This window comes from Panthera tigris, chromosome B1, assembly GCF_018350195.1.
Source record: "Panthera tigris isolate Pti1 chromosome B1, P.tigris_Pti1_mat1.1, whole genome shotgun sequence".
NCBI lineage: Eukaryota > Metazoa > Chordata > Mammalia > Carnivora > Felidae > Panthera > Panthera tigris.
The window spans coordinates 103089308-103233486 of NC_056663.1; the positions used below are offsets into that span (position 1 = coordinate 103089308).

A 144179-nucleotide genomic window follows, 5' to 3' on the forward strand; every position below is an offset into this window, starting at 1 on the left:
AAAATATAATCTCAAACTCAAGGAAACTTTTATGTAAATGATTTTTTTAAACCTCCAAAAATTTAAAATTCGACTCAATTTATTTTTATTAGATGGGTTCCTGGCTAGTTTCCACTTCCTGAGGCTTTTTATTCTGAGTTTATTTTTAAGACTAATTATCTTCACCTACATAAACTTCCTGGATTTCAGAATACTTAATTGGTTGGTCAAGTGTCTCTGCTATCCAGATGAAAGTTACCTATCATGCATCCTCAAAGAGAGCCAAAATTCAGACCAGATGCCATCTACTCAAGGGTACTTGAGGAACTGAAGCATTAAATTGTTGGCAGTATTAGCCAACATGTGTAGCTCATCATTGCAAACAAGCGTTCAGCCAATGGAGTGGTGCACTGTCATTGTGACCTGTAGATATTGGAAGAGTTCCAGAAATGACATAAGGTATTATGCATTAATACAGAGCAGGTGGCAGGCAGGTAGGCACCCAAGGTAGGCTAAACGAATGTATGAACTTACTCTTTAAGTTGAATAAGTTATACACTGACATAATTTAGATGTGTAGGCAAATTCTTAGCAAAAACAAAGAGTACTCGTATTTAGATTCTCATTATTCAGAACTTGATTTGGAACTTGTACAAAGAAATTGGATTTTAAAGTGCTCTGAGCAATTCATTGTCATACAAAGTGTGCCTTTTTTAAATCACAAATTCAGAATTTCAGGATTATTCTTATCTTTTTCTACATAAAGGGAAATAGTAGTAATGTATGCCTTTAAAAGAAGAACAAAATGTTTAATATTTGCCTTTTAAAAAGTAAAATGATAGGACAGCACCAGGAAATATACATAGGAGAGAGGTGTTCCTATATCTCCAATCTGAATAATCTGAATTTTAAAAATCTCACATCCTTTTAGATTTCACAAGACTCAAAGAAATGTGAAATATTTGACATTTTCACCTTAGTGTTTTCACACATAAAGGAGACACCTTTCAATGTAAGTAGCAAATTTTCTTTTCCTGTTGAGAGCTAGTTTTGCAACTCAAAGGGTAAATAAGGAAAAAATGTTGCTTTAGAATTTTCTGAAATGATACAACTCACATGCAGTGAACTCTAATTCCACTATTTCTGCAAGTGGCCTTGAGTCAGAATCTTAGTTGTTGAATTGCTGAAAATTTAGAAGTTATCTCTTAACTAGTCTACCATGTATGTGCAAATCAGAAAAGGTGTGAAAATTTTGCATTGACAGAGTTCAGTTCTTTTAGCCTTAGTTACACATTTAGTTGTCACTTAAGTTTTAATTGAATAAAATTAGGCCCCTTGTTTTCAATTAAACTATGCAAAGTTTTAAGTGTGCAGCAGCGACTTCATTCACTGTGGTGTTGACCCCTTGGAAATGAAAGCCAAGGTGATTTTTGATGTATGTATGCTATTTTTTTGGAAATGAATTCAGGAACAAGATGTGGTTGAGCTTTGAAGATATCAGATGTTGAATATAGAAAATTTGCTGCATTTCTAAGCAAGGATGAGACCCTCTGGGAACATAAAGGGCACCCACAGTAGCAGTGAAAAAAAGACGAGAAAATTATAGAAGGCCTTCAACACCAGACAGAAGAGTATGTATTTAAAACAGTCAATAGGGAATGGTGATAGGGTTTTGGAAAGGGTATGGCATGATTAGCACTGTGCATTAGGAAGAGCATTTTGACAGCAGTGTATAGAATAGAATGCAAAAGAGAGAAGCAGGGATTGGGTGGGGTGGTACTGTGTAAGGTTTGAACATCAGGCACTGGTTTCTGACAGACCTGGGTGTGAAACCCAGGCCGCATATTCATGAGTCCCAACTTCGTGTATCTTACAGGCCTGGAGCACCCATCACATCCTACCCCTGTGGAGGTAGCAGCAGAAACTCTGCTGTACCTGCTCCTCAGGATTCTGAGTCTAGCTCCACACGGCCTCTCCTCTCAGGTCCTGGAGTTCCAGGAGCAGTCAAGTGGGATCCCTTCCTCAGAGGTCTCAGCTCCAACCCCCTGGGCCTCTCCCGCAAGCTCCTGGCTTCTGATATTCCCCATCTCCATCAATTTGTTCTCTGTGCCCCAGCAGAGCTGTTTCCTGCAGATATGTCAGGGTTCTTTTGGTGTCTTCTTTGTGCTTGTCCAGGCCTTCAGGGCATGTGTAAACCAATCCCTATGCTAAATCCTTTTATTGTAATACCTAGTGACTTGGTTCTCATTTTCCTGGCTGGACCCTGGCTGACAGAGTGAGTGTGAACAGATATATAATCTAGGTAGACAACATGATGGGAACACTGGAATGGGACAGTTTAAGTATAGTCAGAGAAGGGAACTAGCTGGATAGGATTAGACCATGTAACTGAACAAGTGACATCCTGAAAATTAAGCAAGGAAAATTAGGGTGGGGTTTCAATGATGTATTAAGTGTCTCATTCATTATGTACAAGCAAATCTGACTTCTGTAACTTGGGTCATTCATCTCTATTATTTCCTCAAGAGCACAGTGATCCAAGGAAACTCTTAAAATGCGATCTTCTTTAAAAATATATGGAGACTCTTAAGCGTCCCCATCAGGTTAAGTGGCCTATAGAGGCATCCAGAGAGATGTGTAGTAGGCAGATAGATATCTGGTTCAGAGCCTCGTGAGAACAATCTAGACTAGAGATATATGTTTTGAAGTCACCAGTATACAGATCACAATTGAATTCGGTGGGGGGGGGGGGGTGGGGGGGAGGCAATGAGGTTACCAAGAAAGAGAGCAAAGAGTGAGAAAGTACACTGTTTATGGCTAAACATGAGGGGCAACAGTTCCCATTGTCTTTTAATAGGGTATCTGTGCTTCAAACAAATCACTCTGATTTCTGTCTCTCATGTGTTATTTATGAATTCCTGACTCTAACCCTGGAATAAAGTCATATACACCTAGAATAAGGTATCTGCTATTTCCAGCAATACTTGCTGTGAAGCCAACATTGGATAGTAGAATAGGCTTGGGCTTTGGGTCCTAAAATCTTGGGTTTGTTGTGGGGTTGACATAAAATCATCATCCTACTTCTTAATAGTTAAGAACTCTTCAACCTCAGGGATTCTCTGTGTCCTCCTCTGTAATATTAATACTAATACTAATATGCATTAAGGGTCACACAACAGACATTTGTTGGACGGCTACTCAATGCCAGTTGCTGCTCAGTTGTCAGTATGGGTGAAAGAGGAAGAAGAGTTCACAGTCCAGTGGGGGTGGCAGACAATATTTTGAGGTGACTGTAGTGCAATATATAGGGAACCAATAGAGAATGAGTGGGTACAGGGAAGGGGAAGGAGGGACAGATGATATGTCAGCTGTTGAAGCTGAATCTTGAGGAGGCTATGAGAGTTAATGGAATGAAAATGGAAGAGGACAGTATTGGGAATTTAATGTCAGATTTTAGTTAGAAGGAGTTTTTACTTTCTTCCCTTTGACTACTTCCCTCTAATCCTGGATCAAAATTCACCTATTTCAGAAACATGTCCTGAGCTTACTGGCCTCCTTTGTGCTTCCCTTTAGTCTTGTATTCTAATTTGCTTGAATAGACACACACACACACACACACACACACACACACACACACATTAAATCATTTTGTTCTTTTGGATATAACTGATAATTTCCCTTATATTCCAGTAGGTGTCCCTATTTTTTTAGGTAGAAAGAAAATTTACTTGGGGAAAATTATTTTGGATGTCTGTAACACTGTTCAAAATAGTAAATGCTTAATAAATTTTTAAAAACTATTTTTATCATATAAATAACAGGCTAGGTACATCAATGAAAAAGGTATTTACAAAATAATTCTTAATACATAACCATTTTGCTCTTACATAAATCACAGAAGAAGATCAAAAACTAGCTGGTCACAGCATAAAGACCATTGAAGACGTGACAAGAGCAGGCTCCAGTGTGGTAGGAGATGATGTGAGTGGAGGAGAGATTCTGAGATGAGAAAGTCCTAACGAACTCTACAGACAACTCTTTCCGGAGGTTCTGCCGTGAGGGTAAGAGAGGAATATGCTGATACTTAAGGGGAAATAGAGGGGATTGCTATTTTTAATACTAAGACCTTAAAACATGTTTGTGTATTCCTGGGAATGTTCCAATAAAAAGGGGTGACATAGGAGAAAACCCTGCAACCTTTGGCAAACGTCTTTTCCCTCTTCTATAAAATGCATGGTCTAAAATTAGAGATCACCAAGCTATTTTTAGCTTAAAAATTTCTGCCATTCCATGATTCTCTATGGTTTTGTTTTTTTGGGTCATTACCCCACACTGATAGGACTGTATAACTATTAAAATGTTGGTATTTAAAGATAATTGCATTCCTAACAGAAAATGAAGCAAACGTATAATAGAATGTTGCTCTGATTGTATATTGGCGACTGTATTTATCTCAAATAATGAAAAATAAGACTATTCTGCTCAATGATCTCTCTCAGACATATAAAATATGATAGACCTTTAAGAATAGGTGACTCAAGAAATCTGAATCTAAAGGGAACATATTTTCAGTGAGCTATGCCTCATAACTCAGGCAGGGTTATTTTTCCTGTATTGTGAAGGGGAGATGTGTGACCAGCTCATGTCCACAGGGATCACTGGACAAACTTTCATTTTCTCACTCTCAACATGAGGTAGACAGAGTACCCTACTTTTCAGGAAAGCGTTTCACAATCTGTGAAAAGAAGGGGCAAAGCCCTCAACTTTAGGTAAGGCAGACATGCATCTTTTTTTTTCACCCGTGGAAGGGCAGGCTGGCTGTGGCATCTCCCACTCCATCGACAGCCAGTGTTTTGTCTGGAGGTTTTTATGTCTGGGTGATTCCAACTCTTTAATAACCTTATATAGCAAGAGACTGGGAGAGGAGTTTTGTGTGTCTGATCCCTCTGGCCTCCCTCTGTTCTGTTTTGGAAACTCTGATTGTTGCAGGGTGCTCCCCAAACCACACTCACCTTCACCCCCAAATTAGGCTTCACAAAAGAGACTGGCAAAAAGCAACATCATTGAAAATATCCTCACGTGATCAGTGGTTCCAATTTGAAATCTGGTGCTGGTTTATGGAAGAGATGAGAAGGAAATTTTCCTGTCCTGGGGATTTTGTATGTTTTTCTGTCTCTTAGATTTTTCCCTTTAAAATGTGGTTGTGAAAAGCAGATGTTCAGTAAAGCTGAAAAGTCTTGGAAATATTCATCATTGCACGGTAACCCAATACCTCAGGGTACACACTGTCTGTAGTAGCAAAATAGACTTTTCTATGCCTACCATGGAATCGTAGCTGTTGAACCGATATAAAATATGCCCTCTAAATTTAGCCTGCATATAAATCCGTTTATTGTTTAACAAAATCATGCAATGCCAATTAAAGGGTTTTTTTTAATCCTTCATAAATCAACTGCATATTAATTTTGCTGACTAGAGTGAGATAAAAACACCAAAAATTAAATTTCTACCATAAATATGACAAAATGAATACCGACTTCCCCTTAAAAACTTACTGAGGTCTTACCTTTGCCTCTAATAGCAGGGTCCAGTGTCTGGCACTTGACAACACATAATTAAAAAGTCCTTGTAACTGCTATTTTGGTGCAGCATCATGGAGAGCTAGAAATTTCCAGAACCTCAGTCATAACCTATTGTTGGAAGGTGACCTAGAACCTCATTAAATATTCAAAGTCTCTCACCTACTGGCAACATTCAGCATGTGGAGAGCTTGTTCTAATGTGTTGAAACTACCTTTATTTTCTGACATTTGTCCATGTAAAGCATGTGATTCATTACACTGGTTTTGTATGGAAGAAATAAATTTGAAACAAACATTTTGTTACAGCAGAGGCTGGTATTCATGACTGGTAACTAATCAGTCACTGATATATTAACAGGTTATTCATGCTGTTCTTTTTTTGCACTATGAAGTAAATTTTAAAAAAGCCCTTTGGTTGGGGTGTCATGTGATATTACAATGATACAGTGCTGATAATAATTTCTACTGGGGAAACATAGTAGCTGTCTTTACATTCACCAAAGTAATAAATAAGCAAACTTCCAGTTTATATACAACCTTTCCTCAGTTTGTTACCTTCTGAAAATTGCTTTGAAAGTTAATTAGAACTATATAAAATATGCCCAGCACACCAGTTCCTAAGAACAGCACACGACTGGGGAATACTTTATCAAAAAAAGCAGAATATTTATTTCATTGTCTAAGTTTGGTAGTGTACTCCTATGCCTGTCACCCAGTCTTTCTTCAGAGACCCACCCACCTTTCTTCTCCCTCTCTCTGTACCCCTTGCCCCAATTTAAGATTAAATTGGGGCACTGTTATACACTCATGAATGTATATTTCAGAGCTATTTCTGGTCTCTAATAGCTAATGTTGACTATTTGCATAATGCATAACAACCAAGGCAGTGATCATCCCAGAATACATTCAGTCCATGATTCATGATCTGACTATACTTATCAACCAAAGTTTAGACATAGTCCCTTTGAATCATAATCATCCTATACTGAATCATCAATATACAGTTTCAGTCTAAACTAGCAATAATTCTTCTGGATGCTTACATATGCCACAGAACAATAAGGGCCATGGGTATTCTATGCTGTAGGCTGATGAGTGCTTGAGCTGTGTGGGCACCAGGCAATCAGAAGGGCTGTAACCAATGGAAGGAGGGACAAAGAGTCACAGAGGCAAAAATGAGTGAGTTGTGTGGGTCTAATTTTATGAAGCTATCAATCTCAACCTTTTTTAGATGCCAGTCTTTCAGGAGCACCTGGGTGGTTCAGTCATTTAAGCGTCTGACTTCTGCTCAGGTAGTGATCTCACAGTTCATGAATTTGAATCCCGCATCAGGCTCTGTGCTAAAAACACAGAACCGGGAACCTGTTTCAGATTCTTTCTCTCTCTCTCTCTCTTTCTCTCTGTCTCTCTCAAAAATAAATAAACGTTAAAAAATTTTAGATGCCAGTCTTTCAAGAATCTGATTAAAGCTGTGATTGAATCTTTAGATCAAAGCAAATACTATTTTTTTTTTTTAATATAATTTCTGGCCATTGTTAGGTCTCCAGAAGTCTCCGGTTAAGCACCCTCACTGGGATCAATGGGACAGGAGTTTCAGAGCAGAAAAAGAGGAAGATCATTATGTTAACCTAGTGGGAATCTCTAAAACAAAACAAAACAAAACAAAAAAGGTAAGATAATAATGAGAAGAAGCAAAAGGATTTGTGTAAACATAAAAACAATGGGATTAAAGCAATAATGGCAAGTTTTAATGCTAATTACAACTGCAGAGAAATTCTTAGGAAGATTTGTTATCTTATGGGGAATTACAGAGTTGGGAAAATTGTTGAGAAGAACTGGAACATTTTCAGAACTCACCCTAAAGGAGATACTATTTTGACAGGTCTTGAGAGTTCTTGGCAGACCCTTAAAAGGCTCCCCTGGATGCTGGAGTTGCTGACCACATCAGAATCAGGATCAGCAGGGCTGTGGTCACACTATGTAAGACAGAATTTGTCACCTTGGCTTTGGGATCTACTGAGAGAGTGAAAGAGGGGACCTGAGGTTTAGATTACAGGGAGGTATGCTTGGGACACAGATGAAAACTAACAGCTTCAAATATCCTTTAGTTATTCAGTATAGAAATGCACGTGGGTACAATGTGCAGTCCTCGGTTGAACTGAGGGCTGGACATTGTTTGGGAGACCCTGCGCCTACACCCTGATGCTGATTTACTGACACAAGAATCAAGAGACTCAAGTCCTAGATCTGGATTTACCACCGTCTAGTTTTGTACATTTGAGTAAGTTATCTCACATCTCTGGATCTCTTTTTGCTGCCCAGAAAAAAGGCCACAGGAGGCCTAAATGATCTCTAAGGCTCCTTTTAACTCTAGAAGTCTATGGTTACTGCAGAGAATGAAAATCAATGGGAAAAAGAGCCACACTGTATCAATAATGTTTTACTTATTTTCAAAAAAGACCCATTTTATGCCTAGACTGATGCTTTAGATATATTGATTATAATAATTTGAAGCAGATTAATGTCATAGATTTCATAAAATAGAAGAATGATGATTCCTGAACCAGGGAAAGCTTGACAATGGTGTGTTTCTAAGAGCAGTTGGAAATCAGCAAGGGTAGTTAACTTTTTTAAAAAGCAAATACAGCATTTATTTACTCAGTTTGCTGTGTGGAAACTTACCACTGCCAGCTTCAGCCACAGAACATTCTATAAGAAGAAGTTGTGGTTTCCAGATGAGGGCAAGTGGATAGTGTTTTCCAAGGCCGCTTCAGGGAGCATCTGAGATATTTAGGCACATTTTGCATCTTGGCACAATGAACTTGTTATGAATTCTCTGTGCCTGGCTCTCTGTCTCCCGCCCCAATTATTACCTTCTGATTTTGGCAAACTAGAACAACTGAGAACTTCTGTGGGATAAAAGAGCTGGTTCCAGCGGTCTCGGCACGGCCTCAAGTCTTCCTTTGGGTAGATTCTTTCAGAATGAGGCTGGAAGTACCACTTGGGAGATCTGATTCTACCCTCCACATTAAGCAGAAATGCGGCCCTTGTATCCTCAGCCCGAGTCTGGGTTTACCATATGATGCTTATGTTTTCTTAAGTGGAGCAAAGAATGAGCAAAGAATGAGCAAATACTCATTTTATGTATGTTTAAAGCTGACGTGCACTTTGTATGTGGCATTAAGTAGGACCTTGCTGAAGTCACACTTTGGGATATGCATACCTGTCAGTCTAGGCTTCTTATTGAGAATTTCCTAAATAATTGTCCTATAAGATTTTTAAATAAAAAAAGATTATTTGTCATAATTGCTGAAAAGCTATTTTGGGGATGGGGCATAGCATATGAAGTCCTTTAATTCACTTGGTGGTTAAAGTGTGGGACAAACACTGAAAGTAATATGAATTCAGACTAAAACAAGAGATGTGAGCCCATTCTACTCTCTACTAGACACATGCCATTTACAGCAGTGCCTGACTTGAGTTTTCTGGGTCTCAGAGCCATTGAAGATACAGAGTTATTTAACAGTATTTTTTACTCAATATGCATAATGATTATTGGCTATAGTCTGATTAAATGAAAATATCGGTTTTCTAACATGGAAGGTCTGTACAATTATTTTTTAAAGAAATCCTTATACTCCTAAATTTATTAGTTCCAGTTGCCATATTTAAAATGTGTTAATATACAAACAAATGGAAGACAATGAGTGGGGTGACCCTACGTTAGTATAGTAGAAAGATCACTGGATTTGTGTTAGAATACTTACAGTCTGGTCTCAACTTTATCATCCATTTTGGATATAATCTTGAAGAATTTACTTTATTTCTATAAAATAGCATCTGAAAATGGATAGCCTACTCTGGTAGGCAAAATTGTAAGACGCTCCCTGTGAGTCTCCCTCCCAAGCATATATGCCCTGTATAACCCCTCCACTTGATTCTGGTGGCACCTGTGAATATGAGTGAATATTACTCTCACAATTATTGATATTATATGTTATGTGGAAAGATAAAGAGAATGTAATGATGTAATAATGATTAATCTTGGGGAGAAGATTGATAGGAAGAAAGCATTATGCGACTTCTAGGTGCAGACAATGTTCTCTTTCTTGATCTGTACTGGTTACTTGGGTGTGTACAGGTTATGAAAATTTATGGAGCTATGATATGTGTACTTTATGGATATTTATTGCGTTTCAGTGCAGCACTATAGCATTTATATACTTTTAAGAGCTATTTTTCTTTTAAACTATTAAAAAGTAAAATTATCTAGGGGTGCCTGAGTGGCTCAGTCAGTTAAGCATCTGACTTCCTTTTTTAAGTTTATTTATTTATTTTGAGAGAGAGCATGAGTGGGGGAGGGACAGAGAGAGAGGAGGAGAGAGAATCCCAAGCACAGAGCCCGACGTGGGACTTGATCTCACGGTTTGTGAGATCAGGACCTGAGCCAAAATCAAGAGTTGGATACTTAACCAACTGAGCTACCCAGGTGCTCAAGTGTCTGACTTTTGACTTTGACTCAGGTCATGATCTCACAGCCATAAGATTGAGCCCTGCTTTGAGATCCTCGTGTGGAGCCTGCTTAAGATTCTCTCTCTCCATCTCTCCTGTCTCCCTCTGGCCTCCTCCATATGTGTGCTCTCTCTCAAAAAAAAAAAAAAAAGCAAAATTATGTAAATGATAAAAAACAAAATCATTAAAATATAACATACATGAATTTGTTTGGATAAATTATTTAAATTGTATTAAATATTTTGATTAAAGAAACAGTATTCACAGTTCTAGCATTTAACATTCATCTAATTACCAGTGAAAGAATGTATTTCATGCTTCATGTATTTTGCATCTAGTTCCACATGTATTTAAATTTAAGAGTAATATGATTTGTGGAATATTGCAAACTATTCTTCAGGCACCATCTGCAATTGGTGTGAATACTATACTAATTCATGTATAGTCACAGATCCAAAAATTAAAACACAAAAAGAAGGAAAAACATGGATGCTTGACATTAGTATTCATTATTCAAGAATCATACTATCTAAGAGGAAGAAGTTTTTAATTAATTACCCTGTTTTTCTTTTCTATTTACCTAAGTACTGCTATCACCCAAATCTTTTCCAATCCAAAAAAGCATTGCCCATTTCTGATACCGGCAAATGGACAGCCCACAGATTTTCATGGCATTCAGAAATGGGTTAAGATGTGAGAAAAATTTCTTGGGGGTCCAAACAGTTTCAGAAACGAGAGAGGCTGTTTTGAGTTCCAGGTCACATCCTGTCAGCACTGGGAGAAGCGGCCCATATATTCTTTAGCATATGTATTTGTTCCTTCATTTTGTTTCTGATATGTGTGTTCTCTAAAGAATATAGCCCAAGGCAAAACCCTCTTTTGCCTGTGTCTAAGGTTGGGTCTAAATGACCCACAACTCTAAAGGTTCTTGGAAATTTTAACATTTTGAAGAGGAGAGATTCATAATGTCATTTAATGCTTTAATAGAGGAAGAAAATGTGATTTACTTCATAAAATTATATATATATTTACCATTTATGTCCTGGAAAATTATCCATCAACACCATCATATTTATGCTTTGTATTTAATAGTAAAGTGTTATTTGTTTTCTTCCCTTGTCTAAAGTATCCATTGTATTTTATCATTTATTTTCAAGTTAATATGTTTATTAGTGAAATTTCCTGCTTGTTAACATTTGTCAAAATAAAACAAAATATTTTTTTTAATTTTTTTTTAACATTTATTCATTTATGAGAGACAGAGAGCACAAGCAGGGTAGGGGCAGAGAGAGAGGGAGACACAGAATCCCAAGCAGGCTCCAGGCTCTGAGCTGTCAGCACAGAGCCCGATGTGGGGCTCAAACTCAAAGCTGTGAGATCATGACCTGAGCCGAAGTCGGATGCTTAACTGACTGAGCCATGCAGGCGCCCCCAAAATATATATATTTTTGTCTTTCTATATTTTTCCTTCTTTCTTCATTCACATTGTAGCTATATTTTTCTTACTATGAATTTCTTAGAAAAAATTTTCTTATTATCAAGTATTGCTCATGTTTAGTACTGAATATTGCTTAGTTAGAAAGGTGGCTCCTTTTTAAGGTAGTTAGTTTTTTTCATTCTTTACTATGGATAGTAAATATGACACTTTGAGTAAGATTGCTCTTATTTTTAAATGAAAAAGTTTCCGTGATGTTATCAATCACTGAACTCTTTGATTATAACATTAAATTCAGTTGGAAAGTTACATAATTGGAAACTGCAATTCATGAGGTTCTCTGAGCCCCCGTTCCTGCCATTACTTCTAAATATAATTATAATAGAACAGCTCTCAATAGATTGTGGATGTGCCTTGAGTAATGTATAATGAGAACAGGATTGTTAATCTAATAAATTTGATAACAAACAATTTGTGAGATGATGGTAGGCATTTCAACATAAATGAACTTAGCTGTCTATTGTAAATGTTCCTATTAGGAAGAAAGCATCATTCAGAAACAAAAGTTACTTTTTATCACTGGATTTCATTGTAAATTAAATGGTCATATAATTGTCTACATCTCTTCAGAACTGGATTTTGCTTCTTTTAGAGGGAATAGAGAAATCACATCAGTATCTAGAAATTATATCTCCATAAGAATAAAATGAGAGTACTAATTATTTCTCTCTGCTTAATCTCTTATAACATGGAATCTCTTAATACAAACTCTACACTTTAAAATAAGTGATAAATTAAAATTATATTTTTGTTTTAGAATATATTTGAAAATGTAATTTTCTTTCACACATATTAAAGCAAAATATGAAACAATTCAATAAATTGCTTCCATTTTAAATAATTTTGAAGTTTTGCTTTTTACATGCAATCTCAAAAACTTTTAAACTTAAAGTTATTCCTCCTTCATTAAAGATTAAGAAAGAAGATATTTGGAATGCCAACTTGAACTAAGAGTCAAAGGTGGGACATTTTGTATTTCTTCAAAACTTTGTTCAATAGGTACTTTTAAAATGTTTGTTGCCAGGGGCACGTGGGTGCCTCATTTGGTTGAGTGTCTGACTCTTGGTTTTGGCTTAGGTCAGGATCTCACAGTTCCTGGGTTCTAGCCCCACATGGGGCTCCATGCTAATGGTACAGACTCTGCCTAGGATTCTCTCTCTCCCTGTCTCTCTGTCCTTCCCCTGCTCTCTCTCTCTCTCTCAAAAATAAATACTTAAAAAAATGTTTGTTGCCAAATTAAAACCAGAATCTTGTCTATAATTTGTAAGATGATATATAAGTATAAAACAGTATTAAATAACCTCTGTTCTTGGTTATGAGGATGTAAAAGAAGCCAGCTTACTTAGCATCTGAGATCAACTAGAAAAGTAGACTATAATATGAACCAACATTTTTCAGCATTTGGATAATAGTCAGCTCACATAGTCATCCCCAACAGAAGAAGAAAAGTGGTACAACTCTTATAATTGTCCTCAGTTTATAGGCTGGAGAGAGTTTCTAGGCCATAGTGAAGAGGTGGGGGGGGCGGTACCAAACAGAGCCCAGATGTCTCAGTGCTCTGAGGTAACAGAGTCGAATTTGGGGAGACTAAGTCAGGCTAGCAGGGCTGAATATCAGGAAGAAGGGAGTTGTACAGAGCAAGCTCTGAAAATCTGCAGATGGGCCTTTCAAGCCCTTGACCCAGTCATGACATGTACATGTATGGGAGGAAACTACCTGAGACAGAGAAAAGAATCACAAGAAAGAAGAGCTGGAATAATCCCTAGAGTTCAGATGGCTCCAAAGTCAGAAGACTTCCTTAGCAAATTCTATCAAATATTAAAGGAAAAGGTAACACCAATACTATATAAATTCCCAAACACAGAAGAGGTGGAGACATATCCCAAGCATTCCAAGTCTCAAATTAGCCTGACACCAAAAACAGAAAAAAATACAAGAAAATTAAAGACTAATATTCCTCATTAAATAGACCCAACCATCTTTAGTAAAATATTATTAAATATTTTGTAGCAATATTTAAAAAATGGATGACACATCATGACCTAGTGGGTATATTCCAGGTAGTAGTAGCAAAATTGATTTCAAAGTTCATTTTGAAATCAGTCAATATAATTCACCATATTAATAACTAAAAATGAGAAAAAAATCTCTATACATGAAGAAAAAACATCTGGCATAATGCATCATCCACTAATTCATGCATCCTGGTAGGTGACACACAATTTCATTTGTTTCATTACTAATCTGTGCACTTTGGTTCAGTTTTTCTCAACCAAACATTCTATGAGAGAATTAAGCCCAAGTATTCTGAGGCTGGGCTTGGCAAACTTTTCTGTAAATGGCCAGATAGCAAATAACTCGCACCATTGTCTCTTGAAAGAAGCCATAGAAAATGTGTAAACAAAGGTCTCTGGCTGCATCTCAATAAAACTTTATGGACAATAAGATGTGAATTTCATGTAATTCTCATGTATCACAAATTATTCCTCTTTTTACTATTTTCAACCATTTAAAGATATAAGAATTCATTCATAGCTCATGATATATACACACAAAAAAGATAGCTGACTGGACTTGGCCTTCAGATTATATTTTGCTGACCTCTGCTCTCAGATACTCATTGTATGTAATGAATTCATTTATTTATTATGAATTTCTTATGAATTTAGCATGTACCATTCTTGGAAGAATTGAGAAAATGATCGCCAAATGTGTGTCCTTTGACTCAAATGTAGTATCCTGATTGGAAAGGCTGTGTTGTATCACTAGGTTTCTCTATCTTTGCAAAGTGCATTTTGTGGAAGAGATACTGTGAGATGTGTAAATATCCTTTTACATAAAAAGCTTTCAATTTATTCGTTGTTATTTTTATCTGTAAGGCCTTGAGATTTCTATGTCATTCAATGAGTTATAACCGGCTACTATTTATTTTGAAGCTTACATTTTTCCTGATTTGGCCATTGGACACCTGTTCATGCTGCCTGCTGTTTCTTTCTGACATGTTCCATTATTCTTTGAGCATTTTCTTTCAGGAAGAGCAAGATTTTTTAGATTCATCTTGCTGAAGTGTGCTGCTGAGGCCCTGGATTAGCTATTTTCCCTTAAAAGTTCTGGTTTCTTATACTGGAGAGTGGGGATTTAGAAGTCAATATCTGAGAACTAGATGTGCTTGTTATTATTATTGGGGTGTTGCTGTACCCAGCCCCAATCAGTGGACAGGCATATATGTGTGCTCCCACATACATATATTTACATCTGTATTTACTTTTCTATCAACTATCTATCTATCTATCTATCATCTACCTATCATCTATTGAAAGATAATACCAATTATATATATATATATACCAATTATATATATATATAATTATATATATATAATACCAATTATATATATAATATATATATATATAATATATATATATAAATGTGTGTGTGTGTGTGTGTGTGTGATCACACAATACCTAATCCTACATGGTCCATGTTAGTTTTCTCCCTTTTGTATACTTAACTCACTTCTCTGACAGTAAGAAGCTTGGCTTCTGTTAACCAATCTCCTTGTATGTCCCCAATCTCTCATATATATTGCCCCCACCTTACCCATGGAATGCCCTTTCCACACTGTTTCTCCCCGTGCTGGATGCTCCCCTTCACGAAGGCCTTTTTCATCTCTTTTGGGCTCCATCACTCCGCATCAGCTTAAGTGAACAGTTCCCTCACCTTTGTTGGAGTTTGATACCCAATGTTGGGTTGTCCTATGCGTGTATTCCCTTCTCGAACAGCTCAGGCTTTGTGTCCCATGTGGACCCCCACCCTGTGGGGATATTCTTCTCAGACAGCTAAGCTACCCTTCTGTGTGGACTTCCTCCTCATTCTGCTCGGGCTCTGACACCAATATGCTCTGTCCACCTATGTGGGCACCTTGTACACTCTAGTATCCACATCAAACTGCCCTACCATGTGCCCTCCTCAACCTGCATGACTCTGACTTCCTAGTCCAGGTGTCCTCTCATGAAGAAGATTTCCTTCTATGATTCTGACATCTTGCACTGGGTCACCCCACATGGAGATGCCCTCCTCAACCAGCTCAGGCTCTAAGATGTCCTGCAAGTGTGGACACCTTGCTTGGGTTATGTTACCTGATGTTGGAAACTCCCATATGTTGAAAGCCTTCTTGTCCACATAGGCTCCAACATCACAGGGCAGGTTGTGCCCAGGTATGAGAGCCCACCTTACAACTGCTTGAGTTCTAATTCTGTGCCGGCCTGCTCCCAAATATGAATGCTTCCTCACCCTACTTGGGGCCTGACACCCAGTATGGGCAGCCCTACAATGGGGGTGGCTCCCTCACCCTGCTTAGGTTCTAACATTCCATATGCCTCTTGTCTATGGGGCCATCATGTGGACTCTACTGATGCGGTCACACCCCACACTGAGCCATTGCAGCCACCACTCACTGCTTACACAGTGACCTACAGTGGCAGGGAGAATAACGGTTCCCTAAAGTTGTCCACATCCTAATCTCTGTAACTGCTTAATATGTTAGGGAACGTGACAAGGGAAATTAAGATTGCTAACCAAGTGTTCTTGAGATGGGGAAATAATTCTACATTATCCAGGTGGGTCCAATCTGATCACAAAGATCTTTAAGGGAGGCAGAAAGGGGAGAACTGTAGAGATGGCAGCCTAAGAAGGACCCAGCCCTTGTGACTGGGTCTGAAGATGGGAAGAGACTGAGAGGCAAGGAGCGAAGGCAGCCCTTGGAAGCCAGAAATGGCAAAGAAATGGATTTTCCTTTAGAGCCTCCAGAAGGAAGTGCAGTCCCAGCGAGACCCATTCTGGACTTCTGAATTCCAGAATTGTAAGGTAATAAATTTGTGTTCTTTCAAGCCACCATGTGCATGGTAATTTGTTAAGGCAGTGATAGGAAACCCATACTTGTTCTGCCTCCCCTAATTGCTTTAGGACTGAATTGTTCAGGAAGGGAAGGAAAAAGGAAAAGAAAATAAATGCATGTCTTTTAGGAACAAAATCAAAACCCAAATAAATAATGTAAAAATATAAATACAAAATAATAATATTAATTGTGACAATTCCAGGCAATGGAAGGCTGATTTCAGAGCTGTTTCTGGGGCAGAAGGGGACTTGCAGCATTGCTCAAGTCACATTTCTTAAGTAATCAAAGCTGGAACACTGTCAAGGTCAGACTCTCTCTTACATATGTAGGATAAACATCCTTAGGTATGATGAGGGACAGAAAATTATTTAAGCATGAAAAGGAATTATCATTTTACCAGCATCATTCAATGTATACAGCCTTTCTGTTTATATGCTTATATTTAATCCTCATAAATGAACTTTCTCCATTTTATTTTATGGTTAGTTTATGAGGCTTAAGTGACGAAGAAATTTGTCCAAGGGTGGTGCCTTATCAAAACTGAAGAACAAGTGTCCAGACTCTGAGATCAGAGCTCTTCTCTATTGTGCGATCCCAATCTCCTACTTAGTTGTGAAATTTGACCTATTCATCTCTTGCCAATTCATTTCCTATAATGTTTCTGTAACTCTTATTTGATTCATTTGTATATTTAATTTGCTTTTACTTGAGATTAGCACTCATTCACTTAACAAGCCATGAATACAGAGCTGAAACAGAAAGTGCAGCAAAAATGGTTCTTATGATAGGAATTTTTGTTTTTCTTGAACTAAATGTGTTCTCTCTGTTACTTAGGTGCATTTTCATTTTTCCAGTGCTCAGGAGAGAATGTGGTGTACATTAGATTCTTAAATTCTGCTAAAGGGAAAAAAAACCATCATTTTGCAATGGAAGTGAATGGCCACCCTGTGGCTTTTCCATTAAAAGACCATTGAAAGCCAATTTAATTCAGTTTAACTGCAGTTGAGCATCTTAATAGTTGTAATAAAGAAAGTCATAAGGATGCTCATCGTCTCTGCAACATCTCAATTGGTCCCTCCAGAATTTTATGGAAGATACTTAAAATTAGCAACTTACTTTCAAGTTTTGTTTTTGGGGATGGTTAAGTGTACCCTAAAACATGTATCCATTGCTTTTGCAAACTACATTTTAATTGATAAGGAATTACTAAGTGCAAAGAAACACATACCCAATATCTCTGAAGGTGTAAATTTCTTTTTTTTTTCCCTAATTGAGGTACGTTGTTAAATTATTTTTTTAAATAATGATAATATTTTTTAAAGTAATCTATTACCATCTGAAGGGGATGAGAGATAATCAGGTTTGACTTTAATAAATAGCACCATAATAGTCAGTTAATCACAAGGCTATTTCTGTATTCAAAATGCCTATAATGGCACTATATGCTGATATGGGAATTATACTTTCTGTTTGAAAGAGAAATTAAATATAAACAAATTTATTTTTATCCCAGGTAGTTTTAAAGCAATTTCATGGAAATGGAACATCCTTTATTTGTACACAATATTAATAAAGATAAGCAATTGGGACTTTGTGGTTTGCTATTTTGCATAAGAGATTGTCTTAGGCCCAGAGACTCCCTCTGAACACCATGAAGCCTGTATCTTGATGGTCAGTTTGTCTTGAGCTGCTCAGGAAACCAAATTCCTAACAGAAAAATAATTAATCAATTCAAATGAGAAAGATAATTATCAAACATGGGGTCTAAATTACTATATTCTCTTCTTTTCCTTTGAGGAAATTTAAAAACAAAATCAGAAGATGATTCAATTAATGCAAAATCAGAATAAAGAGTGTAGGATGATAGTTAAAAATAAGTCAGCAAGCTGTGAGTATCCCAGTGAGCCATTCTCAGTTGTAGAGAAATATTTGCAAAGCCATCAAACTGCTGGTCTGCTGAGAAAGCTTGAGCTAGAAAGTCCCTATAAAAATTGGCAAATTCCTACACTTTTAACTTCTTTTCTCTAGAAAGTCAGGATAATATAAAAAAGTATTTTTCTAACTTTGTATTATGGCAATTTTCAAACATACAGCAAAATTAAGAGAATTTTACAGTAAGCACCAGATTACTTACTACTGAGATTATATCATTAATATTTTGCTATGTTTTGTTTTATCACATCTCTGTCCACATATCCACCCCCCTCAGGCAAAAAAAAGAATATATACTGTATGACACTATTTACATAAATATCAAAAGTGCAGGTTAAGCTAATTATGAAACTAGAAGTAGGATGCTAGCTATGCTAGTTGGAGAAGAGTCACTGGAAGGGGCTGTGAGGGAACTTTGGGAGTGGTAGTGAAAGAGGACTTCAACTACCTCCATTTTGTCCTCACACTTTCTAATTGATTAAGGTCTTCTTTCCAGCTTATCTTTTAACTCAGGCAAAAGACCCTGTGGGCAAAGCATCCCCTGATGAGAACCCAAACTACCCTCTCAAGCAATAAGGACTGCCCTGAGCCAGCAATAACCCAGTGACTGGCCCCAAGACTGTAACTGATTTGACCTTCACTGCCTACCTGCATGTAGCTACCAACCTTTGCCCTACATTTTCTTTATATACACCTGAAAATATTTTCAGCATTATGGAGAATGTCTTTGAGACATTAGTCCCCTGCCTTTCTGGTGCTGGCCTCACTGAAATAAATTTCCTTCTTGTTCACCACCCCTGGTCTCTCTGTCTTTGGATTTTGTTGGTGGCGAATGGCCAGACCTGATCTGTTTGGGAGTCCTGTGCCCTTGCATCCCCGTGCTCTTGGCTACAACAGAATTTTGTTTCTTTTTTTTTTTTTTTTTTAATTTTTTTTAACGTTTATTTATTTTTGAGACAGAGAGAGACAGAGCATGAAAAGGGGAGGAGCAGAGAGAGAGGGAGACACAGAATCTGAAACAGGCTCCAGGCTCTGAGCTGTCAGCACAGAGCCCGACGCGGGGCTCGAACCCACGGACCGTGAGATCGTGACCTGAGCTGAAGTCGGATGCTTAACCGACCAAGCCACCCAGGCGCCCCCAGAATTTTGTTTCTTGAGGTTGATGATAGTTTCACAGGGGTGTTCAATTTGTGAAAATTCATTGAGTTCGTATGTATGATTTGTGTAGTTTTCTGAATGTTGGCTATAATTTAACAAAAAGCCAATGCCAGGCAAAACTATTATGAAGATATTAAACTCATAATAAAATACAGAGGTCATTGGAGTGAGTAGAAACCAAACAGAAAAAAAATCTAATATATTCTTCTTATTAGAGAGATGTTCAAAGCAACCTAAAATGGAAAACTGGAAATAAGGGAGTGAAAAGAGATAAAGCAAATATGGATTAAAAAAAAAAAACCGGGGCACCTGGATGGTTCAGTTGGTTGAGCATCCAACTTCAGCTCAGGTCACGATCTTGAAGTGCATGAGTTGGAGCCTACATCCAGCTCTGAGCTGACAGCTCAGAGCCTGATGCCTGCTTCAGATTCTGTGTCTCCCTCTCTCTGCCCCTTCCCTGCTCATGCTGTGTCTCTCTCTCTCTCTGAAAAAGAAATTAAAAAAATATTTTAAAAAACCACAATAGTTCATTTCTGCTTCTAATAATTAGTCTTAACCATCCAAGATTAAATATTCTAATTTCTATTAGCCTACACACACACACACACACACACACATATTTAATTTATTGATAACTCAAGTAGATTAAAAATTGGTGAAGATATCAAGGTGAACATCCAATAGAGAATATGCATTCTTCTCTAGTATGAATGGAACATTTATAAATGATCATATACTAGACTATAAAGCAAGTGTGCCAATAAACCTCAAATCTCAATAAAACAAAGATTACATTCTCTGACCACAATACAAATGGGTTTCACAGATTTGATTTTATATGTTTCTAAATATTTATTTATTCTGAGAGAGAAAGAGAGAGAGCATGCATGTAAGAGAGAGTAGGAGAGGGGCAGAAAGAGAGGGAGAATCCCAAGCAGACTCTGCAATGCTGTCAGTGCAGAGCCCCATGCCGGGCTTGATCTCTAGAACCATGAGATCATGACTTGAGCCTAAACCAACAGTCACTTAACCAACTGAGCCACTCAGGCGATCCTCGTAGATTTTAATTTTAATTCTCCTGATCTTAATTCTGAATGCCATATACTTGGTTATTCAACTTCCCACTATGCATAATCACGTGAATGATTAATAAACATCTCAAATACAGCATGGCTAAAAGTGAGCACCTAATTTCCCCCACCAGACTTGCTCCACCCATAGGCTTCTCTGTCTTCAGTTTCTTAGGCCAAAAGACTTAGAGTCATTCTTGTCTCCTCTTTCTCCTAAATCTACATCCAATCTGTGAGGCAATCCTGAGGACTCTACCATTAAAAACTATATCTCATGGGTTGCCTGGGTGGTTCAGTCAGTTAAGCATCTGACTTCTGCTCAGGTCATGATCTCACAGTTTGTGAGTTTGAGTCCCTAGTAGGGCTCTGTGCTGACAGCTCAGAGCCTGGAGCCTCGTTCAGATTCTGTGTCTTCCTCTCTCTGTCCCTCTCCTGCTTGTGCTCTGTCTCTCTCTGTATCTCTTTCTAAAATAAATTGACATTAAAAATTTTTTTAAAAATATATTTCAGATAAGACTAGTTCTAGCTACCTGCACTGCAGTTGCCATGGTGTAAGCCATCTGCTGTCATATTACCTTCTAACAGATCTACCCATGTACCACTGTGTCTATTTTCAACACTGCAGCTGACACAATCCCTTATGTGGCAAGCTGAAGCATGCCACTGCTTGTCAATACCTTGCAGTGGCTTCTTATTTCATTTAGAAGAAAAGCCTTAGAGATGGTCTGCTAGTCTTCCCCTCCACTAACTTTTCAGTCTAGTATCTTGCTACTCTCTGCTGCTCACTCCACTCCAGCCTCTTTGCTGGCCCTAGAATGCATCAGTCATGCACTCCTCTTAGGACTTTGTTCTAGCTCTTCCCTTTGTCTAGAACTCTTCCAGAAACACCTTTGGTGAATTGCTTTTCTGTCTTCAAGTCTTCCCTGAAGTTTCTCCTTCTTTCTGACATCCCATTACAAACCCATTTAATATTTCCAACTTCCCCTCATCCTTAGGCCCTCTGGAAGGAAGGTTCTCTGTATGGATTTGTTGAATATCACAGTTGGTAGTATGCAGCTAAAACAACACTCATCAAACCAATCATAGCCCACATGTTTATTTTAGAGAAGAAAGATAGGGAATAAATATGCTTATTATAGGGAAGAAACACAGGAAATAAACAAGCTAAGTATGTAACTTTATGGCTTTCAGCTCAGATTTTGACCCAATTTTCCTGATCCTATTCACTTGGATGGTCTCCAGGCACCTAAAATCGTCACATTCAAAAGAGAAATCATCTTCAAACTATTCTTAAATTCTTCATATTGTGAGTAGTATCAATATTCACAGTGATCTATTTTGGAAGCATATGGAAATATTCTTGATTCCTCCTTCTCCCTGACCCATCTATTCAAAGAATCACCAATTTTTGCAAATTTGCATTCCTCAACATCTCTCAAATCCACTTACATTTCTATGCTGCTATGTTCAAGAACCAAGATCCAAGATCCATTCACAGTATTTCTCACTTGTTTTACTCATTGCCTTTGAAGCTATTCTTCCTGACTCCAACCCAAATCTGCTCCATAGTCCATCCACTTCATGGTAGCTGCTATAGGCTAAATTGTGTCCCCTCAAACTTGTATGTTGAAGTCCTAATATCCAGCACCTCAGAATGTGACCTTATTCAGACATAGTGTCTTTACAGAGGTAATCAAGTTTAAAGGAGGTCATTAGGATAGGTCTTAATCTAATGTGACCAATATCTTTATAAAAAGGGAATTAGATACATATACAGCATAGAGGGAATTGATATGAAGAGACACAGGGAGAAGATGGCCATCTACAAACCATGGAGAGAGACTGGAACAGAGCCTTCCTTCTCAGCCCTCAGAAGGAACCAACTCATCCAACACCTTGGTTTTCACTTCCAGCCTCCAGAACCATAATAAATACATCTCCGTTTTTTAAATCACCCAATCCACAGTACTCTGTTATGTATAGTAGCCCCAACACACTAATACTGTAGCTGGTAATTATTTTTAAAATGTATTTTGAATACCTTTAAATTATTCAATAGCTACTAACTGTTGATACAAAACACAAAGACTTTGTCCTTAACGTGGCTTTCAGAACCCTTTATCTCATTTCTACTCTGTCACCTTTCACCTTTCCTCTTTTGTTTCTCCCTATTCCCCTGGACCCAGGGACTCTGACAACAGGGCCAGCAACCACTATGGAGGTAGAGAGTGAAAGATATTTCTATAGAAGTGTCCCATTTTTTCACAGAACAGCTTTCTGCTTTATTAAACAAAACGTCAAACAATACTTGAACATCTTGTGTCAGACAATAATCTGAAGGCTACGAATTTTCACATTCATAAAGATTTTTTCCTTTAACAATGTGATCATAGATTCCTTAAAACAGAAGTTTCTCAAGGGTTTGTTTACAGATCATGGAATACTTTACAGAAGAATGTAAAAACTAAAGTGGGCTAAAACACTGCTGATTAAGTTTTAATTAGAAATTAAGGTTAAGCAAACATGTAATTATTAAAAGTAATAAACAATTACATACATGTCCTTTAAAAGGTCTTAAACCAAAAATACAGCTAAAGCACTGAAATATTGTAATGTCTAGTTCAAAATGGACACCTACCAACTACCATGGCACCCACTTATCCTTCATTTTATGAACACTGTCTACAAATGTTTGCATGCACCATATCTTCTGCCCATAATGGAAATCTTCCTTTACTTCACCATCCCCAGTCCACCTGGATATTCTAAATTTTCCTCCTGGCACATATATTATCTCCTTCTTGTAGATATCTCTGTTGAATGTCCCTGAGCCTTGCTCAGATACTAATCATTCCTTAAATAAATATTCCTTGAAGGTCTACTAAATGTCAGGCCTGTAAAAAGGGCTGAAGAGACAGTGATGAAATTAGAAAAGACCCTTGCTTTGGAAAGTTTATAGACTAGTGACAGAGTTGTGAAAACAAAGTGAGTAAACCAAATAAAAGGAATTCTCAGTGATGGTGATCAGTGCAGCCTGTTACAGTCAGTGATGCTGCTGCAATATAAGCTGAGATTTTCAGGTTTAGCAGGATGAGAAGATGCTGGCAATTAGAAATGTTTGAGGAGAAACATTCTAGACAATTAATACATTTGGGAACTGGTCTTTAAAACCATAGGATTTAATGAGATCATCTATGAAGGGAATATATATGGGGGAAAGACAGAGAGAGAGAAAGAGAAAGAGAAAAGAAGATGAAGAACAAGAAGAAGAAGAAGAAGAAGAAGAAGAAGAAGAAGAAGAAAGAAGAAGAAGAAGAAGAAGAAGACGACGACGACGGAGGAGAAGGTGGAGGAGGAGGAGGAGGAGGAGGGAGAGCAGAGGAAAAGAAAAGAAGAGTGTCCAAATGTAAACCTTGAGGAAAACTGACATTTGGGGAGAAGAAAGAACTAGCAAAAGAATCTAAGATAATGTGTCTTCTGAAGCAGGAAAAAAACTAAGGCACCATGGTGATATAGACAAAAGGATAGGGAATGAGGGGCGCCTGAGTGGCTCAGTCTGTTAAGCGTTTGACTCTTGATTTTGGCTTAGGTCATGATCTCACAGTTTGTGAGTTTGTGAGATGGAGCCCCACATTGGGCTCTGCACTGCAGGGTGGAGCCTGCTTGGGATTCTCTCTCCTTCTCTCTCTCTCTCTCTCTCTTCCCCCCTGCCTCAAAATAAATAAATAAACTTTAAAAAAAGAACAGGGAATGAGTGGTCTACTATATCTTAAACAACTGAGAATTTGTGTAAGATGCAGACAGGAAATTACATTTTAAATTTGATGACATGAAGGTCAAAATTATCTCCACAAGTGACATTTCTTATGAAGTGGTGTATGGAAACTGTACAAAAGTTGAAGAGTGAACAAGAGATAAAGAAATACAACATTTTGAAAAGCTTGGCTATGAAGGGATTCAGAGAAAACTGTTTTATCGTAAGGATATGTCCAAAGTGCCTACATAGCACCCCATAATATATCCATCCTGATCCACAACATGGTATGTAATAAATGTCTGTTATTTATTCCTTCACATTCATTCATTCAACAAATATATGTACTGCACCAGGCACTTGCCTACATGCCATGTGCCAATTAAACTGTAAATCTGGATGTATATCTATCAGTTTCACAGATACACCTCAAGCTCTTAGCACGCTACCTGTCAAATAATTGTTGCTCATTAATTTTTTTTGGTATTCATTTATTTATTTATTTATTTTATTTATTTATTTTGCTTACCAGTAAGAATTTTGAACTGAACTACCCCATCACTTGGGGCCATTGTGTTTGGCTGGTGTTAATAGCCAGGCCCATGAGCTCCTTCTCCTGCTGCTGAGACAAGTGAGGAAGGCCTAATCCCTTTTCTTCTCAAGACTAGATAGTTCAACATTCACTTAGATTCTCTGAGATAATCCCCAAAATTCCCTTTTTGTTTAAATTGGTCTAAACCAGATTATTTTATTTTGAGCTAACAGGGTATTAACTAATGTAATTTCTCCCATTGTAGCTGTGGAGGAAATTAGGCTTTCTTAGCTTGGGGTCCATAGATAGTCTGGAAAGGCCCAGATTAGGAAAGAGAGGTGGAGAATTTAAAGACCTGCCTAAGGTCACTGAATCAGTGAGGGTCCAGGGCACATCCAAGTAGTCCAGTTCCATACGTCTTGGTCTTAACCACTAGCTCTACTGAGGCAAAACTATGAGAACTGATACAGTAGATGCAACAACGCGTGTGTTCACATTCTAGGGAGCCATTCAGAAAAGGTGATTCTGTAGAAAAGAGAACAAAGTCCAACTTTTGTCTGAGTTGCCTTGACCAGGCATACAGTTTACACAATCAGGACAGGAATCCTTGAAATAATTATTTGGAGTATTTATTCTACCCCAGTGCTTTTGACAAACATTGAGTAGTGTTTTGTATTAAGTTTTATTCAACGTCAGGTGGCTGGGAGGGGACACTATTTTCTTATTGCCAGCTCAACACCCACCCATAGGTCTTCACAGACATTGCTGGATTTTATGTATATATATATATATATTTTTTTTATGTATTATATATATATATATATACACACACACACACATACATATATATATGCATGTATGTATATATATAATATATGTATTTGGAAATACATAAAGACGCTAAGTAAATGTCTGCAGACAAATGCAAGATTCTCCTTTGAGAGGTGTTTTGAGTCTGCCTCAGCAAATAGGCTTAAATTCTACTGCATACAGCATGGTAGCAAAAATCAAGCATATCTACAGATTGTATTCGACTCAGAAGTTTGTTACATCTCCTCTAAGATTTCAGATCTACTCCCAAAACTTTGCCTGTTTTATCTCCAATAACCATACTAGAAATACTCCTTACCATTCCACACTCTTAAATGAAAAAAGTTACTAAGTTAGAATGCTGGTACTTTTAAGATTAATTTGTTTTCAAGTGTATTGTTTAAACCCAGGCAGCACCTGTGATTGTCAAAACATGTTTTGAAGAAGGTCACCTTGCTTGATACTACAGTAAAATTTGAATATTTGCCTATTTTTGTTTAAAGGGGCCATATTCTCTTTTTTTAAATGTTTTATTTTTTAAAGAGAGAGAGAGACAGAGTACAAGCAAAGGAGGAGCAGAGAGAGAGGGAGACACAGAAGCTGTGAAGCAGGTTCCAGGCTCTGAGCTGTCAGCACAAAGCCAGACATGGGGCTTGAACTCATGAACCACAAGATCATGACCCAAGCCAAAGTCAGATGCCTAACCAACTGAGCCATCCAGGTGCCCCAAAAGTAGCCATATTCTAACAGCAGAAGAAGAGGCTGGGAGGAAGGGCTGTATTGTTGGTTGGTGGAAAAGGATGCTCTGAGAAAGGTATGTTACTCTTCACCTTTTCTTTCTCTGTGTTCAAGAGAGGGGAGACTGTCCTGCCCTAGTCCCAGAGGGGTGTGGCCACTTTTCAGAGGGCATTACCCTACTGCTTTTTCTCACTGAGATGGACAGACCCATAAAGCTTTGACCACGCCACTCAGCATGGGGAGGATAGGGTCCCTGTCACCTTCTCCTCTTCCTCCATTGGACCCTTTGTCCTGGGCTTCATCTGTGGGAATGAGAGATAGATAGATAGATAGATAGATAGATTTTCTCCCCTTCTTAGGCAGAAACTGATGCTACAGAAAAAAACTGATGCTAAGTACAGAGGAAATGTTAGAATTCATGCTTTAAGGTAACAGAAATTTAGGGTAAACAGAACTTCTTTCTTATTGGGAAAAATCTATAGAACACATTTAAATCTTAGAACTGTTCTGATCATAAAGATAAGTACAGATTTCAGGTCAGGGGAAGATATTGATTAAAAGTAATCTAGAGGATACTTTGCTCCTTCCCAGAGAACCTGAACAGAGACCTCTTGTCCAGACGTTTCGGTACATTTCCCTGCAGACTGTGGGCACATCGGAATGACAGTGAGTGTGGTTGCACAGGAAAGGCCGTTTATTTTTTCCTGATTTTTGTATATATTTGCATTGAGGACCTCAGGGGGTGTAAGGAATATTCTTTTCCCTCAGAGATTCACAAGAATCTGTGACTATTTTCTGGAGCTTAAAGAAGACACAAGTTAAAGACACAGTATTTGTTATAAAAATAGAATTTCAAACATGTTTACAGAGAAATGTAGATGGTGTGATTTTCATTACGAGGTGCCAACCACATTTCACAAAAAGAAATATGTGCAGGATCTCTAAAATGGTTGCTTTAGCTCATATCCCCCCAGGAACTCTTATTCCTGTTGGAATTGCCCCTAAGACCAATTGTTCAGTTTTCATACTGAATATTCCATAAGGAGTTCAACAATTTTCTATTGCCAAGTGAGGTGATCTTTCACTCATATTTCCACAGATGTGAGATAATATCAAATGGGAGGAAAACTGAAACCAGTGGTCTCTAGAAGTAGATATGACTTTTATAAGCATGTGAAGCACAATATATATTTAATACTCCAAGATTTCTCTGAGGTCAGCATAAGCTTTTCAGCATAAGCTCACATATGTGTTCAAAGGGCTGATGATGTCATTTAGCTGGAAGGGGAAATGACAGGTGTGTTCAGCGACATTTTAGAGGTGCAAAGTGATAAAAAAATAATTAGACTTACTTAATTTCTATCCTTTGGAAGGTATATATCAGAATCAACACAGGAAAAAATAATATATGTTGCATCACTGTCCATTATTTTACTCATGGGATATCAGCATTCCTTTTGAAGTAGATGTATCTTTTTTTTTTAAGTAAGAGAGAAATAAAAAGAAAAGTAATAGATATTTTGACTAGATATTGCCATGGAAAGTTCAATTCTGTTTCCACAGTGGCTGGAAAGTAAATTTCCAACGTTAGAAACATAGGAAACATCGGTGACCTCTCTTGGCATTTAGTAAATTGCAAAAGATAATTTTGTACCATGCAGTCAAAACACTGTGTAGTGTATAATTTGGAAGACTGCATTCCCTCAGATTAATGATAATCTTCTAAAGGGATGAATCTTAAAATTTTCACCCAAATACTATTATAATGGGGACAAAACGCTGTGTCTACAGAATTAATCCAGTGGTGCCCGTAAAGTGAATATTACTGATACCACTGTGGCTAATGACTGTGTCCTCAGGCTAATAATGGTCATATCTAAATTTTAACTTTCCTACTGAGATTACACGTCCAAAATGTTTGGGGGCTGAAGGGTTTTGAAAGCCAAGCATAAATCCAAATAATGTTGTTAGAAATAATGGAGCACTTGCTCACAGCTTAGCTGTTCATTTCAATATTTGTCACCACCCTGCATATGCTGTAGGACTTTATGTTTTTATCTGTCAGCTTCAATTCCATTTTGAATTTGATTTGTTGCCTTTACTTTTGGGGAATGCTCTCTCAGCAGTCCACAGATTTGGGAAACCTGATCTGACCTTCTGCACAGACTAGGAAGTTGTTTTATAAAATACTCCAAATGGAAGTGAAGGAGTCATGTTTTAAAGGAGGGGTGAAACAAGTAACAAGTTGGAGTATGTATTCCTTCCATAGGAGGTAGACTGTGTGTTTCTGTACATATTTTTGTATATGTGTGATAAATTTTTATACTCTGTGCTTCATAGTACACACATATGGAAGTTGGTTAGGTGGTGTTTTGTTTTGTTTTGTTTTTTCTTGAAAACCATTTACTTTCAAACTTTAATTCAGCAAAGGAAGATCTGTGAGAGAGGATTAGGGAGGTGACACTCTCCTAGACAGGATGTGGACCTCCCCAGAGGTCTGTTCACCTAAGCCTGGGCAAGAAAGATAATGGTGTTGGTTTGCCAAGATCAAGGCTTTGGCCTTCCATTGTACTGAGAGTGGGGACCCTGGGGAGAGGGGCCCAATCCCCAGACCAGAGCCACTTGGTCCTGAGTCAAGTTTCTGGAGCTCGACATCTAGAGGTTCTGATCACAGAGCTTGAGTTTTGGCTTTAAGTCATCAGAAGGTGGAACTGTGGCAAGGGTCTGGTGACCCCGAGCTGGAATACAGGCCAGAGGGGGCAGACAGGGGCAGGACACAGCCATGCCTGCAGCAGGCATGAGAGAGAAAGAGCTGAGCCATTTCAAACTGAAAAGTGTGGAATGAAGACCCAGACATTCTGGACTTTGAAAGAATCAGAGCTGGGGGTTGTCCTGGATTGTTTAAAAAATAATACAAATTAGAAAAGGAAACAAAAGCCAATTGCCAAAGTTAAAAAAGGGGGACAGTCTCTGACAGGACACAAAGGGCAGTTCAGAAGGTACCTCTTTCTAATGATACAGTGATACTCATTCTGGTTCATTTTGATTTAAAGATAGAGACTAAATTCAATTTGCTCATATTCTGTCTGCAATGCCTTGAAATCTGTATTTTACACTAAAATAGCAACAAATAAGCATGATTTTTCAGGCCATTTTCAAAGGTAATTCTTCCCTTCCAATTACTGCTTAAAAAGTAGAAGCCAAAATGTATCAAGTAACTAAAAAAGGAACAAAAAGGCACTTTTGTAAATTTTAAACCCATACCCATTTGATACATTCAAATCCAAAGCCTATGATGTTTATATCCTTAAAATTTTTAGCATCAATCCTTAGTTGTACATACTTTTGTCACTATTTAACTTAGGTTATCATCATTTCTTGCCTGAAACACTGCAAATTAGTTTCTACCTCTCCAGCCTTGATCCCTTTGCCTTCTCCACACTGCCATCAGAAGACTCCCTGTAGAAATGTGTATCTGGTCTGTTATCATTCACCCAGAGCCTTTCTTATCTTCTCTTTATTTTATAATGACATCAGGACTCCTTGGCCTGACACTGAAGACCATTTGCAACTTGTTTTTTTTCTCAACTTCTATATCACCAAATCTTGTCAATCTGTGTTTTCTCCTTAAGCTCCAACTGCTCTGAAGTGCCTGCCAGTCTTTGAACGTGGTCACCTTGTTCCTGAAGCTTTCTACCTGCTGTTAGTTCTCTCTCCCCCCAAAAAGACAGTTCTGATTAAATGACCTGTGAGCCTTATGCAAACTTTCTCATTCCAAATGTTGTATCATCCTCTCAGTCTTTTTCTGATGCTTCTCTGTTCCCATCTTCTTATTTCCTAGGGGGAATGAGGCAACTTGCTGTAGTTGAGAGAACAGGGGTCTAAAATCAGATAAAGAGGGCTGGAAATAATCATGCCACCATTTCTAGCTGTGTAATCTTAGCCAAAGTCCAAGATTTCTACCAAGTTCTACAAGCTACATTTCTACCATGCTACAAGCTCCAGAATGGTTGTGAAAATTAAATAATATTTTATATGTGAAATGATTTTACAATACCTAAAATACAACAGAAATTCAACCTACTTCTCCTCTACTTCTGTTCTGTAGTAACTTATATATACATATAACATGACATTTATCCCATTGAATCATGATTGTACATTCCTGGAATGCAACATCCTTCGCTATTTAGAATTTATTCATATATATATTTGCTGCCTCACACAAAGCCTGTACATATTAGGCACTCAAAAGTTGTGGTATGAATAATTGTAATCTGTTGGTCACATACATGTGTGAAGATATTAATGATTACAAGCCCATGTATATGTAAATGAATGAGAAGGAAAGTTCAGTGTTTTATCAATAATTATTTATTTGTGTTAGGGGAACAAACAGGGGACTTTAGTGTGTTAGAAAACAGTAGTTTTAGAATTTGGAATGGAAGGTATGCTTTACAAATCATTTACTTGGCTCTCCAAATTTAACTCAATTAAAATTTGCTCCACGACCTCAGTCAAATCAGGCATCTGACCAAAATAAGGCTATCCTACAATCTCATTTTCTGGTGAGAGTAAATATAGAAAAGAAGTACAGTTCATTGAGAAGAGGTGAAATTTGTTATTTATAGTAATGTATTAATGATAGAAGTTTGTGACCATTTAAACTATATAAGCTCATTAAATTTGAAATACAAAGTTATAAAACTATCAGCTGTAAATTTAAAACGAATACTGGTTAGAAGGCTTTTACACTAAGTACTTCTAAACTAAAAATGGTAGACCATATAAAATATTTTTATTGAGGAGCACTACAAGAAAAATCAAGAGTCAAGGCTGGTGTTCATTCACTCATTCATTCAAAAAAATCAATCAGTCAATATTTATTAAGTGCTTACTATTTAGATAATGCTAGAGCTTAAAGATAAAGTGTTTGAAGAAAGAAGGCATAGGCATTGCTCACATAGAGCTTATGTTCTAATGGTGGAGATAGACAATAAGCTAGCAAATAAATAAATGAGCATAGCAATTGTAGGTTGTCAAAAGACTTTTACAAGATAAAAAATGCTATGATAGATACAAGGTAGGAAGAATCTACAGTGGGAAGGGAGAATGGTGGAAGGGACCATGGATTCAAGATACTCTTGCAGATAACAGACAGGATTGCTGCTGAGGAGGACATAGGAAAGGGAGATTGGCCAGAGCACCAAGATGGATAGTGATGCCATGTACTTGAGGCAGAGAAGACAAGAGCAGCCATATTGGAGGTAGGGGATAGAATATGTGAGTTATGTTTTGGTCAAGTTTGAGAAGAGTATGGACTGTTCAAGTTATTGTTACAAGTAGGCAGTTAGATTTTAAAATCAAGGTCTAAGAGAGATGGTTCTGGAGTGGAGATCTAAGTGTGTATGTCAGCAGAATTTGTATGGTAATTAAAGCCATGATAAGAGAGGGTGAAGAGAGCAAAATGCCCCATGATCAGGCAGTACAGGTGGGGCTACTGGAGAATACTGAGGAGGAAAAGCCCTGAGAGTGTCCTGCTGAAGAAGTCAAAACAGGTGACTGGTTCAACAAGAAGAAATGCAAGTAAGAGAGATCTAGAGCCCTGCTCAACCCTATTGTTAATGAAAGGATTCTGAGCTGTATACACCTTGTGTTACACAGAGCAAAGGGAACTGGACAACTTCTGAACACTTCGTGCTACATATAAACGGGGTGCAGAAGATGAGCAGATTGGGGGTGCCATTTCCTTTAAAAAGAGTCTGGATAAGTAGTAGAAATGCATTTCCTATTAGACAATTCCTAATAGATCAGAGAAAATGGGCCTGTAAATATTTTGCAAAATGTTGAATTGGGGCATGTGGGTGGCTCAGTCAGTTAAGTGTCTGACTCTTGATTTCAGCTCGGGTCATGATCTCATGGTTTGTGAGTTCGAGCCCCAACATTGCACTCTGCACTGACAGGGTGGAGCCTTCTTAAGATTCTCCCTCTCCCTCTCTCTCTGCCCCTCCCCTGCTCTGTCTCTCTCTCTCTCTCTCTCAAAAATAAATAAACATTAAAAAAGTGTTCAAATAGAGTACATAAATAGTAATAATACTTTTTAATAATAGAGATCTTTGACCTATTGAACTTGCAACATCAGTGGAGCTTCAATCTTTGGCCAGAACTTTCCTATGTCGAAGAGTGATTCCAAGTTAACCAACAAGTGATTTCAAGTACCGCAGTCTTGCTAACAGACAGGTCTAGTATTCCAATAAAAGGTTGCCAGATCTGACTTCTGAAACCATTAAACCTTTGCCAAAGCATTTACTTCTGGCAGTACCTGTGCTTTTGTGAGCCTAAGGCTAGATTTCTGGAACATGAGATGCAAAAGCAGCAGAAAGACAAACAGTATCAAACTACAGGACACCTCAGAACTACACCTCAGAATTCACTAGGATGGTTCTCAGATCACAATTTTGATGATAATTAAGCTAAGGCATTCACTGCAAGTGAGTTGCCTGACTTTTGGTGGATGATTCCAAGCCAAGGGAGACACCGTGACTCCTGATTCCTCTGCTTATACTATAAACACCCGGCAGTTTCATTATTAAAATACAATTGCTACCACATGGAAGCAAAACCTAGAGGACTTGGAGATTCTCAGCCTGAGCCATTAACTCGGAAAACTTTTTTCTATTCTTCAGCCCTCAGCAAAAGACAAAACTCCTTTTGTTTTTCAATAGATTTGCCTTCATAAGTTTGCTGAAATCTGACATAGCTCTTTTTAATAGGCAAGACATTTGCCTTAGGCAAGGGGTGGTAAAGTTTTTGTCAGCGCCCTTGGCAATGGAAATATTTAAAAGTTTCCACAAAAGGTAAGAAGTGTTGAAATGAAAGATCTGCTTCAATTCATTTGCCAGCAGTTATTTCACTGCGGAGTATTTGAGGTATAAGAGCAATGAAATTTATAATAAAAGTTTTTATTTACTTATTTTTGTTGATAGAGAGAGAGCAGGGGAGGGGCAGAGAAAGAGGGAGAGGATCTCAAGCAGCCTCTGCATTGTCAGCGCAGAACCCCAACGTGAGTCTCGAACCCATGAACCGCGAGATCATGACCTGAGCCTGAATCAAGAAGAGTTGGAGGCTTAGCCGACTGAGTCACCCAGGCACCCCACAATAAAATCTTTTCATCTAAATTCAACCCTAAAATTTGGAATGGGCTACTTTTCTCCTCAGGGGTAGAGGAAAGCTGGCTATTGTACAGTTGTTGAATTGTTGAAGATAGCCTCAAAAGAGTTCAAGGAGGAGTATTTTGCAGAGTCAGTGTTGGAACAGTTGTTCACAGTAACATGGACCTGGCCTACATCCACTCAGCAAAGCCAGGAAACTCCCATGATTCTAGGTGGATTGACAAGGTTTCCAGGTGGTTTTGTTCTTTGGCACATCACTAGCAGTGATGTGGGAAACAAAGGCAGAAGGAAATGGTAGATAGAACTAAATTTCCTGATAAGCTGCAGCCCATTGGCAAATACTTGAGGCAGGCAGAGTAAAAGGTTTCTCCAGGAACTCCCCACTCTTAATGTTAATGCTTTGCTAGAGGGAAAAACAACATTAGCTTGACCATAGCTAGGCCTCCAGTATCCTGTGGGTCTTCTTTAGCATATGAAAATCTCATTGGAAACTTCTCCTGGACTTTACCTCCCCCGACCCATAGGATGTAACCAGTGTCTCCTCATGGTCCTGGGGCAGCTATTTCTGCCCATGGTTCCTGTCCCCGTACTTCAATAAAATCACATTTTTGCACCAAAGACATCTTCAAGAATTCTTTCTTGGGTGTCGGCTCTGGACCCCGTGAACCCCACTATCATCCAAAAAACCTAATCAGTGGGATCAAATTTAAGGCAGAGGCCCATATATCAGCTGCTCTGCTTTCCAGTTTGCTTTGAGCAGAAAGCACAGGTATAACTTCAGGTTCACAGACAAAGTCTCAGATGACTGCTGAGGGGACAAAATTCAATCTGATGCAGAACACGTGCAAAACTTGAATATGCACATTGGTCCACTGAATATACAAAGCAGTGGTTGGCTTGTGTGAATCTCCGAAAAATATTATCAAAGGGCCCCATATAATTTTTTTTTGCTATTCAGCAGGTTAAATAAAATCAATATCCAATTAAGTAAAATCTCATGAGTGAAATTGCACAAGAATAAAATTTCTTCAAAGATATTACAAAGAAGTCACATTTAAAGTTTATTATTAGTATTATTATTATTTTAATGTTTATTCATCTTTGCAAGAGAGACAATCAGAGCTAGAGCCGGGGAGGAGCTGAGAGAGGGAGACCCAGAATCTGAAGCAGGCTTCAGGCCCCAAGCCATCAGCACAGAACCCAACACGGGGCTCGCACCCATGAGCTGTGAGATCATGACCTGAGCCAAAGTGGAACACTTATCCGACTGAGCCACCCAGGCATCCCACAAATCTCATTTAAAGTCAAGTAAAAAGGGGCACCTGGGTGGCTCAGTCAGGTAAGCGTCCAATTCTTGATTTTGGCTCAGGTCATAATCTCTTGGTTGATGAGATTGAGCCCTGCGTTAGACTCTGCACTGACGATGAGGATCCTGCTTGGGATTCTCTCTCTCTTCCTCTCTACCGGCCCCGCCTCCTCTTTCTCTCTCTCACAAAATACATAAATAAACATTAAAAAAAATAAAATTAAGCTAATATATTGTACTATTCTACAAATAAGATATAACAGACTTGCAGAGGCGATGGCTCTAGACAGAGAAAATAAAATTTAGGCTACAACATGGGACTTGCATATCCACTTCTCTATGCTTAATTCACTGAAGGAGAAAAGGTATGTTGTGCTCTTCAACGGGGTAGAAATTTAATGGGTAAGTGAGATAACAAATGAAAAAGACCAGAATTTATAACATAAGAGAGGATAGGAAAGACTTGTAGATGAGAAGGGAACTTTTAGGTCCAGATTGTATAGGGCTTGAAGTGTCTGACTAAGTGTCACACTAAAGTCTTTATTCTGTAAGTAATGGACAATGATGGCAAGCAAGGAGTGACATAATTAAATTATGGGTGAGAGAGAAAGTCTAAGCTGTGAAAGTAGATGGAATCACCTAAGCAGAAAAGTGTGTGCAAGGAAAGGAAAGGGTTTGTGCTAGTGCTAGAGGGTGTATTGAAGAAGAGGGGATCCTGACCACAAAACACTCCACAAAGCAGAATAAAAATGAAAATAGTTCGGTGTCTGAGGAGAAGACTTGATCAACCCAATTAAATTCAGCAGCAGCTGAGGAGAATTAGGACTAATACAAAGCTAAACACAAATCCAATGACTCGGAAGGGCTATTGTTAGGTTTCAACAGAATAATTTTAATAGGAGATTTTTCAGGTGGAAGCTGATTTCTCTCCTGCGAGAAAACGAGTGAAGGGCTCTGTGGGGAGGACACGGTGGTGGCTGCCCAGGGGAAACACTTGAACTGTGCTGGTGTTTTCCGTGAACTGCCCTCCCTTTGTTCCTTGCTGTTCTCTTAGCTTTATTTGCCAACATGTCTTCAGATTTGTGCGATACTTGGTATCTTTTCAATAATCCTATCTGACTCCAGTTATCCAGAGTTGGTTTCTGTTGTTTATAACTAAGAAATTTGTCAGGTGCACATACTTAATCATATTTTGCATCTATGTTCTCAAAACAATGATTCGATGGTATAAGCTCAAGGTATTCTTTAAATGGCTTTTTAATGTTAAATAGCCATTTCAACGAACATCTTCTCATTGTACTGGAACTAATAAGGTTTTGCTAGATTTAAGGTAAATTGACTAGATTTAAGGTAAACTACTAACTCCTGTCTAGCATATGAGTCCTTTGTTATGATTAAGAAATATATATCATTTAATTTAATTCTAACTGATTTCAATTCCAGTTTGACTTATTTTTATTCTTTTTTTTCTTGTTAGAATTTAGGAATAGTTTCAATTTTTTTTCTAATCAGTTATTAATTGAAATCCCAGATCTTAAGTTAAAATACACACACTCTTGGCAAATAGTAATTGTTTTAAATTTAAGTTTCTCCAGATTCAGGAAAAAGAAAACAGTTAACAAATAAAACATGGAAAGCTAAGATTTCCATAGTATTTCAAAATAATGTTTTGTGTATTTAATTCATTTGCTATTTTATTTTTCATAGATAACCTTAGGATGTGTTGATAGGAGTTTATAGAATGCATTTAAAATTATAATACGGTTATTTAAAACTGATTCATGTTAAAACATCTTTTTCTCTAATATAGAAGACATACTGTTAAAGAAGTTTGCTATTAATTCTTGCTGAGGTGGACAAGGGAAAGAAAAACATCATATTGACCCTTTTGTGTGTGTGTGTTATACCTTATAGGAGGCAAGGAATTTATAAAAGGAAACACTAAGTATCATATTTTGTATCGATTCTGTGGTATAAATCAGCTGCATTTATAGATTCAAAAGCCAATCTTGAAAAAAATCCCAGGAGCCAGGGGGTTAATGACCCTATAAACTATAAAATGTGTTAACAGCAATAAATTCTGCTCCTCAGTTCAAAGGGCATTTGATTATATTCTGCACTGTCAGGGGCACACACATCGGAGCTCATCTTGGAATGATAAACAAGGCAAGCCTGTAATGTACCCCAGAGAGTGACAAGACACACCTGTCACTACAAGTTTTGAGACAAAACAGTAGGCACATGTGGACAGCTGTGTCATCCATGAGCGAGTTCACTTACAGGCTCAGCAACAGGCAGGAAGAAACTCCCTAGCCAGCTTAGACCTCAACATCGCAGTGTGCGCAACGTTACATTCTTGATTTTTATGAGATCATTTGGAACTGAGATTTATGTCAGCTAACGTCCACGTTCATAAATTTTTCATACTAAAAACTATTGATCCCAAACGATTTTCATTTGTGTAAACACATTTTAATGTATTTTAATAACCATTACAGAAGTGTTAATAAATATTCAATTGGCAGAAGAACATGAATTATGATATAACATTTCAATAACTTGTCCAGGGCTTTTCCATTAGTATGATTTAAAAATATTCTAATATTTTGATTGATATATCTTCAAGAGGGAAAAATGTTTGCCTTAATTGAAATTTTTCTAGCCTAGAATGTTTTGCTTTCGTCACTTAGGTCTAATCGTGCATACCTCTTGTATAGAACCACCACAACAGAATTTGTTTCAAGGTGATTAACTGAAATGCATTTTTTAAAAATCTTAGATGCTTACTTTTAACACATAGTGCTTTTTCTCGTCTGTTGTTCAAGGAATAGTTATTGAACATTTGGTACTACTTACTACTTGGAGCATATGTAGGAAATGGTTTCTTCTTTCTTGTTATTTATATTTAAAAAAATTTTTTTTGTTTAATTATTTTTTCTTTTGAGAGAGAGAAAGACAGAGTGTGAGTGGGGGAGGGGCAGAGAGAGGGAGACACAGAATCTGAAGCAGGCTCCAGGCTCCGAGCCTCAGTACGGAGCCCGAGGCAGGGCTCGAACTCATGAACTGTGGGATCATGACCTGAGCCGAAGTCAGACACTTAACTGACTGAGCCACCCAGGGCCCCTCTTTTTATTAATATTCTAAAGAAAACCTGTGCAACCTTCTTTAAAGAATGTGGTATTTTGTTGGTTTATACCTATCTTATTCTAAAAATATCTGAAGCAGATCTGACATTCTTGGAGAATTTATTTCAATTTCTTTGGTCTAATTCTTCATGATTCTGAGAGAATCACAATCTAAAAAGCAATTTCAGGGGCTCCTGGGTGGCTCAGTTGGTTAAGCATCCAACTTTGGCTCAGGTCATGATCTCACAGCTTGTGGGTTTGAGCCCCACATTGGGCTCTGTGCTGACAGCTCAGAGCCTGGAGCCTGCTTCAGATTCTGTGTCTCCCTCTCTCTCTTCCCTTCCCCCTCTCACGCTTTGTCTCTCACTGTGACAAAAATAAATAAACATTAAAAAAAATTTAAAAAGCAATTTCATATTCTGGTCTTAAGAAAGTTATCTTGACAAAATTGTTCTTTTAATTAGAAGTTTCAACTTCCTCTTCTTGTTATATTTTGACTGAACTATTAAACTAGTGTTTAAACTTACAATTTTTATTGAATATGTTCCTTTTGAAGTGACTATTTAGTGAAAGAAACTTACAGTTTACTAATTCATTATGAGGTCTATTACAGGGTCAACTATTCAATAATTATTTTACATGTTTTGTGATACATAGTATTGAGTTGGATTTTAAATATTTTTGCTGTACTAATTTCTAAAATAAGAATTTTCAGTCAGAGATAGATTCAATAAATTGCAGTTGGATTGAGAAATCCCATGAACCAATTCAATAATTAAAGAGTTTAAAATTTTTTACATAAAATTCAAATACATGAGTATGACATGTTTAATATCAAATGCTGCTTAGTGTTCAAATAAAGTAGGACAAGCATGAAAATTATGAGAATTAGTATTCTTTATATAATTATGTTGACAAAGCTAACTAATTATTTATTGTCTCCCATTCTATCTTGATTAAAAGTATCATTGACTATTGAGGAGCCTAGGTAGCTTAATTGGTTAAGTGTCTGCTTCTTGATTTTGGCTCAGGTCATGATCTCATGGTTGTGAGACTGAGCCACATTGGGCGCTGGCCTGGGTACGGAGCCTGCTTAAGATTGTCTCACCCCTCTCCCTTTACCCCTGCCTCTACCTCGCTTGTGCCTTCTGTTTCTCTCTCTACAAACAAAAACAAAACCAAAAACAAACAAAAACAAAAACAGAAACTATCTTTGACTATATGAATATGTTAGAATTTCAACAAATATATTTTACTCTAAATCTTGTATTTCATACAGGAATACAATCTCAAACTGTCACTGTCAGGTGCCTATACCGAAAATTAAAGAATAAAATCTTGCTGCATTGTTATGATTATTGCATGGATATTAGTCTATTTTTCTTGTACTATACTTTAGACATTGAGAATACTTGTGGTATTCTTGACCTGTGAAAAAATGATGCCTGCAATTCATGAAATTTAAGCACTGATTTTACCCTATATTTAATGACAGTACTTATCAACAGTAGCCAGTCATGTTCTTTTTTTTAGTGAAGAGTATTCAAATGGAATCCTTTCTAATGCAGGCATTCATGGCCCAAGAAAAGGAGAGGCATACGTTTGTTGCAATTTTATGGAACTTTTGATTTCTCAATGTTTTCCAGTTGTTACTATAAGGCTCCTACTTGATGTTAGTATTGAATTTAATTTTTTAATATGTTTTTGCTCCTTGTCATCAACTCTTCAAAAGTCAGACCATCAGCTTCCTTTGAAGCAGGGCAGTTGTTACCCACAGCATATACTAACATACTAATTTCTGAAAAAAAGATTTTGATTTTGAAGGAGGGCAGCTGTCATCTGTGGCAAATCACCAGGCAATATAACTGTGCCAGGTGAGAATAATTACAAACGTGTGTGCAAGTACGTGTAGGAAATGCGAATCAGGGTGTGCGTGGATCACATTCCTGTACTCTCACAAGGATCTGTTTTCTCTGTTTCATGTAAATGGTGCCTTCGCTGAGTATTGCTTCTGCCAGATGCAATGCTTGCCGTGTTTCTGGCATTCGATGGATACTGAAATAATAATAAAAGAGTAGATTTTCTTTTTCTTTTTGAATGTAGTGGCTCTGCAGAAGTTTTCAAACACTCTTGTATTGAAATATGTTGCTTTTGGACAGAGTTGAAGATGGCTATTTTGAATCTCAACAAGTAATCTTTTACATTTTTTTGAAAAATTTGAAAACTAGGATTTTTGTCTCCCACCAAAATAAACAACTCTCTTTCTGCTGGATTCTTGCAAGCTAACAATCACCTTCTTGCCACAAGGGTTCATAATGCTTGCAATACACAGCTGTGGTCTACAGATGAATTTCTCATCATGTTCAGTCATAATAGGTGTAAAAAATCTAATTTGGGGCAATTTGTCATTGGAGAAAGTGAAAATAGTTTATAATAATAAAAGAAACTATGGGACGCGTCCCACGTGTTCTGCAGACTACGGAGTTGTATGAAACTCTTGTAAAAGCAACATGAGTGTATCCAGATATAGTTCGATGGGGCAATAAGACCATAGCCATCAATTATTTAAAGAAAGCCCGTCTGGAGACAGTCATGCCAAGCACCTGAATTCACTTTAATGGTGGAAGTGGACACATATGCTTAGGGAGTTCAAATCCTTTATGAGTAACACTCACTTATGATATATAGACAGAAGGCAAAAGTGGATTTTTTTTTCTTTTAGCAATGTGGATGTTCTGAAGAATATGCTTTGTACATCTTTCTGAATATAGTTAATATTGTGACTGTTACTTAAAAATGCTGAGAATGTGCTTTGGTATTATTTGGTATTGGTTTAGTATTGAACATAAGAATTGATGCTTTCCTAGAATATGGCATGTAAAAATGTTTCCATTAGCTTTTTTGTTTGTATCAATCAATCATTCATTGATTGATACTGAATACTGAAATAGTGCTTCTTTCAACAAACTTGGTTGGAAGACTTCCATTATTATTGGAGAGATTCATTCCCAGGAGCACCTGTACTGTCAGAATTATATCTCATTCTCATTTCAAAGGACGATAGTGTAAATGATACTTGATGGTAGAGTAACATGATTTAAAGTTTCTTACTCAATTAAGATTGGTTGGACTTACTCATTTTATAATTTTATTTATTTTAACATTTATTCATTTTTGATAGAGAGAGACAGAGCATGAGTGGGGCAGAGAGAGAGGAAGACACAGAATCCAAAGCAGGCCCCAGACTCTGAGCTGTCAGCACAGAGGTCCATGTGGGGCTTAAATCCATGAACTGTGAGATCACGACCTGAGCCAAAGTCAGATGCTTAACCAACTGAGCCACCCAGGTGCCCCAAAGACTTACTCATTTTATAATGAAGAGATATGGACATTTACTGAATGCCAAACATTCTTATAATCAGAACATGTTTAGACATAAGCATATTCATATTATACTGGACATGCATTGCTTTTTTCTCATTTTATAATGAGTATTTAAAAATGAGTTGAGGGGTACCTGGGTGGCTCAGTTGGGTAAGTGTCTAACTTGATATCAGCTCAGGTCGTGATCTTGTGGCTGTGAGTCCAGTCCCAGGCTGAGCATGGAGCCTGTTTGGAATTCTCTCTTTCCCCCTCTCTCTCTGCCCCTTTCTCACTCGTGTGTGCTCTCTTTTTCTCAAAACAAATAAATAAACATTTTAAAAAATGAAAATAAAAATGAGTAGAAATACTCAAATGATTGTGAAGAGACCACCTAGTACCTAATGGAAAAAATCATTCATATCTGAAATATATACATGTTTTCAGAAAGTAGATGGCTATATATATATATATATATATAGGTATATAATATATTGGTAATATATATTATAATATATAATATAATATTATATATATATAATTACATTATATATATATACATATATATAAAACATTTATTCATTTTTGAGAGACAGAGAGAGACAGAGCATGAGCAGGGAAGGGGCAGAGAGAGGGAGACACAGAATCTGAAACAGGCTCCAGGCTCTGAGCTGTCATCACAGAGCCCGTCGCGGGGCTCGAACTCACGAGCTGCAAGATCATGACCTGAGATGAAGTTGGACCCTCGACCGATTGAGCCACCCAGGTGCCCTGAAAACAGATGGTAATTAAATAATCACCTTTCACTTTGATTTTTGCTAATTTAATTACGTGTACTTTTCCCATATTTACATCTATGTATACGTATATATACATTTGAGCTGTTACAGACCTGTCTTCATATACTAAATAATTAAATTTATTTCAAGTGTTAAATATACTCATCATAAGGTATTCAAAATAAAACATAAATGATTAATCTCAAACTATGTTTGAAAAATAAAGAAATCACAATTATTATGTTCGCTTATTCTAGAAACTACAGTTTTCTAAGACTCTTCTCTAGTATCATAGAACCTATCATCATCTTGAGAGACTGATAAACTAATTTAATGCCCTTTGTTCTTTCCAAACAATATTTCCTAACTGGATAATTTTGATTTTTGTTTTGTTTTTATTCTTATTTTCCATTACCTCCATTCTGGCAATGAAACCACTCAGCAGAAACCTGGGAAACACAGAATTAGACCTATGAGATTTGTGGAATCTAATAGAGTCTCACTGCAGGAGATCAATGTGTAAATCCTCAATGCAACAAAAAGGTGACAAGTCCCTAAAGGTTATAGGTATGTGGTTTTCAATTTAAAAAATACCAGCCCTTCCCCCTATCTATAAATATCTGGGCAGCACTGTAGTCTATGCATGGGGACAAATAAAGTGAAAGTAAAAGAGCAAACCATACATGGAATGAACACAACTTGGATAATTACAGATAATTTTTTTTCCTGATCCCCTTGGGTATTTGACAAAATTATACTTAAAAGTTTCCCCGCTTATCTAATCCCCCACATCACCTCCAGAAAAACAGTTCTTTGGATTTGAAACTAACTTCTAAGCATCATGGTGGTTCTATGAGGCAGGTCTGGACCACTCTGGCTCATGTGCAGGCCACGGTCAGCCATGGACCTAGTTAATGCCTTCCTTGGGGAGCCACTCAGTTACATTTCCATGTTGCGGGGAGTCAGTAGTATTTATTTTCTTCTCATTTTATTCTTCGCTTCTCAAATCTTAAAACTAACATCTGGGAAAGTCTTGAAATATGTGAGGAAAGGAAAAAAAATGAAACTATGGCTATATATTAACTAAAGGGAGGAATAAAACAGCATGAAAATATGTGATTTTTAGGACAAAAAAAGTTAAATAAATAAATATGTAGTCCAATTGAATATCAGACACAAAAAATTATACCCTGTCAGAACACCAAACTGTCAAATTACTACCAACGGGACATAGCAGAATCCTATTACTTGAGTCACTGAAAACCAGAAAAATTCTAGGTGCTGTGTATGTGAGAAAGCTGGCCAAAGGCTTGATATATTTGTCTTCTATATGTCATGTGATGCCATGAACTTCAGTTGTTTGGTTTTTTTTTATAGAACAGAACAGAAATACTGTGAAAAGTGCTCAAATTATTAGTCTCTTAAAATATTGGAGTAGAGATTCCCTTTCAATGTTAGGTAATTGTCCCTTTTCTTATTGTTACTCTATGTCATCACTTAAATAGTATAAACTAAATTTAAGGAAAAGAGATTGATAATTTTCACCATCTATTCCATCACTTCTCTTTTGTAATTTTCACTTTGAATTTGAAGCTAGGTCCATAAATCACTTTAATGTCTATATTTATGGTTGGCAATACATAGGCCATGTGGGACAGTGCAGGGGGCCCAAGCCTCAACATTTAACTCTCACAGTGATTCATGAAAGAATGTTTCATCTTTGGTGTGACTTAGGGATTTAGGGACAAGTAGAACCCCTACAGGAATGGCTCTAAGCAGATCAACGTTGCACCAAGGTTACAGTGCCAAAGATTAAAATAGTGGCAGGGAAAGTTTAGAACTGAAAACTATGGGGGAAGTTTGAGGAAACAAAAGAACACCAGGCTCAGATGTACAAAGGCTGGGGTAGAGTGACTCTGCTTATAGTAAGTGAGAATGGAGTTAATAATCCTTCAGTTGTACAATTGACTTAATACTGAAGGTTGTAAAGACATCTGATTCAATGCATCTGTGTGAAAACCGGAGGCCCTTATTAAAACTGGGGTAATTTGGTGGGGTTATAAAATGGTCCAGCCACTGTGGAGAACAGTTTGGCAACCCCCCAAGAGAGGAAGCACTGCAATACTATATTACACAGTGATTCTACTAGCTATATTCTCCCAAGAGGATTGAAAACATTTACACACAAAAACTTATACACAGCGTTCACAGCAGCATCATTCATTAGAGCTAAAAAGTGGAAAGACCTCAAATACCCATCAACTGAAGAACAGATAAACAAAATGTGATATATCCATACATTGGAATATTACTGGGCCATATAAAGGAATTAAGTACTGACACATATGAATAAGCCTTGAAAACATGCTAAGTGAAATAAGCCAGTTACAAAAGGCCACACATTGTATAATTCCACTTATATAAAATATCTGGGTCACTTAATAGAGACAGAAGTTAGATTGGTGGTTGCCAGATGCTGGAGAGGCAGGAAATAGGGAGTGACTGCTGATAAATAAGTACTGCTTTGGAATGATGAAAATCTTCTAAAAACAGATAGTTACAAAACTCTGTGAATTCATTTAATATCACTTAATTGCACACTTGAAAATCACAGTGAGTACAGTCGTCAATGGGAGAAGGTGTTGTAGTATTACAGTGGAAAGACGGTTTTAGCAGAGTTTGCATTTAGTTTTTTTATATTTACAAACAGAGGATTACAACTAATAAGTTATAAATATACTTCTACTTCCAACATCCCATAATTCTGTGTTATAATTTGTGATATTTCTAAATAGAATATGCTATAATTAATGTGGGTAAATGGGAAAAACGTGCCTGTAAGGGGAAATAAAAATACCATTAGAATAAAATATGCCAGGGTGCCTGGGTGGCTCAGTCGCTTAAGTGTCCAACTTAGGCTCAGGTCATGATCTCATGGTTCCTGGTTTCAAATCCTGTGTTGGGCTCTGTGCTGACAGCTCAGAGCCTGGAGCCTGCTTCGGATTCTGTGTCTCCCTCTCTCTCTGCCCTTCCCTTGCTCACACCCTGTCTCTCTCTCTCTCTCTCTCTCTCTCTCTCTCTCTCTCAAAAATAAAATTAAAAAAATTAAAAAAAATTAAAAAAATAACACAATATGACAAGTACAAGAATTGCTACAAACTCACTGTGTACACATTCCTAGTTTAAATTATACAAATGCTGTAACAGTTTTGTACTAGGAAGCATGTGTTCAGGCCAATGAGTTTAAACTGAAAATGTTTTCAGGAAAATAAGAAAATATGTATGTAATGATCATGATGGAATTCAATAATCCAAAATGTGGTTATTAAAGGAATGATTTGGGAATGATTTTAGAGCCAGCATTTTATAACATAAAAGAAAGGGAAACATAGTATGTTTTATCCTAGGTCGGGACCAGGAAGTGATGCAGGAGGTAATTGTGGGTGAGATAGGAATTATTTAATTAGGGTACAACTGTCACATTCTACTAATGCAAGAACAATCCAAAGGAATTCAATTTGTGATTATGCAGTTTTAGGAATGAGAATTAACAGAAAGTGTGGGCAATGGTTGGAGGAAAAAATTAAAACTGAAAAATAAAATGACAGAGAGGAAGTCTAAAAACTATCTGAAATGTTTCAGAAGCAATTTAAGAAAAATGATCAAAAGAGCCATAGACTTTAAAATTAACCAATCATACTCAACTGGGAAAGCCAAAAAGAAAAAAAAAAAACCAATGATGAAAAGGCAAGCTTTTATAAAATGTGGAAAGGTAAGAAAGTCAAGGTAAACAAGAATGCCCACCAAAAGTGGTATATATGATACAGAGTTGGAAATAGTTGGATCAAGAACAACATAAACATCGAATAACCATTTCTGAGGAAAATTTTAAGATTAATTTTAAAAATATGTTCACAAGGGAAACCTTGGTCGTCTTTGGGATCACTTAATTGTCAGAACACAAAAGCTTGCTTTTAGGTACAAAGGGATTCTGGTGACATAACTTTTTTGAGATTTTAGCCAATGTTTATAGATATTATAACCTACATATATACACACATAATGTTTTTAAAGACAATATCTCTCTAGTTTTTCCATTGGTTTGCTTGTTTATTCCTATGTCAATAAAAGTCTTTAATATAGGTTTATAATATTTTGAAAGACAAGGCAAATTTTCCTGCCTGATTCTTCCATCACCCTCAGAAACTTGTTTCATGCATCATGCCAGTCAATTTTTAACCTCCATTTTGATTTCTATCACCATGGATGAGTCTTGTCTGTCCTTGAACTTCATATAAATGGGATCACAAAATATGTACAATTTTATATCCAACTTCCCTCATTTAACGTGGTGTTTTTAAGGATTCGTGCATATCGCTAAGTCAGTTTTTAATTTGTTTTGTTTTTGCTAAACAATGTTCTTTGTATGTCTATCATGCTATTTATTCATTCTTTTAATGACATTGGGTAGCTTTTGGATTGGAATCCTTATGAACATAACCTCTATGACCATTTCGTGTAAGTCATTTTTATGGATATGTATTTTCATTTTTCTGTCAAACGTTTTTCTCAAGTGGTTCGTAATTTTACCTTCTGACCAGAAATATATTGAACATCCAGTTGTTCTACAAGTTCCACCCACCAAACCATGTTTAGTTTTGTCAGTCTTTATAACTGTAGCCATTTTCATGGGTGTAAAGTGTTAAATTTCTATGCCTTTAATTGTGTGCCTTTGATAACTAATGAGGATAAGCACTTAATGCTTATTGGACATTTATGTGTCTTCTTTAATAAAGCGTCTGTTCAAGTATTGGTGCATATTTTGATGGGCATTGTTTTTATATTACAAATTGATAAATGTGTTTTAAAGTTCTAGGTATAAGAACCGTATATTTACACATAGCTCTATTAATATACATTTTGTCAAATGTGTGTGCTGCTAGAATTATCCCAGTTTGTGACTTTACTTTTCATTTTCTTAGCTGTAACTTTGGTGAGCATCACTTCGATGAAGATTAATTTATCAAGTTTTGCTTTTTCGGTTGTTGCTTCCTGAGACTCATGCAAAAAAATCTTTGCTGACTCCTATATTTTCTTCTAGAGGTGTCATTTTTTTAATTTATTTTTTGATGTTTATTTATTTTTTAAGAGGCAGAGACAGAGAATGAGTGGTGGAGGGACAGAGAGAGAGGGAGTCATAGATTCTGAGGCAGGCTCCAGACTGAGCTCTCAGCACAGAGCCTGACATGAGGCTGGAACTCACGAGCTGTGAGATGACCTGAGCCAAAGTCGCTCTACCAATTGAGTCACCCAGGCTCTCCTCTTCTAGAGGTGTTATAATTTTAGCTGTTCTGTTTAGATCTGTAACTACCTGAAATTAATTTTTTGGTTCTAAGCTAAAGTAGAGGTCTATGTTCACTTTTTAAATATGTTTATTCAGTTGTTCCAGCACTGTTTCCTGGAAAGACTTTTTTTTCTCCTTTAGATTACCTTTACTGAATTGGTTGCTGATGGATAGATACATGTCTGGGCCCTCTATTCTGTCCCATTGCTTTATATGGCTTATGTTAATACTACATTGTCTTAATTATTGCAGCTTTTTGGTAAATCTTGAAATAAGGTAGTGTAGTCCCTCCAACTTTGTTTTCCTTTTTCAAGAATGCTTTGAATGTGCTAGATACTTTGCACTTCTATATAAATTTTAGTATCAGCTTGTCATTTTATTAAAAAAATGGAAATTTTATTAGAATTGGAATCCAAACAATATTAATCTTTCCAATCTATGAACATGGTATATACCATCATTTATTTATGTCTCATTTAGTTTTTCTCAGAAATTATTTTTACAAAGTTTATTTATTTTGAGAGAGAGAGAGTGAGTGTCCTACTGGGGTAGGGGTAGAGAGAGAGGGAGAGAATATCCCAAGCAAGTTCCACACCGTCAGAGTGGAACCCTGGGAACACAGGGCTCGAAGTCATGACATGGGGCTCGAACTCACCAACCACGAGATCATGACCTGAGCCCAAATCAAAAGTCGGATGCTTAACCTACTGACCCAGGAAGGTGTCTCTCAGTAATGTATAAATTTAAGCCAGAAGTTTTATGATACCTTCTATTACATTTATTCCTAACAGTTATTATAGAAAGTGAAAGTTTAAGTGATTGTTCAGTGTTTTTTAAAAATAATATTTCTTAGACAACAATGTGTTTTTTCACCTAAACAAAGATGATTCCCGGTTCTCCTTTTTGTGATATTAGCATCTGTGTTGCATTGCCTCTTGTCAACTTGGCAGCATAACTACAATTTTGAAAGCTGGAAACTGTATTTTCCAAAACCCCATTCCCTGAATGATTCCTCGTAAGATTTGCAAATGAGAAAAACTCCTGCATGATTTGGAAGATGAAAGTAAAGCAAAAGTCATTCTTGGTGATTTTGGCAGCCAGACATGGAGGCTTCCATAATGATCTTAGTAATCATAGCATCCAGACATTGCGCCATCACAGAGCTCTCATGAGCTTGTACTTCATGATCATGACAGATGCATCAGTTTCTTGGATGTTTTCATAAGCTCCCACTTCCCCTGCTACATCAGTGGTTTAAGTTGATGTAATTTTTTTTTTTTTTACTTTTTTTAATGTTTATTCATTTTTGAGAGACAGAGAGAGACAGAGTGCAAGTGGGGGTGGGGCAGAGAGGAAGACAAAGAATCCGAAGCAGGGTCCAGGCTCTGAGCTGTCCAGCACAGAGTCCGATGTGGGGCTTGAACTCATGAATCATGGGATCATGACCCCAGCTGAAGTCGGACGTTTAACCAACTGAGCCAACCAAATGCCCCTAAGTTGATGTAATTTATAATTCTTTCTCTGATTCCCTGGAGGCAACCCTGAGGACCTTTGCTTTCCTTGCTTATGTTTACATTAATATAAGCAATAATTCCTATATTAAACTTTTTATTTCTATAATGCTTGATTTGCTGTGTTTCCTGGCTGAATCCAGACTGATAATAGCAGAAAAGATGATAATTTCCTAGATTCATTCTTCACTTGAAGATTGATAAATCAAGATAGTCTAATTCTATCATTTTTTAATGTACTAAGTAGAACACTTCTATAAAGAGAAACTTTGCCTTATTATTTTTTGGTTAGCTTGAGGTACTATTTGCAGAGAAAAGCCATGATAAATCTTTTCCATTCTTTTTCTTTATTTACAATTAATTAATTAATTAATTAATTTAGAACATTAAGACTATTTATTTATTTTGAGAGAGAATGAGAGAGAAAGAGAGAGACAGTGAAAGTGGGGGAGGAGCAGAGGGAGAGGGGGAGAGAGAGAATCTCAAGCAGGGCCCACACTGCCAGCACAGAGCCCTATGTGAGGTTAAACTCCATGAACTCTGAGATCATGACCCGAGCTGAAATCAAGAGTCGGACACTTAACTGACTGAACCATCCAGGTGCCTCTGTATTTACCTTTTTATTTTTATCAGTTACTATTTTATGTACGAGGCTGCTAAGTAATGAGTTGGTTTCCTAGGATCCTTAAGAATTGACTTTTTAAAAAATTGGCTTCAGTAGATAATTTGTTTCTTCCCAGTCTAGTGAAATTTTCATTTTAGATATTATATTTTTAAGTTCTAAATTTTGTTTTTAGATTTTAATCTCTGCTGAGATCCCATATTCATTAACTCATAATGGTTATATTTTTGTTTAAGTCCTTAAACTATATTTATAAAAGTTGCAATAAAATCTTTTTGTGCCAATTCTAATATCTGGACCATGCTGTTGTCTATTCTATTGACTAAATGTTTCAGTAGCACTATAAGTTCATATACGTAAACATATCAAGTGTGCTTCTCTTTATTTTAGTCATCATTACTGATGCTTAAATTATATTATATTTGGATAGTGGTTGCCTTTTCAAGCTACTTCCTGGATCCCTTAGATGTTATCCTTGTGGGATATGAAAGCTTCCTTGCTCTCCAGTATGACAAGATGCTCTAGGTTGCTTTTGTATATTAACCTATCCACAACTATAAAGCACCCATTTCTCCAAGAAGTCTGGTACCTTTTAGTGAATGGTGGCATTTACAAACCAAACTTATAACTCCAGGGGTGCTTCCTGCTATTATTTTGTTTAATATTTCCAGGATCAATCAGTGGATAGATCTGAAAGCTAAATGGACTTTTTTAATTGATAAAAATGCATCATGAATATAATATCTTTCACTTTCAGGATTATAAGATTTCAATTAACCCCAAAGATTTTAAATATGTATCTTCTATCACATTGGAAAAGTATGAGTTTTCAATGTCAATAAATATAATTACTCATTTTCTTTACCTATAACAAAAGACAAATGGAAAGGTTAGATTAAATATATCAACCCTATTATTAAAAATATCCTTACTAAAAGCAATGTAAGAACACTTTTATATTTCATTTTCTTCTTAAGTTATATCTCATCAGGACCATACAGTAAAATTTTTGCTTTAAAAAGTCATTCGGTATAATTCTGGTTCAAAGATGAATTGAATATATTAATTAGAAAATGTTAAACTCATTTTTCAAACATTTTAAGACAGTGTTGAACTTTAATTTTCAGAGGTAAAAGGTATTGTTTTAAATAATTTTTTAAGTTTATTTTTATTTGAGAGAAATATAGAGAGCAAGCAGGGGAGGGGCAGAGAGAAGGAGACAGAATCCCAAGCAGGTTCCACACTGTCAGCACAGAGCCTAATGTGGGCTCGAAATCATGAATCATGAGATCATGACCTTAGCTGAAGTAAAAACTTGAACGCTTAACCAACTGAGCCAGCTAGGCACCCCTAAATTGTATTGTTTTAAAACAAGATTTGGGGGTGCTTGGATGGTTCAGTCAGTTGAGTGGCCAACTCTTGATTCTGGCTCAGATCATGATCCCAGACTTGTAAGATCAAGCCCCGTGGAGTGCTCCAAGCTGAGCATGGAACTTGCTTACGATTCTTTCTCTCTCTCTCACTCCTGTTCCTTTCCCCAGCTCGTGCACTCTTTCTCTTTCTCTAAAATACAGGGGGAAAAAAGATTTTTTTCATTGTACTGGAACATATCACAGTTTCCATTTGCTTGAGACATAAAGTTCACCTATTATGTTACTATAAAAATGTTTAAGCATGCAAAAAAAGTTGGAAGAATTACATATGAAGATCCTAATACTAACTGCTTAGATTTTGCAATTAACACTTTGTTGTATTTGCTTTATTACATATCTATCACTCTAGCCACGCTTCTGTTCTCTACTTAGTTCATCTTTCTTTATTTCAAAGTATACCTTTTCCCTAAATTCTTCAAAATACTTACCATTAACTATTATTCAGTATTTTCTTAGAGACCCTTTTTTAAAAAGTAAACTTGCATACACTGTAATTCACAAATCTAAAGTGCATTTTTTCCTGAGTTTTGACAAATGAAAACACCTGTGCAACTTTAACCTTTACCAGGATATGGATAAATGTTCACACGCAGAAGCACCAGTATTTCAGAAAACAATTTTTTGCCTTTTGAATTGTATCGTGCCTATGGGGATTCCCTAATCCAAGTTCATAAAATAAATATTCAGAAGGTGAAATCTACAGTTAGTTTGTGGATAAATGTTACCATAAATTGCCTGGATATCTGTGCAAATTTTAAAAAGTCATGGGGCACCTGGGTGACTCAGTCAATTAAGTGTCCAACGCTTGATTTCGGCTCAGGTCATGGTCTTATGGTTCATGGGTTCCAGCCCCATGTTGGGCTCTGCACTGGCAGCATGGAGCCTTCTTGGGGAGGAGAGGGATTCTCTCTCCTCTCTGGCCCTCCCCACTTGCTCATGCACACACACACACACACACACACTCTCTCTCTCAAAAATAAACATTAAAAAAATAAAATAGTCTTATATTTTATAGTTGTCTTGTGAGCAATATTGTGTCATTTTAAGTGTAGAAGGCACTTGGAGACTAAGGAGGTCATGAACACATGGTAATTTGGTTGTGTGATGGATATACCTAGTTTGGATTGTTGTTTATGCTGAAGAGCTGATTTTGACACTCGAAGGTAAGCAGCTTAAACTAGCATTCTGTTCACACTAAACTCCTGGGAGTGCTCTGCAAATATTACACCTTGTGAGGGATTGCAGCAGGTGTGAAAAGGGAAAAAGTGTGTTTTGATTTTGTGTTTTAGTCAAAGGACAGAGGGTACTACCAAAAAAATAAAGTTTTAAAAAGTAGCAATGGTCACTTATTAATATTGTTTTCAAAGAAACATTTTAAAAAACAAAACATGGTAAAACCTTGGATTGCGAGTAAGTTGTTCTGCAAGCATTCCTCAAGGTGAGCAAACATTCCTAATAGATTTTAACTTGATAAACGAACAATGTCTTTCAACGCAAGAGGTACATGATGCCAAATGTCACATGATCACAACTGAACCAAAGGTTCTTCTCTCTCTCTCTTTCTCTATGGGATTGTGGGTGATCATCTCCCATGCTCGGATGTTCAGTCTCAGGCCATGGTGTTTGGCAGAAATCAGTGATTTTTCAGAACGTTGGGAGGTGTCCACAACAGGCACTCGTGCATTTTTTATCACTCAAAGCACTTATGGACAGTCCTTTGCTTTTTCATACAAGAATAAGCCTGGGAATGCTTTGCTTCATTCTAGATCAGGCTGCCTGCAGGCATAGACCCTTTCCTCTGCTGCCTATTGCCAGTTACATTAAATACAGTATATGACAAGAGTTTATATAATACTGTACTGTAGTCAACATCCTTGTGAGTGTATACAATGGTTCCCATGCAGAAAAAGATTCCATTAAGCCAACAGAAAGCAGTGATTCCATTAGCAATAGTGAAAGGTCATACACAATAATCCTCCTCTCTCTTATCTCCTTCATACCAGCCATGAAGGTTTTCAAAAGGTAAGTGCAGGTTAATTTTTTTTTTATGTTTTGTATTTTCCTTATTATTTTGTATTATATTACAGTATTGTAATCATTTTTATGTGGATATTTTGGGGTTGTAGAATGAGTCATCTGAGTTTCCATTATGGGAAAATTCTCTTTTATATACAAGTGCTTTGGATTATAAGCATGTTTCCAGAACAAACTATGTTCCCAAACTAAGGTTTTACTCTATAAGAGATAAAACTACAGAAACTCTTGGAAAACAGAGACAGATCTCTGTGTTTTTTTTTTTCTTTTTAAACAGGAATACCTTACATCCATCCCCTTTTGGTGCTGGGCTGTTGGTGGGTAATTATACATTAGAACCTTCTGCCATTATGAGCATGATGACAAAGGCATATCTAGTGAAAACATATTCATTTCTCTACCTGATTTATTTGATGATTATAAGATGTTACATGGCCTTTAGACAGGGCAATTGGTTTCCTTTTACCCTGACAATTAACCTGTGCTACAGGCGAGCTTTATAGTAGACCAAAGACCATTTCATAGGAATCGAGTTCAATTTGGTATATAAAGGGAAATCTTATTAAAGAAAATCACAATACAAACCTTTTAGTATATGTACTAGAGTAGAATGAAAACATATTTCTTCAAGAATGTTAGAAAACATACCCACTTATTAATTATTCAGTAACTGCTGGGAAATAAAACACAAGGACCACATTTCTTCATTTCAGTTTCTCTGAAGCAGAGCCTAAGATAAGAATTTGGGTGTGTGTCACTCATTGAAAAAACGCTTTCAGGAAACAAGGAATAAGGAAAGTAGGATTGGCTAGGGGTCCTGAGATTGAGACCCCATTATAGGTTAACTAACTGGAATTTAAATAGAAACTTGAAAAATAAAAAGATAGGCCAGAGGAAGTAGCAAAGCAAAGATATGGTCTCTGGAGCACTGAAGGATGAATTACATTACAGAGATTATTCCACTTTAAGGAAAGAGGCAACCAACTTTTATAATCCCATGTCAGTAAGTCATTAACTGACTGCAGGCTGCGTCAACATGCAGGGAAATCTAGCATCCTTGGTGAGGTGGCTTCTGTTTAACCAAGGGGAATTCTACCAAGAAGGGGTGGCTATGAGCAATTAACAGCCAACACTCACAGTGATGGAGACTGCTTTTAACCAGATGGTAATGGGATGCGGGCAGGCCACCAGCAGAGTTCATTACAGCATGTAAACAAAAGCATTATTATGAAAGGACTATTTTTACAATCTCCTATTTCTAAAGTCACATCTTTGTAATTATTGAGAAGCAATTTGCTATAGATCCTGGGCCTTGATGATTGTATGATCTCTTGGGTTTCAGACAGTTCACCGGTATGTCAAGGTGGAGTTCATAATGAATGAATCCATACACAGGAGTCTCTCTAGCAAATCATGAATTGTGTGGCTCTTATTTATCTACTTGTTAGTAGCTAATCACTTAAAAAATATAAACTAATTGGAATATTTTCCATCCCACTAATTCATATAGTAATGAAATGTAAAAAACTAAATAAATGCATGTGTAAAGTCATGACTCTTTATCATTATAAATACAGAGACCTTGTTGATATTTAAATTTTGGAATTATATGTAATCCAAAAGGATCAGGTCCAAAATATTCTAGGTCAAAGATGGTCTACTACCATTCTAAATCCCTGAAATTTATAGTTAAAAAGGTAATATATTCTGACAAACTATTATATTAAATGAAACTTTATTTGAGCTGAGATTTGAAGGATGACATTCCCCAGAAGTGGAAGAGCATGTGCAAAGATAGCATGAGAGGGTATGCAGGATCTCTTCTGGGAGCTGGGAGTTATTTGGTTTGAATGGTGGGTAAAATAGGATGGGGAATAAAGGTAGGCATGTAGTTAGAAACTATGTAGAGCATGGAGCCCTCTGTTTCCATAATACAGAGTTTAAATATTATTTTAAAGGCTATAGGAAGGAAATGAAGAACTTTTATTTATGTATTTATTTATTTATTTATTTATTTATTTATTTTGGAGAGAGAGCATGCACAGCAGTGGAGAGGGGCAGAGAGAGAGAGAAAGAGAGAGAAAGAATCCTAAAGCAGGCTCCATGTGGAGCCTGATGTGGACCTCAATCCCATGACCCCAAGGCATGACTTGAGCCAAAATCAAGAGTCAGCCGCCCAACCGACTGAGACATCCAGGGGCCCCAGAATTGAAGAACTTTACACTGGAGAATGATGTCATCATATCTCTGTGTTAGATTGGGGTGCGTTTGCTTTGTTTGTATGACCTCTGGCATAATATCTTGGACACCATGTGTAAAGAGTAGAGACAACTCTCTTATTTTACTATTAAAAATACTTAAAAATATATTTTAAAGACTCCATATACTTCCCTCCCTATTGTTTTACTTCTGACAGGAAGATAAAATATCATTACTATAAGGAAAGAATATTTTCAAATTTCATTTTCAAAGTAAGCATGGATACAAAGCCCTCTGAAGTTCACATGAGCAGTTTTTCAAGTTATGGCCCTAAAATTCTGAAGTTGATTAAAGTTAGGCTTGACAAACATTTCTTAATGGATACAACAGAATGAAATATTCTCAGAAAGCATAATCTAAGTAATGCTAAGTATTGCTTTACGAAACCTGCTTCAGTTAATAGAAAGTGTATGTGTGCATACAAGTGTACTAGTATACAGGGTCACAATGTAAATTGTATTTTATGCCATGGACCATGACAAGAGAATTTGGAAGTCCCTGGTCAGAGAAGTGACAGTGTGAATGCACAGAAGCTAGCTCTGTATGTAGCCAACACTTATTTCTTACCAACTCTCATTTTCCTCTTTCTGGTCTTATTCTTCCTGGGGATCTGATAGAGTGCTGTTCCATCTGTGAATTAAAGGAAGAGTAAGACGCTTCTAGTGCCTTTACTCAAACAAATTTTTGTAGTAGAGCTGAAGGCAACCTCCACTCCTCTAAGAGATTTGTTCCATATCTTGAATGAGTTTCTTAATCTTCTCATCGCTGAAATAGAGATAATAAGACTGTAAAGTATCGATAGTTCTTTTTTTTTTTAATTTTTTTTTAACGTTTATTTATTTTTGAGACAGAGAGAGACAGAGCATGAACAGGGGAGGGGCAGAGAGAGAGGGAGACACAGAATTGGAAGCAGGCTCCAGGCTCTGAGCCATCAGCCCAGAGCCCGATGCGGGGCTCGAACTCACGGACCGTGAGATCGTGACCTGAGCTGAAGTCGGATGCTTAACCGACTGAGCCACCCAGGCACCCCGATAGTTCTTTGAATAAGATAATATAAATGGGGTACTTAGCACAGTGCCTGGCATATGCTCAGTAATCAGTAGGTATTAGCTAATATTGATTATGATTTTGTTGTTTCACATGAAATGGTTAAATAACTTCCACATTAAAATGAAATAGTGATTTACTAGGTTTTCCTTGATGACTCAGGAAAAAAAAAAAAACTAGTAGGTTAAAATAAAAATCTCTGACACTTCTGCAAACTATCCAGTAAGACAGGTGATGAATCTGCTGTCATTGTAATTTTAGGACTTTATCTATACTTCCATCATTCCATGTTGCAGTTTTTCAAAGAATAATCTAAAATTGCAGCTAAAATCAGTGGGTAGCAAGTTGAAATCCAGGGTATACCACTTAGTCCTTTTACTTTTTACCAATATTACAACAAACAGTAAATCATGTGAGTTGCATCATATTACCTCCCAAGGCATCTAGTTGTATGAATAATTTAATTATTTATGAGAACAATTCATTAGCAGAATCCATATATTCGTTTATTTCATCTATGTGTATAACTTTTCCTTGTTCCTGAGAGATCATTCCCCCAGATCATTTCTTATAATAAATACTTTATTTATTTATTTTACTTACTTACTTTTTAATTTAAAAATACTTTATTGCTGAAAAATGCTAGCCATGATCTTAAGTTTGGATGAGTTGTAATCACTGATCACAGATCAGCCTAACAAATAGAATAATTAAAAAGTTTGAAGTATTGTTGAGTATCACCAAAATTTGACAGAGACACAAAGTGAACAAATGCTGTTGGAAAAATGGCACCACTAGGGGCGCCTGGGTGGCTTGGTCGGTTAAGCGTCTGACTTCGGCTCAGGTCATGATCTCTTGGTCCGTGTGTTCGAGCCCCGCGTCGGGCTCTGTGCTGACAGCTCAGAGCCTGGAGCCTTTTTCAGATTCTGTGTCTCCTTCTGTCTCTCTGACCTTCCCCCATTCATGCTCTGTCTCTCTCTGTCTCAAAAATGAATAAACAAAAAAAAAAAAAAAAAAAGAAAAAGAAAAATGACACCACTAGATTTGCTTGACATAGGGTTGCCATAAACCTTCAATTTGTAAGAAACACAGTATCTTTGAAGTGCAATAATGCAACATGAAATAGAGCAAGGTATGCTTGTACCTAAGGATAGAATTACTAGGTCATAAACTCTTTGCTTAACATTTGGAGGAACTACCAAACTGTTTTCAAAAGAAACTGTACCCATTTACATTCCCGTCAACAATGTATGAGAGTTCCAATGTTTTCACATCCTCACTACTGCTGTATTTATATTTAATCAGCAACAAGTAGCATTAGAGACATATCTTTACTGCATATCTATAGGTATTCTTAGCATTGTTGTTCTGATTTCTGTGAAGTGTTAGTAAAATAAAAGTCTGGTGTTGTACCAGGAGACCAATATCGTTGGTGAGGTTATAAACCTTGGTCTACCTTTTTCATGTACCATGATCAAAACAAGATGGCTCACTTTAAAATATGCTTTATAAACTAAATGATGAATTTGTGTACAGAGAGAAAGGGAAATAAAAGCAGGGAGTAGATTATAAAAATTGATCTGCACAATAAATTTTTTAACACCAGATGCTTAAAAAATGTTTTGGCTGTTTCATTTTGCACATTACTTTTGGCTTTACTATTCCAAATTTTTTATTTGAGTTTGAAGTCCGGTGGACAGGGAGGGACTCTGTAAAGCACCTACCACAAATTGCCAACACTCTGTTTATGACCTACTGCTGACCCCTGGTAGAAAAGCTGAGCTAGCAACCAAAAGCACATGCTGGAAGGATGCTTGTGGCCCATCTGGGGAAGGAAAAGGTGCTTAGTTGCTTTTTTTTTTTTTTCTTCCTTTTGGTCTTCTGCAACAGATCACGCTGTACTCCTACTTAAAAAGAGAAAAGCACAATCCAAAAAAGCTTGTCCATCTACTAGCATTTTTCATCCACTAGTGCCCTTTGAGATAAACTGTTTGGGAAGAATCAGGGCTAGATGTTCTGTCATGACTGGTAATGTAAGAAAGGGCATTTTCTGTTCAAGCAGTTTTTTAAAACATCCGTACATTAGACTTTATGATGAAAAATATGAATGGGGCTTCATTTGTGGAAAGGATATAGCTTTTTCTTAGGAAGTAAATGGTTATATGCACATTAGTGAAGAGAATACGTGTAGTTAGTAAGAGGTTATGTGTGTACTGACTCTATTCTGAAAAAAAATAAAACCCATGGGGGTGCCTGGGTGGCTCAGTTAAGCATCTGACCCTTGATTTCAGCTCAGGTCACGATCTCACAGTTCATGAGTTTGAGTCCTATGCTGGGCTCTATGCTGATAGTGTGGAACCTGCTTAGGATTCTCTCTCCCTCTCTCTCATCCTCTGCCCCACTTGTGTGCTCTCTCTCTCTCAAAATAAATAAACATTTTTCAAAAACTATATTGAGATTGTCATCAAGCTATGTAATAATGGGTTGCTCAAAATTCAGTAACTTGCTAGCTTAAATTACCCACAAAAAGACAAGGTTGAAAAGTTAAGATCCGTGACAGAGAGAGAAAATAATATTTAACTTAAATTTGCTCTACCTTTAAGCCTGTTTTGTAGTAAAGTATGATTTTTCTCATGCTTAATTGAAAATGTCTCTACTGTATGTTAAAACTAATTAAAATGAAGAGAATTTCAAATGGAATTAGTTAATTTAGAAAGTTCCATGACAAGCTATTATGTTTAACAACTGAAGAATGAAAGAAAACATCAGCATGTGGGAAGCACCGAGTTAGAGATCCATCTTCTGGGACTGAAAAGAGATGTCCCTTTCTTTATTGTTTGTGTGAGTATTCATGAGGTCTCTGACTGGCATAATTTGATGGGGCTGCTGGGGCCATGCCACTCACAGATTCTGCAACTTTCCCAACTAGAAAGGAATCACAAGGGACACCCCTGGAGTGGATGGGGTATTGCTCAGTGACTAATAAGGTTTGGACCTTAAATGTTTTGTTAATTCTTTTGACAGTTTTCAGAAAGATTATGCCTAATATTTCCCTGAGATCTTTTTCCCTTATTGAATAAGGAAAGTTGCTGAACTGAAATTAAAGGGATCTGAGGATCTCTAGGAGATAATTGCAAATAAAATGATGAATATTCTCCCTTGTGGACACTATCAGGAGTTCATAGAATAGGAAACTTAGTTTTTTGAATGTAAAGAAACTACTATCTGTCATACTAAAAGAAGAGGGATTAGAATGAACTTAATTCTGATTATGTGACAGAATGTGCTGGTATCAGACTAAGGCTGTTTAGAACTCTCTATTGAATCAAATGGAAACACACACACACACACACACACACACACACACAAACACACACACAACCTTTTCACTACATTTTAATTCATCCTCCTTCCTTCCATGGGAATTGCCCTCAGATGAGCCTAGGGGATGACAAATTGAAGTGATTGCCCTAGGGCTTGCTCTTTGCCTCTCATTCTCCAACCCCTTAAAAGGATCAGGCATCTGGGGCTAGAATGGAATTACTGAATTGGTTGAGGGAGAAAGGGAGGCAGAAAGAATGTCACCAGCCAGCACTGAAAAATTATCTAAGATACATAGTCTTCAAACAACGAGTCTGAAACTGGCTACTGTGTAACTATGTCCACAATTTTTGAACACACAATATGCCTATAATTTTTGCATGAGTCTTTTGTGATTCTTTCATTTTTTTGTTCAATATTACCATTGATGCACATTTTTAGAAGATTTCACTTGTGTGAAAAAACAGAGGCCAAAGTACATGGTAATTCCGCCCCCCTCCCAAGCTCTACACTTTCTCACAGATGTGGTCAACTCAATTGTCCACACAGATTCTACCGTAACCAGAAATATCACTGCAGGTGGGCTCTTTGATGTAGACTTGTAGAAGTCTATTAAGTTATCTTAAGTAGTTATACTTAGTTAACCCAACAATTATTATTCATGTTTACTATATACCAAGTTCTTTGCTTGGGATAGGCAAAGTCAAATAAGATGTGCATTTTGTCCTCAACCAGGGAGTAGTTTGGTGGAGAGAATTATTAGTTAATCTGAGAAACATTTTAGTACCATAGCTACCATGATAGATTCATAAAAATATGGAGAAGTGAGAGCTAAAACATTGTGAATATAAAACGATTGAAGAGCAGTAATTATTAGAGTAAGAACTGAGTTTTTAAAATTTTTTAATGATTATTCATTTTTGAGAGAGAGAGAGAGAGGGAAAGAGCGCAAGCAGGGGAGGGCAGAGAGAGGGAGACACAGAATCTGAAGCAGGTTCCAGACTCGGAGCTGTCAGCACAGAGGTCCATGCAGGATTTGTACCCACGAACCGTGAGATCATATCCTGAGCTGAAATCAGACGCTTAAATGACTGAGCCACCCAGATGCCCCAACAACTGAGTTTTAAATAAAAAAATGTAACAAATCTCTGGTTTCTTTAGTGTGTGAAAGTTATGGTGTCAATAGTGCCATCTTTAAATACAAAAGTTACTTTTGTATGTAGTTTGACTGAATATCTGGACACGTCCCAAATGTGTGCCTGTATCATGGAAAACATACAAAAAAAATTTCATTGCAAGTACAGAAGATTATTCCAGACAAAAAAGGTAAAGAACAGAAAGGGAAATATATGATGGATGAAATAGATACTTGTTTTTGGTCTGAATGAAATTTCAAAGACTCTTCTTCCTACCCAAGGCACCAAAGTGAAAGTACATTTCCCCCCTAAAACATAGAATAAAAAGCTGGAAGAAAATGACTGGATTTGGATAGACTATACAATATTAAAGAGCAAAATACTATTTATCTAATATTCTTCCTTCAGATTATTTCAAGTTTCTAGGCAGAAATATACTTAAAGGCTGTTTTTTCCCCTCAGAAATTATTTTGCCTTAAGCAGCACTTTGTTAATAGTTAATTATAAATAATGCATCATGCTGAATTCTCTTAAATAATTTTGTGCACAAAGGAGATACTGGTAACATGCTTCCTGTGTAGATAGATAAGCAATGGTTGTCATGTTCACACCTATTCTATCACGTGACCTCCATTTCTTAACAATAATCCCTATTACTTGCAGCAATTAATAAAGTTTTTTTTTTTCTGTTCTAAGATCTTCTCTTGCATCAGAGATGACCATCCACAGCTATTAATTCAGGAGGGCATTGAAAACTAGGTGTTACATTTGGCTTTGCGAGGATAAAAATGTGGGATGTCATTGTGGAAGCCCTTAACTTCATTTTTGTAATGGCTCAGCTCACATTTCTAGGCAGCCAATATTGCTTATATATTTACTCAAAAATTAAAATATTTACCCAAAATATGTTAATCCCTTTGTAATCTGTTCATGTTCATTCAACATTAGGTTTTAGGTAGGTGTGATTGGCTATGATGCTCAAAGCACTTAACAAGTGAGAATTGATATTTGTTGCCAAGCTGTCTTGCTAACATCATTTTCACTGTGTTCTGCTTTTCTGCCCACCAAGTTGTTATTGTGTTATTCAAAAAAAAGAAGTCGAAGCTTATTTAGTAATGTGGATTTCTAAAATTACATCTAATAATTTGATCTCTCGATCAGCTATTGTGTGCAAAATTATTCTGAATGATTGCAAAACTATATCATCACCATTTGAATCTTTGGTTGGAAAATAAAATTAAGTGTAAAATGTATTAATACAATTTTACTGATCTTTATGATTTATATTTAATGCATACAAATATGTTAAAGGCATGTAGGAATTATGAGCAAAATTAGATTATAATGTCACTGTTGAGTGACGCTAAAAATGTATATACTGAATAAACACATATTTTTCCATTCCTGGGTTTCCCATTTACTCTAAAGAATAATTTTGATTTTTCAAACATATTCTACTTATATAATCCATAATTTCTACCACCTATTACTTTTTTTTTTAGTATAAACCTCAGGCTTAATTACATATAAATACTAGCTTGCACAAATTTCCCATGGGGAATACTTAATATACAAAGAATTTCAAGGTTTTAGAAGTAATGTATTCTTAAAATCAAAAACTGTGATTGTGTATCAAATTCTCTGGAAACATAGAATACACTACTCCAATTTCAACACCTCTCACAAATGAAAACAATAATTGGTCCAACATCCAGTATAGGAACTCAGGAAACATCACGAGGGTATCTGGATGGAAGGCCAATTTCATTGAATCAAGACACATTTTGGATAGAGATGGAGGTGATAAGCAAGTATTTTCAGCACACAAGAAACCTTTATTCAAAAGTCTCCACATAGGTATTAACCTATTTCTTTACGGGCTTTCAAGAAGAACATTTTTGTGGGTTGGGTTTTACTGGCATACTGTTTTGTGACAAGAGTTTATTAATCCCATGCAGAGTCCTGACCAGAATGTTGTAGGGTATATGCCATAGGAATAGAAATAAGGGTCTTTTTCATAAATTTGGAGATTTATAGAATATTTATAGGTAAATATGTATATATTTAAATAACGTTATATATGGCAATAATAGCTACTGTGAGCCATATGTAAGCAATTGCACAATTGTACTTGTATTGCTGCTACTCAGGGAAGGTGAATTAGTCTAAACCCATACGCAAGGGTTTTATCTTATGGTTAATCCTATAATCATAAGATTCTAGTTATCCCACACCAAAACGTAAATAAATGTATCATTTTTTATTCTAAAGATTACTTTATTTTTGCTTTACTTCAGCATAGCCTATGCCCTGAAATGTCACTTCAAGTTGGAAAATAAATGTGGATATTCTAATCACTATCCTCCTGACTTAATTTTAATGTTATTTCCTTACATAAGACATATAAAAAGGCAGGCGTTGGAAATATGGAAAGTAGAATGGTTTAGGTCAAGGAACACTGGAATAAAATCACAGAGACCTCTATTCTGGTTCCAGAAGCTTGGGCAAGCCATTCAGCCTTTCTGGGTCTCAGTTCTCTCATGTGGAGAATGTGGGGGTCCATCTTTATGGGTACTTATAACTCGAATTGCCCATGCCTTTGGGAAATACAATCAGGAAGGAAACAACCTAGCTGAGCTCATGCAGGTCCTTGGGATTGCCTTTTGCTATATTTCTTATCCCTGAGTTATCTTGAATGTTATTTCTCATTCATCTAGTAGGGTAGTGTTATCTGACAAAGGAGAATGTGTTTCCGATTTTGGTCACATCTGAAAGGAATTTTTCCTGGAAGAAAGATTATGTCGGTACCCTGAAAAACATTATGTTTCTCTCTGTATTCCAGATCTCATATTATTTTATTTATATGAGAAAAGTTAGAATGTTGTCTTTTGAGGTGAGAAAACCCCCTGAGATCATAAGGAAAACGAATTCCTGAAACACTAAAAGTCAGCCAAGTAAGTGAGAAAAAAAAATATCCAAAAAAGTTAAGTGGACGTAGAAATCACACTGAAAATCTGATTGCAACAGTGCTTCTGTATCTAAAATTTATATTTAGCCAATGGCCATTCTAAGTAAGAAAGTAAATTTAAAAAATTGTCTTTAATGTTTATTTAAGAGAGAGAGAGAGACAGGGAAGCAGAGAGAGAGAGAGAGAGGAAGATACAGCATCTAAAGCAGGCTCCAGGCTCTGAGCTGTCAGTTGAGAGCCCAATGTGGGGCTCGAACTCAAGAAACCTGAGATCACGACCTGAGCCAAAATCAGATGCTTAACCGGAGCCCCGAAAGTAAACAATTTAAGATTCAAAGCCATAAGCACTTAGAAGCAAAAGGTAGAGCAAATCCATGATTGTGGTGTAATATTTCAGATGTTCAACCTTACGCCAGTATATGTGCAATCTCACATTTTGAAAATATAGGTGTTGATTTCACTTTTCCCTCCAGTTTAGGATTATACCCAAAACTGAGACACATTTTAGCCTAAAAAAGATAACATTAAAGGGAAGGATCACGCAATTTGCACAGATATGTTTTCTCAAGATACAGTAACTTTTTCCATTATGCTCTAACTGATATTTTTTAAAGTTAAATGATTTTAGTGTATTTATAAAACTACTAATGTACGTACTTCACTGTGCACTACAGAAAATAATTAAATTGGGGGCTCAGTCAGTTAAGCATCTGACTTTGACTTAGCTCATGATCTCACAGTTGGTGGATTCAAGCTCCGTGTCGGGCTCTGTGCTGACAGCTCAGAGCCTGGAGCCTGCTTTGGATTCTGTGTCTCCCTCTCTCTGTCCCTCCCCTGCTCACAATCTGTCTCTCTCTCAAAAACAAATAAACATTAAAAATTAAAAAAAAAGAAAATAATTAAATTGATATTGATTTCTTCACCTATAAAATGGAATATATGCAATGTATATGAAATTAACCATTACAAATTTATCAAGATATAAAATGTATCCATTCTACTTATTCTTAATCTTTTCATTATTGCTTTATCCTACTGCATCTAATAATCCCAGACCAATACTAATATTACCACTAACAATATGATGACTAAATGCATAAAAGATTGCTTTTCAGATGTTTATGCCATTTGGCTATATTCCATTACCTATATTTAAAATACTGGATTACATCTTTCATCTGTGTTGTAGGCACATTTTTCTGACGTGCCTTTGGTGTGGGAATATTTTCTGCCTCTTTCTTTTCAAGATTGTCATCTTGTTATCATTTTCTGGGGTCCCTGCCTCTCAGAGCCTTCTGATGTCACCTTGTCTCTTTCCTGTTTTCCATTTTTATCTTTATACCATATAAATATATTTGCTGTTACTGGTTCGGCCCAGCCAAATATTTTTCAGTATGTGGGATACCTTGTCACTTGGTCTGGCTGAAGATACTTAAAAATGATTTTTGTTTGTTGCTTTTTGTTAACCTAGTTTCTTCGTTTATTGGGTTATTTGGGGGGATTGAAAAATCTATGCTTCTACTACTGCTGCCATATTGCCATATTGCTCTCCAACTTTTTACTTATTTTTTTTAACGGACACCATACCATCAGACTAGATCCCTAAACCTGAACATACTGTAGGCCGTTGATCCAAGTAGTAGCACAAGTAAGGCTGCTCAGCAAAGATGGAGGTTCATATATTTAAGTTTTCAGCATAACATAAGGATGAGCTTTAATTCACTTGCAGACTGTTTTTTAACATGTTTCAATGTCACTCTCAGAGGGAGAAGGGCACTAGAAGGGAGAGCATACTTATTTTACAAATGCATCTGTATATTTATTTATAATTATATAAATGGGGTGCTTAAAGGACAAACTCTGTCAACCTTATTATCCAAAGAAAACCTAAGCACAGAGCATGAGGTTTCATTATACAGTTATTTATGGCTTGGGGTTATGCATGTGTGCCTGCTTGCATGCGTGTGTGTTTCCTTCCAAAGAGAAGGTACTAGAGAAGACAAGGCTCTCGCTCTGAAAATAGTACATTTAAAAGTGTGAGGCTTCGGAGGTTGTTAGCATTATACATTTATCAGTTTCCAACTCCTAAGAGGAGGCAGTATAATCTCGTGCTCCACCATCCTGGCCTTGACCCGGATATACCCAGCTGTCATCATCAGTATGTAAATGACGTTGGTCTAAATGACTTCTCTTGCAAGGTGACATGGTGACAAATGCCGTGTGACTCACCATGTGCTGCAGCTTATTTTACTTTCAAATAGATTTGGTTGAAAACTACAGATGGTTTAGAGAAAACAATCAAGGAGAATAAGCTGTTCCTCCCAGGCCCCTCCAGTGGTGCCATTAGCCAAAGTCTATCCAGGTCCAAGTTACTCAACTCCTGTTCAGCACAGTGTCTCACTGAAAATTTGCAATGTTCATTAATTCTTCATATGTCGCTAAAATTTCACTGACAACATATAAAATGATCAAAGTATACAACCAAAAGGTGAATGTTAATAAAAGAGGACTTAAAGAAAAACAAAATCAATCAACTGAAGATCAAACAAATTAGCTCCTTACGATTTGACTCAGAACTATATCTCATTTTTGATTAGCCTGTTGGCATACACTTAAATGAAATCAAATTCCAATAATTATTGTAAGATAGTCTCTCAATAGACATTTACTATTGGTGATCGTTTCTCGATGTATACAAATATTGAGTCATCAAATTGTATACCATGAAACTAATGTAATCTGTCAATAAAAGGTAGAAAGAATTACTGAAAAAATTAAAGTCCAAGACTGAGGAAACAAATGAGAAGGGAAGAGCAATGACAGCATCCTTGAGAACTTTGGTTACTCCAGAATATATGGGGGATGGAGATGAGAAAGATTTAGTTGACACTCCCTACCCGCATGAGTTCACCTTTTCTTTCTCTTTTCTTGTCGAAGACCATAATCTCATTTTGGAGTTTTTGTTTGTTTGGTGCTAGTTCTTTAGTTGTCAGATCAATGCTGGCATTAAGCATAATGATAGGCTGTATTTGGTTCAAATTTTCAGCCGTTGTGCTGAATAAACAATAATAATCTTGGCTGCAATAGGTAGGATAATAGCCTCACAAAAATGTCAATATTTTGATCCCAGAGACCTGTGACTATGTCACCTTACATGGCAAAGAGCTCCTTGAGACAGGGATGCTAACGTGAGGACCTTCGGATGAGAAATTTAATTTGGATTAGAATTAGAGGCCCAATGTAATCATGTGAATCCTTAAATGTGGAGAATATGTTCCAGCTGCAGAGAACCAAACAGATGGCAGTGGGAGGGGGACTCAACTGCCACTGGTGGCATTGAAGAAGGTAGGAGGGGACCACCAGTGAAGGAATGCAGTTAACCCCTAGAAGCTGGAAAAGGCAAGGAAACAGACTTTCCCTTAAAGCCTCCAGAAAGGAACACATCCTTGCCAACACCTTGGATACAGCCCAGTGAGACTTATGTTAGACTTCTAACTACAGAACTAAGTAAATATGTGTGGTTTTAAGCCACTAAATTTGTGGTAATTTCACACCAATAGAAACCTAATACAGTGGCTAACATTGCTTGAGCACTTACTGTGTACCAGGCATGATGCTTAGTTGTTCACATGCCTTCTTTATTTCTTACAATCTTATTTTACATATGAGGAAACTGAGATTTCTAGAGGTGAAGTACCTTTCCCAACTTGAAGCAAAAGGAATCATAGAGTGAGAACTTGAATCCGTACTCTCTGCTTCGGATTGAGCTCTGGACTGCTCTCATATCCAGCCTCCCGTTGCCTTGCATGGGAGTTCCATTTGTAAATAGTGTTACCTGGAGCCATAAGATCTCTAGAATTTTCTCTGGTAGTAATTCACAGACATCACAGTGAAATGTTTGTCTGGCCTAGGCTTGCCATCATTAAGGGGAGCTCTAAAAATATTTGATTAATTAATTACTTTCTGAAATAAGGAAAGACTTTATCCAAAAGGATTATTGAAGTAAGGGCAGCAGGACTATTGCAATAGAGGGAATGTTCAGGTCATAGACAACAAGCGTCTCCAAAAATATTTATTTCTTATGAAGTAAAAGAGTAATGGAATATTTTACCAATTACTTAAAAATCAATGACACATTTTAAAAGAAGGTGGGTCTGGAAGTTTGGCAGGTTGTTTTCCTGCAGAAAACAGACTGAAACAATGAGAAATGCTGAATAATAAAAAAAAAAATCTTATTAAAAGCATGAATGATATAGTAAAATAATGAAGAGCCACATGATCAAAATCTAAATGAAATTGGAATCCAGAATCTCTAGAGTCAGTTTTACTCCATCTTCCAGGGTCCTCTCTTTGTGGGTGAGCTCCTTCATTCACAGTATCCGTTGACCTGAAAAACACACTCCTGCTTCCCATCCTTCCTGTCTCCCTACCAGAGGCCCTTTACTCCTAGATGCTCTCCATGGACCTAGATGCTTCTCTCAATTGCAATTAAAACACCCCATCAAATTCAACCATACTGTTCTTCTCTGTTTCTTGAACACTCCAGGCATGCTCTAGCCTCAAGATTATTGTGTTTGTTGTCCCTTACTCACTCGTCTAGAATGCTATCCCTCCTGAAATTCACAAGGTCATTTTTGTGTTCATCCTTCAGGGAGGCCTTCCCTGACCATCCTGTTATCCATTCAATTGTTTCAATTCTACTTTATTCCTGAATTATTTTTTTTCCATGAACACACATCGTGATCTAGATAACTAATTTAAGCACCTGTTTGTGTGTGCTTGTATGGCAGGAGGTATATAATTTACTTATTTACTGATTCTCCTCTCACTGGAATATAAATGTCCCTAGCAATGCAATCTATCTCTGCTTTGTTCACTGCTGTATTGCAATAAATTACCTGTAACATAGTAAGTGCTAAACAGATATTTATTAAATGCATGAAAGAATTAAAACAAATAATATTCCTAATATAATAAGTAGCTCAGAGAAAAAAAAAAGTACCTGAGCATAAAAGCAACATAAATACTATGAGAGAGAACCAGCAGAAACAAAAAATTCAGAAAGAGATCTATAAAGATTTTAAGGCAAAATTATCACAGAGATTATAATTGTTCACTCTATTTAATTAAAAAATAGATGACAAATATCAAGATCATGAAACTATAAAAGTAACTAAGTAGGTATGAAATTAATTTCTCCATAATAAAAATATAATAAATTATAAAAACTTAAGTGTTTATCAGCACATTAGATTCAGTTGAAGAGACAATTAATAAACTGTAATATAAGTGAAGAGATTTTATCTAGAATCCAACACAAAAATAAAGGTATAAAATACATGAAAAGAGGTTAAAAAACTAAAAAAAAAAAACAAACAAAAACAAAAACAGCAGAGTGAGAATTTCCAGCACACATTTAGCACAAACTTCAGAGGAAAAAACAATTTACGGTACTATGTGGGGGGAATGAAAAAGTAACTGGTGTCAGCCTTACCCACGTGCTGTTCACCAGTATAGGATTGGACAAAATAAAAGTACCTGTTTCAGATATTGAATGATAAGTGCATGAGACTAAGATCCCCAAGAGAAGGGAAACAGCCATGGTGACCTTTTGATCACCCAGTTCTTAGTCTGTGAAGGTAGCAGAGAGGAGGGAGCTACTCAGTGAAGGGATTCTGAAAATCAGCATGGTGTTTGCTTTACATCAGTGGCTAAATTTTGGCTTAGTTTGACTAAGTTTTGCATACCCAGAGTACAAGACCCCAAGCTACAAGGCAGCTCATTCTGGAGCTTGCATAATGCTGATTGGAGAGCTCTGAATAGTTAGAGTAGAAAGACTTTGCTGAATATCCCAAGTGTTCAATGGAGACCCCAGAAAGGCAATGGCCCAGGAGGAGGGTCACCCTACCCCTAGATTAAAAATTAATCTAAACCTGGCCTAACACAATTTTTAATGTTTATTTATTCATTTTGAGAAAGAGGAAGATAGTGTGCACATGAGCGCACATACACACGTGGGCGGGTAGGGGAGGGGCAATTAGCGGAGAGAAAATCCCAAGCGGGCTCCACACTGTCAACAGAGTGAGAAGCAAAACTCCATCTCACGAACTGTGAGATCATGACCTGAGCTGAAACCAAGAGTCAGACGCTTAACCAACTGAGCCACCCAGATGCCCTTGGGTTTAAACTTATTAACAAAGTTTAAACCAAATCTTGAAAGTTTCAGGCTGATTCCCTAGCAAATTATCTGAATGCACAGGAAAAAATTGCAATACTTTAGTGTTATGATTCTTTAATTTCGGATCATTTTTTTTTTATAAATTGGAACTTTAATATTAAATTTTTTAATGTTCATTTATATTTGAGAGAGACTGAGTGTGAGCAGGGGAGGGGCAGAGACAGAGGGAGACACAGAATCTGAAGCAGGCTCCAGGCTGAGCAGTGAGATTATGACCTGAGCCAAAGTCAGATACTTAACAGACTGAGCCATCCAGGTGCCCTGGAATTTTAATATTTTAAAAAAGTTCTGTGTATATAAATGTTTATAGTTGTGTTTACCATAGTGTGAGACTTTTCTATAATTTGGGCCTATACACATTTCCTACTCTCACTGTGTTGCTATGTATAAGATTTGTCTCTTGTAAAATGTTTAAAATACTGAAGAGATTCTGAATTATTTCATTTATAAACTTGATTAATTAGGTGTATAAAGATTATTGAAGTACCTTGAAAAATTGTGCTTATTAGGTTCGTAATGCTGCACTGTCCAGGTTTTGAAGAATCACAGAAAATTGGTATCTGTGCCTAGTGATGTACACAATGTCTATCTTTACCTATCAAATTAATAAATAATCATGGGCGCCTGGGTGACTCAGTCAGTTAAGCGTCCAACTTTGGCTCAGGTCACGATCTCAGAGTTCGTGAGTTCGAGCCTTGAATCGGCTCTGTGCTGACAGCTCAGAGCCTGGAGACTACTTCAGATTCTGTGTCTTCCTCACTGTCTGCCCCTCCCCCACTCACATTCTGTCTCTCTCTCTGTCTCAAAAATGAATAAACATTAAAAAAATAAAAATAAAAATAATCAGTTTGTGCTAAAACCCGATGTCAGCAAGGATGCAATGAGATGAGCATTCTATATACTTCTGGTGTAAACATGAATTGACACAACTTTTCTGTAAATATGTTTGATCAATATTCTCAAGATGTTTAAGTATTTATAATTCCAAGGAAATTATCCTTTTACATTTCTAAGATGAAAATGTTGAGCAATCAAAATAGTTAACAGAAAGTTGAACAGTGTATAATATGAATTGAACTCACATTTTATGTGAAGGTTAATTTCTAATGTGAATGGTTAAGACTTTTGGAATATTCAGAATTACCTTTGAAACACTATTTAAATTTGCTGTAGAATAGATTTGTGTATCATTGCTCATTGATTCCCACATAGCCACTTTCTTTCTATAATGTTGTAACAGATTGTTACTTCTCAGTTTTAGCTTTTTATTTTTTGCTGCTCTCATTTTCATGTCTTTATTTAATTTTTGGCTCCTCATAATCATTTTGATATTTTAAATCATAATCATATTTGATATGTTAAAAGGAGATACAGAAAATTTTATTCAATATGTATAACTTGATTTTTTTCAATATACCTGACATATATTGTATAAATTTAAGGTGCACAACATGTTAATTTGATACATTTATGTATTGTAATATGATTGCCATTGTAAAGATACTTACCACCTCTAACACGTTACATAATTATCCTTTCTTTCTAGTGGCTGGAATACTTAAGTTCTGCTCTTTCAGCAAGTTTGATGATTATAACACATTATCTATATTCGTTTCGCTCTGCATTCGTTCTCTATGGCTTATTTACCACTCACTGTATGCTTGTATTCCCAGTCAACATCTGTCTTAGCCCCCCTTTCCCCAGACCCTGGTAACCACCATTTTACTCTGTTTTTAATAGTTTTGCTTTTTCAGCTTCCATAATAAGTGATATCATACAATACTTGTCACTGTCTGACTTACCTCATTTAACATCGTGTGCTTAATTTCCATCCATGTTGTCACAAAAGGCAGGATGTTCTCCTTTCTTGTGGTTGAATTACATCTTACTATGCATATTCCAGTATGTATATTCCAGTATATATATTCATCCACTGATGGACATTTTAGGTTGTTTCCATACCTTGGCTATTACGAATAAGACTGTAATAAGCATGGTTTGAAATTCTGTTTTCATTTCCTTTGAGTATATATCCAGAAATGGAATTGCTGGATCATATGATAGATATATTTTTAAGTTTTTGAAGAAACTCCATATTGTTTTCCGTAGTGGTTGGACCAGTTGAAATTCATACCAACGGTATATAAGTGTTCCCTTTTTATCACATCCTGGCCAGTACCTATGATCTCTCCTCTTCTTGATGGTATCCATTCTAATGTTAATGTCTTTAAATTTCTGTCCTGTTAAATCTTACCTTTTATTTTCTTTATTGTAAATTTCACTAATTTTCTTACGTAGTATTTAAACTCTCATTCTTCTTTGATACTTTAATATTTTAATTATTAGGTTGAATTTTATTCTTTTATTACTTGTTTTTGTTTAATCACTTAAAAATATAAACTTTGCTACTTTACAATTTTCCTTTCATGCTCTTCTATAGCCTTTGCTTTTAGAACTGCCAATAGGCAGATTTACTCACAGGAGTTGTGATAAGAGGAGGCACATACCAGCAGCCAAGGATTTGGATGTCTTCTTTTCTGAGCAACTATTCCTGCTCTCAGGATCCTCCTAATGGTTACCCCAGGAGTATTAAAGATTTATTTTCCAAAATGGCTCCATTATTGTTAATCTTCATAGGAGAAGCTCAAGTGTCCCTTGACAGATCTTATACCTTTTAACTAAAAAGGCAGACTCCAAGACCTAGGATTTGTCACCCTGCACCTGCCCACCCCTTAACACAAGAAATTACCAGCTGCTTGTTAGTTGGAGAAAAGTCTTCTTAAAAAGCAGAACACTGGGGGTGCCTGGGTGACTGCATTGGTTAAGGGTCTGACTATTGGTTTAGGCTCAGGTCATGATCTCATGGTTCATGAGTTCAAACCCCTCATTGGACTCTGTGCTGACAGTGTAGATCCTACTAGAGATTCTCTCTCTCCCTCTCTCTGCCCCTCCACCACCTCAAAATAAAGAAATAAACTTTAAAAAAAAAAAAGGAGCAGAACACTGCATCCAGAGAATGCAACCAATAACCATAATGGGTATGAAACAAACCATCTTCAAGAGTCAACGCCAAATAACTATTTTAATTCAGACATGTACCAGGTTTGGAAGGGTAACCAAAACTCAGTCTTGGGTAGACAGGAGGTGAGCAACGTTAGGAATGGCTGAGTCAGGTCTCTGGGTAGGAGCAAGATGGCAATGCTTTTAAGCAGTACCAAAAGTGGTGCAGACAAACAAAGGTAGAACACTGTAGTAAAGGGACTGAGATACGGACACTATGCATGCCACGCAACAGGGGCTCTGGATCTGTGAATAATCCAGGAAATTGGTTACATACTAGAGGGATAAGATGAGGAGCTTTTCTTTGGAACATGGTAGAAGGCTTGTTGTCAGGGACAGACTATAAAGGAAGGGTGATTGCTGCTGTGGTGTTGACCTAGTTTCTAGAGTTTCTTTAATTTCCTAACCAAAGTCACGATTATTTTTGGAGTCTAAGGGAAAAACAAATATCAGTGTGGGGGACAAGTGTCCCCCCCTTGAGGATGGGGAAGAATGCAAAGTCTGGGAGACATGCAGGTTTGGCATCATTCTACTCTTTCCATGATTACTATTTAATTTATAAAATCACTTTCAGTGTAATTATTCCCAAACACACAAGTGATTTGTGCATGTCACAGAGGACTGCCAGGAGCCTGCCTTTACTAGTCTGTGGTGTTACTGGTTTCATTAAATTTGCTAAACTTACTGTAGACCTTCTAAATTGGCTCACAAATATCCTCCTATGAGTTACCAACATTTTTATGACTTGAAACAGGCCCCCAGTTGTGCACTAATTAAATCTGTATGTGAATCAGAAAGTGATGGTGTTCCTCTATTTTGTCTAGTAATAGGTCCAGAATAAGTTAGGAAAGTGACTCATAAATGGACGTAACTTTCTATCAAGTATTTAGAATTGTTTGTTGTCGGGAAGTACCCCTTGTTATTTCCCAAATTGGATCAGTTTCTCTAATGAGGTGGTTTGGGTCACAGAGTAACCAATCAGGAAGCTTCGAGAACCCAGTGAAAGACAGGAGAAAAGAAATGAGGAGCGGTTTCCTTTTCAACCTTCCATTGAAAGCAGGAATGACAATGTTGTCACAAGTTTGCCAAGCTGATAACACACAACTTTGATTTAGGAGACAAATAGCTAACCATAAAATTCAGAAGGTGTGAGTGTCATTGCTTTAGAAAGCAGTAACATTTGGACTCCATAAACTCAGATGGAGTCCTATTTAACATTCATCATCCTTTTCTGCCCAGAGAAGGCAATATTTACCAAATCGATTTGAAATTCACCTATGGAGCCTCAATTATGTTGCTAAGGTATTAATTTTAATTCTTAATTTCCCTGAGAATGCAATGTTCCTCATACTTAAAAAAGTATTCAACTCATGGTATTATAAAAATAAAGGTAAAACAGAATCAACCTTTGCTGGTTTTCTTTTTCCCACTTCATTTGGAAGTGCTATAAGACTATGTTTGTTGAAATAACTTCCTACTTGTCTAAATATGTGGGTGAATGTGTGACTAAGAGAGGAAAGGATATAAAGAATGAAAGCAAAGTTCCACTATTCCTGGCATCACGCCTAAGCAGAATCCCCACTGGCCCTTCTGGAATGAATGGAGAAGACCAGCTTTCTTTGACATCCTGTTGTCCCTCCCGAGTCCTGACTTCTGGCAGCGCAAAAGGAAGGAAGGGAAAAGGTAACACTGCTTCGGAGGTGTTTCTGCTTCCACTCCTACCCTTGACACCCCGTTTTTCCTTTTGGATTTTTGGTCATGGCTGCCAAGAATATAAATTTATAACCACTGCAAACACAAACCCTGCTCTGTAGTTCATTCAAATTTAATGGAAGAAAACAAGGGAAAGTTGTATTTTCTTGCACAAATTTATTAACGTAAAGGTGACAGAGACACTAGGGCGTGTGGAAAACATGAAAGAAAAAGGGAGGTGATGGAATGTGGAACCTAGTATATAATGTTCAAGAATAAACAAAATAAAATAAAACTTGAAAATCTTAGACATTTTTATATTCTTTATGGAGCTCTTTTATTTTCTTTTTCCTTCTAAATTACATTATAGGGTTTTTTTGTATGTTTGTTTGTTCACCAAACACTCAAACTGAGAAAGATATTTCTGAAAATGACAGAAATTAATGTCCAGCCACCACATGATCTTTTTTTTCTTTCAAAATAAAATTTGTTTTCATCTCAGTCTTCAAATTAAAATTGGGCTATTTTTCTAAGTACAGAATAATACCTGTACAGCATATATTTAGTTTGAGAACACTGATGACATCAGAAAGGCATTAAAGGTTGCAAAACATTATACAAAATGGATATTCTAGACATTATTTAAGCAATCACTAACTTTAAGGCTTTTAAGTTGTTTCTTAGTTTTTACTATTAAAGTCTTTAACCTCATTATCATACTGTAAACTGCAAATCTGAATAAACAGATTTATTTACAAACTCAGAATAGATTAGTGAACAGTATGCATCATGCCGGCAACCACAAATGTTGATTATCTGAAACCATCAGTCCTAACAATTCATAGTCATTTAATACCATCTTGCAATGTCTTCACTTATTCCTGTACTTGATAACTATTGGAAGTAAGAAGGCCGGCATGGCTCCAGGCTTTGGGATACATGAATAATGACAAGACAGTGACAGTTTGGTCTCAAGACGCCTATATTCTTTTAGGTGTATATAATCAGTAAACATATATAAATAAGATACAGACTTTATAAGTGCTTTGGATAAAATGAACAGGGTGATCTGACAGATTCTCTTTTGTTGTTGTTTATTTATTTATTTTGAGAGAAAGAGAGAGAGAGAAAATGCAAGCAGGTGAAGGGCAGAGAGAGAGAGAATCCCAAGCAGGCTCTGTGCCACCAGTTCAGAGCCTGATGCAGGGTTCAAACTCACAAACTATGAGATCATGACCTGAGCTGAAATCAAGAGTCAGACGCTTAACCCACTGAGCCACCCACGGATCCCAACCTGATAGATCCTAACTGCAGAGGGCTACTTGGCTAAAAGGGCCAAGAGCAAACACTTTGAGGACTTGGTATTTGGTTGCTGCTTGAATAGTGAAAAGGAACCAGTCATTCATGGAACAGAAGGGAGGGAAGAAGAAAATAGCAATTACAAAAGCCCAGGGCAGGCAAAAGCTTGGCTGGAATTAAGGAACAAAGAGGATATCTGCACAGCTGAAGTGAGGCAGGGAGGATGCTCCGAAGATGGTCTTCCTCACTTGCAGAACACTGTTGACTATGCTACCATGCTGGATGTTGCCACAGGTGCTAGCAAAAATCCTGGAAAGATTTTTAAGCTGAGCAATTGATTTACTGTGAATTAACTTTTTGAAGAGTCATTCTGGCTAAGCAGTGGGAAAGAGACCATGGGGAGAAGAAAAGAAGCAGAGAGACTGTACAGAAGGACATTTCAACAGGACCAGTAAGAAGACTAAGATACTTTGGATAAATGTGGGTAGAGTTAAATGGACATTTTCAGATATGTTTCAGCAGCAAAAGTATCAGGAAATGCCTATAGATTACAAATGAGAGATAAGGAAAAGAAAGGAAAGATGAATTAGTCATATATGTTTTACTCCTGCATTTGGGTTGGTGGAGTAATTTATTGACAAAAGAAAGCCTGGGGGAGAACATGTTTTGTGGATACATTTAATTGCGACCCAATGGTCTGGGTTACATGGACAAGTTAAAATGGACTTGGAGCTCAGGAGGTTTAAATTTAAATGGCATTTAATATTATAGTGAATAAGATCTTCTAGGGAAAAAATGTGGAACTAGAGGAGGCTCAGGAACCAAGTATGGGACATTCCAAAATTTAGAAATAAGGTTGAGAAAGAGGAGAGAAAGAAAGAAATGGAGGAAGAGTAGTAACTGAGGTAGAAGAAACCCCATAGAGTCTGATGTCACTTAAGAGAGGAGAATTTTAAGGTGATGGTGAGTGGTCAACAATGACTGATGAGACCGCAGTCAGAAGCTCAGGTGTATGGATTTGGTAGTAATAATCAAGTTCACAGAGAAAGACTAATGGGGACTTCATTTTCTGGCGGTAGAGTGGAATAGATATAAAGTAAACCCCTTCCTGGCATAGCACATATGATAACTATGTATAATATACTTGAGTAGTATTTTGAATAAAACCCAACACCTCTTTAAAGCTTGGTTGAGTGATGGTAAATGAGGGAATTTCTCAGAGGCCAGAAACAATAAGAAGTTAGGCCAGGCAGTAGCTCTGGGGGATTTGCCAGCCCTGAGAACTCAAGTGTCCCTAACGGGCTATTTCATTCATTTCTTTTCTAGTCCTTTGTGGAATGTGACCTTTAAAGGTTTTTTTCTTAGATTCTATCATGTGTCCTGTAGAGTCCCCTGGGCTCCGATGATATCTCTCTCCACATCGGATTTCCATACCTGTCAACCCAGATCAAATTTAGGGAAGCATGTTCCCCTTCGAATAGGTGCAGATTTTCTAAGTGGAAGATCATAGGGGAATTGGACAGTTTAGAGAATATTAAAGCCAAACAGAAGTAGTTCATAAGTTAAAAATAAAAGTCTACTGCAGTCAATGTGAAAAAAGTATATATCTAGCTAAGCAGAAACATCAGCATAAAGGCAAAACTCTAAAATAATTAGAACGCCAAATCCAGAAATTTAAGTAAGAGATAATGTTGTTATCACATTGGGTTTATTTCAAGTATGCAAAATTGCTCCAGTGAGGATACCTGTTAATAACAATTCACTGCAAGAAGACATTTTAAAAATGTATACAATAATCTCAATAGATGCAGAAAAAAAAAGTTAAAATTCAACTGAAAACTCCTTTCCTTGATTTCAGTTAGGCACATGGACTTCCAGCTAAGATTGTACTTTTCAGTATCACTTGTAGCTTAGGGTGGTCATATGACTAAGTTCTTGCCAACAGGATGTGACAAGAAGTGATGTGAGTAATCTCTGGGTCTTGCCCTCATAATGAACTAGGCTGCCACTGCCACCTCTCTCTGCTCTTTCAGCTTCTGTTCTGCCCAGACCTATCATATGCACAGGCATTCTTAGTTCCCTATCAAATTAGAGCCACTCAAGACATACCTCTTAATTTTCTGCTTTGTATCGCCATTGTGGGTGTTCTCTATCTGTGCTAATAAATTCTAAGCTTCCTGAAACAGAGAGTTTTACTTATTCGTCTTTGTATTCTTTTAGAACTTGACATCAAATTTAGTGCACGGGAAGTATTTTTGAATATATATTTAATTGCCCTCAACTTCGTTTTCCTCTTCCTGCTGTTAGCTAAATGTGGTGCTATTTGATTGAGGCAAAGTCTTACCAAGCTAAAAAATTAAGGTACAATTTTGAAAATTTGAGTCCATTTAAATCCTCATGTTACACTTAATTGCAGAGATTTAATAACCATTTGTCTCCCTGGTGGAAGAGAAATAGCCCGAAGCCCTTGGAAGGCAGAGCTAGAATGTCAGGAGCTGAGAGTTTTTGCTGAATTTTTCTGAACTCAAATCTTAATTCTTATAGCACATAACAGACATATAATATAAATATTTTATTTCTTGGCATTCCTAGACTAAATTAAAAAGAGATCCTGTACCGATTTAGGACAGTTTTTCATAAATGTTTTGGAATCTGTAGATATATAAAAGAAGATGAGGTGCTTCTCTATTTCTAGAATTGATTAAGCAAAAATTATTTATTGAGTGATTACTAGTAATGATATGACCTTCAATAATTGTTTAAATCTCCCTATACCTGATTTCTTGATCTTACAAAGTTTTGACCTGGATGATTGCTAACATTCTCCCAGTTATGAAAGTCCATTTATTTTGTTTCAAACACTGCTTTGCCATTAAAAACTATTTGCAGAAGAAGTATAATGGTTGATCCCTTTAAATATAATTTCTGTTAGGGGTGCCTGGATGGCTTAGTCAGTTAAGCATCTGACTCTTGATTTCAGCTCAAGTCATGATCTCACGGTCCTGAGATGAATCTCCACATGGGGCTCTATGCTGACAATGTGGAACCTGCTTGGGATTCTCTCTCTCCCTCTCTGTCTGCCTTCATCCCACTCACACTCTTGCTCTCTCTCTCTCAACATAAATAAGCTTTATATATATATATATATATATATATATATAGTTACTGGTAGAGCCATCTAGTGTAGCAATTCTTAACAGATCAAAGGTGTATGAGTGAACTTGAATTTTGATGGGCCTTCACCATATGGTACTGTATTAGGTATACTACGGGGAGAAGCAGAGAATGAGCTAGGTGAATAAAGATGAATCAAAACTTGGTTGCATAAACTTTAGAGCACTGAAAAAAATGAAGTCGTGAGAATAAAAAAATACATGCAATGAATGATTCAACACGAGCCAACAACATCTACAATATGTTGTGTACTTGGGGTTACATCAATAAACAAAACAAATATCCCTGCTCTCATGGAGCTTCATGCAAGTAAAATGATGCTTTTACATTTTGGAAGTCCTCTGTCAGATGGGTCACAGGAGAAAGGTGAAGATGTTACCAGGTACCTGCCAGAAGGAACTGACATTAGAATTCACTCCAGCAGGAAAGAGAGTTGTAATAGAAAGGTACAAAAATGTAGATCAGAGGCCACAAGAAGGGGCATTTGCATATACTGTGTGGGTTTGTAGAATCGTGAGGAGCATGAAAGCATTTGAGCATAATCAGTGATCAGTGATTTTAGGAAAAGAGAAAGTTCATAGTCTCAAGTCTGATGACCAGTGATCCAGGTAATGATGCCATTTTCTCTTGTCCCCTATGTACCAGCAGCCTTAAGGCACCACCTCTGCTTCAGAAGCAGATGGGCCAACCCAAGCTTGGGGCCAGGCTTCTGACATCTCACTTGTTATATACCAGAGACAGCACGGGATATTTTAATATGGTACATGCTTTGTACTGGAGCAATCTAATCAGACAATCTATCAATACAAGTCTACTGTGGGCCACAACCATGCTTTGTCACAATCTGCTTCCAGGACAGAAATGTGGGCATAGAGGCTCTGCATCCAAGAAACAAACAACATTGATAAAGTTATAAATGAAAACAGGGATGCCTTTCACCATCCTCCACCCCTCCCCCAGCTGCATGAGGGCTGGAACTTACTCCCCTGGCAGGTTCCTCAGTATCTGCCAGTGCCACTACTAATTGGTTCAAAGTCATCTCCTGCATTACTCTCTGTCCTCCGTTCCAGAGGAGGGTTCAGTAGGTTACTTCCCATATGGCACTACTCAGTATCATGTAGCCAGATAGTGTTTCAATCCAAAGGCATCAAGAGATGTAGACAAGGAAGCATACAGTCTAGGAGTTATGTAAACAAAGCTTAAAAGGTTTTAGCTTTGATATGAAGTAAAGCTGGCAGTTTAAATATATCTTAACTCAGGCTCTCTTAACTGTTTCATATAATCTATTTATTAGAAAAAAAGATATTTTGTTAACATATTGCTAGAATAGTCTCATATGCACTGGTGTTCAGTCCCTTTTATTTCTTGAATTATTCTTGTTAGGTTGTTAGGTTGCTCATGACGCAGAGAGAGAATTCATTAAGCAATGCTTTAATGTTGAAAGTATGGTGTGTGTGTGTGTGTGTGTGTGGCAGGGGTGGGGGAGAAGTCCAAATCTGTCTCTAGGACTGAAAGATGCATTCCTGCTTCTTCTTCTCTTAAATATTGCTCCCTTTCCAGCAAGTCCTGGCATAGAAACCCTATGAGATTTCCCAATTCAGTTTAGTTTGGGGCCTTTCCTGCCCTAGAATTGCCAGATATTGCTGTCTGACACATCTTTGAACCTGAGCTGAGCCAGAAAATTAGGGCCCTGGGAGCAGAGTCCAAGTGAGGGAACCGATTCAAGACTACCTGGCCCGGAGTCCACGTGGCACAATCACAGAAACCTAACGCAGGCCGGGCTGGTGATTTTGGCCAGTGCATAAAATCCTCTTGAGGTGCAAGCTCAAACTAGCAGTTGCTAGGCAGATATTTTGAATGAAAAATGACCCATATAATTTTATAAAGAATGGATGAATAGCAACAATAATAACGTCTTACATTTGCATAGCACCTGGCATCTTTCAAGTGTATTCATATACACATTTCTATGTTCTGCCAGAACAGTTATACATTATGGATTTATGCCACGTAGGATTTTCCCTGATTTGGGTTCATATAATCTTATGTGCACAGAACACTAGGAGCTTGCCTAGTTCCACTTGTTTTCATGCAAGAAGCATCAGAAGTTAGACAGGGTTTGAATGTGTTCAAGACAACAGACCATACGTACAGTAAAGTGAAAATTGGTAGAATCAGAAGGCCTGGGTTCTGCTATGGTTATCATTATCTTTATTAATGATCTTAATTTGGAAGCTGTGCCTCCTTATGTCAATGCTGCACCTACCAGGCCAGGCCAAGATCAGCCACAGGGAGTCACACAATTGTTGCTTATTATCCCTAGATGTTGGCTACAGAAGGCTTCCAGATACTGTTGGCAGTTTTGTGCAGTCATGTAGTTTGCATTCACAACAATCCTAAGGGGAGTTGGTCACATCTGCAAGCAGGCAGATCAGAGAAGCAGGAGGGGGCCGTGCATTGGGTTTAACTGAGCATGCTCAGCCCTTTCTTCCAAACTTATCAAACAGATAAATCATTCTTCCTCTCTTGGGGAAAAGTGAACAAGAAGGCAGGCAGAAGCTGAATAGATTCCTTTCACATGATTTTCCTCCAAGAAAGAGATTAGAAAATGTCTCCTCTTTATGGAAACAGGAAGAGTGGGAAATACATAAGCTACATTGCTTTAGTGACTGAATTTTTTTGGTAACCATGCATATTTGTTTACTTTAGCTGAGCTCATTTTACTATATGATTATTAGTTCCCATTACTCAGTTCCAACAATTATATTCGAATTTATGTTCAGAAAGTCATAGCAAGAACCCAGATTCAGTTATTAATTTTGTGAAGTATTTCAAACCATAGACTAGCTGCATGATGCAGCAGAATACATTGCCATTTAACACAATATGATCCACCATTTTGTTGTTTCCAGAAATTCCACAAAGAAAATCTATTTTTTTTAAATATATATGCCACTGTCATTTTGCCTGGGAAATCTATTTTTCATATGCTAATGAGCTTAGTCAACCTTTGCAGTGGGCTTTAGTTTACATTGTTTCCCAGTTTATTTCATCAATGTCTTAAGTGAGGAAAGTTAAAAAATTAGTATTACATTTCAGGTAAATTACTTTTCTTCAAAATAGAACAATGGGCCAAACCCTGTCTTATAAGCTTAGAAATTATTCTTTCGTTGAGTGGACATTAGGTAATATTTAATTCTTACAAAACAAACTGTATATACACAATTGACTGAAACTCACTGTAACATTGTTAGGGCATAAAATTAACACTTTTAATGGCTTTTCAATGTTGCAATGAGTGCTATGTTCTTGTATTACTTGTAAACAACATGATATATTAACTAAAAATAAGAAAAAAATTGAGCCAAATTTTTGGTATAGCCTTGGAATTTTTCTTCCTAATTAAATTAAGTTTTCCCAAGTAAATATATGCAAACATTAACATGATACTGTGATAGAATGCCTGTTATTTTCTATATTCTATGTAACACATTTGTGTTTTTTTAAGTTTATTTTTTTTGATAGAGAGAGAGAGAAGAAGCTCAAGGGGGGCAGAAGCAGGGGCAGAGAGAAGGATAGACGGAATCCCAAGCAGGCTCCATGCCATCAGTGCACAGCCCGTTACAGGGCTCAAACTCACAAACTGTGAGATCATGAGCTGAGCTGAGATAAAAGAGTCGGATGCTTAACCTACTGTGCCACCCAAGAAACCCCAACATTTGTATTGTTTATGTGTTACTTTTACGTATATGACTAAGAAGCCAAGTTTATTGAATGTTCTAGGCAAACTTCAAGTTTTTTGCTCTCAAAGTTTATTCATAGACTTTATACATTAAAAAGCGCTTTTTTAATTCATTAAAAAGGTTTTTTTTTTAATCATTAGGCACTAGAAACTAAGAAATTATATTTGCCATTTTCTGTTGACTTTTTCTGATATAATGGATATAAGAGTTATAACTGAAAAAAAGAAAAAAGGTCTCAAACATACCTACTGTGGTACTGGCTGAAGCCTGAATGCTAATCTCAGAGAAGTGGTGAGTATGGCTGTAATGAAGATTTAAAGCTGAGGCCAGCCAAAGACATTGAAAAGAACTCAGAAAGGTAATTCTGACTGACTATAGACACAATTAATACATGTTTGCAGTTAAATAATAGCAACTAATATTTATTGAGAATGTACACAACTCCACACATGATATTCTAACCTTTATGCATGTTTAAACATTTGATTTGAAAAACAACACTTTAAGGTATATACTACTAATAACCCCACATCGTAGATGGTGAAATGGAAAAGTCCAAGAGATAAGGTAACTTTCCCAGACTTTCTTTGTGGTGAAACCAGAATTCAAACACAAGAAGTGCAATTAAAAAACAAAAAAAGATAGGAAGAAAATAAAAAGAAGAAGAAAGGAAAGGAAAAAGACCAAAGAAATTAAAGTTATACAGGTTGGAAAGAGAAAAGATAAACTTTATTTGCAGATGACTGGATCCTATTAGTAAAACTCCTGAGGAATGCACAGAAAAATTACTAGAAAAAAATAGATCAAGCAAAGTTTTAGGATACATGACCAACATACAAAAATTTATTTTATTTCAATATTCTAATAATGAAAAACCTAAAAATAAAAATAATAACTTTTTTTCTTAAATTTTTCTTAAATTATTATTAGTAGTATCAATAAGAGCTTAGGGATAAATATAACAAAGGAAGTAACATTTTTATACTGAAAACTACAAAACGTTGCTGAGATAAATTAAAGATCTAAGTAGATAAATAATACATATTTGTGAACTGGAATACTCAAAGTAGATAAAGAAATAATATATATCCATGAACTGGAATACTCAAAATTATGAAGATGTCAATTCTACCGGATTTTATGTATATATTTAACATAAACCCTGTCAAAAACGTGAGCTGTTTTTATTTTTGTTGTTGCCAACAATGGATATACTGATCCTACAATGTCTGGAAATACAAAGAACCTAAAATATCCAAAATAAATTTGAAAAAAAAAAAAAAACTTGGAGAACTTATACTACCCAATTTTAAACTTACCATAAGGTCATAGTAATTAAGACAATGTGGTATGGGCACACAGATTGGTGAAACAATTGAAAGTCCAAAATAAACTCTTACGTTTACTATCAATTGATTTTCAATGAAGATACCAAGATAATTCAATGAACAAAGCACTAACTTCCTTTCTCAAAAGTGTTTTTGTTTTGTAGATGTCCGATTGACTCAGCTCCATATGTTGAAAAGATTATTTTTTTCTGCAAGTCTAAAATTATTTCAAAATTAAACAAAAAAGAAAATAACAAAGACTATTAAATATTTTCAGACCTTGTTTTTCCTCTACTACTCACAGATGTCTGAGGCCAGGAACTGTGAGATGTGTTCATGTCTCAGTATACCCTCTGGCCCTGTACCTCATTTCACAGTGCTATGCTAGGGAGTTGCCATAGTGACATTAAGCAGAGAAAGATCACAGCTTGTTTATATGCTGTTGGGAAGGGGGATAGGAACTATTAATGCTGCGGAAGAGAGATGATTGAAGGAGCAGGTTTTGAGTATGTGAAGGAGATGGGATCCAATGTATAAGTGAGCATATTATTACAAGACAGAAGCACAGACATCCTTGGGCCTCTCCAATGGAAGGAGAGGCTGTGTGAAGAGTAAAAGATGCAGGAACATCAGAAGATATGGTGCTGGGAAGAATGAGGTCATTCTTTATTTTCTTTTTTTACTATCTTTTTATTCAGTGAAGGAAGAGGTAGAGACAATAGTTCGAGCTGTGTTGATAACAAAAGAAAGAAAGAAGAAAGAAAGAAAGAAAGAAAGAAAGAGAGAAAGAAAGAAAGAAAAAGAAAGGAAGAAAGAAAGAAAGAGAAAGAAAGAAAGAAAAAGAAAGGAAGAAAGAGAAAGAAAGAAAGAAAGAAAGAAAGAAAGAAAGAAAGGTGTGAATATGTCTTCCTGGAGAATAGAACAAACAGTTGACTGTAGAGAGGTAGAAGGATTGTACAGCACTGGTAAATTACTTAAGGTTTTCTGTCATAAATTTAAAGCACACCCCAGTCAGCACAATTATATTAAACATAATGCTTATGAAGCAGATGGGAGTTGTGTAACCAGGTCTGCGGTTTTGCTACTTCCGTGTGATGGAATGAAAAGGGAACAAAAGAATTGAGGGTGTGTGCAAGGAGTGGTCATTATGATGGGTTATGGAACACAAGCTCAAAATCAGAGGAAATGAGAAAGAGGCAAACTTTGAAAAAATTGTTGAATCAAGCAATATAGCATTTATTGCTTGAAAAATCATCTCATTGAAATCACTAGACATTCTGAAGGAGATAGATAAAGCAAACATTTTTAAAATGCAAAACTGTTCTTACAACATGTAGAGTCAATACACAGAAGCCAATACTGAAAAGTGAGGTGAAACTAAAATGATAAGATAGCATGAAACCAGGATATACTATGGAGACATCAAACCTAAAGCTTTAGTTTTAATGGCCATATTTGGGAAGGGGATACAAGCAATGGTGAGGATTGAAACTTAGGCTGCCACATGAACTTGGAATATTTCAGTGACTACGTCCTCAGTGAAAAAGTCAATTGGCAAAATAAATAAATAAATAAATAAATAATACATTTAAAGTAATAAAACATAATTAAAAAATCTAATCTCTGCTTAGATTGCAAATATGGATTCATAATTATAGCCAACTAAACATTCATTCAAGATTAAGGATAACATAGACATTTTCACATGAACAAAAGCAGAGATGCTTGATGTTTATTTCAATAATACAAAAAACAAGTCCAGAGAAAAATATGAAATCCTATAAGGAATGGTGATAAAATAATCAAATGTAAAATAAATATCAAAATTGCTGTATACACCAAAAATAATAACATTCACAGGGGGATGCACTCAAAACATGATACAATTAAAATATTAAAAAATCATCAACAGGTGCATTGAAGGAAGGTGACTGGAATTAAAATGTTTTTTAGTTTTTAGAGAAAGGGTAGAGACACTGATTAAATTAAGACTTTAGTAGATTAAATGTGTCTTGTTAAAATTTCAAGGCTGAGTATAGTGTTTGAAAGACTACAGGTGAAAAGGCATTGAATAATTTTATCTGAAAGAAAGCAAGAAGAAAGAAATGAGGTGCATAGCAAAATAGAACAGACAAAGCATAAAAGAGGGTAAAAGTAACTCTAAATATATTAGTAACAATAAATGTAAATGGAGCAAACTAGCCAGGTCAATTCAGATATAGAGTTGACCATCAAACACATTAGGTTTTAGGGCATCAACACCCTGTGCAGTCAAAAATCCATGTATAACTTTTGACTCCCCCAAATTGTTAAGTACTAATATTGCACTGTTGACTGGAAGCCTTACTGATAACATAGTCAGTTTACCTATATTCTGTGTGGTATTGGTATTATATGCTGTATTCTTATAATAAAGTAAGAGAGAGAAAATAAAATGTTATTAAAAATCAAAAGGAAAAGAAAATATATTTACAGTATGTAGTATGAAATGTATGAATATGAAATGTATGAAACTCCATTTATAGTTATTTACATTTACATTACAGTATCATACTGTATTTATTTAAAAAAATCTATAAGTGGGCCTACACAGATTGAATCTGTGGTGTTCAAAGGTCAACTGCATGTTGGAAAAAACATATAGCTGTATGTCATTTCTAAGATACCCTTTTAAGATGAAAACACAGATATTTTGAAAGGAGATATATATATATACAGGGCATAATCAGATACAGGGCACCTGGGTGGCTCAGTTGGTTAAGCATATATATATATATATATATACACATATTTCTTTGTTATATATATATATATATATATATATATATGCTTAACCAACTGAGCCACCCAGGTGCCCTGTATCTGATTAATTTCTAATCTTAGATATATATGATATGTATATCATATAGGTAAATATTAACTAAAAGAAACAAAGAAACTATGGCAGCTACATTAATATCAGACAACATAGTCCTTAAAGAGGAAAATAATTATCTGGGAAAAAGAGGTTACTATCTATTGTGGTTCCTAAAAGTGGTAATGGGCTTATCAGCAAAGGGAAAAACTGTAAGGTCTGGCAAACACTTCAGATTAATTACTTAAAGGTATAGCAGGTGGAACTTCTTGTTGGTAAGCCTATCAGAGAAGCTAGTTTTGAAAGAGAGAATGTGTCCATGAATAAAGGCAAGGGGGCATGTATTTGTCTTTGAAACTAATGATGTCTAGGGTGGGCCAGGAAAAGAAAGCTGTAAGGGCTATAAGTGAAACAGAATATTAGCAGGTTTCATTCTGAGTATAACTGAAAAAACTTCACATATGAGATTTTTAAGAAGTAAAAATAACATTACACTTTTAAGTGTTTCCTTTACCTTAGGCTTGGCCAAATTGCAAACTTGAGAGAAGAAACAGTCTCAGGGAAGGGAAAGTCAGATTTCCTAAGTGAATTTTTACATAAACAGGATGAAATTAATTAATGGAATTGATTTACTGAGTTTGCTCAGGGGTCTGAATCTCATATTTTGCAATGCTGTTATGATGATCATAGTGGATACACTTTCCTTGACGCATTTTTGAGAGCCACTTTTTGGTGTGAAAGAAACTCTAGATATCAGGAGAAAATAGTGATTTGTCCTAAATTATTTTTACATTTACTTTTCTCCTTGAATTGATAGAAAAATACAAGCATCCTTTGTTAAACATTGTATCTGACTAATTTCTCTTTTTCTAAGTTTATTTTTATGTATTTTTGAGAGAGAGATAGAGTTCCAACAGGGGAGGGACAGACAGAGGGAGACAGAATCCCAAGCAGACTCCATGCTATCCCCACAGAGCTGGATGAGGGTCTTGAATTCACAAAGCATGAGATCATGACCTGAGCCAAAATCAAGAGTAGATGCTTAACTGACTGAGCCACCCAGACATCCTGTATCTGACTTATTTCTAATATTAGAATAATTGTGGTTCAATGTGAAGTCATTAGAAATGGAGTGGTGAATATATATTTAACCCTATTACATGAGAAATTAAATGTTCTTTTAACTTTCTCCAAAAGTAAAAGAAAAAAAAAATGGATGCCAAAAATAGTCTAAAAAAGAATTGATATCCCAAACTTTATTTTGCTTTATTTCAAATATTAGGTTCTCTTCAGTGTATAAAATTAGAATCTGCTTTTATTCTAAATGACCACAACAGTAAAATAGATCTTAAAAACCAGGCAAAATGAGCTTATGTGAGGCTACACAGTTTTCAGATTTCAGTTTCTCTATGCATTAAATCATCAGTGGTCTTTGATAATTACAAAATGAGTCTGAATAATATTTGCTATATTATATAGATTTTTTTATTTTATTTTTTATTTCTTTAATGTTTATTTATTTTTGAGAGAGAGAGACAGAGCATGAGCAGGGGAGGAGCAGAGAGAGAGGGAGACACAGAATCTGGAACAAGCTCCAGGCTCTGAGCTGTCAGCACAGAGCCCACCGCGGGGCTCAAACTCATGAACCATGAGATTATGACCTGGGCCAAAGTCAGATGCTTAACCGGCTGAGCTACCCAGGCACACCTAGATTTTTATTTTTTAACTACAGTGATCTCCATGGCTTATCATCTACAAAAATAACACATATGGGAATTATCATGGCTTAAAGTATAAAAAAATGAAGTCATTCAACTTAAGTGAACATAGCTCAGAAGGAAATAATTAATTTCCTTTTCTTGAAATGGGAATGCTTATTTTCTCTCTGGTTATTAAGTGAATACTTAAAAGTCAAATGTTCAGATAAATATTTCTCAACTTAGCCAATGTAGTTATTAAATTGATATCTGATTTCAACACTTTATTAATACTTTTAGTAAAGAGCATACATATTCTTATTAAGCATAATTTGTGACTTTATTAACTGAAAAACATCTATGGCCAACATCACATTTTTAGTGCTTTGAATCAATAAAACACTCTCAAAATCTATGTTGTACTTGCTAATAATTATCTTCTTTACAAGTACAGCTATTCTGCTCTCCACTGAAGCAAATAACTCTAAAATTTATATTCTCTAAAAAAGACTTCACTAATTAGAAGAGAGCATTTTTCTGTATCCTTAATCTTTAGGCCAAAAAATACTTTTGAAACATTAACATATGTTGCTTTTGCTTCCTTGGTCTTTTCCATGGAAAATTACAATAAAGATGAATATAGCTCAAGAAAAAAAGAATGTCCCGTCTTCATTTTTCTTAAAAAGTCTGTTTTTTGACTTCCTTTTCCAGTTAAGATATAGAAAGTCCCAAGAGATTCTGCTAAAATATCAGCAAAGAAGATGCAAAGAAAGCTAATGGAGCTGATTTCCAGAAAGTAATCAACTCTTTCTAGAAAAGAGAGGCCAATAGCTGCTCCTATCTTTAGACATGCAACAATAAGATCAGGGAAATCCATCATAGGTGGGGTAAGGAGAAACTAGCAGAACTTCTAATGGATGTATATGGGTTAGACTGAGATGCTGAAATCCCTAGAAGTTCCAGCTACAAAGGAGTCATGAATCCACCACCAATGTCCTCCCAGGGGCCAAACAAATAGAATTTGTTTTCCATCGTTTATAGCAGGACTTTCAACAATAGCCAAATTATGGAAAGAGTCTAAATGTCCATCAGCTGATGAATGGATAAAGAAGATGTGGTTTATATATACAATGGAATACTACTTTGTAATGAGAAAGAATGAAATCTGGCCATTTGTAGCAACGTGAATGGAACTGGAGAGTGTTATGCTAAGTGAAATAAGTCAGGCAGAGAAAGACAGATACCATATGTTTTCACTCATATGTGGATTCTGAGAAACTCAACAGAAGACCAGGGGGGAGGGGAAGGGGGAAAAAGAGTTACAGAGAGGGAAGGAGGCAAACCATAAGAGACTCTTAAATACTGAGAACGGAGGGTTGATGGAGGGTGGGGGGGGGAGGGGAAAGTGGGTGATGGGTATTGAGGAGGGCACCTGTTGGGATGAGCATGGGTGTTGTATGGAAACCAATCTGACAATAAATTTCATGTATTGAAAAAAAAAAGATTTTGTTTCGTGTATGTTGTCTTAAAAAAATAAAAAGAATTTGTTTTCCGAATATTGGAAACAGGCAGGGGAAATAAAACATTGCTCCTTGAAGTACACAAGTGTAATACACAAGTGTAATTACACAAGTGTAATACAGCAGCCTGCAGAAAGAAGAGGGAAGGGCAAGAAATCTGAGAAAAATCCTTCAAGGTACATTAGTTCTCACAGAATGCAAAGTTGCATTTCATATATGCCATTTGAAATCTGTGGTTGTGACAAAGTAACTGCATTTGTGAAATATTTTGGATATATAGAATTAAAACATAGGACAAGAAAAGCACAAAGTATAAGTAAGGAAAATGTAAATAACTGTTATGAAGTTCTTACAATGGTTATGAAATAATATAAAAACAATATATTATTTGAAGTGTATAATATATAATGCATAATATATATATGATACATAATATATGATTATATATAATACAGAATATATTATTTAACTATAAGTAGTATATTTTTGAAGGCAGTCTGTCATGAGTTAAAAATGTATATTATGGAAAGGAAGATGGCAGCGTAGGAGGACGCTGGGCTCACCGCACATCCTGCTGATCACTTAGATTCCACCTATACCTGCCTAAATAACCCAGAAAACCACCAGAGGATTAGCAGAACGGAGTCTCCGGAGCCAAGCGCAGACCAGAGGCCCACGGAAGAGGGTAGGAAGGGCGGGGAGGCGGTGTGCGCTCCACAGACTGGCGGGAGGGAGCCGGGGTGGAGGGGCAGCCTGCCAGCCAAGCAGAGCCCCTGAGTCTAGCTGGCAAAAGCGGAGGGGCCGGACGGTTTGTCTTCTGACAGCAAGCACGCCTTAGCGTCTGGAAGGTCATAAGTTAATAGCTCTGCTCAGAAAGCGGGAAGGCTGGAGGACACAGGGAGGGAGAGTTGCTGAGCCCCCGGATGACAGAGCTCAGTTTGGTGGGGAACAAAGGCGCTCGCCAGCACCATCTCCCTCGCCCATCCCCCAGCCAAAATCCCAAAGGGAACCAGTTCCTGCCAGGGAACTTGCTCGCTCTGCGCAAACACCCAACTCTGTGCTTCTGCAGAGCCAAACCTCTGGCAGCAGATCTGACTCCCTCCTGCCGCCACAGGGCCCCTCCTGAAGTGGATCACCTAAGGAGAAGGAAGCTAAGCCTGCCCCTCCTGCCCCCGTGCACCTTGCCTACCCACCCCAGCTAATACACCAGAGCCCCAGCACCACAAGCCTGGCAGTGTGCAAGTAGCCCAGACGGGCCACGCAACCCCACAGTGAATTCTGCCCCTAGGAGAGGGGAAGAGAAGGCACACACCAGTGTGACTGTGGCCCCAGCGGTGGGCTGGGGCAGACATCAGGTCGGACTGCGGCCCTGCCCACCAACTCCAGTTGTACACCACAGCACAGGGGAAGTGCCCTGCAGGTCCTCACCACTCCAGGGACTATCCAAAATGACCAAACGGAAGAATTCCCCTCAGAAGAATCTCCAGGAAATAACAACAGCTAATGAACTGATCAAAAAGGATTTAAATAATGTAACAGAAAGTGAATTTAGAATAATAGTCATAAAATTAATCGCTGGGCTTGAAAACAGTATAGAAGACAGCAGAGAATCTCTTGCCACAGAGATCAAGGGACTAAGGAACGGTCACGAGGAGCTGAAAAATGCTTTAAACGACATGCAAGACAAAATGGAAACGACGACGGCTCGGATTGAAGAGGCAGAGGAGAGAATAGGTGAACTAGAAGATAAAGTTATGGAAAAAGAGGAAGCTGAAAGAAAGAGAGATAAAAAAATCCAGGAGTATGAGGGGAAAATTAGAGAACTAAGTGATACACTACAAAGAAATAATATACGCATAATTGGTATCCCAGAGGAGGAAGAGAGAGGGAAAGGAGCTGAAGGGGTACTTGAAGAAATAATAGCTGAGAACTTCCCTAAACTGGGGAAGGAAAAAGGCATTGAAATCCAAGAGGCACAGAGAACTCCCTTCAGACGTAACTTGAATCGATCTTCTGCACGACATATCATAGTGAAACTGGCAAAATACAAGGATAAAGAGAAAATTCTGAAAGCATAAAGGGATAAACGTGCCCTCACATATAAAGGGAGACCTATAAGACTCGTGACTGATCTCTCTTTTGAAACTTGGCAGGCCAGAAAGGCTTGGCACGATATCTTCAGTGTGCTAAACAGAAAAAATATGCAGCCGAGAATCCTTTATCCAGCAAGTCTGTCATTTAGAATAGAAGGAGAGATAAAGGTCTTCCCAAACAAACAAAAACTGAAGGAATTCGTCACCACGAAACCAGCCCTACAAGATCCTAAGGGGGATCCTGTGAGACAAAGTACCAGAGACATCACTACAAGCATAAAACATACAGACATCACAATGACTCTAAATCCGTATCTTTCTATAATAACGCTGAGTGTAAATGGATTAAATGCGCCAACCAAAAGACGTAGGGTATCAGAATGGATAAAAAAACAAGACCTATCTATTTGCTGTCTACAAGAGACTCATTTTAGATCTGAGGACACCTTTAGATTGAGAGTGAGGGGATGGAGAACTATTTATCATGCTACTGGAAGCCAAAAGAAAGCTGAAGTAGCCATACTTATATCAGACAAACTAGACTTTAAATTAAAGGCTGTAACAAGAGATGAACAAGGGCATTATATAATAATTACAGGGTCTATCCATCAGGAAGAGCTAACAATTATAAATGTCTATGCACCAAATACCGGAGCCCCCAAATATATAAAACAATTACTCATAAACATAAGCAACCTTATTGATAAGAATTTGGTAATTGCAGGGGACTTTAACACTCCACTTACAGAAATGGATAGATCATCTAGACACACGGTCAATAAAGAAACAAGGGCCCTGAATGATACATTGGATCAGATGGACTTAACAGATATATTTAGAACTCTGCATCCCAAAGCAACAGAATATACTTTCTTCTCGAGTGCACATGGAACATTCTCCAAGATAGATCATATACTGGGTCACAAAACAGCCCTTCATAAGTTTACAAGAATTAAAATTATACCATGCATACTTTCAGACCACAATGCTATGAAGCTTGAAATCAACCACAGGAAAAAGTCTGGAAAACCTCCAAAAGCATGGAGGTTAAAGAACACCTTACTAAAGAATGAGTGGGTCAACCAGGCAATTAGAGAAGAAATTAAAAAATATATGGAAACAAACAAAAATGAAAATACAACAATCCAAACGCTTTGGGACACAGCGAAGGCAGTCCTGAGAGGGAAATACATTGCAATCCAGGCCTATCTCAAGAAACAAGAAAAATCCCAAATACAAAATCTAACAGCACACCTAAAGGAAATAGAAGCAGAACAGCAAAGGCAGCCTAAACCCAGCAGAAGAAGAGAAATAATAAAGATCAGAGCAGAAATAAACAATATAGAATCTAAAAAAACTGTAGAGCAGATCAACGAAACCAAGAGTTGGTTTTATTGAAAAAATAAACAAAATTGACAAACCTCTAGCCAGGCTTCTCAAAAAGAAAAGGGAGATGACCCAAATAGATAAAATCATGAATGAAAATGGAATTATTACAACCAATCCCTCAGAGATACAAACAATTATCAGGGAATACTATGAAAAATTATATGCCAACAAATTGGACAACCTGGAAGAAATGGACAAATTCCTAAACACCCACACTCTTCCAAAACTCAATCAGGAGGAAATAGAAAGCTTGAACAGACCCATCACCAGCGAAGAAATTGAATCGGTTATCAAAAATCTCCCAACAAATAAGAGTCCAGGACCAGATGGCTTCCCAGGGAAGTTCTACCAGACGTTTAAAGCAGAGATAATACCTATCCTTCTCAAGCTATTCCAAGAAATAGAAAAGGAAGGAAAACTTCCAGACTCATTCTATGAAGCCAGTATCACTTTGATTCCTAAACCAGACAGAGACCCAGTAAAAAGGGGACCAAAGGCCAATATCCCTGATGAATTTGGATGCAAAAATTCTCAAAAAGATCCTAGCAAATCGAATTCAACAGCATATAAAAAGAATTATTCACCATGATCAAGTGGGATTCATTCCTGGGATGCAGGGCTGGTTCAACATTCGCAAATCAATCAACGTGATACATCACATTAATAAAAGAAAAGAGAAGAACCATATGATCCTGTCAATCGATGCAGAAAAGGCCTTTGACAAAATCCAGCACACTTTCTTAATAAAAACCCTTGAGAAAGTCGGGATAGAAGGAACATACTTAAAGATCATAAAAGCCATTTATGAAAAGCCCACAGCTAACATCATCCTCAATGGGGAAAAACTGAGAGCTTTTTCCCTGAGATCAGGAACACGACAGGGATGCCCACTCTCACTGCTGTTGTTTAACACAGTGTTGGAAGTTCTAGCATCAGCAATCAGACAACAAAAGGAAATCAAAGGCATCAAAATTGGCAAAGATGAAGTCAAGCTTTCGCTTTTTGCAGATGACATGATATTATACATGGAAAATCCAATAGACTCCACCAAAAGTCTGCTAGAACTGATACATGAATTCAGCAAAGTTGCAGGATACAAAATCAATGTACAGAAATCAGTTGCATTCTTATACACTAACAATGAAGCAACAGAAAGACAAATCAAGAAACTGATCCCATTCACAATTGCACCAAGAAGCATAAAATACCTAGGAATAAATCTAACCAAAGATGTAAAAGATCTGTATGCTGAAAACTATAGAAAGCTTATGAAGGAAATTGAAGAAGATATAAAGAAATGGAAAGACATTCCCTGCTCATGGATTGGAAGAATAAATATTGTCAAAATGTCAATACTGCCCAAAGCTATCTACACATTCAATGCAATCCCAATCAAAATTGCACCAGCATTCTTCTCGAAACTAGAACAAGCAATTCTAAAATTCATATGGAACCACAAAAGGCCCCGAATAACCAAAGTAATTTTGAAGAAGAAGACCAAAGCAGGAGGCATCACAATCCCAGACTTTAGCCTCTACTACAAAGCTGTCATCATCAAGACAGCATAGTATTGGCACAAAAACAGACACATAGACCAATGGAATAGAATAGAAACCCCAGAACTAGACCCACAAACGTATGGCCAACTCATCTTTGACAAAGCAGGAAAGAACATCCAATGGAAAAAAGACAGTCTCTTTAACAAATGGTGCTGGGAGAACTGGACAGCAACATGCAGAAGGTTGAAACTAGACCACTTTCTCACACCATTCACAAAAATAAACTCAAAATGGATAAAGGACCTGAATGTGAGACAGGAAACCACCAAAAGCCTAGAGGAGAAAGCAGGAAAAGACCTCTCTGACCTCAGCCGTAGCAATCTCTTACTCGGCACATCCCCAAAGGCAAGGGAATTAAAAGCAAAAGTGAATTACTGGGACCTTATGAAGATAAAAAGCTTCTGCACAGCAAAGGAAACAACCAACAAAACTAAAAGGCAACCAATGGAATGGGAAAAGATATTTGCAAATGACATCTCGGACAAAGGGCTAGTATCCAAAATCTATAAAGAGCTCACCAACTCCACACCTGAAAAACAAATAACCCAGTGAAGAAATGGGCAGAAAACATGAATAGACACTTCTCTAAAGAAGGCATCCAGATGGCCAACAGGCACATGAAAAGATGTTCAACGTCGCTCCTTATCAGGGAAATACAAATCAAAACCACACTCAGATATCACCTCATGCCAGTCAGAGTGGCCAAAATGAACAAATCAGGAGACTCTAGATGCTGGAGAGGATGTGGAGAAACGGGAACCCTCTTGCACTGTTGGTGGGAATGCAAATTGGTGCAGCCACTCTGGAAAGCAGTGTGGAGGTTCCTCAGAAAATTAAAAATAGACCTACCCTATGACCCAGCAATAGCACTGCTAGGAATTTACCCAAGGGATACAGGAGTACTGATGCATAGGGGCACTTGTACCCCAATGTTTATAGCAGCACTCTCAACAATAGCCAAATTATGGAAAGAGCCTAAATGTCCATCAACTGATGAATGGATAAAGAAATTGTGGTTTATATACACAATGGAATACTATGTGGCAATGAGAAAGAATGAAATATGGCCTTTTGTAGCAACGTGGATGGAACTGGAGAGTGTGATGCTAAGTGAAATAAGTCATACAGAGAAAGACAGATACCATATGGTTTCACTCTTATGTGGATCCTGAGAAACTTAACAGAAACCCATGGGGTAGGGGAAGGAAGAAAAAAAAAAAGAGGTTAGAGTGGGAGAGAGCCAAAGCATATGAGACTGTTAAAAACTGAGAACAAACTAAGGGTTGATGGGGGGTGGGAGGGAGGGCAGGATGGGTGATGTGTACTGAGGAGGGCACCTTTTGGGATGAGCACTGTGTGTTGTATGGAAACCAATTTGACAATAAATTCCATATATTGAAAAAAAATTAAAAAAAGTGAACCTTACAGTGTTCGCTTTTCCTAAAATCCTATATATATATATATGTGTATATATATATATATTATAATCATAGAACATCACAAAAATAACATAAAGAGATCTATCTAAAGGTCAGTGTGACACATAAAACTAAATACGAAAAAATTATGTGAGTCACCTAAATGATTCAAGGAAAGGAAATACAAGGAAGGAAAAAACAAACAGAATTTTAAAATAAAAGGTATGTACAACAATAACAATATTACATTAGTGTAAATGGACCAAATACTTTATTTTTTTTTTATTTTTTTTAACATTTATTTATTTTTGAGACAGAGAGAGACAGAGCATTAACGGGGGAGGGTCAGAGAGAGGGAGACACAGAATCTGAAACAGGCTCCAGGCTCTGAGCTGTCAGCACAGAGCCTGACGCGGGGCTCGAACTCATGGACCGCGAGATCATGACCTGAGCCGAAGTCGGCCGCTTAACCAACTGAGCCACCCAGGCGCCCCTGGACCAAATACTTTAAATAAAAGGTAGAGATTTCCAGGCTTGATAAAAAAACACAAAAACCAAGCATATAATATTTACAAAAAAAATATTTAGATTTAGATTATGGTAGACAGACTCCAAAAGTAGTCTTGTGATTCCTGCCTCCTGGTTCTTGCACCCTGTGTGATACCTTCTCTTTGACCATGGGTGTGATTTCCTTCTAAAGCATAGGATACAACAAAGATAATATCATGTAGACAGAAGATTTGAAAAACACTATCAATGAATTTTAGCTAATTGATACTTATAGACTATACATAGGTATTTATGGTAGCATTTCCAAATAAACATGAACATTCACCAAGCTAGAGCATTCTGGATTATAAACATGTCTTAGTACATTTCAAAGAATGGGAGACATACAGAATATGACTTTTCCTACAATATAATTAATTAGAAATTAAAAAAAGAAATTATCTATAAAATCTCAAAATATGCTTAAATTAAGCAACACACTTCAGAAGAACCCATTAAGGCAAAAAAGAAATCACATGAGTAACTGGAACATATTTTGAAGTAATGATAACTAAAGGATAATAAAAGCATTTGGAAAAATAGGAGATACAGCTAAAGCAGTGTTTTTAAAAAGTTATGATTTTGAATGGCTATGTTAAAAAGAAGAGCAATCTATTGTATATATTTCCATCTTAAGAAGTAAAAACAAATAAAACACCAAAATAAAACTCTAGCAAATTAAACCCAAGTAGAAAAAAGAGAGTAAGAGCATTGAAAGAAGTTATCAATGGAATAGAAAATAGACAATTAAAGAAAATCAATGTCAAGAGTTTGCTCTTTGAAAAATAATATAATTACTAAATATCAAGATAAAAATATTACTAAAAACAAGAATAAATAAAGACATTTTTTAGACATTAAAAAGTAAGGAAATAGTTTGAACAACTTTTATGAATAAATTTTACAACATACCTAAATTGCAAAAAATCATATGAAAGATTCAGATTAACAAAATCAATACAGAAAGAAATAGAAAATATGAATAGCCCCATATATTATAAAAAATTAAATTTCTTATTTAAGATTTTTCTCAGAGAAAACTTCAAATTTAAATGATTTCACTGGTGAATACTATCAAACATATGAGAAAGAAACCCTACCAATCTTGAGCATACTCTTTCAGAAAATAGGGGAGAATTGTACGTTTTTCATACATTTTTTTCAACTCAATATTCAAACCTTAACATATTAAATCATATAAAGATACTACAAATAAAAGAATTACAGACCAATGTAACTCATGAATACAGATGCAAAAATCCTTAGCAAATATTAGTGAATCAAATTCAGCAATACATAGATAATATAGCATTTCCAAGTAGGGCTTATTCTAGAAATTGAACATTGGTTTAGGGTTAAATTTTAATTATCGAAATTCACCACCTTAGTAGTATAAAGGAGAGTAACTAGATGATCACTTTAAGAAATGATCCTGGATTGGTTATAATTGCAAAATGTGTCCAGACAAATAAAAGCACAGACAAACTTTCATACCTTTGGGGGTACCAATGTGGATCGAAGCAGAAGGATGATTCTCAGTCCCTCAGACTTAGAACCAAAGTAGCAGAGTGAGTGAGACAGTGGACCTGACATACGAGAATAATGTGAACGAGAATAAATGTGTTTACATATCTCTTTAAATGAAATGCAAGAGTAATTAATTAAATCTAATATTATTAATTAGTAATTAACATTAAAACTTAATTGTAGTAATTTGAGTTTTGCGTGTGTGTATGTGATTTCCAGAATTTCAATATTGGACGCATGTCACTTTTTTTAAGTTAGGGAAAATACCCAATAAGGTCATTTTAAAAAGAAGAAACAGAATAGAAATGAGGATAATTAATACTGACAGGATAGAAAACTTTTTATCAGGGTTTACACATTTCTAAATATCCCTTAAGCGCACACACACGCACACACACATACACACACACACACACACACACACACACACACACACACACCACTGTGGTTATGAATCAGTTTCTGTCTATAGGGACAAAAAAAGGTGACCAATGTGGTCCTTAGCAGAGCCACAGACAGGTAGTTTAATATTAAAAGGGCTGACAGTCCTCAGAGAGAAAGCATAGGGTCTGTGTCACCCTCACAGTGTAAGCCACACAAGGGAGACCCATGGAGATGTCCCTTCAGCCCGGTGTGAATAAAAGAGCCTGAGAAAGGCAAGGGAACTTAGAGCATATTTAGCAAATAGCTTCTGCTAGTTCAGATCCAACTGCTCAAGTTTCTATTCATGCTGTGCTGAGAGATGTCAATAATCTGTAAAACATCCTCTTAATAGAATTCTCAGTTATCAGAGGCTATCGTTATATCCATTACTGATTGTCTTGAAAACCAAGAACAAATGACTCTCTCCTAGACCCCACAAGCATCATGTAAGCAGAGCCCTGACTTCTATGCATGAGGAGAAAAAAAATTAAAGGGCTATTTTCAAAGTGCTAAAACACAGCTACCAAGATTCCTATGACTAATTGTAGGTTGCCATTACAACCTTGCCATTGTAATTGTTTGGTTACTATATTTTCTCCCAGGAGAGATCCAAGTTTATAATACTAGGCATGTTTAACAGTAGATGTCTCTGAAAAAGGAATTAAAGGTAGGTGCCATGAAACTTGAGAAGAGGGAGGATAGCAAAAATAAATTAGTCCTTAGGAGTCTGCTTTAAAAATAACTCTGTGATCAATACTTTTTCTGATAATCTTCTTTGAAAGTTTATTTATTTATTTTGAGAGAGAGAGCAAGCAGGGGAGAGAGAGAGAGGGAGAGGGAGAATCCCAAGCAGGCTCCCCTCTGTCAGTGCAGAGCCCTATGTGAGGCTTGACATCACAAACCATGAAATCACAATCTGAGCCCAAATCAAGAGTTAGATATTTAATTGACTGAGCCACGTAGGTGCCCCAATAATCTTTTTATTTCTTTCAAACCAAAAAAGCAGTTGATCCCTCTGTAACTAAAGTTAAATAAGGTTTTCAGCAATGTAAACTAGAAACAGCCTTTTGTTTTCATTTGTTTCCTCCAAAGATGTGATTCTGAAGGGAGAGCTAGAACTGGTTTTTGTCTCATATCCATGAAACATTTTTATTGAGTAAAATTAACGCAAAAGGATGTCAAACAGCAACTCCGACCGCAATCCTGCGCTAAATGAATATGTTGTACGCTTGACATCTAACACCGAATTCCACTAGTCCTCACACCATTCTCCATTTAAAAAGACAACATCTGACTGTTTCTTGGAGTGATGGCAAATTCCACTTGGACACCTGCATGCCAGATGTGTGTAGCTACACATGCATGCTGCTAGTCTGCAATATTTACCACCACAAACTGCTTTTCCCCTTTGGCTGAATTGAGAAGTAGAGCCATCAGAAAGCACCATGGCTCTTAAACAATTTTTTTTCTCATTACTCTTTTATCTGGTCATTCACATGTTTTCAGTTTTCCTTGTAACTCTATTTTTACATAACAGCTCTGATTCCAAATCCACAAGTCATCTCTTTTTCCCCTCGTTGAAAAAATATTGAGAACTGGGGATTAATTGTGGCTTTTTCAATTTATTTTTATTTTTAAAATGTAGGCAGTGACAAATGGAGGGATATTAAGCTTCATTTTTCTGTTGGGTCAACCATAGGCAAAAGAACAAATAGATTTTTGAAGTTTTAATGAATCAACTCCAAATCTATTGAAAGTATTAGACCATGTCTATTTTTAAACATTATTTAATAGAAATAATCACTTTTTCATGTTCAGTGAGGGGTTGTTCTTTCTCACAGGTTTGGGCTTCGGGCTGGAAGGGAAAGTCACGCAGCAGATGGGCATTAAAAGTGGAAAGATCAAAGGGTGACATCACTGGAACTCAAGGTCTAGGAGTGGAGGGCCAGGTGGACACCAGAAGTATAAAGTTAATACGATGTTTTGCTGCTACCAGCAGGCAGGAAGACCAGAGCAAACACAGCTACACGTGCAGAAATCCTCTATCAGCTGTTGGTAATTTGCTTGGATTATCCCAAATGGCTTGCTTAAATCCATCTCATATAATATTACCATGCAAATCCATGGTAGTCCTTGTACCATATCAATGTGTTAAGTTTTAAAATGAGCTGTGAATCACGTGTCAAAGGTATTTAGGTAGTACTGCTAGATAAGTCCCTTACTGTTGGCCAAGGACTAATTTTAGCACTGTCATTCTGTGGGTTTCATATTCAATATAAAATATTGAATTTGTTATTAATACAATAATAATAACAAACATTTATTGAACACAGTGTTGGGCACTAGTGTAAGCATTTTACATGTATTATGTCATTTAATATTCACAAGTTTCACATGGTAGGTAGTAATGTTATACCCATTTTGAAGATAAAGGAGGAAAAAAGACTGAGAAGTTAAGTAATTTCTTAAGATGATCTAGCTAGGAAATTGTGATATTGAAACTCAGGCTATTTTATTTGGAAATACCTGCAACCATAAGTGAAGGATTTTGGTTGGTACTATAGTTTGATGAGATTTGCATGGGATTTGTCTTACTAGTAGGTAGCAAGTCTTGCTTATTAATAATTATCATATACAAATTTCATTCAAAGTTATATTTTACTCAAGTAGAAAAATAGATCATGTCCCAGATTTTTGAATGAATTTTTTTTCACTTTATTTTTTTTTCTTCACTTTAATATCGATAATATCCTGTTGGATTTAAGTTCTGATCCTCTCACTATCCTGGGATAAAGCCACTAAACTACTTAGAAAAGGTCACCAAGTCACCTTTGAAGTACGAGCTTTAGCTAAAGAACATGTGTGTTCGTGATTAATTACTTATCAGAATGATATAGGCAGATGAACTTTATGCAAATGAATTCTGAAATATTAATAATGGGAGTACACATTATTATCTATTCATTCATTCATTATTTCATTCAGTTATTCAACTATCCTCATAGCTATCTCATTGTCTTTTAAGTTCAAGTAGAATCCTTTCTGTGCCAAATGAAATTATCAAATTAAAATATTTTCCGATGAACAGTCATTCACCAATTGCATATTATTACTTTGCCTCACATGTGATACTTGTAAATCTAACATAAAATATGTGCTAAATACCCCAAAGAAACAGATATATTTTGAAACTCAGAACTAATCATGGAAAAGAGGCATGATATATAAGTTAATGTTTTTCCTGACAACTGGTCAACTACACACATGGAATCCAGAAATAAATGTCTTTTATTTTAGCTTTACATTATTATTCTACACACCATGGAATCCACAGCAGATGGTAATATGTTACAACTTCAACCTGTTATTGGTCCTCAAGGGTAAAGACATTAGACTTAGAACAGTGAGTCTTCAGCTTTTGCATGCATTATATTGCTGGGCACAAGCCCCAGGGTTTTTAATTTAATAGGACTGGGGTGGAGTCTGAGCGTTTATATAACCGACAAGTTTCTAGGCTATGCATTTGCTGCTGATTCAGGGACAACACCTTGGGAAACATTGGTTGAGCGTATTGAGAAAACCCTTTCGATTATCTAAAGAAAATCTCCCTGCCATAGGTCTTCTGTCTCCTGTGATGATTCCCATTGTTTTCATTTTTTTATTTTTGTGCGGTCCCTTCCAGCACATTTTCCTCCTCAAATCTCACTAATGTATCTCTTTTTGTGTTTGGTTTTAGGTTTGGCTTGTCATTCATTCAGTCCAGTCTTTTCCATTGCTGATGGCATATTGGTTAGGGGCTTGCTCATGGTAGTCTAACCTCAAAGTAAAATAGCCACATTTTGACCCTGCCAAATCCAAATTTCTTTTATCATATTCACTCCAAATTATTGTGTCAGAAGAGTCAAAGTCCTCCTTATGTTATTCTAGTCTGTTCTCCCTGGAATAAAATTAGAATGGGTTTTCCGGGCGGGCAGTGTGTGAGGACAACAGTTCCACAGTGGCTCTCCTGCTAAATGGGTATGCCCAGGAGTTACAAAAGAGGTCCACTTTTGTCTTCCCAGTTTTAGCCTTCTAGGAAACTCCAGGGAAAGCCTGCTCATAGACATCCTTTGGTTTTCCTGAGCTAGAAGCACCTTGTCTTCGGTCCTGTCAGTCTTCACCAGTTACTGGCTTCTTTGCTGACAAAAGAACACACCATCTTGCACCACTCTGCTGTTAACTTAAGCTCTCTGAGTACAGCTAGCTGGTATTCTTTCATGTTCTCAAAAGTACCTGCTTTATCAAAAGCCTTATGCAGGGACTTTGGGTATACTAATACTTCTGCCTTGGGATATTCTCACTTATACACATCGACCTAGTTACTATTTACATTCTTGTTATTTGTTTGTTTTCATCTCAACTCATACATTCTCATTGAAGCCCCAGACCTGAAAATTTGATCAGAAGCTCCTCTTTACCCTTTCTTTGTTCGTTGTACTCTTCCTTTATTTCACACACCTTAGGTGCGCCTGGGTGGCTCAGTCGGTTGGGCGTCTGACTTCGGCCCAGGTTATCATCTCACAGTACGTGAGTTCAAGTCCCGTGTCAGGCTCTGTTGACAGCTTGGAGCCTGGAGCCTGCTTCAGATTCTGTGTCTCCCTCTCTCTCTCTGCCCCTCCCCAGCTCATACTCGCACTCTGTCTCTGTCAAAAATAAACTTAAAAAATTTTTTAAGAAAATAATTAATGTGCAACAGATACTAGTTTGACTGAAGGCATCGTTGATGTCGTTCAAGGATTCCTCAGGATGGGTAGCATGGAAATGGTGATACAGTTTCTCATTGCATACTCTTATAAGTTTATGCACTCTCATAAACCATGAAAATACACATATTGGAGGTCTGGGACAAGTCCACACAATTGGGAAGCTAATCTCATTAGCAAATATGGCATCATGTCATGATAGCAGCTGAGAATGCTTTTCTAATGAAAAGAACCAGTTATGTTTTTATACCTGCTTGCACTACAGTGTCTCTCTTAGACCTACATTATTCTCTTAAGATTTATGTGAATTCCATTTTTTTCTGTTACTCTATGTTCCCAATCTGAGTTACTGGATTTGAGCTTTGGATGTAAATTTTTTTTTGCTCCCATTCTTATATTGGAGTGTTTATAACTGAGGCCTTCTACTTAGTTTTTCCCAGTTTTTCTGCTCTAAATTTTATCTTGTTACTTATCTTTCAGTGTTATTTCTGTTCATAATTTGCTTTTCTCTTTTTTGTCTTCTATTTAACAAGCATGCATCCTTCAACTATCAAGCTTTCCTCAAGAATCTTTTCTTTCCATAAGGTACACAAAACAATATGTGAAACTTCAGGAGCCTAAGAAGATGCTTCTAAAGTTACTAAAAATCCAATATAGTTAGGTCACAATGTAGAACAAGACCTCTCAGATCAAACACATACACCAAGACTTCCAAGTTACAACGAGTAATTCCTTTATCCTTATGGAAAACTCCCTCTGGCCTTTAATAGGGAGTTCATAAATTCATTTATGAATTTCTGTTGGTCAGGATCTGAGATAAGGAATATTTTAAATGTACTTTTATCCATCTTATGTAATGATTCTCATAGAAGGTGCCCAGTTAATGATTTCCCTTTCTAAAATAATCAGAGAGAGGGGCACCTGGGTGGCTCAGTCAAACTTCCTACTTCCGGTGAGGTCATGATCTTGCGATTTGTGAATTCAAGCCCCAAGTGTGAGCCTGCTTCAGAATCTGTGTCTCCCCCTTTCTCTGCCCCCCCCTGCTCATCTCTGTCTCTCAATAATAAATAAACATTTAAAAATTATTTCAAATAACCAGAGAGAAAGCATTAAAAGACAGAATATCCTGAAATTTTCAGTCTTATAAATTGTGCTTATAATCACTAAAAATACAGAATTTCTGGAACCTCTAGCCTGCAATAGTTTTATGGCATTAAAAAACAAATTTAAAAAACTTTCTAAAAAATAGCCATTATGGGTGGAAAAAAAATTGGTTCCTTGGTCTTCCTGGGTTACTCAACTGGACATACAGGGTTACCACTGATGAAACCTCCCACTTTAAGTGAGTGCAAGAATGCCTGCGGTTTGGTATTAACCATGTTTTTTTTTTTAAATAACATTTATGAAGACGTAATTAACATCACTAAATATAGTCCTCAACCTCTTCATCTGCATTTTGTGAACTTACAATATAAAGAAACAAATAAAGTTTTCATTATTAACATTGCATTGACACTGAAATATCTGAATGTCTGAAAGATCTTTTTTGCTTGTTTGTTTGAATGTCTGAAAGGTCTGATGAACATTTCTCAAACATTTCCAAATTCACCAATCTGATCAGCAATGAATCTAAACTTATTACCTACATGAACTCTGAGTGGGAGTTCTTGGTAGTGCATATTGATAACATATTGCCTTTTTTCTTCCAAATAATATATGTTAAATTAATTGATTTTTTAAAAAGAATTTTCTCTTAACTCATTTGGGAGTTTGCATTACTATGTTGCCATTTTTTAAATAAAAAATAAAATTTATACCACTCTTTCCCCGAGTTTCTTCATGATGACGTGGTATTAGAAACTCAATAGTGTTTGTGGATCATGGGAATTTGTACCTATAGTTCAGTGAAAGAATTCTCACCCTGATGTGATAGTCCTATTTTCAGAAATATATCTATGGTAAGTTTTTTTTTTTAAATGAGGTCTTTGGACATCAGCAAATATTTGTAGAAATGACATAGATGTTTAAAAATAGATACACACATTACATCTCTCTTTTGTTAGAATGAGAGAAATAAACCATCATTCTTTATGGTAATCTTGAACAGTTACATGTGCAGGACTTACATGAGATGACTCAGAAAGCAAAACAAATTTCTAAAATAAACAGTCTTCCAGTACTTAAAAGCTGGGGAAGACAATCATTATACCATAATATTATTTCCCCTTGCTGAAGTGGTCATAACTCTCTCCTATTCCTTTATCCATACCTTCCAATCTAATGCTCTTATACCAACCAGATTCCACAAATGTCTGTAATTCTCTACACAAGCTTGTTTGGAGGCAAGAAACTTCATTCACCCTCATTCTGAGCAATTTGACAAGTATAACATCCCCAAGTGAAATAGCTAGATTGAAACAGCATCAGCGTCATTGCATCCACAGAGCCACTGAAGGATGCAGAATCTTGTGTTTTGTTGTAAATTCCAGCCATGACCAAAGAAAGCCCTCTGACCATAAAGAAATACAATAAGAAGGATCTCAAACATGATTCCATTGTGTACCTAGAAGCTTTTTTTTAGTTATCAAATCCATATAATAAAGAATTTCAACACTTAGATCACTCACAGATACACCACCCCTTTGCTCACACTTTTCCTCTCTGAGTATTCATTCTTCTGTCCACAGCCTTGGTTGCCTAGTTGGCACTATGTGTTACCTTTTTTTTTTAGCTACATTTATTAAAGAAGAATGACACCCAATTCAAGAATAATTATTTACAGGCTAATACGAGACACTAAGAGACTCTTTCTTAAATAATTGGATTAAGAAATAAAGATTAAAAGCAAATGGGTGACTTACTAATCCAAATTAATTTGCAAACCAAAATTGTAAGAGATAAAACACTAATAATTTTCTAAAAACAAGTAGGAATCAAGAATAAGAATAGAGTAAAAATACAGAAAGGGGTAGAAAAGAGAGATCTTCAGCTCCTGAGACAAAGATGGAGATACTGAGGTCTAAAGACTTCCTAAGACCCATTATGGCCAGGAATTCCCAAAATTAGATTCTCCTGGATCTTTTCAATGAATATTTTTCTTGAATTTGAGTGGCTTTATGTTCTTTGTAAGAAAAAATTTCCTAATAAAATTCTTTTAATTTAATTATATGGTACCTTTCCATTCAAGGCAATAGTTTGAAGTGAAGGCATATCCAGATGTCAAACTCCTTGAAAGATAGACATCTTGAAGAATATATATTTTGGCTTCACATACAATTTGGAAATTAACCAAATATTTATCAAATTAATATTGCCTGTTGCATTTAAGTATGTATTTTCCTTTTTTACAAAGTTCCAAAGAGTGAGCACATTCCAGAGTAGAAAGAAAAGGAGTCAGTAAGCTCATGTAAATAATTAGATTCATCCATCATTAAGAATTTACTGATTAACTATTATGGGTGTGGGAGTATAATGATAAGCAACTCAAAGTCTATGCCAGTGGTCTATAAGAGTAAAAAACAAAAACAAATAAACAAAAAACAAAACAAACAAGAAAAACAAGGCATGTTACCAGAAGTGAGAACTTAATGAGAAAAATTTGATCTTTATTGTTTATCGTGTTAAATTATGATCAGCAAATACAGACAAATCTACATATTTTTATAGAGGAGTTTCACAGAGCACCACTCAGAAAGAGCATGGCAAAAGGAACTTAAAAAACAATTTTAAGGGCTCCCACCTCCCCACTCTGCTGACTTGAATTGGAAGTAACCATTATTAAGATAACATCTACCTCCTTTTAATTTATTTTTTGTGCCAAGCAGCCATGCTGTATTAAGTACTTTACATGTGCTATCTCCTTTAGTCTTCATGACAGCCTTTTAAGGGATTACTTTTAAAGAAAAATCATAATTTGCATTTCACAGGTGAGGAAACTAAGATTTAAAAGTCACTTGCCCATTAGCTCATGACTGGTAAGCTTTGGAGACAGGGTCAGTTTTTATAGCCTTTATCTCTTTGTCAGAAGAGACAAGGTGGAGTGATCCAGTGGAATGAAAAAAAGAAAAATGTGGAGAAGGCACTGTGGGAAATGATTGGAAGGAATAGTTCTTTGAATGCAGAACCCCAAGTAGATGATGTTTTTCAGTTTGTTCAGGAAAGATGCTGTTCAATTACTGAGATGCCAAGGTCTATAACATGAGTTAGTTTTATATGAATATTGCCTTAAAGTTGGTTAAATAAGAAATAATTATCCATATCCCAAGTGGTTATTGCTCCATATCCCAAGTGGAGTCACAGATGTCCTATTTACAGAAAACAATAGTTAAGTAATAGAATGACATAGTGGAAAAGCCAATGGGCTTGATATCAATTGCTTCTTACCAATTATGTGAGTATGGAAAAGTTACTTAATATTTTTTTGGCTTTATTTTCATCATCTGCAAAACAAAAAGGATACTGTAATTGACTTAAAGATAACATTTCTAAAGGCAGATAGAATTCCATGACAGCTCTTGGCAAGCAGGCCACCGTGTTGGTCTGACATTCCACTGCACACCCTTCAGTGAAGTTTCTCGTACATATTAAGAGAACACACTGGAATAAGCTAAGGAAAGAGTAAGGAATAAGCACAAAAATATGAAGAAGTGAATTCATGGTGGAAGAAATGTGGAGATCATTTTTAGGTAAACAGATTTTAGTCCTCCTTCAGTTTCTTCCTCTAGATGTCCCTAAATTTCTTTAGTTTGAGCAAGACTGGTTTATATTGTTGTTAATACCCTCAGTTTGAAAGCACATTTGATTCTGAAACGTTTTAATGATGAGGCAGAAAATAAAGAAGATACTCAATGCCTGACCTATATTAATAATGCACTTTTATGGGTTTTTGCCTTGTTTGGCACTGGCCAGAAGGCTTTTCCTGAATTCCCTCCCCCCACTCAATCTGAAGTTCTTGTTTTCCATACACATACTACTTAGAAATACTTGGTGTATCATTCTATGATATTTTGCTTATATGGACTCTTCATTTGTGTCTGCATTAGAGTGCAGAGAAAGACTAGAGTCCTTCAGGATGGAGGTTGCATCTTCTTCATTTTTAGCTCCATCACCTTGCCTAGTTCAGGGCTTGTCATTGAATGGGTATTCAGTTAATAATTCCATGAATGAGTTAATTACATTGTTTATACTTGAAGAATTGGAGTGCAGTAAGAAATCATCCACCATGAAGAGCAATAAAGTGGGCCTTTATGTTTTACTCTAGGAGGCCAAAACCAGGTAGGAAAGGCAGCATGAATTCTGGGACAGAAACTCAAGTTAGGAATAAAAAAATGTGCCTGTAACTAGAGAACTTCTTATGCTATAACTCTTGGGAGCCCAGGAGTAGCAGGTGATGAATGTTTTAGTGAAATGTTTCAGTTAGAATGTTTCCAGTTGCAATGACATTAACCATATTAACTCTGAAAGTTGATATTAATAATATAAATTTATCTCACATATCAAGAAGCAAGGAGACAGGGCTATTTCAGAGTATTAAACTTATCACATAAATAAATCACCAAGGGTCATATTTAAGCTCTGATACCCTTGGTGTCTTGATTTCTTACAACTTCGTTACTTCATAGTGACAAGATATCTATACCAATGTCAAGCACCTCATCTTCATAGAATGGCTTCTGGGGTCAGGAAGAATTATTTTTCTTCAATATAAATATGCTAATTTATTTTCCTTTTCCAAAATATATTCAACAGAATCCCCTTCATAGCTCTGGCTAGAACAGGGCCACATGAGGATAACCAAAAAACTTCCAGCCCGGAGCTATGGAGGTGCCCAGTTTCTCCTACAAAAATATGATCCCAAATTCTTGATCAAAATCTAGGTTCCACAAGCAAAGAAGATTATTTGGAACTTCTGTATATAGACAGCCAACAGTGTCTAAGTGAGAAACTCCGACAATAACTTTTGTCTCACTGAACCTGAGGAAGCATTATAATAACTCTAAACTTCAAAGGTCTCACAAGTTTATTCAGGTGGTAGAAAGGTTAACCAGGCACTAATTTGGACTGGATCTCTCTGTCAATCATAATTGGGCCATCACAGAAATGTCTAAGGTATTCTTTCTTCTAAGTACGCTGTATTTTATAATCTGGTAACTGGCCTATCAGCTAGTGTGCTGATTTCCAAGTCCTGAACATGATTGCATTTTTGACTATGATTCAAAGAATGTATTTTAAAATCTTGGTGTTAGTCCCACTTGAGCCAAAATTTCTCGTGTGATTCATATTGATTAATGAATTTCCAATACAGGAAGTTCAGAGGAATGAAAAATATGTTCTTACCAAGTAGAGGATAGGTGTTATTCCACCTCTCATCCAGCCTCCCAAGATAAGTAGCAAATCGGTCTTAATATGAAAAGTATACTATTAGCCATCAATATGTCTCTGACTCCAATAAAAAGTGTTTATCTACTATGAGTGATGCAGGTGGAATTGAATGTGAGTAGCTTCAAAAGATGTCCGATAAACCATCTGTAGTTTGGGAATGGAGATGTTACCTGGAAATTATTTTAATAATTAGCTTATTTGAAGACAACATTAATCTATCATAATGCACAGAATTCCATATAAAATAAAAGTCTGTACATCAATTAAAAATAATTTTAAATGTTTTTGCTCTGGTATAATATGTCTTGAGAATTTCAATTGTGTAACTTCCTACAAGCAACTTATTAAAGTTCTCCTAGTTTAGCATCATACGAAACAAAAATCCTTTGAATAAAGTGTATACATTAAAGTGTGATACATTAGATATCACATAATACAGAAAAGGGACCCATATATGAAATGAAAACAATAAATGTAACAATTCTTCACCTGAGGTCCAAGGACCTCCAAGAGGCCTCTGAATAGATTTGAGACAGTCTGTGAATTTGGGCAGGAAAATATTACATTTTTATTTTCACTAACACCTATCTGAACTTTAGTATTTCCTTCAATTATGGTTGTAGGCAACAAATATATATTGTTAGTAGTACTACTTCTAACTTTGAAATTACAGATAATGTCATATCATAATATAGTTGTTGCAGATACACTGAAATATAATTTTGCTTATTACTACTTTGAATTCACCACAGCCATTAGATCTGTTGCTAGGTCTTGTTATTTAATGCATTAACAAATTAATATATTACTATGCCAAAGTTGATTTTTAAAAAATATCTCAGTAAGTGTTTTAGTATAACTAGTTTTCTTTGTTAAGCCCCTGAACTTCCATTTTGTAGGGGCCTGAGCTATGGGTTTCTTCAGAGTACAAAAGGATTTGGGCATATAAAAAGTGACCAGTCTCTGCACTAAATTCTGAAGGTCTTTTAATTTCTAAAAGTCAGTGACTATAGTTCTAAAAGACTTACTCTAAATTCATTAAGGAGAAATTATACTTGACTGAAAAATAAAAATCATACAACTGATAAGACCTATTTTATCTTAATCTGACTGTATAAAATAAAAAGGCAATTCTCTTTACTGAACTACACACTTCTTAAGAACTTTGTCAGTTGGACCATGCCGTGAGAATTTTTGAAGGTTTTGATGAATGTGATCAGGATGATATAATTAAGTTCCTACCTCTTGACTATAATTAGTTTCAAACATTCCCTAATGAATAAATTCAACCTTTGTCCAGATTTTGTCTTCATTTGAATTTCTTGTTCTAAGCACTTAGGGAACAATCCAGAACTTTAGAATGTGATTGAATGAGTTACTACACAATGAATTATATCCATCGTTTTCAGATGATGACATAGGCAACAAAAAGAATAACTGGCAAAAGAAACAGAATATAAAATTCTGACTTTGGTCCATTTCTACCATCATCATGGAAACGATTAGATTTGTACTAACACTTTATTCCTCTCTGAAAAGAACAATAATCTACCTTCAAAGCCTCAGGGAACGGAAGAGCACGTTCAACAGGTTTTGATGTAAAGAAAAGGGCATGCTTTCTAAGAATGTCTGTTTTATAACAGTCACGGTTGTCACCATAAATATGATTAATTGGCTTTTTGTCACCATCAAGCCTTTTAATTCTAAGACAGTGGCAGAGATGAATAATGAAAAGACTTCATCATTCTGTAAAGCTACAACTTTAAAGAATGCAAATCTTATGATGAAAGAAGGAACTTGGCTGAATTATGTTCAAACTGCAATTTGACCAATATTGTTTTTCATAATAACTACTCTTAATGTGTCAGCCATATTTCTTTCCTTGCACTAAAATCATATTTCTTTGAAGTGACAGTGAATTATTATTTCCTGTCCTTATTCACTTCAATCAGGTGCTGCTGAATGATTAAAATGAAAACCTACATGTTTCAACACATACATTTTCTTTTCTTAGGGCCTTCAGTTATCATTGAAATCAATTCATTTTGGTCACAAACATCTTGCTCTTATCACTGATTTCTAGCACATTGGATGTAGTTTACTTTCAGTAAACTGGTATAGTAAACTATTTTCAGATTCAAATATATTTTAAAAAGGCCAAGAGATGCTTTTTTAAAAAATGACTACACTTGTGAAGATGTATTTTATTAACAATAAGGGATTCTCATTACTTAACAAAAGATCCCAAGTCATACCCTGTAGGTTTAGAAAAGAGGATTTCACTACATGATTTCACCCACATTATGAATCCTTTAACACATTTTTATATTTGTTAATACATATTTGGGTCAGAAACTTAAGTATAATTGTATAGATAAAAGTTTTTACATATTTAATATCCTAAAGAATATTTGTGTGATTTTTTTTCTAATCTGGAAAGCATAATGTCAAAGAAATAACCAATTACCTCCTAGAGTTAAATAAACTATACATAGTAATTCTATTTTTTTTAACTCAATAGCATTCTATGGTAACTTTCAATGAAAAAAAAATCTGGAATAAAAACTAAGAGGTCATTATCCTTGAAATCCATTTATTCAAGGCTTTTAAAATATTTTCCTTTCTCCCCTTTGAAAAGTTTTTCATTTGTTGAATATGGATAAAAGAGTATTATAAGAGGGTGCATTGGAAAAAGTGCATAGTTTGGGGGGATTAAGTTGAACTGTTACTTTTTAAAAGAAGGTGGGCATGGACATTTTATTTTACAAGGGTTTGGTCCCTTAAGTTAAAAAATAAAAAAAAAATTATAAAAAATTTGGCACTGACCTCATTGTAAACAGAGAAAAGAAAACTAAAAGCTAGATTATAAATGCAAAGCCATTTGTGTTTTTTCCCTAAAGTTATAAAAGTTTTAGGAGTGTTTAACACAGTCACTGCTTTGTTTCATAGATTAAAATATATAGTGTATTTAAATGAAACACACATATCTTAGGACAATTTCCATATGTGAAAATATAAAACACAGATACACATTGGACTAGGAAATTGCCACTGACAAAGCTATATTCACAGTTAAACATAATACAACAAAGTTGACAAAGGCAAGGAGAAGAATTTTCTTTAATCCTTCAGCAAGAATATATAAAGCACCTGCTTGAGGTTAAAACTAGAATCTTAGAACAACCTGAACTATGCAGTTTGTTTTAATATAATCATTTTTCAAGAATAAAAAATGAAAGTCCATATTAAAGGGATGCCCTATTATATATCATTACTTACATATCTCTTATTATATTATCTAATGTAACTAATTAATATAGTGACCATTTATTGAGGACTTACTATGTGTAATCGGCATGTTACCATGGTAAACACTTCGGGATCTATAAAATGGAAAAGAGAGTGTATCTAGACTCAATGCTTTTGCCCTCTAGTTGGGACAGACATAAGGCACAAATATAAGGCATAAAATAGTAAATACAAGAAAAATCACGATATAGTGTTCTCAATGTTCATAGAAGAGAAGGACCACTATTATCTGGGAATCTGAGGAAACCTAATGAAGGAGTTGGTGTTACAACTCGAAATACATCATATTTTGCCAAACGGAGATGAAAAGCATTCATACTGAATGAAGCAACTTGAACAAAATCCAGGAAAATATGGATCAAATAGAAAAAAATTGAAGTTTAGACAAGGAGTTTAAACTCTGAGTACAATAGGTACATGAAAGTGTTTGAACAGGAAAGTATCATGATGGAAGTGGGCTTTGAGGCAACATTTTCAATGCTTTGCTATGCAGAATATTTATTTCTATATGTTGTGTTTGGAAAAGCTTTCTGTACACCAAGTTCATGACGATATTCTCTAATACTATCTTCAAGAAGCTTTATTGTTTAACCATTTTATGTAGATCTTCAATCTACCTGGAATTGATTTTTGTGGAGAATGTGAGGTAGAGAACAGGTTTTATTCTCCCACTAAATGGAGAGACATGTTAATTTTTCTAATTTCCTGGTTCTTGGGGAAAGTTTCACTATATACTCAAAATATTAAATGACATTGAAGTAAGAAAGAAGGAGCGAAGGAAGGAAGGAAGGAAGGAAGGAAGGAAGGAAGGAAGGAGAAATGACATAGTATTTATTTTGGCCTGGTTGCCAAAGACTTTTTCAAAATGATAATATTTAGTTTTAATAATTAGAATAGTCTTAGTATTGAAACAGTCTTTTAAAGTCTTGGCATTGAAGCTGTCTTTGAGAAATCGTTTTGGCACTACAAATAAAATATTTTAAAATATCCATAACCTTTGACTGTGTAATTCAATTTCTGTGATCTATTTAAAACTAGAGAAAAAATGAGATTATCAAATAAAGAAAATAAAGTCACAAAGGGGAATAAGGATTGGTGGGTTACTGAGTTAAAACTTTAAAGAGGATAGTTAGAGTGGCCTAATAAGGTGATGTTTGATCCAAGACTGGAGGGAGCAAGAAGCTCCCCAAGTGCACACATCTGGGAGGAGAGCATTCCAGGCATGGAAGTCAGCAAATCTGAAGGTTTTGAGCAGGGATTATAGCAAACACATTTGAGGAACAGCAGGATGGCCAATGAGGGAGGGAAAAAAAAGGGTGAAGTGAGGACAGAAAACAGGGCCCTTTTTTAGACGTTGTAAATAGCTTTGGTTTTTACTGTGAGATTGAATCTACTGGAGGGATTCAAATAGAGGTATAATTTCACAACTTACTTTTATTTTTTGAATAGAGAGTAGGGCATAAGAAGTATCAGTCAGATGGAAATGCATGATCTAGGCCAGAACTGATGATTATTCAGGCCAACATATTAGCAAGGAAGTTGGTAAGAACGGACAGGTCCTGGACATATGTAGAAAGAGGAGTTCACAGGATTTGCTGACAGACTGGACATAGGTACAAAATAGAGACAGAGAGAAGTCAAAATGACTCTAACAGTTTTGGCCTGAACATTAGAACGTAATTGCCATTAAATGAGATGTTTAAGACTATAGGAGAAGAAAATTTGGGGGAGAAGATCAGAAATTTGAATTTAGCATTAATTTGATATATCCAGGTGGAATAAACAGTTGGGTATGACTGGTATTCAGAGTAAAGGTCTGGACTACAGATTCACATTTCGATATCAGCACAGAGAGGGTGTTTATCACCATTAGCCTGAGTGAGATCACTCAGCGAACACGAATTAACAGAGAAGCCAAAGTGAAAACTAAGCTGAGACTTAGGTCTCATCAATGTTAAAAATGCGCTGATATGCGGGGTGCCTGGGTCGCTCAGCTGGTTGAGCCGCCTGACTTCAGTTTAGGTCCTGATCTCAAGGTTCATGGGTCTGAGCCCTGCATTAGGCTCTCTGCTGTCAATGAGGAGCCCACTTCCGATTTTCTCCCCACCCCTCTTCCCTGCATATCCCTTGCTCATGCTCTCTCTCTCTCTCAAAAATAAGTAAACATTCATTAAAATGTGCTGATTTGAGAAACATCTAGCAAAGGAGATTAGAAAGTACTGGAGAGTGAGGAATGGGGAAAACCAGAGAGTCTGGGAATCTGGTAACCAAGAGAATAAATTGTATCCAAAGACGAGAAATTTTGTAAAATTATAATCTAATCATTATGATATATCTTTATATAACCATTAAAATCATAGATTTTGGAAACTATTAAATGATTTGGAAAATGTTCCTTATCCATTAATGTAGAAAACTAAGTAAGATTTATGATCCCTGTTCTGAAAAATCAATGTATAGGATGTATATCTGAATAGAAATAAGTGACTTAAAGGGAGTATGGCAAAATATTAGTAGTGTTTATCTGGAGACAGCAGGATTATAGACAAATTCGTTGTTTAATATTTTCCACATTTCCACCAAAATATTAAATATGATGAATTACTTTCATAACTATGACTAGACAAAAAAAGGAGTTTATTTTAAAAACTTGAAGTAGGCACTATAGCTCCTTTATTTGTATTCAAATTTTATTTTGAAAGAATTCAAAACTAGTAAAAAGTTATATTAATAGTACAATGATCTTCAGCCTCCATCTAATCACCAATTGTTCACATTCACATTCACATTCATTCCATGTATTATGTACACACACACACACACACCTCTTTTGGCTGAATTGTTTGACGGGAGGTTGCAAATACTACAATACTTTACTGCACCATGAACCTCCTAAGAACAAGGATGTTCTCCTATAAAAATCACACTCAAATAATTAATATGATACAATGATATCGCCTAGTAGACACTTAAAATTCAAATTTCCCCAAGAGGCCCTAAAATGTCTTTAGCAGTGTTTATTTTTTAAGTAATCCGGGATCCAATCTACAATCACTCACTGCTTTTAGTTGCCATGTCTATATGTCCCTTTTGTCTCCTTAAATCCAGATAAGTTCTGTTTTTTTTTTTTTTGTTTTGTTTTGTTTTGTTTTGTTTTTTTCTTTTTATTTGGTCTTTCATGACATCAAGAGGTTTTGAAGAGTTCAGGCTGGTTGTTTTGCAGAATGTCCTAATAGTTTCCTAATGATTCATTTCTGGTTAGATAACAGGGATATCTCTTTGTCAGAGCATCATGTCTAGAGATACACTTTTTCACTTTGTTTAATTATTAGTGGTAATTTTGATCATTTTGTTAATTTGATATTAACAATATCAATATTAAAAATAGCAAAATTTCCACATTGTAGAGACTCTTTTGTTTCTTTTCTTATTTTTTTTAAATTTACATTTATTCATTTTTGAGAGACAGAGAGAGACAGAGCACAAGCAGAGGAGGGGCAGAGAGAGAGGGAGACACAGAACCTGAACCAGGCTCCAGGCTCCGAGCTGTCAGCACAGAGCCTGACACAGGGCTTGAACTCCCAAACCGTGAGATCATGACCTGAGCCGAAGTCAGATGCTTAACCGACTTGGTGCCCCATTTCTTTTCTTATTAATATGTAATCTATGGAATGATAGTTTGGATATGGATATGGATAACCAGTTCCCCAATAACTTTTCACTCAGTGATTTTAGTATCTTCTCAAACTTTGTTGCAAAATGGCAATTTTCTAGTTCTCTTTTTGCTTCAACATATATTAATGTCTAAGATAAAGAATTTCCCCTTCCACTTTTTCTTCTTCTTCTTCTTCTTTTTTTTAAAAATTCTCTTTTTCCTTCCCACCTCCATTTCTTCTTTTCTTCCCTCAGGTTATTGGCAGAATTCATTTCCTTGGGAATGTAAGATGGAGGCCCTCTTCTTTTACTGGCTGTTAGGTGGAAGCTAGTGAAGTCTTACGAGACTGCCTATAGCTTTTTGCCCCATGGCTGTCTCCATAAGCTCTCACACCATGGCAGCTTCCTTCTTCTTAGACGCTCTCAGGGGAGGACTTCTTCTTTTTAAATGTGGTTTTATCTCTGGTAGATCCTTCATGATCCTCTCCTCTTTCCCCACCATCTTTACTGATTGTTTTGATCTGCTGTGGGTGGGTTCTAGAGATGGCTTTTCTGGATCTAAATGTTTACCTGCCTACTTATATGTAATATGACATTTTTAATAGGTTTTATCTCCTGAGTTTTCTATGCACGGGTGAGAAAAAGGATTTATATACTCTGCTTAATGATTTCTGTGGTTTTTGAAATATACCTGGAAAGACTTGGATTTAAGTGGCTTCTAGGAACCCAGAGGAATCTAACAACTCTTCCTCATTTTCTTTTCTTAATGTAAATTTGTTTGAATGATATATCTATATGCTTATCTGTACTTGCTTATTTTTAAATGTTCATAAAAATTTCTGTGTGCTGTCTTTTATTATATATACCTCATATGGTACCCAAATTTAATTGTACCCTTCTAAAAATTATTAAAATTGCCCTTGTCTAATGCTTTAACATGTAGTCACGTTTTGTTTTGTGATCACAAATGAAAAACATAAGAAAAAGCTGGTGGTTGGTGGGGGAGGTGGTGGTGGTGGGAACCCTGAGGACAAACATTAACAACAAAGAGCAGACTTTCTAAATCTAGAATTTGGCAGTCTCCATAATGGGCCAACTTTTGGTTTGTTCCTTGTTGCTTTGGGGCTCTTTTAAACCTTGAAGCTATCCTGTTGTTCAGCTGTCTAACCTCTTATGCTTACTTCTCACAGGGAAGTAGCTACCTTTGTCCTAAAGTAAAATGACTAAATTCTAAAATTCGAAGAATTATCAGTGATTGCTCACAGTGATAATGAACTCATAAGAGTTTTAGGCAGAAACCTGCTTCCTTTCTTCATGGCGAGCATTTATATATTCCATGTTTTTAGACAAATAAAAACATCCAAAAATGATTCTGTATTTGGTACAACTGAACCATGTGAACAAGGCACTACACATAAAATAATCACATTTTATACTTCAGGTACACAGGCATCAACTCTTTGCTGTCTATTGAAGATGTCATTTTAAAAAATCCAGCTTTTTAAATTCAATGTTCTAATGTCAATTCTGTCATGTTGCAAACACTAATACCATCATCTGATTGGCAACTTCTTGAAAATTGAGAATAGCCAATGTATTCATTTGACAAAGTGCTTTAAAAATATATTTAGCCTTCATACTGCTCACAAAAACATGTTTGAAAAAGCCTGCCAAAAAGTAACAATATTCAGTGTTTATCTGGCAGCCAACATTAATGAATGTTTCATTACTATGAATCACTTATGGATATCATGATGCTCTGAAGTTTGTATATTCAGACCTCAAATGAATTCTCCCCATGTTTTCTATTAAATTTAATTTTGCGGGTGACAGTTGGGAGATTTGCTTGAATTATAGTCATATGTAGGGCTTCAGGGGTGAAGAATGGGTGGATGGAAACTGTGTGTTTAGTTTGGGCATTATTAGTGTATTTGGAAAGGCCTTTTCTGTTATTTGTATAACTTTGACTATAAAAACAAATATCTATCCCTTTATTCCCTTATTTTGTTTTTCCTCACTGGCAAGGATTCATAGCTATTTTAGGGGTTTTAAATGACAACTAAAACATCAGAAATAAGTGGGTATTGAAACGCTATGCAGCTGCTAAATGCCTTTAACTATTTATGGCTTTATTTGCATGCATCCATGCAATTAATTTTAACATCACTGAACTATTATATTAGGTACTTACTATGTACCAGGCATTAAGTCTTTACATATTTGAATCAATGTAATCTTTACAACACGAGGAAGGCACTATTATTAGCTTATTATACATATGAGAAAACTAAAGCTCAGAGTTTAGATAAATTGCCAGATTATGTCCATAGTACAGACAGGCTGGAATGCATCATGCTTTATGTCAGTTGGCCTGCCTCAGTCCACATTGTGGTGGTGGCTCATCTGATCGGACTAAGATTTACCATGACTCTGCTAAAATGAAACTCCTCAATTTGGGTCACATGATTAGGAACTGTATAATTTACCTTTAACACCAGGATACATTTGTGAGTAAAAGGAGTTACTAATTTGGAAGTTTGAAATGTATTTTTACTGAAAATTCATTTTACTTATCAAATAATTCTATTCAAAAATAATTTTCAAAAATAAAAATATTTCTAAAAATATTTCTATAAAAAAAGCATATTCACGTACACTGCATAAAATAAAACATATCTATATTGGTACATTTTTTTTATGTTCAAAGTAACTTAGCAAATGTTATCCTAATACTATGTCATTTGTGTTTTGCTGAGAAATACAATTCTATCAATAGTTTTATTTTTATTTTTTTTATTTTTATAAAAATGCCGTCAATATTTTTCAAAGTAGTACGTTTGGTTAATAATTTAAAATTGAAACAAATTTCTTTGCTTTTTTTTTCTATAACCATGATGTTTATCTCTCTCTAAATATATTCTCTCTAAAGGTTTTAGTTGTAATCAGGGAAAATTCTGTTAAGTGGTGGTTAATATTAATTCACATACGCATGTGTGTGCTATTAAGAACTTCTTTCAGAGATATTTTGCAAGGTAAAACTCATTAAATTGATGTCTCTTTCCTGATTCATTTGAAACCATAATTGCTGCAATATTTTAGACCTTCTTAATTTTATTTCATTCTATCCAAAATAGAAATTTTCCAATTAAAAACCAAAGCTCCATCAAAATCTTCTTCCCCTAAATTAAAATACTCCAAAGCACAATTATAGAATTTTAAAATTAAATCTAATATACCATGTGAGCCTATCATTTACTCAATTGATGTTTTGCTTTCGTAGTGACAATGCTTAATATGCTCTTGTTTCCAAGTGTGTTTTTTTTTTTTTTAGTAATTTTACAAAAGCTTGGAAAGGTGAACTCTTGGCATTCCATTTGCTGAGGGAGTTTGTTAAAAATTTCTAACTGACTTGAAATAATGCAAACTCTAGAGGATTTGCTGGAAAAAAAAGGTGAATGTCATTATAAAACACTTAGGTTGAGGGGTGCCTGGGTGGCTCAGTCCGTTGAACGTCCGACTTTGGCCCAGGTTATGATCTCACAGCTTGTGAGTTCAAGCCCCACATCAGGCTCTGTGCTGACAGCTGGGAGCCTAGAGCCTTCTTCAGATTCTGTGTCTCCCTCTCTCTCTGCCCCTCCCCTGTTCACGCATTCTTTCTCTCTCTCTCTCAAAATAAGTAAACATTAAATTAAAAAAAAATTAAAAACACTTAGGTTGATTGTCAAATAGTTCTCCAGAATCTCACACTTTTCTCAGATCCCGGTGATGATGGGAAGCAAGGAAAGAAGGTGCACACTGTCATGCTGGTGTATGATAATTAACTCAAACTCAGCTTTGTAATTAAAAAAAAAATGTCATTCGTTATTCTAGTAATGTTTATATGCAACTCTTTATAAATTTTCTGAATTACAACTTGCATTTTTCTTCAGTTTTATTGAGATATAATTTATGCATATATAGCATTGTGTACATTTAAGGTGTCCAGCAGTGTTAGTTTGATGCACTTACACATCACAATATGATTAACCACTGTAGCTTTAGCTAACACTTCCATTACATCAGATAATAATCATTTCCTTTTTGTAGTGAGAGCATTTAAGATTTAGTCTCTTCACAATTTTGAAGTACGCCATACAGTGTTATTGACTGTATTTACAATGCTGTGTATTAGATCCCCAGAACTTCTAACTGGAAATGTGTACCCTCCCTATTTTTCTCCATCCCTGGAAACCAATTGGTCCCTGGGAACCAATATTATACTCTCTGTTTCTTTGAGTTTGGTTATTTTAGAGTCAACATTTAAGTGATATCATACAGTATTTTGTCTTACTCCATCTGATTTATTTCACTTAGCATAATGCCCTCAAGGGACCCTCAAGGTCCATCCATATTGTCACAGGCCAGATTTCCTCCTGTGTCATGGCTAAATAATTTTACATTGTGTGTGTGTGTGTGTGTGTGTGTGTGTGTGTCTGTGTGTGTGTGTACCATATATTCTTTATTCATTCATCCATTGATGGTCACTTAAGTTGTTTCCATACCTTGACTATCATGAATAATGCTGCAGTGACCATGAGATGCTGATATCTCTTCAAGACAGGGATTTCATTTCTTTTGGATACATACCCAGAAGTGGAATTGCTAGGTCATATGGCAGTTTTATTTGTAATTGTTTGAATTTCTCCCAGGAATTAGTTTGTGTCTGAGTGCTGTTCATTTTATCAGCAAATGCCCTACATGCTCTCCTTAAAAGAGAGGTGTTAATTACACTTATGTTGCACTTGATAAGGGTTGAAAATTGAGAGATTTATTTAAGATCAACTTTCATATTGAACAGAATGCTAAAGAGATCACTGTTCCCTCATAAACAACTCTTGTAGAAGTTGGGTGGGTACAGTAGAAATCCATCAAACCCACCCATCCTGGCTTATTTTAATGCAGCTTTAATAAACTTTGTTATAAAATTTTCAAATCCTGAATAAATGCCAAACTAACAGCACATTGTGACAAAAGGCATAAATTAGGACTGTCACAGGCAAAACAGGATTATGGATATAAAAATAAATTTATATATGGATTCACAGTGCACTCATTGATTCCCACAGCAGAGAGCTGAAGGGGTGGAGGCATTCATTCTCGAGGAAAAGGTTGGCCATGGCAGACAAAATGGTAGGCTTGTCCAGGAACAAGGTACTCTCAAATTTCAGGATAAGGTAGAGATCCCAGTGAGGAATGGACATGGAGCAGACAGATAGGCTCTAAATGCCTGGACAAGTTAGAGGTGAATATTTTCAGTAAGGAGAAAAGTTGACTTTCTCATAATGGAGAGATAAACTCCATACTGTGTCCAAATCATAACTTATGTCTTCCTGGCTAGCAATAATGAATCAATCCCCCCTTTGTTTATATTTCACAATCTTGTGTTCAATGACTGTCAGTGTAAAAGATAAATTTCTATTTTAACTGTGGAGATTATTTTCTTTATTGTTATGGTTTTGTTCCTGTTCATAAAACTTTGTTGTTATTAATTGAATCATTATTTTCACGTAACACTGATTTAGGACATAAATATCGAGAGGCAACACCTCTTATTTCTATAGCAACAAATTAAAAGCAAATACTGGTCATTTAAGCATTTCCTTCCTCCATGCATGGACAATTTTAGCACAATATATCTCTGATCTCTCATCCTGAGACAAGACAGAACCAAGAATGAATGTTCTGTGTCTAGAGAACAATTCAAAACTCTGCTCATTGGAGCAGTAAGTAGGTTTTGGAAAGAAGTAAAATGAGACTATAAGTTTGGTTAGAGCCATATTTTAGAGGAGTTTAGCCTGTCAATGGTAAGTAAACATTGGAGGATTTCGAACCTGGGAGGGACATGAGAGAATGATATTTGTAGAAAATTCACCCAGGATTTGTTCACATTATGCAATTAGAAAGGTGGGAAAAGGAAGATGGGAAGTTCATCATCCTGTGGATACCAAGATGAGGCCGAGTGTGAACAAGTCAGTTCAATAAATGAGTTAGCACATATACTGGGCTCTCCCAAATATTCATTTCCCCCCATTTGAAAAAGTTCCTCAAACTCTAGACTGAAGTTTGAGTTTACATTTTTAAAAATCCATGACTTGTTAAAATTTAAGTTATATTTATTACCAAGAACATAATAAACATCAAAGTTTAATGTAAACTTCAGTTCTTAGAGATAAAGCATTGCCATATTCTTTGGATGATTCTTTGTCTTCTTTCTTGCATTGCTAGAAAATATGTTAATCGGATGTTTGGTGGTTTCTGAAACAAATTATTATTACCATGTCCAAGAAGACAATTGATACCTACATACTTTAATGTGTATAATTCTTTACTAAAGCTGTAGAAAAGCTAGTCTAGAAGGACCTGAGATCACTTATTTATCTTTGGAATATCAGCCCAACACAGTGCCTGATATACAAGAGGCATGCAATAAATCATGTATATTGTATGAACAAAAGAAATATCCCTGTCTTGTGATATGTCTCGAAATAGCATTGATTTGGCAATTTAATGGTCTAACCCACACTTTTTCTATATGTGTGCAGATGTATAGCATGTTATCCACAAGACTATACGAAATGTGGGTAGACTCTAAGGTCTTAAGAATTCTAAGGCTCTGAGTTTATAATTTAATTATCTGAAATACTAAGGATTTATAGGGACTCACTATATTTTATATTTTTTACCATGAAATTTATGATTTTTCTCAAATTCTTTACAGAAATACTTGCAGAAATAGTTTTTGCTTCTATCATAGTATTATTTCTTTGGGAGACATTAAATGTTTTTCAAATGAGACAGAAAAAAAATATATATATATGTGGATTTTCACATGTTCAAATAATTTAAACATCACTGAAGTGAAATAGGAAAAAAATGCATCATTAATTTTCTGTTATGTGAATTACACACTGGTTTAAAAATGCATTGTAGTCTAGGGGCACCTGGATGATGGCTCAGTCGGTTAAGTGTCCAACGCTTAGTTTTGGCTCAGGTCATGATCTCAGGAGTTGGTGAGCTCAAGCCTCCCTTTTTTTTTTTTTTTTTTTTTTTTTTGGATACAAAACTCTTCTGACTTAATTTAGTTAAAAAAATGACACACAAAGAAATGGGTACTAAATGGGTTTCTACAAACTGCATAAAATAGCCACCCTTTGAAGCTAGGTCTCTTCTAGTGCAGACCAGAGTTCCCACAGCTGCTGACAGGATCCCTTGGAATCCCAGAGACCATCCAGGCAAAGGCAAACACACACCCTGTTTCCCCCACCTCCGTGTGCTTCGGGGAGCGCGTGTCCTACTTGAGACATCCCTGTGTGCGGCCGTGGCAGGGCTGGGGCCCAGATGCACATCCTGCACCACACTTCAGAAACTGCACAGCAACCGTTTGTGAAGCATGTCCCAGAGACCATCACATGCCTGGCTCCATGACCAGCGCAGACCTGCTTGGGATTCTCTCTCCCTCTCTTTCTTCCCCTCCCCTGCTTGTTCCCTCTCTCTTTCTCAAAATGAATGAAAAAACTTAAAAAATACTTTGAAAAATAAATAAAAAGGCATTGCAGTCTGTTAACCTGAGCCTGAACACTATTACTAATGAACACATCTGTTCACTGATGCTAGTGCATCAGTGAAATACATACCATCCAAATAACATTCAAATTAAAACTGGCATGGGAGGAAAACTGATTTAACAAGTACAGTGAATTTGTTAACTTTATCTCTATTCAATGTTGCCATATGAGGAAAATCAGGTCTGTTGTTTTTCTACTTTGACCAAATCACCATGCTGGTTTTACTTAGTTCAGTAGCTGTAAGGCAGTTGTTTAACTTTCCTCTAAAATACAGCCTATGGGTTTCTTTTCAAGGGACTCAGATGCATATTGCTTGTGCTTATTCAGCAGTACGCATTCATGTATGAGCATGCTCAATGATGATGCCAGTTTGTTGGGTTTCTTCACAGGAAAAAGGTGGTTTGACACGTTAGTGTTGGTGAACAGATTCTACATATGCCCCATTCTGCCTGGACATACAGAACCACCAAGCTCAGTGTAGATCCTGATCTCATTAGGAATTGTACTGAAAGACCTTTTGTGTTTCTGTCCATCACACACTTCTAAGTTTAGAGAGAGCATTCTAAATGATCTTTGTATGTTCAAAGAGAAGGTTTTTTTCAAGTCTTGGACAGCAGTATTTTTTCTCATAGAAATGTTCTTTCTTTCCTTTTCCTTCTCCCCTCTCCACCTCCTACCTTCTTCCTCTTCCTTTTTCCTCTTCTTCTTCCACAGCTTTTAAGGAATATTTGCACCCATGTTTGGTACAGTGGTGACTGTATTTAACAATTCCCGACACAGCTGTTGGTGGGATTTTGGGGGGGCGGTGCCACATCTCTTCTGAAAACCCTTAGTGGCTCCTTCTCACTCCAAGGAAGGTTGAGGTTTCTGAAATGGCCTAAATGTTTTTGCCCTAGAGATTCCTATGACTCACTCCCTCACCTCTCTCATGTGTTTCTCTAAGTGCTGCATTTTTTGCGGGATCTTCCCCAACTACCCTATTTTAACATGCAGCACCGCCACTAATCCCTCATCTCCTTTCCTGGTGCAATTCTCCTTAACCCTTGTCACAATTTAATTTGCTATATGCATATATCAGCTATTTCATTTCTTGTCCATCTCTCTAAACTAGAATGTGATTTTCATAAATATGCATGCAATAGATATTTGTTCAATTAATTAGTATATTCGCACCCATAAAATAATTGAAGTAGTATGAAAGCTATTTTTCATATATTTTCATATAGTTGTATACTACATTACATCGAGTATACACATCCTCAGGTCATGTTCTATAGGCAAAACATGTACACTCACATACGTATATAATATATTGACTATGGGGCCACTTGAGAGATGTACTAATTTTGCTTTTTGTATTACGTTTCTTATGTGCTGCCTACATTTTACATTTTACTTATATTACATTTGTCTCCAGTGTAGTATGGCCCAACACTTAATATTCGTTAATGGATTACAACAATTTCAACCCTTTTAATATAAACATTACAAAATGTATGGCACTCAGTAAGCACTAATTTAAGAGTCAGTAGTACTCATAATCATAGTATGTAATAATAGTAGTAGTTGTCAAAGGGATATTGTATCAAAATTATCTGTATGTGTATGTATATATACATATTATTTATTTATTTATTATGAATGTGTGTATGTGTGTGAAATTTGGTCAACATTAGTAAAAGGAACATTTATCCATAGCCTATACAAAATAAATTGATATTTTTTTCATTTCCTGTGTCTCTTTGAGGGTAGCTAAAGTTAATTCTTGAATTTTTAATAAGACACTATAATGATAGGATTTGTAATTCCCTGCCTTCTCCTTTACATGAAACTTATCAAGTCTCATAGTTTCAATTATCACCTCTATTTGTATAATTCCCCATCTATTTCTTTAATCTTGACCGCTATCATGAACTTCGGTATCACATTTCTAATTGCCTACAGGGCATTTCCATTTGGGAGTAAGTGTATCACTGCAAACTCAACAGAGTCGATTATTACCCCACACGTATCTGCTCCTCCTCCATTTACGCAAAAGAAAAAAAAAGTTGCATCCTGATTTACCCTCCAGATATTTTAGGGCTGGTAATCTTCCTTATAAACATTCTAAAGTTTGTGCTAATTTTCCCTGGGTAATTATTTTCTTAACTCTTATTCTCCTTTCACTGCCATTTTTATAAGCTTTCATCTAAAATGCCTGTGCTATTCTAATCATTTTTAACTATTCTGTCCTTTCCTCTTTTCTCCTTCTCTCTTAACTACCTCCCCAAATTTTAGACAAATTTATGTTCAAGAAATATATAACTTTAATCATGCTACTACTTAGGTTACAATTTTTTAAAAAAATTATTCTTGGGGAAAAAAATTCTAACTATACAGAATTTTCTTTGTTTCCAAATTTACCCCATTTCATCATTATTAATTATAAATTATTTTTTCTAGTCCATTACCCCATTGCTGAGTTTGTATACTACATACAAGGCAAGATTCTAGCAGAAAAAATATAGTGATGTTTCAACCTTGCCCTCAAGGACAGTATCTGGTTGGAGAGTCATTAGATCTATACCATGCATTATATCTATGTATGTAAAGGGCAAAACACCATCAAGTTTCAAAGGAGACTATGATTATAAACAAATGGGAAAAATCAAGAAATGCTTTGTGAGAGACTGATGGAATTCTGCTGGGGCCAGGGGATGGAGAAGATGCTAGAAGTGGGAGTAAGACCTGGAAGAGAAGCCAGAGGAAAGAACAGCCAAGACTGACAGACACACACTGTGCAGCACTTTGGATCTAGAATGCATTTGAAATGCAACAGAATCCACACAGGCATTTTTAATAGGTGTCACACCATCAGTCCCCAAGTTCTCTTCTCACCCTTATACAATCCGCTTTCTGGATTCTAAATTACATTGTGATTGATGTTTACGTCCTTGTCTCCCAGGTTGCCTGTCAGAGTTCCTACTGCCTCACTCTGAGCCTCAAACTCATCTTTTCTTGCTAGTGTAAGCTACATCTTCAGTTTGGCTGTATTTTCACTAAATATAAAGAAATTGTTTAATTTAGAAGCTAATGCTGTTTGGTGGGATTTAGTTTTCATTTTTAGATAGGTTTTTTTTTAAAAGCACATAAAGTGGTGAGAACACAGAACAAGTTGAGAGGAGTTTTCAACTGTATCTTATTGCTACTATCTTATTTCTACTTGCCCTTTCTTTCATTACATGCTCTGTGTGTGTGTGTGTGCGTGTGTTTGTGTGTATGAGAGAGAGAGATGGAGAGAGACAGAGAGAGACAGAGAGAGATTTAAAGTTAAAATGCTTTAAAATACATTAAGACCTAAAGAGACTTTTAACAATAAAGAACAAACTGAGGGTTGATGGAGGGAGGTGCGTGGGGAATGGGCTAAATGGGTGATGGGTATTAAGGAGAGCACTTAATGTTGAACTCTGGGTGTTAAACTTTTTAAAAAATATTTATTTATTTATTTATTTATTTATTTATTTATTGAAAGAGAGAGACAGAGTACACACGGGGGAGGGGCAGAGAGAGAGGGAGACACAGAATCCAAAGCAGACTCCAGGCTCTGAGCTGTCAGCACAGAGCCCCCATGTGGGGCTGGAACTCACTGACCTCAAGATCTTGACCGGAGCCGAAGCCGGACGCTTAACTGACTGAGCCACTCCTGAGCACTGGGTGTTATACGGAAGTGATGAATCACTAAATTCTACTCCTGAAACCAATACTGCACTATATGTTAACTACCTTGAATTTAAGTAAAATCTTGGAAAACAAAGCAAAACAATTCAATTGACAAGGAAAAAAAGAAGACAATAAAAACCTCAGAGATAGGGAAAGATGACAAATCCAGATGATAAATTGTGTCAAGAAAGACACAATTACACGATGAAATTTTCTTAGAAATCTCAGTTCTTAAAAAAAAAAAGTGAAGAGAAAGAAGACTTACTAATGTGTTCTTACTGCTTTATTTAGCTTAATCTTAATTTTTGGAAAGTTTTGTGAAAATCATAATGTAGTTTCAGTGACATCATGGAAAGCTTCCCCTTTAAAAGTTTTTCTGATTCTTTCTACTCTGCCTCTGAAATCTATGATATAAAGGTCTTCCTCCTTTTGGAGAATGTTGTTTACAGGGTGCTATTGGACAGACGTGGGAAAAGAAATAGATGTAAAAGTTCTCAAGAGTGCCTGTTTAATTATGTTTGAGACTTAATTACATAGCTTTTTTATTTTCCTCAAGTAAACTGCATTCTACTATTTAGCAATCCTTTACTTTTCTTTGTACCTGATTCCTCACTGATCAAGTGGAATTACAATGCTTCTGGATTTTGGAAGTTTCCTGACTCTAACAGAGAAATTTTCCTGTTTTAAAATTTATAGATGGAAATAATTATATTAATTTTCCTTGAAACTTAGTGATTCCCACCAACAATTCAGGAAGTCTCAAATGAAAATTAAACAGTACATATTTCAAGTTTAAACAATGAAATGGACTCTTAACCTTTTTGATTTCATCTAAGGATTCTGCTTCCCATCGTGTTCTTAATTTGATCCCATTGCTTATGACATTTTTGGACTTCAAGTGTGGTTTCACAGTTTAGATGAACTGCTAAACTTGGCACTGAATAAGTTACAAAAACAAGAGAAAAAAAAAACATTTTTTTCTCCCAAGGATCAAGGGTTTTTTAAAAGACTATGGTTGTATTATCCTAATATGTGTGTATAAATTTGTGAAAGAAAATATTTAACATTTATTTGTTATTAATTTGTTTCTATGGAAATTAGTGGAGATACCCCATCTTATTTATTTGCTTTGTCGATGTTGCTGAAAAATACTGCCTCCATTGATAACAGTCAATATATAAAAATGGGAGCATAAACACAATAACAATGCAAAGGTTTTGCGTTGAAATTGAGGTTTACCCACTGAGTTGGCATCTACTCAAATGATACTGTATTTTAGAAAACATACAGAGAAAGATGCAGTTTATCCCTTTGAGCCCTGGGTGGGGGGGGGGGGCAGAGGTTTTATCAGCCATTTTATTCAGCTTTATTCTTACTTAAGCTGCAGGATTTTCTCCATTATGCCCAGTTTCACTGTGTACGGATCAAATGCTTGAATGATGTATATTGGAGGGCATAAACATCATTGTAAATGTGTGTGCAGATTATAGAATCACAGAATTGTCCTTCTGTGTGTGGAATCCTTATGACAGGTATAGATCTGTTCTACAAGTTCAAATGTAGCATGAACCTGAAAAAAGCTGACTCCCTTTTTCTAATACTATTTTTTTTCTCTGACAATTTGGATACACAAAACTTTAGGAAAATAAGTTAAATAAATAAGTTAAACATAATAATAGAGAAACTTTTGGGGTTACATTTATAATAAAGTATAATATATAACAATTAATTTACTTACCTATGTAAACATGTAGAATAGGAAAGAATGTATTAATTTACTCCGATTGCTTTTTTCTCCCCAACTTCTGCACCGATATACATTTTTGGGATCTGGCTGAGGAAAAGTTGAAGTGGTCTCCGTTGGATATGCTTCTGTGGTGTTCAGTTATTTCTATGCAAAGTTATTTCTAGCATGGTTTCACAAGCTAGTAAGTGACAGAACTAAGATTCAAGCCTGTCTGACTCAAGATGCCAATAATCTTATCCTTCTACTGTATGAACTTTCATATATTTGAATCACTGAAATTCACTTCTGTACCTAAGTTTACATTAACAATTTTATGTATTCCTTTTTTTTAAAGAGAGTTGTCAAATTTTATAAGATTCAAACTTGACGAACTTTAGATCAGTCCTTAGATAGGTACTCTTTTATCTATACTGCAGAGAGGAAGAGACAAATACAGACCAATACAATGTAAGTAACTTTCCTAAGGTACACGGCTACAAAAAAGCTAAGCAGGAGTATATTGAACATAGGGACCATGAATCTAGATCTTGTGCCGGTGACCAGTAATCCAAGGTTTGTCGACATTGACTTTACATTCAAATCTCCAGGGGAGCTTAAAAATACCAATGCCTGAGCCCCATCCCCAACCAATGATATCATCATCTCTTGGGATCTGAACTTTAGTATTTTTTAAGGCTCCCCAAGTGACTCTAAGTGTGCAAATCACTGCATTATACTATATCTTATCAACAAAGTGTTGGATTTTGTGATGGAACACTTACAGTTTTTAAGGCAGTCTTGCTATATAAGCATTCTGATGATTGCAGGAAGCTGTGCCAACAAATTTTTCAAGGTATTTGTAATATCTTCCCTGCTTTTTGTCCCTATAGCCCTCTAATCCTCACAGCTGGCATTACTTAGTATCCAGATGCAAGCTCAGCTCCATCACTTTATGGGACCAACCTTGTGCTTAGAAGCCTAAAGAAGAGGTGATCTGTGTCATCAGCCATTTACCATCCGTTATCCGTGGCCAATCCACTTTTCATTCTCTGCCCTCAATGTTTGTATTCACATTTAGTAATTCTTTAGCCTCACATGTAGTAGTTCAACTTGATCGAATGACCAAAATTGTTGCTCAATATTTACTTTTTCAATCTGACCTTTTATTCATCAAATAATTCCATACACCAACTTCATTTAATTTCCCGAGTTCTTTATACAAATATTCTATAACTCATAATTTATCTTTAGTGTATGTGTTGCTTTTATTGTATTATTGTGAAAATCAGAGATTTGAGTTCATTTTGGATTAGAAAGTGAAGAGTAGTATTTTAAATATATAACAAAAAGCTAGTGAAAACATTGGAAAATTATTAGGAAAAAATGTAATATTAACTAAAAAATCTATTTCTTTTGTTTATAAGACCAGAGGAGTTCTACTTACTGGATAAGTTCATCCATATTTACTCTGCCAGCCAGCACTAAGCTACAAATCATCTTAGCTCTGAATGTGTAGATGTTATTTCATACTATTTACAACTCCATATGCAAAAGAAGAGGAGAAAAATGAAAGGAAAAAACTTGTTAGGACTTCAAATTGGTTTTCCTTCTTGGTAGAATTTAAAAATATTTATAAATATAAATACAAAAATTAAAAAAAATAGAAAAATAGCCAATCTTCTCTGTATCCTTAGCCAGAACTGTGCTGTGCATATATCAGGATCTCAAAAGATGTAGCTGAACTTGCCACGGTGGCCAATGATCCTTTCCTGTCACCTCGCCCAGGCAGAGGAACTCCTTGCTTCATGTCAGGAGCACATGTGACATCACTGAAGACATTCACAGTAATTCCAGAGTGTGAATTGATATTTGGCAGAACATCATTCTCCTGCTGAGCTAGTGTCTATTTACTTCCCTTTGCTTTTGTGCTTGGTTTTGATCTCTGTTTGACACATTTCATTTGTAATTCGTATGTACTCGATGCTGGGTCATTAGTCTTGAAACCCACATAATGGAAATTTTTACCAATTTCAATATAGTTGTGCTTCAGTGCAGAATGCAGTAAGTAGAGAGGTAGAGAAAATTCGGGAATGTTGGGTTGATTGAACTCCTTCTCCTTGGAAGGAAACACCAGAAGTGAGGATAAAATATTTACTTCCAATACTAGACATATGACAAGCAGTCAATTATTTTCCTGTTTATGCATTATATTATAACCAGCCTGGTTGGTAACCAATTGACTTAACATCAAAAGGAAAAAGGGAGATTGCAAGTAAGGTTTTCAAAGTAGTTTACTTAATTCTAATAAAACTGTAAGGAGTATCACAAAAAGCTAAACCTACGAGAAAATAGTTACTTGGTCATGATGTTTTGTGTAATTAATTTGGGCAACTGATTGATGTTGGTTGCATCACATTTGTTAGCATCACTTAATGAACTCTGGAAAATCCCTAACTTTTGTTTGCTATTTTTCTTCTAAACTTTGTAATATGACGAAGAAAAATAACATTAAAGTATTAATTTAGTTTTCATTTAGTTCTCATTATTTCTGTACTCCCAACAAACTGATTGACCCAGGGACTCTGCAGAGTTGGGCTGATTCTCAGGACAGAGTGGGCTGGGGGGAAGGTGGCCATCAATCAGGAGACAAAGGGTGAGTCAAAAGAAAGAGATGCTGAGATGAAAAGCCAACACGTAGTCTGACCAGCCCTTTGCAAAATGGCTAGAAAGAGGGGCAGGAGTCAAGTAGAAGGCCAAATGTCAGAGAAGACAAGACAGTGAGCCAGAGGAAGGGTGTTAGAACAAAGAAAGGAGACAGGGCGCAGGCAGGTCCCTGTGCCCCCCGGTCTAGCTATATGAACCATGAGATAGAATATTGCATTAAATGAGTCCAATGAGTTTGAATTCATATCCATGGAATAAATATTTCTTACTGTAGCCTTTTACAGACTAGAAAACTGCAATTAGAGGAGATTCACTTATTCATGAGATAACACAGATAGTGAATGGGAGGCCCAGTATTCCTAGCTTAAGACTGCAGATTCTTTCCTTAGAGCTTGCACTGTGATTTCCTTATACTTATTATCTCTGTCTTTGGTCTTATTCTTCTTATTCCTCCATAGTGATCTCAGACTTATGCTACAAACCAAGGCTGATCATATTAATTCATAATTCAAAACAGTTTACTGTTTCTCATCATAAAGTTGAAATTTCTACACATAACCCATAAGGTCTTGTGATGATCCAGCTTTTCCTATCTGTGCAGCCTCACTTGGTGTGATCTCCCCGTCTTCAACTCTGTGATCAAGGTGTATCTATCCTCCATCCCTGACACGTACCTGCATGTTGACAATATGTGGACATATTGTTATAGTATGGAAGTTGTCTATTTACTAGATAACATTTGTCTAGATATATGTCCCTTTCCTTTGCATCACAATCTCTAAGCGTTTACCGTGTATTATCAGTTCCTCACAAAACTCTATGAAGGTACATAGACAATAAATAATTACAAGGATGAGTGAATAAGTATATAAGCATAAACTTTATGCTCTTTTTTTCTATGTATAATATCTAATTGAAGAAAGTTCATCTTCGATCTAAAGACTTCAAGTCAGTAAATCTCTGAGTACAATTTTTATCTGGAAGATTGTACCCCAAATATGCCACTTTGAACATAATTTCTTTAAAATGCTTATTTCTTATGGCAGATCATCAGTTGCTTATATTTTCCCAGGACAAATGTGCACTTCAGAGCCTTTCCTAATTGAGCAATTGATTAATTAGCGCTTTTCTACCTTCACCAGGGAGTGAGAATTTAGAGAGTATTACTGTGCTAATAAGCTCACACTTTTCCTATTTTAGACTGTTTTCAATTTGGGGAATACAAATCCCCAAGACAAGAAAAAATAAATTTTAAATCTTTTCATCCGTGCAAAATGCAAAGTAGGTCACCCCACCTGTTTCTCCTTGGTTAGTCTATATTTCCCTCTCATGTTTCTGTTTCAAATCTATAGTGTATTTATTGAAGAATTTAATATCATAACAGGTAAAGTAACAAAGAGCTTGAAGTTATAGACAGATGCAAAAGGAGCTATAAAAGCCTACATCTCTTTTCTTTATTGGGCAATTCCCTTCAATAAGAAATTCAAATTCATGTTGATCCCATTAATGATTTGCCCCGGACCAATAGTAAATGTGGTAAATATAAGTGTGTTCTTAGAACTATTACATTAGAGAAGAACTTAGTGAGTTTGCAAAATGAGTCCTTTGACCCTTGACAAAAACCAAAAACATATAGAGTGATAGAGAATTTATCTAACTGAGCCAGTCCTCTGTAGAAGGAAGCTCTGCCATAAAATGAGGCCTCGTTAAGGGGCTTATAATGAGCTGCAGGTGGTGGTCTAGGGCTGTGTTAAATTATGAGGCTCTTAATAGTATTAAAGACAAGAGCAAGTAATCGGAAATAGAGTTTAATGGCACTCCAAAATGACATTGACCCCGATGAAATATTTCCAAATCTGTAAAATAGATAAGATTCTGTATATTTTTAAATGGGGAAAATAGGAAATTTTCTTAAACATATATGTTTAAGGTATAGCTGTATAAATATAAATAAATATACATATAAATGTATATTACTACAAGATTGCACTGTAGAACTGACTTGTTTATTTCATCTTTATAATGCTCACTTAAAAAAAAATAGCAATCCCTAAAATGTTCTATTAAGAAAACCACTCATAAGTTACAAAACTGTATTAATATATTACTTTGTATCATACCGTTATTCAATTTATTAACTTAAAGTGAGTTAATGCACTTAATTATTACTAGCTATCATGCATATATTTCTTAGACTTTTTTTCAAAAATGAATGTCTAGAAATAGTAACAAAAAGGTTAATATTTTATCTCATGCTATCTATTACCTCTTTACCTTTATTCTGTAATATTGAGGGGAGAGGAACCGCCCATAACCCCATGACTTTAATAAACTAGCCCCACAGGTAGTGAAATAAGATATCTAAAGAAGGCATCTTAAAAGACAGAGTGTCATTCAGGCCCAAAGCTGGAAGAGCAGGTCTACAGAACCAAATTATAGTGTTTGTGTCTGAAACAAAGACGTTATCCATGTGAAGATACAATGTGTTTACTGTCGTGCACAGTGTGCAGAAAAAAGATAGTCACAAACCCAGAGTGTGTCGGTTTTAACCCAGCACTTTCAAGAGAGCAGGTGCTCTCTTGAATTCAGAAAACTGGACAGAACCAGTCTTTGAGGGTGTAACTCACAAAATAGTTTCAAACGGATGCCATCAATTGCTCCTCTCACTGTCCTTGCTCTGATTCCTTGCTCCACAAAAGGACCATGAGAGGAAACATTTGCCTTCCCATGTTTATTACTTACTGACCCTGAAAGAGTTAACCAAAATGGAAGTTGTAATGATGACAGCTATGGCAGTACTCATGAAGGTTTATTAATTATCTTACAAATTTGTGTGTTACAAATTTGAAAATGGGCTTTTTGGTTTATCTGTAAGTCTCACCTGGACTCGGTTAGAGTACGGCAATCTTCTGAATCTACTCAACTCTGAGCGATCAAGGCCTCCAGAATCTCTGGGTTTGAAATGCTCAACACATAATTATGTATCATGGTCACACTCCATAATTATGGTGTCATCCTGTAAGAGACGTAGCAGCAGTCAACTTCCTACATGATGTCTTTCGCTCTTTTATTCTTTTATTCTAGGTGGAATAATCAAAATAATATAACAAAAATCAATTCAGCCCATGTCACAATGATGTAGAGAAATTTTCTTACTCCATTTGGGAAAGAGATTGAAAGTTAGGTTACCAAAATAAAAATTATACTTAGAAGCAGTGATCACACCTCAACCCATCCTGCTGGGCCCTGAGCACAAAACTGTATTAACACACCCCTGGCCCCAGTACTTACAACATACTTCCCTTCTGGTGAGTTCCCAAACTAATGGTCATACACACATTAACATAAAAACTTTGTAAAATACACTGCTCCTTTCCTATAATTAATGGACAGTGCCTTGATTAAATGAACCTTGAACTCATTTAGCAACAGGGCAGACTAGATGAGTGGTTCTCAAAAAGGAAACTTTTTGCTTCTGGGGGACATTTGGCAATGTCGGAGACATTTTTTTTTGGTTGTCACCACTGGGGGGAGGGGTGCTATTAGCCTCTAGTGGTAGAGACTGGAAATGCTGGTAAATTATTCCACAATGTGCAGGACAGCCCCTACAATAAAGAATTACCTTGTCTAAAATATCAGTATCCCAATGTTGACAAACTCTGGTTCAGATAAGTGAATTATTTTTAAAAGGTGGTCACTGTTTCAAGATATGGAAAATAAATCATAATAAATTGATACATCAGAAATGTGTTTTTTTCACTGCAGTAACTAAGTACAATAAATGAATCCCTAACCCTAAGCCTCCCTGGGAAACAGTTGTAATTGATTGTATGGAGAATGTTTTTATAGTTGTTCATTTAAAATGTCTTTGTTGTTGCTATACTTTTATTTTTCAATTAATAAAAACTTCAAAAATGAAAGATTTTGAGGCATTACTGGAATTACGGCCAGTCAGATAGCTGAGAAATGCTCTTTGCATGAATCTTCTTAAATGGAGCTGATTCTCCTATAAATCTATTTTCATATCCTTTCCATCAGTGGGGCCAGTGAATTTCCTTGATGTTTTCCAACATCTTCTCTCTGTACAACTATTCCTTTTAGTTAGGCAGTGATTCCCAACCTGATCATGACACTTTTTTTTCTTTTGTTAGTTACCATGTTCAAGTGTTTAGCAATTAAGTAAGAAGGCTTCAAAAAACAAAGCAGAACCCTCACACTGGAAGTGGTCCTTAGGCAAGTCACAGTATATAAGCAGTGCAACTGACTGCACAGTATAACTAGGCACACTTGTGTTATCACAGATCATGCTGATAATAGCTTCACTCCAGATCAGTGAAGATCAGTGCATTCTCTATTCAGAGAACACTGTGGTGATATGATCGCCCAGCACACCATGGTATATGTGTATGCTAACTTCACTGTGTCAGACCCACAAAGACAAAAGTTAATCTGCCCCATATCACCCATTTCTTTGTCCATTGATTCAACAAGTAAATGGAAACGATATTTATGTATCAAGCATCTCCATAATGTAGCCACTTCTGTATAAATTTTCTTTTTTAATTTGTATATTGCCTTGAGAGATGGTAGCATCAATGTTTTATGACAAACTTAGGTTCAATGATTTATAAATGTCCCCACGACTTGAAAGCTAGGAGGCGATTATACTCCATTTTCCATGCAATCCTATCCTCCATCTTTCTCTGCTTCGTCCAGGCCCTGAGAATCTGAATTCTACAAATCCCACTGTCCAGATTCCTTTGCTTGCTGGCACCAGGGGATCAAAGCATGAGAAGAGAAACTGTGTGGGATATTTACTTACTCCCTCTGCTTTCCTCTGCTTCACAATGGTTCTGGCATTATTGCACTTCTCTACAATTCCAGGTCCTACTGGGGATCCCCTTTTCCAGGGCCCCAAGTTCTCTCAGGGTTCTGGGTGTACGACTCACTTGATTCTCCTTTCCTTGTCAAAGGACAGTAATGGTTTCCTGCTCGTGGTAGACCCTAGCTGCCTTAGAATCCTCTAGTTCCCGTGATCCTGCCCATACTTCTCTAAATCGTCTAGTCATTAAAATTTGGGGTGTGTCTGCTGTGACCATGACAGACTAATGACAGGACTAAACACCAAGTCTCTCTGAACTTTAAAATCTGAGCTCCATTTACTCGATCATGAATGCTTGTCAGTCTGTAAGAATACAAGAGTACAAAGAGTATGGCCTTCATTCCCAAGTTACTCCTGGTTTGTCTGAGGGGACCCACATTAAACTACTATGGAAAAATATGGCAAATGCCATAATAAAAGACCAAGGAAATACACCAAACTCTATCCTGTATCCTGAAAATGAAAAGCAATAAAAGACACATATGAATCTTTGAAGACTGAATATTAAAACTTCAGTCAGCAATGGATCCTGGGGGGCTACCAAGACTCCCTCCTCTTCTTTATAGAAGGAAATTGAGACTCTCTAAGGAGGTCTAGGGACTAGGTAAGTCCCACAAAGTGCATTAATGGTCAAGCTGGGACTAATAACCATCTGTTAACTCCCGGCCAAGTGTTCATTCTTCTTCCCTACATAACTCACGCAGGCTCCAAAGAAAGAGTCCTAAAAGAGCATCTCGGATACCAAGTGATGTCCTACACACGTTCTAAGTCTATTAATCGACGTAAGGGGATTTCTCTCCTTGAAGAATATAACAACGCAAAAATTAAAATATACTCTTCTACCTTCCAAAAAACTTCCACCAAAGACAGAATATGTGATTATGCTAAATATGTGCAGAACCAAGTTAATTTAGCAAGAGTCCTCAAAACTGCAAACTTGCAGAGAAATGGTTTTTATTCCCAGTGTAATCTAAATCGTGACTGTCTTTGAGACTTCTTTCCCTCATTTAAAAACAGTTAGAACTAACATATCTGCATGATAGCAGAAAGAGATGCCATCGAATGCTCAGTGTGTCAGCATCCCTAATCTGCTCTTGGCCAGTGGGTGGTGAAGTGGTTTGTTTCAAGTTGAGAATTTATATGAAAACCCCTTTGTGTTTCTTTTATTCAGAATAGCTTTCCCACAAAGATCCAAAGCAATTGAAGCACTAAGCCATACACTCTGCTGCTCCACAATTTCATTTATTTGTATGTAGTCTTTCTGATATTAGGATTTAAGTGTTTTTGATGTTAACTTGATTTTTACATATTCAAAAATTTTAGATAGCATCCAATTGCTTATTACGGTTTTATTTAAATGAAGAGCATTTGAATCACAAACGATAGATAATGTTTACCAAAAAAGGGAAGCTTGAACAAGTCCTCTGGTCTAAATCATATTGGAGTGGTTTTGCTAGTTTTGCGACTCTTCCTTGGGAACAGAGTGCAAACGCAAGATGAAGGAGGTTACTATGCCACTGGTTTACCGAACTGAGATTTATTTTCCGGTAGCTCCTTTCACACTGAAGTAATTTGTTATAAGAATAGAATTCAGGTGATCTAGAAATCTTCCAAAGCCACTCATTACTTTAAACCTTCTCAGCCTTTCCTCTAAACTAAAATATGTATCTTTATATAAATTCATGGGAGATTTTTAAAGGATGGTTTTTTTTTTACTGATGGTTTCCAGCCACACAAGAGGCAAAAGTGCCAAATGTTTTCAGGACAGGCTGCCCTTGTAACATTTCTTTTTTGTCAAGGATCTGAAAAGCAGGCAGTAGACGGTGTTCAGAAAATCTTATTTTTCCGTGATTTCCCTTATGATTCTAAATGGACCAAGACTCAAAACAAAAATTCAAACAATGTCTGGTGTAATTTTTCTTTCATATTCTGCATAAGCATCATGGCCTATCAGCTTTCCCTGGTGGAATACATCAATCAGTGACCAGTCAACCCACTCTGATAAGATAGATGAGCCTCTGATAAGTGCCAGACCTTGTGTAACATGCTGCATAGAAGACAACAAATAGTGCCATTTGGCCTGAGAAGACCACAGAGTCTCTAGGGAAAGAGAGACAAATGTCCTGAGAAAAAGGAAGGAGAGAAGAAGAACATGACGACAGCCAGATACACTTGGCTGTACACCGTGCTAAGAGCACTACATGCATTATCTAATTTAATCTTTGCAGTAACCCTGCTGTCTGAACTCTTCAGATGAGAAAGTTGAAGCTCAAGAAAAGAGGTTATTTAATGTGCCCAACCTGATAGTGGCACGAAAGGCTGCAGCCAGAATTCAAATCCAGGAATCTTGATTACCTTCTTTGAACACAGAGAACCTTCTAGTATTACCACCATTCAATGCTCTCAATCAGGAGAACAACACTGATATGACACTACCATCCAATCTACAGATGCATTTCAAATTTTATCAATGGTCCCAATAATCCCTCTTTGTCCATATCTTCCAGGATATGTATAAGAACATTAGTTGCCTTTAGTTGTCATGTTGCGTCAGGGTTCCTCCATCTGCAGAGTTCTTAAATATTATTCTGTCTCTCGTGGGCTAGATGCTTTTCAAGAGTACAAGCTTCATTCTGTAGGATGACCTCAACCTGGTCATCTGATCTTCCTCATGACCAGCCTTAGGTATTGCATTCTTGACAGGAATTCCACAGAAATGATGTTATGTCTTTTTTAGTACATCGTGTCAGGAATCACTGTTGTGATTTTGTCCTATAATTGGTGAGTTTGTGCTGATCATTTCATCAAGTTTGAGCCTATAAATTACTCAAGTACCTATCAAGTTACTCTAATATAAGTCCCTACCTGTTTTTATCTGACGAATATTTTGTGGAGAAATAGTCTTGCGATATACCTCTCAGAAAACCTGTAACCATCCCTTAGCATCTATTGAGTGATGACTCTAATGATATGCTAATCACACTTTCATGCTATCCAGATTGTCATTACCTATTCTATCATTTTCTCTACAGTTATTAGTTGGCATCTCATTGTGAGAAAAAGCTTTCCATTCTCCCTTATTTGTTTCTTTATATTTGTGGGGTTTCAAGGATTTCTATATTATTCATGAGTGAGTTATAGTCCAATACTCTTTTGAGACCAAATTGAACTAGATTGTTCAGGGGCACCCTGTCAATGTGCCTATATGTCCTCGACCTTTTGATATGTCCTTGTCTTTCCCTAAGCATTTCCTTACTTTCTGGCATAAACTGTTCCATGGTATTTGCATACTTTCCCTGACCCAGCCCCAGAGTCAGTTGGTTATGCCCAAATCCCTGACTCCCTTTAGTAAAAGATAGTATTTAGAAACCACAATTTGGATGTTCCATGTATTCGTTGTCATTGTTGTCATTGCTTCCAGGCTGACAGAGATAGATAATATATGTATGCACATATACACATATACACATATGTACACACACACACACACAGATATGTACATATACAAATGAATACACATATATCTATAACTATTTCTATGTTTGTACGTATACATTTATACATATAAATGTAGGTACATACACACACATAAATTTATTCTGACATTTCCATTTCCAAACCAATATCTTAAGGTTATTTTTAGCTTTCCCCCTTTCCATATTTGCAAATCTCTTCCAAGACAGTGAAAAATCTGTTTCTCATCATTTTCAATAGTTTGTTTAATCAACTCTTTCTTCGGTGTGACGAATCTCTCAACTGCTCAGACTGCCGCCTCTGCCCACCATCTCTGCTCCCGTCCCCCACATTGCTCCACTTCCTGGGACACCAGCATCTCTGCATCAGGTGGGGGAAGGAATAGAAGATGGAAAGGGATAGGGAGATGGGGATTGCTGTGTTATTTCAGATGACCTTCTTCAAACTCTGTATTGATACAAATAGAAGGCATATGATGACTAAGACAATTAACAAACTTAACCCCCAAAACCTGTATTCTTACCATGATGATGAGTGACTTCAGTTAAAGTAGAAATAATTTCTTGTCTTGTTATACACTTTGGGAACTAAGGTATTTAAAAGGTGCTTAAGGTCTCAAAGAGATATTTGCACACCTCTGTTCAGAGCAGCATTATTCACAATAGACAAAAGATAGAGGCAACACAGCTGTCCATTAATAGATGAATGGATAAACCGAATGTAGCATTATATGCAATGAAATGTTACTCATCCTTAAAAAGAAAGGGAATTCTGACATATGCCACAACATGCATGAATCTCATGGGCGTTTTGCTAAGTGAAGCAAGCCAGTCACAAAAAGACAAACACTGTATTATTCCAATTTCATGAGGTATCTAGAATAGTCAAATCCATAAAAACAGAAAGTAAAATGGTGGTTGCCAGGAGTTGAGAGGAGGAGGAAATGGGAGTTATTTAATAGGTTTTGAATTTTAGTTTTGCAAGATTCAAAAGCGCTGGAGATCGTTTGTACAGCAATGGGAATATGTTTAAGACTACTGAGCTATATGCTTAGTAACATGACAAATTTCATGTTATGTGCATTTTAGCACAATTATATGAAAATTTTAATGTCAAAAAATGCTGAGAGGTAGAAGTACCCATTTAAAAATGTCTTCTTTTTTAATAGTCATTTTGATTAGCTGGTGACACTTAGAAAAAAGCCTAGAAAATGTCTAAGAAAAGATAAAAGGAGGATGGGTCCTTTTGGTGAAGACAATAAAGGATGAGGCAATTTGGTCTTTCCTAATATTGTATAATGATGGCATTACTGATATCTGCGCTATGAGAATATTACACTCAAAGTGATTTGTTAAGAGTCCATTTAGTTGTAGCAATGGACAAGTTTAATTATTACAAACAGACCCTTCCTTATTGGGTTGATAAGACATAGACAATACAGACCCAGACCCGCAGCAATAAGAACAGAATCAGGATTTATAACTAGCTAACAATTATGTGCATTATAAACTATTCTATATGTTTTTTTTTAAGTTTTTTTTTTTTGAGAGAGAGAGAGAGAGAGTGCTTGCACTCGAGTAGGGGAGGAGCAGAGAGAAGGAGAGAGAGAATCCCAAGCAGGCTCCCCACTGTCAGCACAGAGCCCAGTGAGGGGCCTGAACTCACAAACCATAAGATCATGACCCAAGCCAAAATCAAGAGTCAGATACTTAACTGACTGAGCCCCCCAGGCGCCCCCATTCTATAATAAGTTCTAAAATGAGTGTGGTTTAAGTTACAGATTAATGCGGTGCAACATATGATCTGTTCGTTCAAAATAGGTGAAACTGCACCAAAACAAATCTGCTATACCACACCACCCTTCCAATCTAGAGCTTTTCCAAGTCACAATAATATTCCATGCATAACATACTGTTAGGTTTACATGAAGTACTATAAACAAATTATGTTCATTGTGTTGGCCTCCTCTCCTCTAGCCACTGTTCTCTCTGAATAAGCCACCATACGGTACATAGTATCAGGGAGAACACAAACTTTACCAGACTGCCGTTATTATTACCCCAATGCCTAAAAGCCAGGAGAATGTAATTCAACCTTTTCCCCAGTTTCTTCAGTGATGTGGATTTTTGAAAGAGGTGAGACAGTGAGGAAATGAAGCTACATGATTTTACTACTTATATTGACTTTGACCAAGGTCACAGGAAGAACAGCTGGTAAGTGCCATACCTAGATGTTCTTACTACCACACAAACCTGAGACAATTTAACCTAATCATGCTGTGGCACAAATCCTTCTCATCACCTCCTGGTCCTTCCCCCAAATGGAGGTAACCAATTACTTTTTCCAGTTACTCCAATCATTCTTCCTTTTGTTTGCATGTTTTAATTCCATGGTGATTTCATTAGCATAAAAGTGGGCATCTTATTTGCAATAAGACCAGAAACCATACATGTGTACTGTCATCGTTAATCAGATTTTAACTCTATTTGGTTACATTCTCACTTATGTTTTTGGCTTATCTCACTTTTGTGATTGCAGAAATATAAACATTCCACAGTTTCCCCTTTCTTAATTTTCCTGTTCAGTCTCAAGGCTTCATTGGCCTG

General features: G+C 36.4%; 1 long non-coding RNA gene across 2 annotated transcripts; it reads left to right on the plus strand.

The window, feature by feature from the left end:
- The first annotated feature begins 916 nt into the window (after nucleotides 1-916).
- On the plus strand, nucleotides 917-101350 carry LOC122237689. Of its 2 annotated transcripts, none has more exons than XR_006216293.1 (4): nucleotides 917-991; nucleotides 1448-1610; nucleotides 3878-4040; nucleotides 101280-101350. It is a non-coding gene; the product is annotated as an uncharacterized LOC122237689 (long non-coding RNA). The 2 variants fall into 2 exon arrangements; XR_006216292.1 differs by lacking the exon at nucleotides 101280-101350 and adding an exon at nucleotides 7100-7197.
- The last annotated feature ends 42829 nt before the right edge of the window (nucleotides 101351-144179 follow it).